This window comes from Leptodactylus fuscus, chromosome 4 (assembly GCF_031893055.1).
Source record: "Leptodactylus fuscus isolate aLepFus1 chromosome 4, aLepFus1.hap2, whole genome shotgun sequence".
NCBI classification, from domain to species: Eukaryota; Metazoa; Chordata; class Amphibia; order Anura; family Leptodactylidae; genus Leptodactylus; species Leptodactylus fuscus.
In genome coordinates, this window is record NC_134268.1 from 52178287 (window position 1) to 52322465 (window position 144179).

General features: G+C 41.0%; 3 protein-coding genes across 6 annotated transcripts; 1 reads left to right on the forward strand and 2 right to left on the reverse strand.

Annotated features, from left to right (window-relative positions):
- The first annotated feature begins 3530 nt into the window (after window positions 1-3530).
- Window positions 3531-6233, forward strand: CRH (corticotropin releasing hormone). 2 transcript variants are annotated; one of them, XM_075270481.1, is made up of 2 exons: window positions 3531-3746; window positions 5137-6233. In XM_075270481.1, exon 2 carries the CDS (start codon window positions 5185-5187, stop codon window positions 5692-5694), a length of 510 nt encoding a protein of 169 aa, XP_075126582.1. In that variant the 5' UTR covers window positions 3531-3746; window positions 5137-5184; the 3' UTR covers window positions 5695-6233. The 2 variants fall into 2 exon arrangements, with proteins under 2 accessions (XP_075126582.1, XP_075126583.1); XM_075270482.1 differs by having other exon boundaries at window positions 5166-6233.
- On the reverse strand, window positions 6142-83371 carry TRIM55 (tripartite motif containing 55). Of its 3 annotated transcripts, none has more exons than XM_075270431.1 (10): window positions 83041-83371; window positions 80745-80926; window positions 63799-63964; window positions 59528-59623; window positions 35683-35916; window positions 35081-35103; window positions 34873-34997; window positions 33048-33256; window positions 29701-29979; window positions 6142-6301 (listed from the first exon to the last, which is right to left on the reverse strand). In XM_075270431.1, the coding sequence occupies exons 1-10, from the start codon at window positions 83206-83208 to the stop codon at window positions 6203-6205; spliced, it is 1581 nt and encodes a 526-aa protein (XP_075126532.1). In that variant the 5' UTR covers window positions 83209-83371; the 3' UTR covers window positions 6142-6202. The 3 variants fall into 3 exon arrangements, with proteins under 3 accessions (XP_075126532.1, XP_075126531.1, XP_075126533.1); XM_075270430.1 differs by having other exon boundaries at window positions 6212-7501; XM_075270432.1 differs by lacking the exon at window positions 29701-29979 and having other exon boundaries at window positions 6212-7501.
- Window positions 83372-92851: 9480 nt separating this feature from the next.
- On the reverse strand, window positions 92852-119463 carry DNAJC5B (DnaJ heat shock protein family (Hsp40) member C5 beta). The gene is made up of 4 exons (XM_075270479.1): window positions 119357-119463; window positions 99898-100111; window positions 99034-99208; window positions 92852-92946 (listed from the first exon to the last, which is right to left on the reverse strand). Exons 1-4 carry the CDS (start codon window positions 119461-119463, stop codon window positions 92852-92854), a joined length of 591 nt encoding a protein of 196 aa, XP_075126580.1.
- Window positions 119464-144179: the final 24716 nt, after the last annotated feature.

Sequence of the window (144179 nt, forward strand, 5' to 3'; positions counted from 1 at the left end):
GTTCAAGGTTGGAGTCAGAAGGTTGGATCTGTGCGCACTGAGAAATGGGTTGTTGGATTACACAGGGCGGAGGTGCTGTAGAAGCTGAGGGCACATTATGCTGCTCCTCTGGCATTGTGTCCACTTTAAGGATTTGGATGGCTGTCTCTTTAAATAGGTTGAAGGGTCGGTCAGGGTCTTGAGAGTTAAGCATACGTAGTTGCATTTTAACTGCATCAGGTGTAGCACCCTCGATGAATTGCTCCTTCAGCGTGCAATCATAATTGTGAAGCTCATGAGGATCTAGCTGCGCAACCTGGCGGAGAGCTTCATCCAAGCTCAGAGCATAGTCTCTAAGACTTTCACCTGCGTTCTGCTTGCGGCTAAAGAACCGAGCTTTTAGTTCTGACAGAGTCTTAGTTTCAAATATGGCGCGCAGTTTATCAAATATTTGCTTAACAGTTTGTTTCTCCTTAACATCCCAGGACTTAACTTCACGGAGGGCTAGTCCTCCCATCTGACCCATTAACATAGCAACATTCTGCTCAGCAGTGAGGGGATAAACTTTGAAAGTTGCTTGCATCTTTTCTTTAAAGTCCTTTAGGGTATTTGGCTCGCCTACATAGAGCGGCAGCCATGGCACACCTGGGTAATAAGGCATTGTGATTGGCATTACTGCAGCTGTGGGGGCTGAAACACTACACCTCTCTTCCTCATCCTCACTACTGGACCCTTGGTGTTTAAAACTGACAAAATCCCTTTTTTCTTTGTTCCTAAACATACTGGCAGTACGTGGCTCACCTGCTTTTGCCGGTGCTGTAGATTCAGGTATAGCGTGCGATGCAGGGCCAAGATGGCGATACTGCACAGTGTCGCAGTCACTGATCCTTTTTCCTGCCGGCAGCTCAAGTGCCTCCCTTTTTTTTTTCAATGGCACAGCAATCCTGTTCGTGACGCCAACTGCGACCACCCTGGGAGAACCGTGCAGGAGGCTGGACTGTCACGGTGACCTTATAGGCACCAGAACTCCCAGGAGAGGTGCACAGGGTAATAGGCAGAGTCAGTTAGATGTGACGCCAGTTGGAGTATTGAGACACCCGCTGGTCCCTGGGCTGAGATGGTGATGTGGGTGCCAGTGCTCTACTCCAACAAAGAGCATTTGCCCAGGGCTTAGCTACAGGGAAGGCAATGTCCAGGCCAGGATCAGTAGAAGTGCTCACTGCTTTATTGTAACAGGCATCTGCTGGTTCACTTGTCCTGTAGCAGTGAGCTGTGGCACAGTGGCTTGTAGCTGGCTGACCCCTTCCCATGTATTAGCAGAGAGTCTAAGATGTCTGCAGATCCAGCTTCTGGTCTACTGCAGGGGCTCAGTTACCTTGTAGAGGTAGGTGCAGGCTGCCAGGGTTATAGCTCTGCTCAGCCTGATGTAATTCCTGTCCTCTTACTGATAGTGATGGGGGCGCTGTCACACAGCTTCTCTGTCCTGCTGTTGCTGTGGAAATCCTCACAGCACAGTGTCTGAAACACAAGATGGCCACTGCCACACTTCTCCTTCCCTGGCTCTTACAGAATACTACTTCCTCTCTCTGCTATGACTATTTCCTGTTCCAGCTACAGATCCACTCACCATAGTGTGTGTTGCTATGGAGACCACAGCTCACTAGGACAAGTGAAACCAGAGAACAACAGCTTAACAACATTACACAAATGAATACAGAATAAACATGGCAACATATACAAACTATCATAACATGTAAGGCACTTATATGGCCAAATAACCATTAGTAACTCCTGTGAGGGGGTTACACTAATATAGCAAATGCCTGCAGCCAATTATTGAAGGTCTTAAAGGCCTTAATTATTTGTCATCTGACTTTTGAAATGTTCTCTCTTTTTCCACCATGAGAAGTTCAAGAGACAATATGGACCAGATATCTATAAATTCCATATGTTGAATTTACATTTACATGGGTGCCTAGCGGAGATGTGCTACATAAATATGTAGCAGGCTGTGGTGGTTGTTTGGCACCAGCACTTACCCCAACTGTCTTCCAAAAAATCAAACATTTAAATACCAGAACCAGTGACTTGCACACCACAAGCTTTCTCACAACTAGACTCATTTGAAGAACTGGAGGCTGTACACTATGAACTGAAACATAGGCTGTGAGGGTGCATCTGAAACCATGGCAGCAGATAGCGCAGGAGCGACCTGACTCACCCAGCTTTGAGATCTCATGCTTCTCTTGTGTCTTTTGTTGAAACGCCAACTGCACAATCTATCATCCGACCAAATTGGAGATGCACGATGACCAGCGAGAACTATGAGCAGTGCGTGATCACCTTCCACTGCATTAACATGCCTTCTCCTGTAAGTTTGGGACCAGGACCTACCGTGCCAGTGACAACCTGGGTCCAAACTGGATGCTGATGTGGAACCGATCCTAACGAGTGTTCTTGTACCAGTTGTAACCAGTGTCACCGCCGTGAAGCAGTGCGCATGCCTCAGGTGGTATAGTCATAGTGCCAAGATGAACTACAGAGAGTGGTTGGGCAGCAGGGGCAGGAGGAGTTACAGAAGGCAGTGCTGGCTGAGGAGGCTTATTAACTACAGTCTCCCATATAACTAGGGATGGAGCAGCGTGTGAATTGCCTGCACTACTGTGGGTAGCCACTGCTGCCATGTTGGAAACGTAGTGCGCTCTGCTTCTGGCCGCGGTGCATGGCATCCAGAGCAGTTACAGATACAGTCACTGCAAATGGGACTTTCCTCTCCTTTGCGGTGGCAAAGACCTCAGGCAGTTAGGGAGGCAAGATTGGCACGCAGGCCACCACAACAGTAGCGGCTGGGTTAGAATCACTCACCCCGCCAGCTATCAGTGGTGCCAGCTACTAGTAACCTTCTCTGGCTAGTTTTACTTTGAGAAGGCTTAACGGGATCCTCTAACAAATCTGGAGATAACACAGGCAGTAGCACAGAAAGACAATCTTCTTGCTGTCACCCGCCCAAAAGGAAGAGGGGGGGCAGGCAAGGCTAATTAAGGGCTCAATGACTCTGGGTGAGGAATGTGACCTCCCCCATCCAGTAACAATTAGCCCCCACCATTTTCTCACAGCCACTGCTCGTCCCTTAAAGTGACAGCTTCCGTGCAGTCGGTTGCTTCCAGACTTAATACAGCGTGGGAACAATAATGGGGTTTTTTTTCAGTTATCATCTTCTCATGTAGCACTTTCTCCTTGTCCCTATCCTGAGTAGTACATAGAGTAGGTGACCTATCCTAGCAGAGCTCCCTTTGCCCAGTGACAGGTCACTTGCTGTTACTGAGCACACTTGGGATATTTCATTCAAGTTTTTTTGTCAATGGGAGACTTGTGATTTCGCTTCCACTCCAGGTGTCACTGACGTCATCATACAGGCGATAAATATCTGGGCAGATAATTGGATGTGAGATGCATTGTTGTGCTCGCAGGACTCTGCCCATTGCTCCTAGGAGGCATTATTTATTCAGTAGAGGATCAGCACGCAATAGTTGTCAAGAGAGCGTCAGCTTATTAGGCAAGAGCTGCGTGATTGTGGAAGAGGCTCTGAGCTATAAAATCCGGCATCAAGGCTTCTTATTGTAAGGAATCCCACTCACAACATCCAGATATGTCCTCATAAGGAAGAGACAGAGGGACCAGAGCTGCACACAGGGACACACAGAGCTCCTATCTTCCTTCCATGCTGTGATCCTGTCCATCCACACAACAGGACCCTCAGTCAGCGAGTAAGTTCAACTCTTTGCTGCACTTCCATCACATGCTGGGCTGCTGCTAACTTCTATTTTTCACAAATGTTGGTATAGTGATAGTGTAGAAGCACAGACATATATATAGTTTTCCAGTTATTTAACATTATATGGAATCTAGCTTTGCATGATAGGATATCTACTATAGATCTACCTTGAATTGATCAGATAGCTAGATAGTATCTCTGATATGTTAAGTTTCTGCATTAGCATTACCTTCATATCCACATTACCCCAGTATATTATTTTTACAATACTAAGTGGTATGATATCTGCTTTACACTTATATTGATGTCTCTTATATGATAAGATATCTCAACATGACTCATAATAAACCAATTTTTACATTTCTAAGTGATATATCTGCTTCACACTCCTATGATTAGATATCTCATTTTTTTCCAAATATATTAATTTCTACATAACTAATATACACTTTATTTATACCTTTATATCTCTTATCTAGCAAATATCTCCATATTAACCCATTATATTATATTATTATATTAGTTTTACATTACCAAGTGGTATAATACCTTATTTACCCCAATATCTCTTATATGCTCAGATAACTCTACATTACCCTAATATATTAATATCTACATTAGTAAGTGGTAAAATACTTTGATATCACTCAAATATCTCCACTTTACCCAATATATTATTATATGCATTACTAAGTAGTATACTTTTTACTTTACATTTGCTTTGATACCTCTATGACTCCACATTACCCCAATATATTATTTTACATTACCATGTATTATGTTTTTTGCTTTACATTTGCTCTTATACCTCTATTATCAGATATCTACACATTACCCCAATATATTATTTCTACATTACTAAGTGTTATTATACTTTTTGCTTGATATTTACTTTGCAACCGCTAATATGATCAGATATCTCTACATCACTCTTATATGGTCCGAGGGCTCTCTATCCCTATAATATGAAGATTTGGGGCTAGTAGTGCCAAGTTTGATGTCCTGATCAGATATTCTGCTGTAATATTAATAGATGAAGATTTAGTATATTGATGCTGATGTCTGGTGAATATTAGTATACAGAAATATAAGTTATTGGGCAGCAGTGGAGTTAATGGCATATTGTGTTATATTATGACATGTTGTACCAGTGTTAATATAGATACATATCTGGTATGATGGTTGGAAGTAGAAATAGTATAGATCTACACTGCTGATGTGCTGGTACTGAAGCAAGTTTACTTTCCTCCATCCCTAATGTCAGTACTGGGCTGGAGGGTTTCAGCAACCTGGACAGCTCCTATTAGTAGACATTGCCTGCATCTCTCTGTTGTTCACACTTTCCTGCTGGCTCCTTCCTCACTTCCCCCCTCTTATTCCAGGTCTCCCCTGCACATCTTTCCCGTTACAGATTCAGTATACGGAGTAACATGAAGTTCCAGGTCTTGGTGTGTATGGGGATCCTCCTGGTCGCCCTCCTCCCCTGCCAGGAGTGCAGAGCCTTCAGCAAACCTCCAGCCTCTTCTGCCGGGGCTCCCCCGCCTCTCCTGTCTGAGTACCAGCCCTTTTTACTTCGTATGGGAGAAGAATATTTCCTTCGCCTGGGAAACCTCCACAAATATCCCCCAAATTCTTTACTAGGAGCAAGCCGCCTCCCTGAAGCTTCCTCCAGTAACTTTGCCAGGGCTTTGCAGCAGTTGCAGCCTCAGCAGTGGGGTGGGCAGCAGCAGGGGCTGAGAGCTGGCATCCTAGAAGGAGCAGATTCCCCCTACAATGCTCAGGAGGAGCCTACAGAAAGAGGCAAACGGTCAGAGGAGCCTCCTATATCCCTGGATCTCACTTTCCATCTGCTTCGGGAGGTCTTGGAAATGGCCAGAGCTGAGCAGATAGCCCAGCAAGCCCACAGCAACAGGAAACTGATGGACATTATTGGGAAATAACCCACTGCTATCACCTGCCAAAGAGTTTCCTGCATCTAGCACAAACTATACAGTATGATGTACCATTGTGCTGCCCTGATACCATGTGTTTATTTTTCTATAGCTTCAGACATAGAGGATGCACTCCATAACCCCTTGGGTGCCTGTGGGTCCAGCAATACAAAGCAATGCTCTGCTGCTAGTCCCCAGGTGAGAGCCTAGATCTGTTTATCAGCATGCACCGGGCAACAGATGTAATTTGTAATTTATTTTTATTTGGGGGTGGGGGTGGGTTACTTTTGTAATATATGAAAATCCTTAGGAAATTCCAGATTGGGAATGGGCTTTACAGTCTGAACAAACATCTATTGGACCTGTTGGGTTTCCTTTGGAAAGTTGACAAAAAAACCAAGAGAAATAATTTGCTGTAATTTATTTTGCATCAAAAGTTTATTGTATACATTTCCATAATAAAAAACATCTTTTCAGAGCTCGCACAAGATTGGTGTGTAAACATAATGTTTAATATCTATATTTTTAATAAAATCTGCAAAGCTTCATCTGTCCATCTTAATTTCTTGGGGGAAATGTATGTAGTAAGTAGACAGAGATGGTCCTGACTGAGCTTCTGTGCAAATAAAAAATACATCGGATAGATGGCGTTAAGTTCAAGAAAAAGGAATGAGATCATAAAACAATAGAATTTTGTTGGTGGCCAAACGAAAACAAAATGACTAAAACCTATAGAAGTGATAGGCTGGCATAGAGTGCAGATTTCTTAATCCTTATGCGGAGTGCACTGACTTAAACATCTTATTTATTCAGGAGAACCTTGATTTAGTCTCATAAGGAAGGAAGAGGTATATACCATATCCACATGTCATGCTTTCTAAACCTGTTGCAAAGTTGAATTTGCAGAAAAAAGTGGTTTGTTATGGGGACGTCATGTAGCAGAGCTGAGTTATCACTGTGTGTCTTATGCATATGACTAAAGAGGTAGAGCTACTACATCATGGTATCTTAGGTATCATTGTGTTGGCTTGAATGACACATCCAGCCCTGACATGATCCTTTGGACATTTCTGTGATCCTATAAATAGAAGAGATTGCAGAACTACAATTCCCAGCATAGCCTGCCAATTTAACCTCTCATTGAGATAACTGAAGTTTCACAGACCAAAGAACATAAGATATAAGTCACAAGATATTTAGACTTTATTCCCTTAAAGAGACAGCAGTCACTAAGGAGTCTTTGTGCTTCTTGGAAGTTAACCCCTTAAGGTGCCTGTGCACTTGAATGTAACTTTAGTGAAAAACAGACCAGATTCAAGTCGGTTAAAGAGCAATGACTATACACGGGCACATACATACACATATACTACTTAGCTGATATTATTAAGGGGGTACAAAGCATGGGTGGAATTATCAAAGTAGTGTTTGGACCCCAATCTGAGTCTATTAGGCTTTGATTGTATACTGATGTATTTCGTAAGAAGCAAATGTCAAATATTGGGAAGTCTGAGATGTCATCAGTATGATGGATGAGGGTAGAATAGGATAGAGGCAGAGACCATTAATGTGCGGAGGATGGGTACTACTGTGATAACTGATCACTAGTCACAGAAGGAGGTTCCCCTGACTTTATACTTAGGTGACTGTTCATACTGGTGCTGTAGACAAATGAAGGTTTCCCACAGTCAGACAGCTATTCAGGTAATGTATTAAGCCAGGAGAAGGAGAAAACATGACGTGAAGCGTCTGTGTTGTCGGACTGATTACATTCTGTAGTCCCTTGAGCATCTTCTTGGACTAATGCCTCAGACCCAGTCTGCAAGAAAAATAGGCTTGTATGAGATGGTGACATTGTAATGGATACTACTGTGTATCAAGCAATGGTCATGGATCTAGTACCAGGAGGTTAAAGTGGAATTATCAGTTCTGAATCTCTATTATATTCAATCTGTTGAATAATATAAAAGATGATTGAAAGATATTTAAGAATATATACGATATATAAGATACTGCAGAGCATTTGGAAGACTCTTTCAGGAATGGATAGGTAACCATGAACTACACCTTAAAGACATTTCAGTACCATAAAGTGATATTTGTAAGATAGGTAAAATAATAATGCAGTATGTAATGGATTCACATTGAACATATACACTCATTGATCTATATACTCTATGCTGGATGATGGAGAGGTTGTCCTGTTACTGACCAAGATCTACTGTACTCCACACCAGTGGCGTAACAAGTGTCCCGGTGAAAACTTTTGTCTCTTCTGACCTCAGAGTATAATAATTTAATAATTGGAATAAAAACAACAAACTCTGATACTAACCATGCTCCACCTTTCCTGGGCATCTTGTCTCCGGCTGTCTGCGGCATCTTCAGCCATCTTCCCGACGTCCATGCTGAGGTCTGTGATTGGTCCTTAGTGATCACATGGAGGCGCACTGACATCACTACGCCGCTGCGCCCCACGTGACCGCTGGGGCCTGATCACAGGCCTCAGACACACGATGGAAAACGATGGAGAGATGAGTACACCTATTTATTATTTTAACAATCGGCAAACAAAGCGGGGAACAATTAGCGGAGTGCCGGCATGACTGCCGGTTGTATGTGATCCAGAAGGTGAAGGGGGGAGGGTGTCTTATTTTCGGGGAAACAGGGTAGCTGTCTACTGAATGCTAAGCAGAATGTACATGTTTCTTCATGAGGACAGGACAACAAGCCATTATCTGACAACCTCTAGTACTGTTGGGACGAGGCAGTAGACATGTTGATATCCATCATGCACAATCCCTCTTTCCCCAGTATCCATGAATAATAAGCCATCGATTCACATGTCACACAGTTGGGCCAACACTTATCTAATGTGTATCTTTCTAACATCAGTAAAGTTCAATATGATAAAATAAGTCAGGATGTGTAGATGTAGGATTCTATCATAACACTTTGATGTGGTCCAAAATTAAACTGGAAGATATTTTACAGGTATACAATATTCAGAAAAGAAGCATAAAGAAGACATAAGTAACTTTACATGCTTTATTTCACACTTTACAGCACTCTATTGCCGCTGGAAGCAATTTAAGGAAACGATCCACCACCTATAGTCAGAATTTACATATTGGAGAAGTAAAGGCGATATCTGCCCATGTTAGCTCAGATTGTATTAATTGAAACTCAATTTTAATCCAAAATCAAAGATGGAGAAATAAGTATGAAATGAATGGTAAGAGGATTAATAAAGCTGCACCCTTTACTCTCCTATACCCTTCCACTGCTCAGCCGAGAGAGGAGAAAGCTGCTTCAAGACATGTCCAGCAGAGGAACAGAAGGAATGGGCAACTGAGATCCTTATCGCCACCCGACATCTACCATTGGGGACTCTATATACATTTGATGGCTGGTGGAACCCACTGAAATTGGGGGGTTTGGCTGACATACATCATGTGAGAGACATGCATGTGAGAACTGTATCGGACAAGAAGTGGACCAGAAAACGTATTGATGCCTTTAAATTCTTAAGTTGGCAATATCATGAACATTTACATGAGAAACAAATTTTGCTTAAAGGGATTTCTGGGCTTAAAATAATGATGACCTATATTTAGGATAGATTATTGATTGAAGATCAGCGTGGGTCTGATATCTGGGACCCTCACAGATCAGCTATATAAAGCGACAGCAGTGTTTCATGTCTATCACTTCCACTTCAAAGGCCATGTGGTGTCACAGTCATTAATCACATGGCCTGTTTGCAAAACCAAGCCCAGCCACTACAGTCCTATGAAAAAGTTTGGGCACCCCTATTAATCTTAATCATTTTTAGTTCTAAATATTTTGGTGTTTGCAACAGCCATTTCAGTTTGATATATCTAATAACTGATGGACACAGTAATATTTCAGGATTGAAATGAGGTTTATTGTACTAACAGAAAATGTGCAATATGCATTAAACCAAAATTTGACCGGTGCAAAAATATGGGCACCTCAACAGAAAAGTGACATTAATATTTAGTACATCCTCCTTTTGCAAAGATAACAGCCTCTAGTCGCTTCCTGTAGCTTTTAATCAGTTCCTGGATCCTGGATGAAGGTATTTTGGACCATTTCTTTCTACAAAACAATTCAAGTTCAGTTAAGTTTGATGGTCGCCGAACATGGACAGCCCGCTCTCAAATGATCTGAAAACAAAGATTGTTCAACATAGTTGTTCAGGGGAAGGATACAAAACGTTGTCTCAGAAATTTAACCTGTCAGTTTCCACTGTGAGGAACATAGTAAGGAAATGGAAGACCACAGGGACAGTTCTTGTTAAGCCCAGAAGTGGCAGGCCAAGAAAAATATCAGAAAGGCAGAGAAGAAGAATGGTGAGAACAGTCAAGGACAATCCACAGACCACCTCCAAAGAGCTGCAGCATCATCTTGCTGCAGATGGTGTCACTGTGCATCGGTCAACTATACAGCGCACTTTGCACAAATAGAAGCTGTATGGGAGAGTGATGAGAAAGAAGCCGTTTCTGCACGTACGCCACAAATAGAGTTGCCTGAGGTATGAAAAAGCACATTTGGACAAGGCAGCTTCATTTTGGAAACAAAAATTGAGTTGTTTGGCTATAAAAAAAGGCTTTATGCATGGCGTCCAAAAAGAAACAGCATTCCAAGAAAAACACATGCTACCCACTGTAAAATTTGGTGGAGGTTCCATCATGCTTTGGGGCTGTGTGGCCAATGCCGGCATCGGGAATCTTGTTAAAGTTGAGAGTCGCATGGATTCCACTCAGTATCAGCAGATTCTTGAGAATAATGTTCAAGAATCAGTGACGAAGTTGAAGTTACGCCAGGGAATGGATATTTCAGCAAGACAATGATCCAAAACACCGCTCCAAATCCTCAGGCATTCATGCAGAGGAACAATTACAATGTTCTGGAATGGCCATCCCAGTCCCCAGACCTGAATATCATTGAACATCTGTGGGATGATTTGAAGCGGGCTGTCCATGCTCGGCGACCATCTAACTTAACTGAACTTGAATTGTTTGTCCAAAATACCTTTATCCAGGATCCAGGAACTGATTAAAAGCTACAGGAAGCGACTAGAGGCTGTTATTTTTGCAAAAGGAGGATGTACTAAATATTAATGTCACTTTTCTGTTGAGGTGCCCATACTTTTGCACCGGTCAAATTTTGGTTTAATGCATATTGCGCATTTTCTGTTAGTACAATAAACCTCATTTCAATCCTGAAATATTACTGTGTCCATCAGTTATTAGATATATCAAACTGAAATGGCTGTTGCAAATACCAAAATATTTAGAACTAAAAATGATTAAGATTAATAGGGGTGCCCAAACTTTTTCATAGGACTGTACATGATATATGGCGCTGTGCTTGACTTTCAGTCAAATGGCCATAGTGATCGTCTGAACGCTGTAATCTCCTGGGTACCGGGTCTCAGACTTTCACCACACTTCAGTTGATGACCAATCCTATGGACCTATCCTAAGGATAGATCATCAATGAAAAAGCCGGGAAAGCCCCTTTAATTTCCCACTTGAAATACAACTAAGCATACTGAATCTTTTGTACTTTGGACATATTAAAGGACTTGATAAAAAACTATTTCAATATAATAGCCAAGTCAAGAAGAGCTAAAGGTATTGGATCAAGAGGACGACCAGTAAGAAGATGGACGGATGCAACATACTTTCTATAGAATCTTTTCACACTTGCTATTGTTTTCCTTGTACTCCTACTCTGTACATACTTAAACCTTATATAGAGTCCTATGGATTGTATAGACCTGGTTTTTACATCAGTTTTACAATGTTCACTTTTGCTGACTGGAGAACTGTATATACAGTATGTCTCTCCGTATGCATTGTGCTTTGTTATAGATGTGTAAAGAAAACTTCAATCTCATAAGATCTACCAAAGTACAATAAGAAGGCAAACAAAAAAGGCTATTCCGGACATACCTATTGTTTGTTAATCCTCTCAGCCATTTTTGAATGAGCCCGCTTTTATTGATATGATAATTAGCAAGCACGGAGCACCGGAAGTATCAGTGAGCACTGTCTGCTGTGTGTACACAGGGGGAGGTGAGAGCAGGGAGGCTGATGAGTCATCATCATCAGCAACAACCTGTGCTGTACACATAGCAGACAGTGCTCACTGAACTTCCGCTGCTCGTTGCTGGCTGATTAGCATATCAATAAAAGTGGGCTCATTCAAAAACAGCTGGGAGGATTAACAAACAAAAGGTATGTGTGGAATAGCCTTTCTAAAGGCTATGCAAATATATGCTTAGTTAAAAATGAAATTTCTCAATGATAGAATCCCTTTAAACTAGGTTCAACTTTGGAGAAAAGTAACACAGAAAATGTGCAGTATTCCCCACTAAGAACTACGTTATTTTATGTATTAATAGAAGATCAGTCAGTATTTGATGTCCCCACCAATCAGCAGTTTGCAGTGGACACAGTGTGCTGTAACCAGCAGAGCTCTGTGCACTGTGTATTGGCCTGAGAAGCTAAAGCTTAGTCTCATTCAAATAATGGGACTGAGGTTGCACTGTTGTTATTAGCTGATCAGCAGAGGTAACAGAAGTTAACACCCCAACAATCTGCAGCATTCTGCTGGACAATTCGTAGAAAAGGAGTCTTTCAACAAAACCGAGTGTATCAGACTAGTCTTGCATATAGATAGGTTAGGGTTATCTGAATCGGCAGTCATTTCCCTTTGTGAATACTGTAGGTGCCACTGTTGCTAAGCTAACACTGGTTTTGTGACTATGCAGATGAGCCTTTTGGAGCAATGAAAGTATTGCCATTTACCTCTTTGGAGCTTAGGTATTATTCTTTTTGCTCCAAAAAGCTAATCTGTATATTGACAAAAATTTAGATACCTTGGCTGCGGAGAGAAGAAGGAAACATCTCTTACCTCAGGTGACATTAACCTATCTATCTGAGAGGCTGAGTTGATATACTAGGTTCTGGCGGGAGACTCCCTTTAAAATGTTCCTCTCATTCCAGTTAAACTTTTGAGCAAACATTTTTGACTTTATGAATATTAATGCAGAAGATCTTTGACATATGTCGCTTCTTTCTGTTTAGATATTGCACCTTATCACTGTGTAAAATACAATATGTCACTTACAAGGATCAATAGCCATGGTAAGTCATCAAGAATATGAACCATTTCATTTACAGCGTTGTTAATGTATGACTCTGGCAGCTGAGCAATAACAAAATTCAGTGTCATATATTTGCAACTGCTGTACCCCCATGATCACCTGCAATGGGAAATCATCCTTCTGCAACAGCAGGAAAAACGGCAATTCCAAAAAAAAAATCTGATCCTATGTGTGTAACCCTTGTGATGCCTTGAAAACCTGTTTATACCAGGAATTCTGTGAGGAAACTACATTTGGCTTGCAAAGATGCTTAAAGAGGACCTTTCACCTCCTAGGGTAAGGGTGCCCAATACGTCGATCACGATCTACTGGTAGATCGCAAAGAACGTATGGGTCGATCGCGGGATGCAGATATCCCCGGTGTCTGTTTGTTCATAGTGCAGGCTGAGAGTCATCTCCAGACACTGGCAGTGTTCAGAGATAACTCTCAGCCTGTGCTGTGAACAAACAGACACCGGGGATCCCTGGGCGGCCACAGAACGCCGCTGTCTCCTGCTCTCACGATCCGCCCCGCCCACATGCCCAGCCCAACCCACAGACATGCCCGCCCTGCCCACAAACCCACCCACAGGCCCGTCCCCGTCCTGCCCTAGTAGATCTTTTGCCTTTGTCAGCTAATTAAGTAGCTCACATGCTAAAAAAGTGTGAGCACCCCTGTCCTAGGGTACATGTGGTTTTATATACCGCTAGAAAGCCGACAGTGCACTGAATTCTGTGCACTATTGACTACTGGTGAAGAGCGTACCGCAGCTCTTCACTGTCAGAACGGCGTTTCTGACAGTCAGTCAGAAACACCCTTCCTCACAGTAGCGCCTATAGCGGGTGTTACTTACCGCCCAGTGATGACGCTGAGTGGTGAGGAATGCCCCCCAGTACTATCAGTACTATGAAGAAGGGAACTCCTGACTGACTGTCATAAATGCCCTTCTGACAGTGAAGATCTATGGTACCGGCACCCATAGCTCTTCACTGGGGGAACAGAACGGGAAAGCTGGCTGTCAGCTTCTAGCGGTATATAAAACTGCATGTGCCCCAGGAGGCGAAAGGTCCTTTTTAAGTAGAAGACCATGTAATGCATAGCCAAATTAAGTTGTACAGAGCAGAAGCTGTACAGATTTCTGTCTACAGATTTCTCTCCATCCTGGCTAATAGAGAAGGTTGTGAATAACTAACACTAGATTCACACTAGAGTTTAAGCATAAAAAAAAATCCTGCAAGGAGGAATACTCTCCACCGATTTCCTTATAGTCTATGGGGTATGTGGGTTTCTACATGTAACCCCTTTTTCGCCTATTGCCATATGGACCCGAAAGATGGAAACCCAAACACGATTGTGAACCTAAGGTTGCATAAAAATATCTATATCAAAATTGAATGTTTTTTGCACCTATATATTATGCCTAGTCAATCAGATATAATAGTGTTATATTATGTGGATGTGGTATCTCACCCTTGAGGAATATGAATATAAATACATATTTGCTTCTATGCTAAATCACTTTACGCCACACATACAGCCACCTCTCCACCAAGATGGTGGCATGGGATCCTCTCATTGGCCGGCACAGTGAAAGCCCCAGTAGTAAAAGTAAGGGTCTATTCATATGGAGGAAAATGGTGAGGAATTTGGTGTGGAATTTCAGGGCTGAAAAAAAAGCCTCCCATTGATTAAGTGGGTTTCAACCATTTTCCTCCGTGTGAATGGACCCTAAACACTTTTAGAAATGTCTAAGGTCTGGTTCACATCTGCTCATGGGTTTCCACTCAGGAACTCCACTTGGGGACCCCCCCAAATGAACACCTAATCCACATACTGTAAATAAATGGTTACCTAAGGAAACCCGTGGACCCCATGAAATATAATGGGGTCCGTGTGGTTTCTGCTCGAAAAACGTGGAGAGAAAAGCACTGCTTGCAGAGGGGGGAATGGAATGGCCCAAATGCAGATGTGAACCGAGGCTTATATAAAAGAACTGGACCTGCTTTTTTTCTACAATATATTTTTCCCCAATAAGACCAGATATTTTTGTCTTGCCTCAATGGGAATACCCGTAGTTCTGATGGGAATAAGCTTATCCTAAGTTACATGTCCTCTCACTGACCCCCAAGTACATAATCGAACAATGCTGATACAGATGTTTCAGTAATAGTATAATCTCCAGGTTTTATTGTCCACAGAATGTTCTTCATCCAATTTCCACATAATTGATGTCACTGAGATGATCTATTCTGTGTATTGAAGATGGAGTCCAAAAGCAGCATTTAGAATAATCCTTACAGGAAATATTCTGCTTATCATGTTAGTGGTTAATTGGCTTTCCTATAGTCCAACTAAATCTGCCATGTCCCCGACCATAACACTCGCATAGGCAGTTGTAGGAGTATGGATAGGTTAAAGTAACCGGGGGTGGTTATGTCATTAGTTATTGTCTTTCCAGGTTCTTCCTTTGATGACATTTTAAAGTTCCCATAAAAGCGAACATCAGCATCTGAACATCACCAGGGGAGATATATACCGAGAACCATTTGTGGATGATTTCAATTCCATACCATTCTATACTAAAGGTTAATGTGGACTTTGTGTCTGTTTCATATAAAGATGCAATTATTGACAAACACAGCAAAAATACTGAATTGATGCAGCAGATTTACAGTAGCGTCGGCCCAGCAAATATTCACACTTCCGCATATATAAAACTATAGATTATATTACACACAATCTTATGTTTGTCTATTCTTTTATACTTTGTGCGCACTAGTTCTTTTAGTATAGTTGTAGTTTTTTGCTTCAATTTAATGAAGATTGTGAATTAACAACAATCTATTCAAGTGCAAGGATAACTATATCCCTAGCAGAAAGCGTTATACTTACTAGAATTATCCATAATATGAAGACACCCATCTAAATTATCCATAATACGAATACACCCTCCCAAATTAACCATAATATGAAGACACCCTCCTAAATTATCCATACTTATGCCAGTAAAAGAGATAGCTGACTCCATTAAGGCATTATTCGGACAAGAGTCAAACATGGCAGAGTCACATATTGGATACAATTGGGCTATTCACATGTCCTATTTTAGCTGTTTTCACAGATCCCTGAATAGACTGTTATGGGGCATCTTCCCCATGAATGCAAAAGAACTATAAAAAACTGATAGTTTTGCAGAGATTTTTTTTCAATGTACAGTAACGTCTAAAAGAACACTGCATTTATATGGGAAAATAATAGTATAATTGTATAAAGTGGTAAAAGCCGCTTCTCCTGAGCAAGCAGTAGTTATTAGACTCATATTATTAGCAGGTCTGAAGGCTACTTTCACATTTGTATCACAGGTTGGATAGATCCCATTCCAGTCATCGGGATGCTCCTATATGGAAATAGAAAAATGCAACACAGATGTGGATGGACTCAACCCTATGAATGTAGTACCTGCATAATATGATTATTCCAGTAAAGGACATAAAATATGTCGCACACTTTACATAACAATTTTCACATTTTGCCTTAATTGAGTGGGATGTGGGGGTCACTATATAGGATTCGGACCCTTATCATCATTAGCCACAATGTCTCCGTCTATCTTGTCCTGTAACTTCAGTTTATTACACTAACAACCCATTGCATTGCATAATTAATAGGGTTTCCATAATATTAATACTGATGGCCTATCCTTAGGTTAAGTCATAAAGTTTGGATTAGTGAGGTCCTAACATTCAAAACCTCTACTGATAACCTGATTCTAGGACCTATGGTGCTGGTAAAAAACACACTACACAGCCAGAAGTACATAGCTACATACACCTTGTAATTGCTGAGCTGCAGAAACCGGATTTTACCACTACACAGTGTACAGAGCTATGTACTTCAAACTTCATATACTCTGTAGTTGCTGCATGTAGTAACCTGGATCAGCTGCTACACAGTGTACTTCTTATACTCTGTAGCTGCTGAGCTGTAGTAACCTGACTCAGCCCACTACATAGTGTACAGAGCTGTGTACTTCATATACTCTGTATCTGCTGAGCTGTAGTAACCTGAATCAGGCCACTACATAGTGTACAGAGCTGTGCACTTCATATACTCTGCAGCTGCTGAGCTGTAGTAACCTGACTCAGGCCACTACATAGTGTACAGAGCTGTGTACTTCATATACTCTGTAGTTGTTGCATGTAGTAACCTGACTCAGACCACTACATAGTGTACAGAGCTGTGTACTTCATATACTCTATAGCTGCTGAGCTGTAGTAACCTGACTCAGTCCACTACACATTGTGAAGAGCTGTGTACTTCATATACTCTGTAGTTGCTGCATGTAGTAACCTGGCTCGACCACTACACAGTGTATAGAGCTGTGTACTTTAAACTTCATATGGGTGATGCTATATGCTGGTTGTCAGACCACCCACTGATCTGATATTGATAACCTATACTTAAGATAGGTAATCAATGACAAAATCCTGGAAAGCCCCTATAACTGTGTGATGCATCAATTCCTCTGCGGTGTCACTGCAGGGATTGTCCAAAGCAGAAAACCATTTTAATTTTCATTAATGCAGCATATGTCATTTTTATTACTGTACAAATATGTAATATCTGTGTCTCCTACTGTAGTTATAATAGAGACAAATAAGACAAATGGTAACCTTGTTAGTCAGACTTTACTATATGGTGCCTGTGTTGTGTCTAGAACTAATCCCAATGTTCTTGTCTAAAATAGATTAAATATATTAAGATATTATTGTGTTTTCTATTCTTGGAATACTGTATTGAGATATATTCATCATGCTTCTGTCCTGAAATAAAGATTATTGTCATTTACAGTTCCTTTTATCTTGTAATAAGACCTATTGATGCCTTCCTCCGAGTCCCGGAAAGTTCATAATGGTGTTTTACATACATTAGTGCTGGATCAGCAGATTTATGGGGCATTTTAGCTAATCCTACCTAAAAGGTCTGGGTTAATAAGTTCTTTAGGAAAAGAGATACTTAAGAAATATGATTGCATCACACGGATAATAACCTGTATTGTCAGAAAGTTTACATGGACAATAGTGATGGAATAGATTGGACATTGGTGACAGATAACTTGGAGTCTGCTCGCCATATTACTTTGCTAGGGAAATGTGTGCGCAATAAATAATCTAATAATTGAATAGTATGATTCTATAATAAAACTAGGAAAAAGATAATTAAAAGTAAATCAAAGAGACATTTATTATACCTGGCAAATATGTCCATAAATTTTGGAATTCTGATAATTTGTGCAAAGACACTCAGATACTTGGTATTAATATGCTTTAGGTACATTCACAAGGAGGCATGTGTTCATGGGATTTTATTGCATGTGCCTCTGGTTGTGTAGGAATATTTGAAGTGACAAATGATTTACTAATATATGGAATTCTTTTTATTTTGGATGAAGATGCCTTTCAATACAACCTTTAGGCTGAAGCTCCACGTTGAGGAAATACAGCTTTTTTGTTGCAGATTTTGCTGCAGTTTTTTAAGCCAAAGCCAGGATTAGATTGAGCAGGAGGGGGAAGTATAAGAGCTTCCTATATATTCCTCATTCCTTTTGTCGTCATTCTTGGCTTTGGCTCAAAAAACCACAGCAAAATCTGCAACAAAAAAAGCTGAGTTTCCACAAAGTGGGGCCTCAGCCATAGGGTTAGCACTAAAGCACTGTGGGAACAACCGAGACGTGAACTGAGTTTTCCTCCGCGGACTTTCTGTTACAATTATATCTACAGGAAAGCTGCTGGTGTTTCTGTAGATATAATTGACATGCTGCGATTTTGAAAACTGCGAGTTTTGGAAATTGCAGCGTGTCCGCACTGCGATTTTTTCCGCAAAGTGGGCATAGGATTCGCATGGATCCCATCCACTTTGCAAGTACTGTAAAGCACCGCAATTTTTCCAGTGGCATTTCCGCTGAGGGCAAATCGCAGCATTTCCGGTCAGCGGGGCCCCGGCCTTAAAGTGGTTCCATAGGTTCAGCCATATGACTAGCTCAGGGGTAGGTAATGTAACATGATTGAAGGAAATGCCCACATGCTGATACTAAACACTTAGGAGTAAGGTTTAACCTATCACACTGGAGTAACTAGAACTATTATACACTTACTTATGCGTTTATTGCTGTCACAGAATCTCCTGTGCACTTTAAATTTCACTATGTCAATGCAGGGTCAAGACTTTTAAAACAAAGAGTGAAACAAGTATACTGTATGCAGAACATATGTAGAATTACAGTAGCAGGAGTCATCCACATCCATTTGGACCCTGTGTCAGAGTTTCTATAGAAATTGCAATAAAAATGAGCACATCATTCACGGTTGTCGTTAGCAGTAGAATAATGGACGCCATGATAGAAACCATCAGGGACAAATCATAGGACAAATTCATCTATCCGTTTCAATGATGAATCCCAGTCTAAACAAAACCGTTTTGGAAGAACTCCAACTACGCACCATTTTTGTGATATACAAGCTTTCTATTTTTGACATAGGTGCTTTCTTTTCACTTACTTGGGTACTGTCATAACAGTAACATTATTTTTGGACAAAAGGTTACAAAATCTATCTTTATACCATCAGTAGGACCTTTCTTCCAACTATTATGAAGAATGAGTTCCTGTCTGCCCTGTATGCCTAAGGTTCTGTTCATACTTGGGTTTGTTCTCTTCTTTCAGTTTTCTGCTGCCTTTTGATAACTGAAATAGCGCAATGTTCTGCACTGTTAAATCCAGCAAAAAAATGGATATGTGAAGCCTATTAGTCTCTATTCACACTCTTGCCTACTATGACGGATGTATTTTCAAATATAACCTGATGAGTTCTTATGGTTCCTATTGATCTATAATTGATAGCAAGATATGATAAAAACCTTCAACCAAAGTATTGAAACCTCTTTGAGCCGAGTGTCTAATGGAGTTCATGAAAATGTACAGCCAACCAAAAGCACAAATAATCTTAAACCTAATATATTTTATGCTTAACATCACATCAGTATATTCCACAAGGCCGGGTCTAGACTAGGCCTAGTAAGTCAGCTGTGGCAATGTACACAAGTCACTTTAAGGTTAAGGCCCAACATAGGAGCAAAAAAGTGATCAGGAAAATCGTGGTGACAATGCATCAGGGTTTATCCCGCAGCACTTTTCTCAGAGAGCAAACTGACTTTTTGCTTTCAATATACATACAGGTAAACCGCCGGTGTTTCCATAGACATAATTGACATGCTGCGATTTATAAAACTGCAACAGCTACTTGTCCGCTGCGTGTATTTTTCCGCAGTGTGGGGATGGGATTAATTCACACTACATCAGGCCCCGACATTACTTATACATAAAATGTGAACTCTCCTTTTATGTCCTAACAGGAACCCCTAACTCATATTTTAATTCCCAAAATTAGAACATTTAAGCCCAACCCCAGGACTAACTAGGACAATCATTCATTTTAGTTTCTCTTAACCCTACCCCTGTTGCGATGTTCAGCATGGCTTCGCTTTCATTCATAGTTGCCAGCATTGCTCTTCGCCTCATTTCTGGTCCCCAGCAAGACCCCTTTTATTTTTGGTCCACAGTAAGACTCACCATTTTATTACTAGTTCCTACTCTGTCTCCTTGCGACTGACTTTAATGGTTTCTGTTGGCTTTGTGTCCATAATGTTACTGGAAAAATAATAACTCTCCATTCCGTGAAATTTTTTTTACAGAATTTGCAAGTAATGCTTGGTTCACATCTGCGTTCGGCATTCCATTTGGGGAGTCCGCATGGGCACCTACTGAATGGAATACCGAACACAACTGCAAGTGGTGTGCAGTGAAAGCACACAGACCCAATAGACTGTAATGGGGTCTGTGTGCCGGCCGCGCGCTGCCCGCACGAATCATGCGGACATGAAAGTAGATTATGAAGTACTTTCATGTCCGCATGATCCCTACGGAGATCTGGTGGCAAGTACATGGACCCCATTATAGTCCATGGGGTCCGTGTGCTTTCACTGCACACCACTTGCAGACTCCATGCAGACTCCCCCCCCTCCCCCGGATGGAATACCAACGCAGATGTGAACAAGGCCTCAGGCTCCAATGTAGATTTAAACATAGCCTTATCCTTTGCATTACCGTCTCCTCCCATATCCAGCCACTTCATCCCACATTTGGAAATTCCTTCACATATACCACACTATTGGTAAAATATAAATCACAGGTATTTTTGCACATCAGACGGCAATAGCGAGAAGGTTTCAGGAAAATAATTGTCTCCTAATGACTTAATGCATGAGTCTCATTTATAAGAGCGAAGACGTAATTAATTGAGCTAAAAAGGTGTAAACCCAGGTCATTACTGACGTGAAACTACAAAGGTTCACTATGGTCGTCAATAAATAAGTTCTAAGGCGATATTGAAGCCGCTGGTCAATGAACTGTGCAGAACGCTCAACCATAACCATGTCCTGCTGCCGGTGGGTAATGCTGTTGGTTGTAATTGAGTGAAAAGAGTCATTTAATTGAAAATCTGGAATAGACTCATGAGTCATTAAACTATAAATAATTATCAATTACACATTGCAGAAAACGGGACAGATTCTATACATGGAACATGTACTCTATATATAACCTACGTCTCAAGCCAGTAAATTGCTTCGGTCAGGGCACTCAATGCAACCTCCTGCATTTTCCTTTGCTCTCTTTTTAGTCATCTCAGCCATTCAGTAGTATTAACCTCTATGGACCCTCCCGGGATGCTCTCTATTCATCAGAGTGTAACACCCCTTAGAGAAACACTAAACCTGGAAATGAATGATAAAGTGAAAAGATAGTTGTCGGTCTGCAGCTTTATCTGCAAGTTCCTAACATAAAGTGTCTTGTAGAAATCCTGCAACGAAAACAAGGAGATTCCCTGCAAATCAGTTCCATCTTTGGCTGGTGGCCAGTGAAAGTGCATGGAGCTTAGTGAGGGGACATGGTTAGACAATCCTTAGTCCTACTGCAGACAGAGCACAGTAAATGATAATCCAGTTGTCTTGCAACCAGACAAAGGAAAGTAAAGAGAAGGAGGAAGGTTTTCAGTATTATCTGGGTTTACTGTTCCTTTAAGGCCCCATGCATCCAAGTGTCTTCCATGTTTTTTGGTGCCAACATTGTGGCGGCAACAATGGGGTTTACTGTAGTGTAATGTGATGGACCATGCTGCAGGATGTGTCTACCTGAGTGGTGGCAGTAATGGTAGCTGTGTCAACATGAGTGGCAGTACAGTAAGGAATAATATGATGGACAAGGTTGTAGGACTAGGGTTGAGCAATCGTGTTCGGAAAAGATCGGATTCCGATCGGCGATCGAGAAAATTTCACGATCGCCATCGGAATTCCGAACACGATCTTTTTATGTGGGATCGAGATCGGTAGTATTTCCCACAATGCATTGCTTAGCCTTCACACTGAGTATACGATGTATATTCAGTGTGAAGGCTCCGCTGCAGTTCCATAGGAATGAATGGAAGCAGCCGACACACAGCCTTAACCCCCTGCGCGCCGGCTGCCTCCATTCATTCGAATGGAAGGCTAAACTAAATCTCTAGCAGCTACTTACCTCTAGAAATGGCTGCTCCAGTGCCCTCCTTCTTCTTGCCTCGCTGCCCCGCCTCCCAGGTTAGTGTTTAAAGCGCTAGGTAGGCGGGGCTTGTGGCTTAGAGTGTGGGCGGGTACAGGGCGGGGAGACGTGACGTCTCCCCTCCCAGTACCCGCCCATACTCTCCTAACCCGCCCACACTCTCCTAACCTGGCAGGGAGGGGGCAGCGAAGAAAGAAAAGCAGCGTGGAGCAGCAGCAAGGCGAAGAATGAAGGCACAGGGCACAGGACCAGCCATCTCTGGAGGTAAGTGGACACCAGGGGGTAGGATTGCTTTTAAAATCTGATCTCCGATTAATAAAAAAATCCCATTGACTTGCATTGGGATCGGAAATGGGATTGAGATCGGGTTCGAATGAAAAATGATCCTGAAAAGTCAAGATCGGCTCAACCCTACGTAGGACGTGTCTGGCTCAGAGGTGACAGTGGTGATAGCTGCAGCATGAGTAGGTATGTTCACGAGTAAGGGTATGTTCACACGGTGTGAACATTACGCGCGGCATTCCACTCCGGATTAGGCCCAAATGAATGGGCCTAATCGGAGGGAGCCTCGCGCCGTAGACACCACGCCTGATTCAGCTGGAACATGTCAGTTGAAACATTGATCTTTCTGAATTTTTCTTTAAGGTAAAATTCATGTACATAATTTTTATTTGTCTATACTATATGCAAAAATGACATAACCTCCCCTTACATCCCCACATCCTCCAAGATTTGTCCCCATGCCTTCTTCATAGTTTGAAACACATTACCCCACCACATTAGACTGTCCAATGCTAATAAAACTTTCAAAATCAGCCTGAAACCCCCCTTGCTCAGGAAAGCCTAAATCCTACTGTAACCATGCTGCATCTGAAATACCAGGAGCAGCTTCTACCCTTTACTTCAGTTTCCATGTCTCCTGACTTTTATTCGAATATTTGCAACAATTTATTGAAAAATCCACTTAAAGAAACATTCCTGTAAAAAATTGTGTGTAGTGTAATATTGAATAACTACAGCTTTATATGCTCCCCTCCAGAATGCTGACCTCCTTTGTGCTCTTTTGACTGGATCCCTAATATGACTCACATATACTTGCATTATGAGTTTGACCTCCGGTTCACACAGATATAATATGTGCATTAAATGAGTAAAGAGAAGGTCAGTGCTCCAGCAGGGAGCACATAAAGCTATCAGTAACTTATTCAATAACTGCTGCACATAGACTTTTTTCTAAATGGGGAGGACAAAAAACTTAATGGAGTGTTTCTTTTATGAAAAGCTTTCATACCCCAAGATCTCTGGAAGAGTACTTTTGCCCATACAAACAGATTATTATTTTGGAGGTGTCACCCCTGACCCTACTACTATATTATAGTAGAATGGTTTTAGAAGAATTACTTTAATCTTCCAGTGCTTATACCCCAAATAACACCATGTAGAGTCTTGGCAGACGCTTATGACCTATATAATGTATATATTTATATTCTACGCAGTCAGCCTCATAGGAGTTCACACAGGTTTACGTTTTACATAGGAAGTTATATTTCATATCAGTAACTTGAAAGCACATTTTTCAAACTAGTTAGAAAGATGGTGAAGAAGATGATCTGTTAGTAAAGGAATAAATCAAAGGATTTCCTACCCAGAAGAGATAATATCATGTACTGAATTTGACTCCAGAGATGATGCAGTATCATTAATAAAGTCAGAATTGATAAGCTGAGAACTAAGCCCTGTGAGGAAATAAGAAAACATGCTTTCACCATTGACATTGGTATAATACAGGCGTCAACAAGGATCCATGGCATTATAACACAAGCATTGAAAATGGTGCCATGGTACAACCACTTTACTAGCACGGTGATCCCATTATGGGGAGTTTGTGAAAGGGAAGTTGTCTGCAGTTTTGACTTCTCAGATCTGCTGACAGCACTACAGTATATAGGCAATAGGTAGAGCAATGTAATCATAATGAGAAATACAAGCTGTAATCTCCTTGAATTGTGATGACATGTACCCAGGACACGGCCCTTGATGTGCATTGTCTCAGGTATTCTACAATGTACTGTATGTTCTCCAATCCCTTCCCTCTGCTCTGAGTGATTGACCTAGAGGTCTGATCGGATTTGATGCTAGATCTACACATCCAGAGACTGCCTTCTGGGCAATTGAGACCACAGCGCTGGGTGAATGGAAACTTGGATTCAAACCAGTTGCAGACAACTGTACTGCAATCGGCCTGCCGTGACCTAGTGGGGGACACGAGGATGTCCCGGGGTGCCGCCCATGCACACACTGTGCTTTCATGGCACCTTTCATTAAATGAATAGGAGCCATGGAAGCATGGGCCACAAAATAGGACAGGAATGGGGCCGTGAAAATCACAATCGTGTGTATCGGCCCATAGAAAAGAATGGGTCAGTGTGCTATCTGTGAAATACACACTGACCCACACCATGGTCGTCTACAAGGGGCCTTATTCTTACACTCTCCCTGCCCTCTATATAGGACAGTCATCAGATTAGAAGAGCAAAATTACAGATTTCCTTTAAGATGTGCGCAGAACAGATGTGTTCTATTGTAAAGGTTTTGGTGACAGGCCCAGTCTGCAACTTTTCAACCACTATCCAAATATGTAAAAACACTAACGGCATCAGAGATGTGAATCACATGGGAAATTATATACTCATAATTGTATACAACTATATTAAAATTATGCAACGAAGCAGAAAATGAATTATTACAGAGGACAGTAGTGGACATTTGCTTCAGTCTCAGGACCTTATTAGTAAAATAAAAACAAATCTACTTTTGATCGGAAAGACAAGATTCTTCTCTCATTTATTGGTCTATATATATATATATATATATATATATATATATATATATATACATATATACTGAACTACTGGTGAGATTTATGAAGTTATCTAAAAGAAAAAACCCTTTGTTGCCCTTACCAACCACAGCTATCTGTATAAAAATCTGCCAAATCAGGACCCACCTCTGGTGCACTTGTCAGCTGATTTGCATATCTATATAAACGTGATTATAACATTATAAAATTATTATAGTCATTCATTATTTAAAAGAAAATTGTAAAATTTAAAGCTAGAAGAAATTCAGTCTGCAATGGTACCAGATGGGTCCAACATCCCTGTACTATTTTGTTGTCTAACTGTAGACTTTGTTCCTCTTTGATCAGTGGAACCACCCATGATCACAAAAATAGGACCCACAAGTTCCCCTGACTGTACAATGTGAATGGAGGATAGGAATATGTTTATACAATGGCAAAATCCCAAAATGGCCAAGCTGCTGGGTTATTTTTTTTTGCCATCTCATCTCCCCCAAAAAGTTGAATAAAAGACATAGACATAAAATGGTATAAATAAAAACTACTTGCCCTGCAGAAAAGACACTTTATCCACCTCTGTACATTGAAATATAAAGAAGTTAATGGGTGTCAGACTATGGTAACCCATAGAAAACTTTTTATTTTTCAAAGTTTTGCAAAGGTATTGCAGTGTAACAAAAATGATATTTATTTGTTATTGCTGTGATAAATAATAATAATAATAATAATAATAATAATAACTATAGTAATAATTAAATGTTGTAATTGCAGGGTTTTTTTTTTCTAACACAGCCTTAGTCTGAAAAGATTCCCAGTATTTTGCCCTGCAACAAAGTAAGCCTATTATGGCACTGCAAATGTAAAAAACCCCAAAAAAACTACCTGCTCTGCTCACTCACCATACAAACTAGTGGAGAGTGTAGGTACTGCAGTGCTGCCCCATTGAAGTCTCCCTTTGGTATCAGTGATCGGTGTCTAATATTGATCGCCTGTCTTGAGAACAGGACATTAAAGTGGTTGTCCAGGAAAAAAGATTTTTCTCCTGAGGCCGAGAAAAGTGAACAACCCCTTTAATCTGAGAAAGCAGATAGGATATCTAATATTTCTAGTGGCCTAATATTTCTATCTTCGTGGAGGACAAATAAATGAATGAGTATGCTTCGCTTACTATTCGAGATGAGCGAACACTATTCGAAACTGCCGCTTTTAATAGCACGCACCCATAGGAATGAATGGACGCATTGGATTCATTCCTATGGCAGCGTGCTATTAAAAGCGGCAGTTTCGAATAGTGTTCGCTCATCTCTACTTACTATTATTAATAGATTTATAAGCTTAGCGTGCAGGTGTCCTCAATGAGTGGAGTGGAAGAAGCTGCTGCCAGACATCTTTGGTCCTCGCTTATCTGCCAGGAACATAGTAATTGGGCATGTAGAAATCCAAAAGCTTAGTCATTCTTTCCTCCCAAATCTGTTATAGCATAAAGTCTGGGCATCCCTATACACATTAGGTAGTCTACAGGTCCTGACAAAATTAGGTGAAATTACGGCTGACGCCCCATGTTGCAGAAATGCAACTTTTCTGTTCAGATTTTGCTGCAATTTTTTTAGCCAAAGCCAGGAGTGGATTGAGCAGAAGGTAGAAGAAGCTTCCTATATATTTCCCATTCCTTGTGTAGTCATTCTTGACTTTTGCTCAAAAAAACTGAAGCAAAATCTGCAACAAAAATGGCTGCATATCCTCAACATGGGCCCAAGTCTAATGCAAATTAATAAAACTTACCCTTATAATTTAATTCTGAAAAGTATATCAATGCCCTGAAAAGTAGTATACCCCCGTCTGTGTCAGTGATGAGATGAACGGGAGTCACTGTTCACTGTTTTATTAGCTAAGCTAGCCCTTTGGACCACCAGTGACCTAGAGACACGTCAGCACATTCTACACACCATTCTAGCAAAGATATTATTCCTGCATGAGAATACTGAATATGGTGTAAAGGATATACCTCCGAGAATGTAAATGAGCAGAACTACATCTGGTCCAGCACTGAATATGCAAGGACCACAGATTTCAGATAAATAGAAGATTTGTACTGAGCTCACCCAAACAGGTAATTTCAGGGAATCATCTATCTACAAACAGGTCATGTAGCTATGTGTGGGCAGTGGTACGTACTCACAGCAGAAGACACGTCTGGCACCTATGCGACTATGAAAGTTTATTCAGAATCCATTAAAAAAACATGAAGTATCTTAAGAGAAATTAAATTTATTACGTATGTGGAATGTTAAGCTTTTTGGTACAGTTAGTAAGAACGTGGCAGATGCAGCATGGTTTTTAATGTAGTCTCAATAAACTAGATTTTAACTTCATTGGTGCTGGGCGATTCTTCTATGAGAATACGGATTTCAGCTCTGAGTGATATACATTTGTGAATTTGTGACGTAACTCAGGGTTATACAATAATAAAATCATACGTGTCCACCTTTACCTTACTTTATAGTTTGTTAAAGGGATCCTATTACTCAGATACAATTTTTTCTAGGTACCACGTCGGAATAGCCTTAAGAAAGGCTATTCTTCTCTTACCTTTCGTCGTCTTCTCCACACCGCCTTTCGCCTACAATCCTGTTTTTTCTCAGTATGCAAATTAGCTCTCTCGCAGTACTGGGGGCGGGCCCAGCGCTCAAACAGCACTGGGGGTGTCTCCAATGCTGCGATAGAGCTGTCTTCAGCACCGCTTCCATCTTCGTCAGCCTCTTCTTCCGGCGGTGGTTTGTAACTTCTAGGCCTCGGGCCTTGGGCAGAGCAGACTGCGCATGCCCACAGGCCACGAGAAAATGGCCGCTTACAATACTGTGCAAGCGGCCATTTTCTCGTGGCCTGTGGCCCGAGGCCATATAAGTTACAAGCTGCTGCTGGAAGAAGAAGCTGAAAAGGACGCTGCTGATGAAGCTGGAGGCGGTGCTGGGGAGAGTTCTCTCGCAGCATTGGGGATGCCCCAGGTGCTGTTTGAGCACTGGGGCCCGCCCCCAGTGTTGCGAGAGACCTAATTTTCATACCAAGAAAAACCGGGATTGTAGGCAAACGGCGGTGCGGAGAAAACGACGAAAGGTAGGAGAAGAATAGCCTTTCTTAAGGCTATTCTGACGTGGTACCTAGAAAAAATTGTGTTTGAGTGATAGGATCCCTTTAAGGACTCCAGTTTCTCATACTACACTCAGTCCTGAAAGGCTGCAATGCACAACACAACCACTGTGTGGCCACGCACAGACACATACAGGATCTGCATCTTGTGACAGAGTATCACAAAATTAAGTGGTTATGAAAAGTTGGTCATAATGTGACAAATATATTTTGAACATATCCAGCCAAGAGAATGGATAAGAAAGGACACATCTACAAATATAAAGAGTATTAAACAATTTACAGACATGTTTTCTTACTTCTCCTAATGGCTCCAGATATGATAATGTGAATGATATGAGAACCAGCTTTGAAAAATAACTTTTGCGTTACTCAAAAAACTGAACAGAGTGATTCAAAAGCAAAAGTGCTATTTTGCAAACTGGTCATTGTACCCCACTATTTTTGGATATTTCAAGCAAAAAGGGAAGATAGATAAGGACTCATCAATCTTTGATCTTCATTATACTTGTATGTTAACGCCGTTATCCATGGAATACTAAAGATTGTCTGTGTATTCTCTGGACTGGTTAAACAGGTTTTCCAAAAGCTGCTAGTGGTTGTGCAGCGCTGTTCCTATTCAAGTGATAGGAGCAATTCTCCCAGAACCACTATATGGAGGATGGGACTGCTGTAATTGATCTGAATCCTTTGAGGTTTATTATTAACATACACCTTGGCGATCCGGGCCCCTACTTATTATCTGTGTGGAAGGCTGCTGGGGAGGCTGGAACTCACTTTCCTCTGTCTCTCCTGCAGCCATTCCAACTCTCACTGATGTCACCAACTCCTCTATTCAGGCTGCAGGCTTGTTGAATAGACTGAAGTCATTCATGTAACTGAGAGCCAGAGCGTCAGAAGGCAGAGGAATGACAGCATCCCCATCTGCCCTCGTAATAAATGGGGCTCTAAGCTGTATAATAAAGAACTAAAAACCAAAATAAAATATTGAATGTTTAAGTGGTAGGGGTTCACAAACTTAAACCAGAATTACAAAGAAGTACATGATGTATTTTTTCTATATTGACTTAGTAAGTATGTGTCCTTGAAGCAGCAGAGCATTAGCATAGGACTTTTTATATCACTTTCACTAGCGCAGCACAGTCATGGCACAACAAGGCAACATGGACATGATCACTGACCTGAGGATTATCTGTAGATGGACTGGTTTCCTTACCAGCCACTACCACATTCTCCTTAAGGAGTCCTGCTGCTGGGTCTATTTTCTTTACAGTCATTTCCTTAGGAATGGAAGGATCTATTTGACCCACAGCATCATTCAACAGGAGCTTGTTTGCTTTGGATTGCAGCCGTGCTTGGCTCTTATACCAGCTAGGATAAAACAAGGGATCTGAGGTTTCTGCAGTTGAGAGCACTTGAGCGCTAGGAGTCTGTTGAATACCACTTGGCTCAACACCACCCTTTATCAGGACAAATAAAATAGAAAGCCATGTTATCTTCTGGAATGCAACTCCAGTCTTCTGAGCACTGTGCACACATTTAGATTCAGCTTATAAGGCAAGATAGTGCACAGCAAGCGAAATCCCAAGATAAAACTATGTTCAGTTCCTAGAAGATGATACTGTTAATGAAGTCTGCAGCTGTGGGATATTACGGAGTCAGATATTTTAAGAAAGAGTTAATCAGAAAATTCTGTATAAATATTGCGATATATGCATGTGAATGGCGGCCAGCCAATACGACAGATTCAAGAGATTAAGAAATAATTATTAATCATTTTAATTGATTGATGCTGATGGTTTAGAATGGGGCTGTATGGGATAGTAAAGGATTGCTATATCTAAAGCACTAAAGTTACATCAGCAACACATTATAACATCAGCTAATATTGACAAATATGCATGAGATTTTTTTTTTACCCATTGAAGAGCCCTGTTATCAGACGTACCTTAAAGAAACCAATACATTGCACAGAACTTATTGTTTTAAGAAGAGATCTATGATTCGACTAAGTAAATATAGTCACCAGACAGATCATAACTTACTAACCTAGATTTTCCACATATTGCACTGAATATCGGCCCTTGATCACATTTATATATCTAACAAGTCAATACATTTGCATATTAATATAAGAAATGCTATATTTCATAAACTTTGTACATAGATTCACTAGAATGTTAACATTTTTCACCAATCAATAGACAAATCTAAGAAACCTTGAAATATACAGTCTCTTCTTAGAGGAAAATGCCTCTTTCTCCACTTATCAGGCTCTTTTCCTGCTCCGATTCCTTCTAAACTACTTCATTTACTGCTCAATTCTGTTTTCAATGAAGATGGCTTACAAACATATTGTGTTACATAGAAGTCTATGGAGAGAGGAGAAAGACCCAGGACCTGCTGCAGATAACAGTAGGTTTTTACGGTCTTTTTTTACCGTACTGAACAGTATTGATGAGAATAAGGCTCTGTCTGTGGAGATATAAATCTTACTGTTGTCTATAGCAGGTTTTCTGTGTCTTTGCTTCTTTGTAACCCAGCATCTCTTCCCCTTTTTATAGATCTCTAAGGGCTGCAGCCTATCTTTATAGAAGACAGATTTCAATAAGGAAATGACCATTTTAGGAGGAAGACAAGGGAAGAAGTTGATAAGTGGAGAAAGAAGCATTTTTCTTGAAATATAATTGTTATTTGTAAAGTAATTGGGTAAAACAATAAGAAGCAGTATGACCTGGTCCCAAACATGGGACCAAGCTGGTGTTTAGATGGGAGAGAGATTAAAATGGAGAAAAGTAGTTTTCTACCCCCAAGAATAGATGTCTTTCACCAAGAAATGCAGACTACATTTGGACATTTATGTAATACCCTATAGAAGCTAAACTATTGGCTGCTTTTACACTTAAGTGACAGACAGAGGGCTAGAAGAAGCATCTTTCCAATTTTTTTCCATGTTGGTGTAGGTAAATAATTCTCTGTAAAATAATTCTAGGGCATGTTTTCTTAAAACTCTGTTGTTCCCACATGGGTATCACCAATCAAATTTTGGTCAGTCCCCATTTTCTTCCTATAGCACGGGTAGGCAACCTTTGGCACTCCAGCTGTTGCAAAACTACAACTCCCAGCATGCATACTTGCTCTGCTGTTCTTGGAACTTCCATGGAAGTGAAAGGAGCATGTTGGGAGTTGTAGTTTCACAGCAGCTAGAGTGCCGAAGGTTGCTGACCTTTGCCCTATTGCATGTTAACCTAAGTTGCAATGGTCACTTTAAAATTTAAGAATAAAGGGACAAAAGGTTTTCTGATGGGTCATTTAGCCAGAAACCATGTTTGTATATTTCGTAACAAAAGGATTGGCATTGGCAAGCTGCTGAAAGTAGTCCAGGACAGCATGATATAGGACTTTCCCAAATTATAATGATTCCTAATTAATGTCATGATAGTAATTTTCTCTTCCCCCTTTAATGTCGTTCACACCATAAAGAATAAGCAGATGCTACTTATGTCTATTTAAGAGACAAGGCGAAAATAAATGAGATAACAAAACAACAAATTGCCACAATTTACTGAAACAATAAAGAACAGGAGAAAGGTTTGTCAGTAAAACTGGAACAAAAAGAACATGAAATCACTGGTATAATCTTTAAACATATGGTTCATTGTCAAAGATTACTAGGCTATGGCTGAAGGCGACAACTAATGGCTCTCTATAGCTATGCCTTACACTTACACTATGTACTTGTACAAGTGATGACAGTTCTACTAACTAGATACAATTTCACTAAAACGAAGATTTCTAATCTTTAAATACATTTCCTTTTCTACATTACTCCCACTCTCGTACTTGTTAAAGTATGTTCTCATTATTTGCTTCCTTTGTAAGGACCTTTCCCTCTAATGGAGCACTCTATTATTTGGCAGATCCCATAGCAAAGTAGCATTTGCCTAAGATCAAGACTTTAATTGAGCTGCATTTATGAAGAATTTCTACCTTCCAAAATAAGTATGTTTGTATATTCATTAAATAATGGATGACTACAATGGATGTGCCAAACAAGACAGTTAAGAATAAAGAATATACAATATGGGCGATCAGCTCAATGGTTACATGTGCCTGATATAACTTGACATATATAATTGCAAATATAAGTCATTGGGTTCCTTCCAACCGTGACAAGTATATTATGTGAGAGGTTAATGTGTCCCATGGAATATAGTTCCACATTACCTGTAAAGTATTGTCTCAGATTTTGGTGGGTACCAAAACTAGGAGACCCATCACCAATGTTAGCATGCATATTATGGTTATTCAGGAAGGTCCTTGGCCATACGTCATAACATCTGGATCTAGCATGGCCTAATGGGTTCATTATTTACACCAAGAAAAGTAATATCTAGTTCTTCAACCCAGGCCTAAGCAACATGGTTACCCTACATGAGGTCATCGTCACTGGCTTTAATAATATGTTAATTATTAGTAGAAGTGTCACAGACAATTACATTATTAATTTGGGTTATGTTTATATTACTTGTGGGACAAGGGAACTTGGAGTTGGCTGTTCTGCTTCTTGAGATGTGGTTTGTTCTTCATTTTGGCTTGTGGCCGCCACTGTGGTCTCAGGTGTAGGGGCAGGTTTTTCCGTCACTCTCTCTGAGGTGTCCTCTTCACCAGAAGACTCTGTATGAGCTTCTTCTGATTCTTCATCCTCTGCCAATTCCTCTTCTTCCTCTTCATCTTCTAAATAAAAAAAATACCATATTTTAATATTAATTTCACCAATATCTCCTGTAATCTACTGATTCAAGTGAAAGTGGACTCTTTCAATTCATGAATAAGCCTCCTGCATCCACTTGTTTGTTGGCCTTTTCACTTGTGAATTTCATGCACTTTTCACAAGTAGAGATGAGCGAGTAGTATTCGAAATATTCGTACTCGATCAAATACTACTAGTTATTCGAAGTAAATATTCGATTCAGAGCCAGCGTTGATTGGCCGAATGCTATACAGTGTATAGCATTTGGCAAATGAACGCTGGCTCTGCAGCAGGCTCGCCGTTGCTAGTTGGGAGAGCTGGCAGCTTGTTGTTACGAGGGAGCTTACTTTTTCTCATAGGAATGAATTGACCAGCATTGATTGGCCAGTGTACAGCATTCGGTCAATCAACGCTGGTTCTGCTGGAGGCTCGTCTGTGAGGAGGCGGAGTCTCAGATCGGACCACAGCAGTCTCCATTGTGGTCCGATCTTAGACTCCGCCTCCTCACAGACGTGCCTCCGACAGGACCAGTGTGGATTGGCTGAATGCTGTACACTGGCCAATCAACGCTAGTCAATTCATTCCTATGAGAAAAAGTGAGCTCCCTCGTAACCGCAAGCTGCCAGCTCTCCTGACTAGCAAGGACGAGCCTGCTGCAAATCAACGCTGGTTCTGCAGCAGGCTCGTCCTTGCTAGTCAGGAGAGCTGGCAGCTTGCTGTTATGAGGGAGCTGACTTTTTATCAGCGCAACTGCAAGCGCTGTGCAGTTAAAGCGCACGTGCACTTTAACTGCACAGCGCTCCCCCTAAACACTCTCCTCCTGCTATTCGTGGACTTGGTGACTCTCCTTTAGTCAAATAGTGGTTTCCCCTGAAACGAGCATTTTTTCCCATAGACTATAATGGGATTCGATATTCGATCGAGTAGTCGAATATTGAGGCTCTACTCGAAATAAATATCGAATTTCGAATATTTCACTGTTCACTCATCTCTAGTCACAAGTGTTTTTGGTTGTTTTTTTTATTTGAAATTTTGTTCATCCTGTTTTATCTTGTGTCCTTAATTTCTATAGAGAAACTTATACCAACAGACAATAGGGTCAATGCGGATTGTTAGGATCCATTTTAGCATCCATTATGGCTGTATTAAAAGGGTTTTCCCACTAAAGACATTTAGATATACGCAGAGTTATAACTAGAAGCTACTGGGACCCAATGCAAAATCTGTAATGACACCCCCTACTTACCTTATGGCATTTTAAAACAGTTGTATATTTTATGTGTCAGAGGAACCATTTGGAACCCCCCAGGATCCAGAGCCCAGTCGTGATTGCTACCACTGACCCCATATACTTACACCCCTGGATATGCCATAAATATCTGCTAGATCAGGGTCCTACCTGTAGGCGCAGGAGACATTTATGGTATATGAGGCTTTTATGGGATATCCTGTGTCCCTTTAAGAGTGGAAGGCATCATAGTAAAGTAAACTGAGGCAGAACTGATAATAGATGAACACAAGTTTTGCATACTTCAGTTCCTCTAACCAGATCCATTTATTCATCATCTAATGTGAAATGACAATACAAAATGGCACATACCCTTGTCAAAGTTAATTTCTCGAATTATCCTCTCTTCCCGGTTGAGGTCCACTGTGAAGTGAGTCATATTTTCATACCCGGGCTCAATTTTTTCCATTTGGAATCCTCTAGTTGCATCTGTAATTCTAAGGGATTTCAATATTGTAAGGTCGTAAATACTAATACAGGACAATAGTCAGGAGTTTGGATCACAAATATAGGTACTTACTTTTGTAGTAAACCTTTAGAATTCTGTAGAAAAAAAGAGAAATTATTATACAGTACTGAGATGCAATTTCTGTAGGCAATGGAAATATTAGATAGTAGACTTCATATACAGGTCCCATTTAAAATGAATTGGCTGGAGACAACACTGTCTATACTATTGTATATCATGCAAGTGTTCCATTGGTGTGGAATCCACCCCAAAATCAGTAGCAGTTTCCACCATGTCAACAGGCCCTAAATACTGATCCATAACATTCAACCTATAACCCTACAGTGTTGATCCAGAGGAAGGCAAACATCAGTCATGGCACCAGTCTCATACTAGGACTGTGCCTGATATTGCGGCCATCAAATTGGAGATAGATCACTAAATCTAATCTCTTAAATACAGACACAGGAATTGAAGCTGCCTATAGAAATATTCACAAACTGGATCACTACAGGTTATGATACTTTAGTTCAGAAGTGTTGGACTATAAGTAACTTTGAAGACATGTGGGGTCAAGAGACCTAAAACCACCAAACCATTCACACTTGCTAAGATTTGGCTATACTTATCTGCTGAAGTACTTAAGTCCCATGTACGTACTTCCATACACTCACCTGAAGGAACATCGCCATTTCAGGCTCATCCATGAACTGAATTCCTGATTCTACCAGTTTGGAGACTGTTTCCATATGATCAGCATACTTCTTCATTAAAGACTTAACATATTCAAGTTTCTCTTCTTGGTCTCTTGTGATAACCTGAGTCAGTTCACCTTTTCTTTCTTCAAGAACTGCATATAAATAATCAAATTTCTCAGAGAGCTGTTCCTTCTGTCTTCTGCAGTTTTCCTAAAAGACAAGGAAATTTACTTAATATATGGTCTTGTATATTGCCTATGTGCAATTCACGAGGAACTGAGACGCTAAAATGCATATATCTGCCATGTACATCTTCTATGATACTTCGGACAATTAAAATATATTATCAACCTTTACACGCAATGTCTTAGATTTACTAGAAGGTAGACAGTGTAATGTTAAGACAGGTGGTCTGAAAATGCCCCAGATTTATCACAGTGACTGATGCTGGGTATTAAATCCGGTATGTCTTTAGACTTTCTAGACTACTTATATTATCTTTTTACTTTCAACCAGAATTTTCTGGAAATATCTTTTTCTCCTTGTATATTACACATTACAACCTGTTCTCTCGTTTCCTAGTAGCTCAGTGTATTTCCTAGTGGCTCTGATGAGTGCAATTGGGTCTGGAAGAAATACGGAAAAAGCAGGCTAATGAATAGAGAAATTGAAGGAACTGTCAAGTTTGGTGGAGGGAGCCTAATAATATGGGGTTGTTTCACAGCCAAAGGTGTTGGATACTTGATCAGGATTGATGGTGGTGTCAATGCTGACCACCTATATGTGAGTATCCTACAACATGTGTTCCAGCAGGACAACAACCCAACCAACAGTCTCCAGACCTCAACTCTATTGAATACTTGGGGGTAGATTAGAAGAAAAAGCTGTATTTGTACCCAAGTGAGTTGAACAGTGTGCACCAATATTGGGAATGTGTAGAAGAGACCTGGGATCAGATTTTGGTCGAGACATGCTTCAATCTGATCAGGAGCATACCCAGAAGGATTCAGACAGTGTTGAAAGCCAAAGGTGGATTTACAAACAAAAAAAAGCAGTTATATGACAAGAATCTGATTAACTATTCATATGCTCAATAGTTGCAAGTCAGATTTCTGTATGAGATAGCCAAAATGATTGTCTACAAAATGATAGTAGTCTCATATTCGAAGCTGTAGTCGATGGATAGATATGGAGCCTGAAAGTCAAAAGCTAAAAACATTGTTACCCTTTTGCTCACCAGTGTATGTTCCACATACATAGGATTGGATTATTATTTGCAAAACTCTGCATTATGTTCTCCTCAGTACATTTATTACTATGGTAATAGTGCCGGTTTTAGCCAGCTTCATAGAGATGAGCTCTCGGTGAGATTAAAAGCCATAATCACTTACAATCACTTTCTACATTGTATATAAAAGTACAATATTTCAACTGCAGGTGATTTTCTCCTCATTTTTCTTCTTCTCTGCATTTAGATTGTTCTTCTGACCCTATCTCAAACCAATAAACCTTCACATTTAAATCCAATAAGCATTCACGTAGCTTTCATTACATCCAATAAAGGCTGCTTACGAGACAGTGACCCATACTGAAATGTGACCAAGTCACTAACACTTTTCATTCTTAACCATGTGTCACATGAAAGAATAAAAAAGGTTGGAGTTAGAGATGATGGGTCTCATGGTGTACCTCAATTAGGATGCTCTTTCTAAAGGCCATCCCTGAAATAATCAGTCACCTGGGAGGTCATGTACAATATTACATCTCCAAATGTTATGATCCTACATTTCTAACCGCAAACTAGCGTCAGATATTAAACCACGCGAAGGAATGTCATGCATATTATTTCTGTTTGCATATTGTTACTTAGCGTGATGTCATTGTTGATGTTTATGATAGGTATTTTTAATACTGAATAATTTAGAAGGCGCCACCAATGCTTACAAACCCCATGGCCAGTGCTAGGTTCACCTAAGAACAGTCTACGTAGCATCCATGCTTTTGTTACCCAGGGCAAAAAATCAGTTCATTGCAATAGTCCTACATCGCAATAACTGGTTAAGGCAGATTGGGTTGTGGGTTCTTGGCACCCAGTGTGCATACCTTGACAGCCTTCCTATATAGTTGACGCCCATGGAATATTGCATACTGAATGGAACATTTACATGTGAATATATTTGTGTCTTCATAAAGTAGTGTTTTAGGCAAGTGTGGAAAAAATTCTACAAAGTAAAAATGTTTTCAAAAACAGAAATGTTAATAGTTAGGGCCCCTTCACACATCCCATTCACTTCAATGGGAGCGCGCTAAAGCCGGCTTTACGCGCGCTCCTATTGAAGTGAATGGGATGTGTTTTGAAGCGCTCGTGTATACGTGTCTGAATGAGCGGAGCGTAAACTCTGTGTGAAGGGGCCCTTAATTTTTGTCAACTGACAAAACGAAGTGGGTAAGTAAAGAGAAATCTAATCAAATCAATGTTTGGTGTGACCTCGTCAGAGGAAGACAACACAGTGGCTCAGTGGTTAGCACTGCAGCCTTGCAGTGCTGTAGTCCTGGGTTCGAATCCTGCCAGGAACTACATCTGCAAGGAGTTTGTATGTTCTCCCCGTGTTTGTGTAGATTTCCTCTCATTCTACAAACACATACTGATAGGAAAAATAAATGTACGTTGTGATCCCTATTAGAGATGAGCGAACACTAAAATGTTCGAGGTTCGAAATTCGATTCGAACAGCCGCTCACTGTTCGAGTGTTCGAATGGGTTTCGAACCCCATTATAGTCTATGGGGAACATAAACTCGTTAAGGGGGAAACCCAAATTCGTGTCTGGAGGGTCACAAAGTCCACTATGACACCCCAGGAAATGATACCAACACCCTGGAATGACACTGGGACAGCAGGGGAAGCATGTCTGGGGGCATAAAAGTCACTTTATTTCATGGAAATCCCTGTCAGTTTGCGATTTTCGCAAGCTAACTTTTCCCCATAGAAATGCATTGGCCAGTGCTGATTGGCCAGAGTACGGAACTCGACCAATCAGCGCTGGCTCTGCTGGAGGAGGCGGAGTCTAAGATCGCTCCACACCAGTCTCCATTCAGGTCCGACCTTAGACTCCGCCTCCTCCGGCAGAGCCAGCGCTGATTGGCCGAAGGCTGGCCAATGCATTCCTATGCGAATGCAGAGACTTAGCAGTGCTGAGTCAGTTTTGCTCAACTACACATCTGATGCACACTCGGCACTGCTACATCAGATGTAGCAATCTGATGTAGCAGAGCCGAGGGTGCACTAGAACCCCTGTGCAAACTCAGTTCACGCTAATAGAATGCATTGGCCAGCGCTGATTGGCCAATGCATTCTATTAGCCCGATGAAGTAGAGCTGAATGTGTGTGTTAAGCACACACATTCAGCACTGCTTCATCACGCCAATACAATGCATTAGCCAGTGCTGATTGGCCAGAGTACGGAATTCGGCCAATCAGCGCTGGCTCTGCTGGAGGAGGCGGAGTCTAAGGTCGGACCTGAATGGAGACTGGTGTGGAGCGATCTTAGACTCCGCCTCCTCCAGCAGAGCCAGCGCTGATTGGCCGAATTCCGTACTCTGGCCAATCAGCGCTGGCCAATGCATTCTATTAGCCCGATGAAGTAGAGCTGAATGTGTGTGCTAAGCACACACATTCAGCACTGCTTCATCACGCCAATACAATGCATTAGCCAGTGCTGATTGGCCAGAGTACGGAATTCGGCCAATCAGCGCTGGCTCTGCTGGAGGAGGCGGAGTCTAAGGTCGGACCTGAATGGAGACTGGTGTGGAGCGATCTTAGACTCCGCCTCCTCCAGCAGAGCCAGCGCTGATTGGCCGAATTCCGTACTCTGGCCAATCAGCGCTGGCCAATGCATTCTATTAGCCCGATGAAGTAGAGCTGAATGTGTGTGCTAAGCACACACATTCAGCACTGCTTCATCACGCCAATACAATGCATTAGCCAGTGCTGATTGGCCAGAGTACGGAATTCGGCCAATCAGCGCTGGCTCTGCTGGAGGAGGCGGAGTCTAAGGTCGGACCTGAATGGAGACTGGTGTGGAGCGATCTTAGACTCCGCCTCCTCCAGCAGAGCCAGCGCTGATTGGCCGAATTCCGTACTCTGGCCAATCAGCACTGGCTAATGCATTGTATTGGCGTGATGAAGCAGTGCTGAATGTGTGTGCTTAGCAACTTAGTAACTGGACCGCAAAGCATTTCTGTGGTAGCAACAAGTGGTACATTATCAGAGTTTCTGTATTAGTTTGTGCTTGTATAGCAGTAGTACAATGGGGCATCTTTATTACTAGAGAAGTGGAATGCATAGAAGATTGCATGCACTATGTTATATCATTTGGTTTTGCAGCAGATCAGCAGACAGCAATGTGCATGTGTGATATTATAGTCTAACTGTTTCTAGGTAACTATATGCATCCATACAAGTATAACCTTGTTTACCTCTATGCAATAGTGACAAGGTCATTCTGTGTCTGTGGGAAAACGCACCACTTGACTAACTCTCTTTTGGCCTTGTCATCTGCTCTCTTGTATAGGCTGGTGTATGAGAGTGCCAGAAGTTTAAGCAGGAAGGAAAAAACGACAAAACCAAATTCTCTAGATGTAATCTATGATCAGATGATAATCCTTCCTGGACAAAGCGCTCGTATGTGGGTGGCGATCATCTTCACCATTGCACAAGCAAATGTCATTTAGCTTAAATCTACAGTACAAAGGAAGTAATTGAGAGCCTTAGCCCCCCCACCCCAACTTCAGGGAACAGGGACATTGGACAATAAAAGGAATCAATGTACAGTCATTCATATCAGAGTATAGAATACTAGAAACATGACAAAATAACTATAAACTATATGGCAAGAAGATTAATGCATTTCATGTCTTTATAAGTGATGGTAATTTTATACTGAACAAAAAAATCTTAGTTTGGGGGTCACATGGATTGTAATCTAAGCAAGCGGCCCTGGCCTTAGGGGTTAAAAAGAGGATTCTCAAATTAAAAAAGCAGTCCAACGAAAACGCTTTTCTCCATCCCTGCACTCCTCCATTGCTTGTCTTCCACACTATGTACTTCTTTTATGTATATTGCACTGGTATCCATACAAGTCAGCATCTGTTCTGATGTGACTAGACACCATCTTGATGTTTAGATTTCCCTTTTGTCAAGCTATACTATGCTATCATTCCCATCACATGGGCAGCTAGATACGATGCATCAGTGTCTATCATTTTGCTGTACTTTTCTATATAATCTAAGAAACTATAAGTATTCAGTATAAGAGGTTAAACAGTCATGTTATACTTTATAACTGTATGACAGTAGTTGTCTATTCATCATCAGTAGATAGTCATAGGAGAGTGTGTGAAACAGTCTATCATAAAGAAGTGAGATTGTGAATTTTGCAGAGTAGACGGCATGTCAGAATGAGATCACATGAACCAACAAAGAAAAACTTTCAAATAGAATGGAATAACTAAACCAGGTAATACTTGCTGAATTATATATATTGGGGGAAAGTTACACAATAAAAGAGAAAAAAAAACATTTAAATGCTTATTAAAAGTGCTAGAAATGCTAATAATTTGGCATTTATTAAAGGGGCTATGGTCTGTTTGCTAGGGGTTATTGGAAGTTGGACATCCACCATCATTTTATCTTGTAGGTCCAAGGAACCTCAGTCTGATACTGTTTCTGTGGGTGTTAAGTCTAGTCAGTCTTCTATCAACTACACTGATATTGTAACAAACCTTCACATAGGATAGACTAGACTAAAACATAGTAACAAAGTTTCACATTGGAAATGGACAGACCAGATTTTACATCCTTTGGATAAAAGTTTTTCCTATTCATTGTCGGCAAGCAAACATCTTAGAAGTGGTGGGAATGGAGCTGAAGTACAAGCTAGATTAAAAAGTGTCTTTAATATTATGTAAGGGCAGGATCTTCAAGGGGTTTTCTGGGATTTTTTTGATGACTTGTCATTAGACCATCAATATCTGATTCATAGATAGACCAGACACTGGCACCGATTAGCTGCTCAGGACTATGGAGTACACAAAGCCAGAAGAAGAGGACTACATACGTTTTACACTGTAGCCCTGCTCCCATTGAAGTGAATGCGAGCTGTAATAGCTTGACTAGGTCAATACAATATATAGAGCAATCTTCTTCTTCATCCATATACCGCACAGCTGCAGTTTGGAATAGTTGATCAGTATGAGGGTTGGGAGTTTTTAGATTTTCATCAGGGGTTCCAAAATTTTGATGGCAAAAATAATTCAGTCTGTTGCCATCACAAAAGACAGAACATAGACAGAAACTTCACACTCTGCATAAGTAACGCAAAATCTGACTGATAATGGAACAGACATATTTGCCATAACTCCGTTATGGACACTAGTGTGAACGGAAACTTAACTGACAAAATCATAACTCTTCCAAAATTTATTCTATAAAGGTCTATATACCGTATATACGTGCTGATCAGTAGTTTGTATCGATGTGAACACACTTTAGTTTCTCTCTTACCACACCACAGAATATGGAGCTACATTCATAATACTATGAGCGATGGAGTGTCAGCCTCTACTATATAGACATAATCACCAGACCTTTCCCAGCTGAATCCTAACCGTGGGTGGGCATGACACACCAATATGTCAAGCCAGATATAAAAAGAACCATTAGCCTAAGCGAAGTCATAAGAAAACTTTTGCAGATTCCCTTATAACAGAATAAAGTAGCAAAGAACAATAGCACGGATGTTTTTTATATACGTCTTCTGTAAATGTTTTCATCTCGATTATTGTTTTATTTCTATAGCAGATATCTTTAATTGCCTCCAAGAGAGATGCATTAGGACTGGGAAAGCTATTTTCATCTGCACTTCAACACCAGGATAACCCACATGCACAAGGAAAGCGCTCTGCCTTATGTTAATCCCACACAGCGAGAAGAAGCTGAACATTTTTATGTTGTAAAAAGCAAAGCAGACGCGAGTCTGGAGCTTGTTGGGTTGAAAGCGGCTTTCTAACACTCAGGCCTGGCACATTCAATGGATCCCTGTCTTTCATATTTGGAATTTCAGATTTTGTACGTGGGGGGATAAAACTGATCTCATTGTGACAGTCGCGCTCTGAAGTTGGGCGCTTTTATAGCTGAGAAAAACTTTAAATTGTTGGACGCATTTGTGTAAAGAGTCCTTATTCTGTGAAAAATCATTTACTGTTACTATAAAATAGGAAAAAGCTAAATAATTCTTCTAATTTACTGTGTTTATATTTCTATCAGTTTTCACCATGTCTTTTGCTGTCAGTGTATGGATATAGATCGATTGGGGGCATTCTTGCATAGTCTCGGACGCTGTACATACTTTGCGGACATACACCGTGTTTATTGTTTACGGAAAGAAAAAAAACTACGTTTTATAGTCCCAGCAAAGTCAAGGAGATAAGTTTTTGAAAAAATACAGCATGCTCATTTTACCTGTTATAGGCTAAGGCCCCATGTAGCAGGCCGCAGCAAAAAAAACGGAGCAGGAAAAACCGCAGCGGCAAAGCATTGTGGTTTTTCCTGCAGCGCATTTCAAAGAAAGTCTATAAAAGACTATAAAATGATGCGTTTCCACCACAGCCGAATCACGACGTATATGCCCCAGCCCCAGTTTACTCATAAACTTTGTAAGTCGATGGCTGGTCAGGTAATGGAGCGGGTGTACGTCTCACCCAGACTACTAAGGTGGGTGAGATGAGAAAACTCCAGAAAGAACATTCCTCAGCAGATAACTATTGTCTGCTGAGGATTATTTCAAAGTTCCGGTTACTGGGCTAGATTTTTAGGAATGGCAGGTAGGTTGGCAGTGGGACCTGTCATTCCACCCCCCTCCAGTCCACATTTTGGGGATGTTCCGGCAGCAACTCAGCTGCAGAGAGTCTGCTCATCAAGGAGGCTTAAGAAGCCAGCTCCAGCAGCAGACTGTGGCAGAGCTTGGCTGGAGAGCTGACAGAGAGGCCATATTTCTAGGTGAGTTAACCTATTCTATGTTTAGTTAGAGCCTAGCCGGGCAGGTATTTATTTTTGTATTGTTTCCTTTTGTTGCTGCACTACCTTTTTGAGTGAAAATAAAACTCTACCTTTGTTTTGGACTAAAGAATCTGGACGTTTGTGTCTGTCACCCCACCTAGCAACCCCCAAACCCTGACAACTTATATGAATGAAAAGTTCGGTGAAAACTCCCTGTGTAGGTTGAAGCTCCTGGACCCCTAGGCAAAATATATAATGTGGCCCCCTCTTACTATGTGCTATATATAATAATGGTTTCTTCTTATGTTATGGAGAGGTCTTGGAGCCCCCCTGAGACTCCAGGGCCCAGTGGCAATTTCTACCACTGTACCCCCAGTAAGATCTCATTCACTTTGCTGGCAATATGCTGTGGATTTTAAGCATGCAAGTTCTGCAGAGTATCTACAATGTGTTAATTCTTCTACCATTACAGGGCTTTCTACTGTCTAAGCATATCTTGCTGACCTTGTAGCAAAAAAGGAAACCGAACAGTTGTCAGTAAGTCATATACAAGTGCTAAGTTCAGGATGCAGGTTGGCAAGTGTCCAGCCATACCGCATATCTATAGCAGTGATGTATATATTTCAGTAACTCATCCAGTATATTAGCAGCGAGGGTACAATTGTTACTAAATACACTTAGGACGGGAAAAATGGTCAATAAAAAAAAAAATGGATTTGTGTATAGAGACATTGAAATAAATACGTTCTCAAAATGGCAGTGTGACAGCCGTTACAAAGACGTGTGAATAAGGCCTAAGAAGATTACCTTCACTATACTGTACATCATGTCCCTTCCCAATGGGCCAGAGAATAACAGATTTTGTGGGCATGCTGCTTTAACTTTTTGCAACATTTTCCAGCTTTTGAAGTGCTGAGACAGTAGGCGTGCTTAGAGGAAGTAAATTTTGGTGCAAATATTTTAACTTTTGACACTAAGGCTGAGACCCCATGTGGCATAAAAACTGAAGTTTGGCTGCGGCGGAAACAGTAGTGAAAAAAACGCAGCGTTTTACAGTCAATGCAAAATGAATGGGATTCTAATTCTAAGCAAATCCTATCCACACATTCCGAAAGAATACATGCAGTGGACACAATGCAATTTCCAAAACTGTCACAGTATTTTTATTATTGTTGTTTATTTATATAGCGCCATTAATTCCATGGTGCTTTACATTTACATACAATACACAAAATATACAGGTAGATATAATACTAACAATGACCGACTGGCACAGTGGGGTAGGGGGCCATGCCCGCGAGGGCTTACAATCTATGACGAGGGCTTACAATCTATGAATTTATACCTAGAATTATACCTATGCAAGGGCCAGCGGTTTCCCCATAGGTATTATGGAAGAAGAAAGTTTCCAGAGGAAAACTCTGTGGATTTTTTGTGAAAAGCGTCGCAGGAAAAACCACGATTTGTCGTCGTTGAGGTTTTTCACACTGCATTTTTTTGCTGCAGCCTGATACGTGAAGCCTTAGCCTAAAGAGACATTCCCAACACGAGGATCCTATCTCTCCCACTAGCTCATGTCAAAATAAGAGTTTTCCAAATTACATTGCTGTACAGATGCTGCTTTGTTTACCTGTTATATCAAATTATTCCTCCCCATTCTGTACAGATAGTTATCATGGTCCCTGGCCTGGTATCAAGTAGGGTGGCTGATGTTACTCCCTGCTCTCAAGAGGGGAGGGGGAAGAGTTCTCCAGAGCGCTCCTTCTCTGACAGCCAGTTATCTCCTGCTCTTTGGTCCACTTGGAGCTTTATCAGCTATCAGGTTAGCTCATTGCAGTTTGCCGATAACCTGATAAGGACTTGGGCCTGCTCAGTGCCTGTTCTCTGTATGTAATTGCAAGCCACTGTTCGGAAGTTTTCTCTTCCCTTGTCTGTCCATCAACAGTTCTAAGTCCGTCCACCAGCTTGTCAGAGATGAAAGGAAGTGAGATAAGAGCTGGTGAGCTGCGCAATGACAGTCCGAAGTGGATCAAATATATTTTATGGAGAGATTTACACCCCCTTATTTAATCTGATGTAGTTCACTCCAATGGCCATGAAAGAAAACAGATGCCACCCGGGATGCAAAGGAGCTGTGAGAATTGGCATGTCCATGGAAATACAGCCTCAGGATCTGCGATATATCTGTAACTATGGACCATGTAGCTTTGATATCATCAATAATATATGTGCCATATAGAAATATGTATAGCAGCGCCCACATGCAAAGCTTAGGGCTCGTTCACACGTGAGCCCAGGGGAGGTTTTTGACAGCGGATTTCGCATCAAAAACCTCCCCTTACAATGGTGGTCTATGCAGACCGCCAGGCTTCTTTTTTCCACTAGCGGCGGGCTGCTGCTAGCGGAGAAAAGAAGCGACGTGCCCTATCTTCAGGCGGAAGCTGCGCGGGTTGAGCCGCGCGGCGTCCGCCCCCGGCAGCACCCTCCTATGTCGGCTCATTCATTTGAGCCGACAGCGGAGGGGAAAGCCGCGACCGCGATGGTCGCGGCAGGCGGGTTTTGACCAGAGAGAGACGCGGCTCGCCGCGTCTCTCTTGGTGTCAAAACCCGCGCGGGCAGTTCACGTGTGAACTAGCCCTTACACTCCATAATCTTGAGCATTAGACTAGGGCTACTAAACAACATTTCCCCCACAACATGAAGACTACAGCATTGCATTGCGACACTGCATATAATAATTGTCAATAGGGCAGGGGCCATATGGTGGCTCAGTGGTTAGCACTGCAGCCTTGCAGCGCTGGAGTCCTGGTGTTCAAATCCCGCCAAGGGCAAAAAAAACATCTGCAAGGAGTTTGTATGTTCTCCCTGTGTTTGCATGGATTTCCATCCCATATTTCATAGACATACTGAAAGGGGAGGGGAAATGTACGTTGTGGAGCTCACAATCTACATAAAAAAAATTGTCAATAGGGCCATGTACACAACTCTGACACAACAAAGATAAAAATTGGAAACACATGAGAAATGCAATATGGATGATGCATGGATGCATCTGTGTGTTTAACACATATCATATGCAAGTTGCATATGACGCCTGTTTTTCTTTTAAAGTTGAACTACACCTCAAAAATCCTGACATGACAGCAAGTCGCAAACAAGTCACTTATGTCTTTGGTCACACTATTTGTCTTTTACCTGCTAAATGAATGTGACAGATTTGGTGAAAATGGACAACAGATCAAATCCCATTGAACTCAATGTGATTAATGATGGATCTGTTAGTATCCATTGTGAAAACTTTGTAACGGATGCTAACCCTTGTAGATTAAAATTCCCTTCCCAATATTGACTATAAGGACTCTGTATTTCTGTTCCTTTACATTTTGTCACTGCAGATAAAAACAACATATTGGTGTTAAACTTTCTTGAAGAAGATTGTCGTGGACTGGCGGATTTATAGTAATAAGGACCATATGATGAAACCATATTGCAGCCAGAAGAAATGACTTGAATATAACATGGGGCTCGGGGCTGCATTATTAATCTTCAGCTTCTGCTATTACAACCATTTTAACTCAACGACTACCAAGGTGCAAAGTGACCCTGAATATCCTATTATAGTTTCAGCCAAATCTGGCAGATTGCAGAAGAATAATTAATGGCTTAGGTAGTCTTCTAATTGGAACCATGGATTTAATCGTGACTTAACTTGTGACGGATTGGCCTTAAGCAACTTGAAAGAACAAACCTGTGAGGGAGACAGACAGAAAAATAAATGATTCTCTCCAGTACCGCGCATTTGTAAATGTCACGTAGTAATCTGTTCCCTAACTTGCGTACTTGCTTTCCAAAGTCCAAACAATGACATAAGGCATAGCTTCACAATAACCCATAGGTAAAGATTGTGCTTTACTGAAGAGCTGCTGAACTATGTCATAGGGAGCAGAATAGCTCCAATACATTGTATTAGGAGAATACGAGACCTGATGTAACATTAGTATTATCGGAAAGAGACATATAAGATTATTGCAATTATAGAACTACATTATATTGGCCAGGAGATGCTTCTGGAATATATCACAAACCTATCCAAGGGTACAATATACTATACGTATGCTAAACCAGGACTTTGTAACCTGTCTCTATTAGAGTCATTTCAACTGACCCCATGGAATCTTTAGAATTGTTTTAATACCATATATTTACAAAAATATTGTATGTTGGGGTATAAGGGGGCTAAAAATGTATCAAATGAAAAGAAAGGGATAGGATTAACTTCAATAGGATTAAAATTCAAGACAAATTTTTCAACTTTTTACAGATTTGGTTAAAAAAATTACGGTATCTTTTAAAACAATGGAAAGGGGATAAAATCTATATGGCGTGACATCTTACACCCTACAGTATCAATGTTTGACATTTTAAAACACATGAATGTACCTACAGGGACCAAACCAATGAGCCCGCATTACAGCATCATGTGCTCAATGTCAAGAAAATATAATCTTGTCAAATATCAGGTGTAAAAATGACACTTCTACTATATATAATGCGGATTACCTTGTGGGCATACGTGTGTCATCTGCAGTGTATGACGCTGGAACCTGCAGTCTATTAATGAATCTTCACTGGTTTCATTGTATGGTTCTATGTATAAAGATGGGGGGTTCATATACAGAGGGGGAGATTTAGGACTATATGGAGGCAGTGGCCGCAGGAGCTGTCATAGACAACAGCAGTGTCTCATTGTTACCTGGTGCATGTGTAAATTGTTGTAGATAAAAGTTACAGCGTTGTATTCAGGCGTCGTGACTTTAGGAAAGAATTCACAATCGAAGGATTTATTTTCAGTACAGAATCCTTTTATGAGTCTTCAAAATAATTATTTTTCCATTATTTTTGTAACACTTGATAGCAAAGTACGCTAGTTTTTTGACTGCTGCATCTGGATGTGTCATCCTCATATAGTACATCAGGTAATAGAAATCACGGAACATTACTGAAAACATTTGATCATTTGTTACCAAGTTTCCACAAGTTAGTTTGTAACCATGGACACGCAGATGATAATGATTAGAGATGAGCGAACAGTGAAATATTCGAGATTTGATATTCGTTTCAAGTAGAGCCTCAATATTCGACTACTCGATCGAATATCGAATCCCATTATAGTCTATGGGGAAAAAATGCTCGTTTCAGGGGAACCAATATTCGACTAAAGGAGAGTCACCAAGTCCACGAGTAGCAGGAGGAGAGTGTTTAGGAGGAGCGCTGTGCAGTTAAGGCACACGGACCCCATTATAGTCTATGGGGTCCGTGAGCTTTAACTGCACAGCGCTTGCAGTTGCGCTGATAAAAAGTCAGCTCCCTCGTAACATCAAGCTGCCAGCTCTTCAGACTAGCAAGGAGGAGCCTGCTGCAGAACCAGCGTTGATTTGCCAAATGCTGTACACTGCTATCAACGCTGGCACTGAATCAAATATTTACTGCGAATAGCAGCAGTAATATTCGATCGAGTACGAATATTTTGAATACCGTAGTATTCGATCGAATACCTACTCGATCGAATACTACTCGCTCATCTCGAATAATGATATAAATAGAGATGAGCGAACACTAAAATGTTCGAGGTTCGAAATTCGATTCGAACAGCCGCTCACTGTTCGAGTGTTCGAATGGGTTTCGAACCCCATTATAGTCTATGGGGAACATAAACTCGTTAAGGGGGAAACCCAAATTCGTGTCTGGAGGGTCACCAAGTCCACTATGACACCCCAGGAAATGATACCAACACCCTGGAATGACACTGGGACAGCAGGGGAAGCATGTCTGGGGGCATAAAAGTCACTTTATTTCATGGAAATCCCTGTCAGTTTGCGATTTTCGCAAGCTAACTTTTCCCCATAGAAATGCATTGGCCAGTGCTGATTGGCCAGAGTACGGAACTCGACCAATCAGCGCTGGCTCTGCTGGAGGAGGCGGAGTCTAAGATCGCTCCACACCAGTCTCCATTCAGGTCCGACCTTAGACTCCGCCTCCTCCGGCAGAGCCAGCGCTGATTGGCCGAAGGCTGGCCAATGCATTCCTATGCGAATGCAGAGACTTAGCAGTGCTGAGTCAGTTTTGCTCAACTATACATCTGATGCACACTCGGCACTGCTACATCAGATGTAGCAATCTGATGTAGCAGAGCCGAGGGTGCACTAGAACCCCTGTGCAAACTCAGTTCACGCTAATAGAATGCATTGGCCAGCGCTGATTGGCCAATGCATTCTATTAGCCCGATGAAGTAGAGCTGAATGTGTGTGCTAAGCACACTCATTCAGCACTGCTTCATCACGCCAATACAATGCATTAGCCAGTGCTGATTGGCCAGAGTACGGAATTCGGCCAATCAGCGCTGGCCAATGCATTCTATTAGCCCGATGAAGTAGAGCTGAATGTGTGTGCTAAGCACACACATTCAGCACTGCTTCATCACGCCAATACAATGCATTAGCCAGTGCTGATTGGCCAGAGTACGGAATTCGGCCAATCAGCGCTGGCTCTGCTGGAGGAGGCGGAGTCTAAGGTCGGACCTGAATGGAGACTGGTGTGGAGCGATCTTAGACTCCGCCTCCTCCAGCAGAGCCAGCGCTGATTGGCCAAATTCCGTACTCTGGCCAATCAGCGCTGGCCAATGCATTCTATTAGCCCGATGAAGTAGAGCTGAATGTGTGTGCTAAGCACACACATTCAGCACTGCTTCATCACGCCAATACAATGCATTAGCCAGTGCTGATTGGCCAGAGTACGGAATTCGGCCAATCAGCGCTGGCCAATGCATTCTATTAGCCCGATGAAGTAGAGCTGAATGTGTGTGCTAAGCACACACATTCAGCACTGCTTCATCACGCCAATACAATGCATTAGCCAGTGCTGATTGGCCAGAGTACGGAATTCGGCCAATCAGCGCTGGCTCTGCTGGAGGAGGCGGAGTCTAAGATCGCTCCACACCAGTCTCCATTCAGGTCCGACCTTAGACTCCGCCTCCTCCAGCAGAGCCAGCGCTGATTGGCCGAATTCCGTACTCTGGCCAATCAGCACTGGCTAATGCATTGTATTGGCGTGATGAAGCAGTGCTGAATGTGTGTGCTTAGCACACACATTCAGCTCTACTTCATCGGGCTAATAGAATGCATTGGCCAGCGCTGATTGGCCAGAGTACGGAATTCGGCCAATCAGTGCTGGCTCTGCTGGAGGAGGCAGAGTCTAAGATCGCTCCACACCAGTCTCCATTCAGGTCCGACCTTAGACTCCGCCTCCTCCAGCAGAGCCAGCGCTGATTGGCCGAATTCCGTACTCTGGCCAATCAGCACTGGCTAATGCATTGTATTGGCGTGATGAAGCAGTGCTGAATGTGTGTGCTTAGCACACACATTCAGCTCTACTTCATCGGGCTAATAGAATGCATTGGCCAATCAGCGCTGGCCAATGCATTCTATTAGCGTGAACTGAGTTTGCACAGGGGTTCTAGTGCACCCTCGGCTCTGCTACATCAGATTGCTACATCTGATGTAGCAGTGCCGAGTGTGCATCAGATGTGTAGTTGAGCAAAACTGACTCAGCACTGCTAAGTCTCTGCATTCGCATAGGAATGCATTGGCCAGCCTTCGGCCAATCAGCGCTGGCTCTGCCGGAGGAGGCGGAGTCTAAGGTCGGACCTGAATGGAGACTGGTGTGGAGCGATCTTAGACTCCGCCTCCTCCAGCAGAGCCAGCGCTGATTGGTCGAGTTCCGTACTCTGGCCAATCAGCGCTGGCCAATGCATTCTATTAGCCCGATGAAGTAGAGCTGAATGTGTGTGCTTAGCACACACATTCAGCTCTACTTCATCAGGCTAATAGAATACATTGGCCAATCAGCGCTGGCCAATGCATTCTATTAGCTTGATGAAGCAGAGTGTGCACAAGGGTTCAAGCGCACCCTCGGCTCTGATGTAGCAGAGCTGAGGGTGCACAAGGGTTCAAGTGCACCCTCGGCTCTCCTACATCAGAGCCGAGGGTGCGCTTGAACCCTTGTGCACACTCTGCTTCATCAAGCTAATAGAATGCATTGGCCAGCACTGATTGGCCAGAGTACGGAATTCGGCCAATCAGCGCTGGCCAATGCATCCCTATGGGAAAAAGTTTATCTCACAAAAATCACAATTACACACCCGATAGAGCCCCAAAAAGTTATTTTTAATAACATTCCCCCCTAAATAAAGGTTATCCCTAGCTATCCCTGCCTGTACAGCTATCCCTGTCTCATAGTCACAAAGTTCACATTCTCATATGACCCGGATTTGAAATCCACTATTCGTCTAAAATGGAGGTCACCTGATTTCGGCAGCCAATGACTTTTTCCAATTTTTTTCAATGCCCCCGGTGTCGTAGTTCCTGTCCCACCTCCCCTGCGCTGTTATTGGTGCAAAAAAGGCGCCAGGGAAGGTGGGAGGGGAATCGAATTTTGGCGCACTTTACCACGCGGTGTTCGATTCGATTCGAACATGGCGAACACCCTGATATCCGATCGAACATGTGTTCGATAGAACACTGTTCGCTCATCTCTAGATATAAATTATCTATCTATCCATCCATCCATCTATTATCTACCTATCATTATCTATCTATCTATCTATCGATCTACAGTACAATGTATACATAGAGTGGGGCAGATTTACTAATAGTGGCTACGTTTTATACAGTGCAGACTTAGATTACACAGTCCCAAACTGAGCCAGGTTTATCAAAGTTAATGTACCTATCTGGTATCAAGGCCCAAATAAAAATAACCACTAATATCCACAAATATATGAATAATACAAAAATATACTTTTATTATAATTCTTTTGAGCAGAAAAAAACGATTAAAGCAATTAAAAACATCAAAAATAACAAGAGTGGAATGAGAACAGTAACAAACTCATGACATGTGAATGAATGCACATCAAAGCAATGAGTGTGCCAAACATTACATGAGATGTCAAGGTATATGGGATATCAAAGTATCTGATGTGGTTTGATATATTTCATGTATTGTTAGACCTAGTTCACATCTGCATTCAGTATTCCGTTCGGGGAGTCCACTTGGGGACCTCTACACGGAAACCTATACGCATTAAAAAGCGACTAGTTAAGAAACCACATGGACACCATAGATTATAATGGGGTTTGTATGGTTTCTACGTGGTGTCCGCACGAATCATGCAGAGAGAAAAGTACTACAAGCAGCACTTTTCTCTCCGCATGTTTTATGCGGAAACCACACGGACCCCATTATATTTTTGAAAACATAGATTTTTCACTGAAAATTTTTTCTGCAAAGTGGGTATCAGTTTATCCAGAATCCCATTGGGGTTGGTATGGATAATGGTCGTCATTCTGCCAGTAAAGGACATAAACATACTAGACTACAAGCACTATGTGACATATTCTAGTGGTCCTGACTACATTTAATATGTTTTAGAAGTAGATTTTTATTGATTTTCAGTTTGTGTGATGTTTTTCTATGTGCGATGTTTAACATTAGGAAGTGACAATTTCCAGTTAATTGGCAAGTCTATTAGTATTAACCTATTAGCCTATGGCAACATTTGCAGATACCTTCCATCTGGTACTCTGTTCTTTGTAAGAAAACACACCGCAACTTCTGGTAGGTACCAAAAGAAATACGAATTACATAAGTAGAACTTTATCTAATAAAGTCTTTTTTAAGCCTTGGCAATAAAGAAGTGATTTGCAGCAGCAGTGGTGTACGCAGGATTTTAGCAATGATATAATGCTCTCTTTAGTGACCCCCCACACAGTATATTGTTCCATAAGCACCTCCACACTGTATAATGTCCCCAGGTCCCTCATAATAGCATTGTCCACACAGTACAAGACCCAGGGAGTGAGGGGTGAGTATGATTCTCAGTACTTACTCCTCATAGGACTCCATGCTACTTTTCTGGTCCTGGTACCTACGCCAAAGTGACACCAATGCACAGAGGGGTTGGGAGTCCTAGAATCTCACCCACCATCCATTGGTTACAGGCTTTCCTGAATTGCCATTCAGGAGAGCAGTTGCCAGCCAGGGAGGCGGGGGTGCAGTTCTAACTATGAAGGGACCCCATTATGTACGCCCCTGTACAGAAGGATTTAATACGCTTTCTGCCAGTAGCAAGCACCAATTTTGTGCCATTTATGAATCATATATCATCAATACTATAGGTGACTAAACAGCCATTACTGTGATTGAGCTCATACGGTTTCTTCATTGTCACAAGCACATCCAAGTTCACACGAGGCAATGTGCTGCTGTCAACCAACTATTTTTATATCTGGAAAGAAATGTGACCGGCAAATGCTGGTTTGTTGACTTATTGCAGGTACAGTGCAATGGTCAGAAACAATTATTCATACAAATATTCATTGCCCGTATCATGGACCCATATAGAAGGGATTTAAGGCTGCCAATCCAGCACCTGAGCTGTAAGTAGGTAGAGCATGGCATTATTATCCACACACTGTATAGCATTATGGTGTAGGCATTATATTTTAGTATTGCGATGGCACTATTTTGGCACAGTGTGGAACTTTTTAGTCGAAGTTATTGGAAAATTGTTACTTTGCTACTCTTTGTATATTTTTCATTGGATATCTCTAGCCTAGTTGTTCCCCCCAATAAAGATAAAGGATCCTCCACACAATATCATGTCCTGGGGCCTCTGTAATGTGATAAGTATGAACATATCTTCTATTAGGGCAGGATTGCTGCAAGACGGAAGACACGCCGAGCCAAGGGCCTGAGGAGCCACAGCCAAGACTTCAGGTAGAAACTGTGTTTTTTGGTTTTGAGCTGCCAGGCTGTAGACCTACACTGAGATAGCGAAGGACGTTATATAAAGTCTGTAGTTGGTGGTCAAATTACCAGGACTAGTTCTAATGTTGGAACCGCTTGTGCAACCTGTGTTGTGTCCCTGTCTGATGTGGATGGAGAAATAAAGCTGGTTGAAGCCTGGCTCACATCTGCGTTCGGAATTCCATTCGCGGAGTCCGCTTGGGGACCCCGAATGGAATACTGAACGCATTAAAAAGCGGTTGTCTACTACATTGATCTGACTAGTCTTACAATTTACTGAAGGCTTTAAGTTCTCTATAGAAGCTGATACAGGGCACTCTGCAAGAGAGAGATGAGAAGAGAGACATTGAACACTTTACTTTTTTCCAGTTAGCCAAACCAAAAAACGCACATGCCATAAGAAGCAAAGCAACACCCTTGTGCTGACCCCTATATCAGGGCTTGAAGGTCAAACCACTGTCTATAAACTTGGCTTATGTTCTTTTCTATAAAGCCCCTATAATGTGGCTGCACATAACATGGCCTGATCAAGTCTATATACCTATAATGATTAAGCTGCTGTACCTCTGCCAAGTATATTATTCACTTCTGACACTTGAAGTAAAAGATTGCAGGAATTCTCAGACTGGGTTATTTTGGGTAATGTTTGTATCAGTGTGACCTTTTAAGAAATGTACAGTATATGCCGAAGTCAAAAATAAGATAAAGTATAAGTGCCAAGTAACAGACAAAGTAAGGAGGCGTTCACACTTGCAACCCTGTGCCCCCTTTGTCATTCATTCAAATGAATGGGCCGGGAAGCCATCCCCTGGCCTGTTTCTCCGGGATTTAAGACGGTAACCTGGCGGAATGACACAGGGCTTAATAATTGTCTTAATAATTAGCTACATTAATAGAAATCATCATCATCGTCACCATATTAACTAGGTTCAAAGCAGTTACATGTACCGGTATATATATACTGTATATATTATGTTTTGTAATATTTTTTCTGTAAACCATAGTGAAATTTTACAAAAGTCTATATTTTTCTGTGTATTTATGTATAAAAATGACATGTGAAGGGTTTTAGTCAGGTAAACTTCAGTGACATCACAAGTGAGTTACACTTAGATGAGAGGCCCTGACAACACAACTGGGTTTCTATCAGATGAGCTGGTATGACATCACAAGTGTATTTCTGACAGGTAAACTGCTGTGACATCACAAGTGGGTTTTTGTTTGGTAAATTGCTGTGACATCACAAGAGAGTTGCTGTCTAGTAAACTTTTGTTACAAGGTGGCTTTTGTTACGTAAACTACAGTGACATCACAAGGGGGCTTCAGTTTAGTAAACTGCTGTGACATCACAAGGGTGCTCTATCAGATCAACCAAGATAGGTTTCATCAGTCAGCCAAAATCATTGTTCATTGTCATTGGAAACTTTAGTCTAATGTGTATGACAAACCAATAAGGCTTATCTGAACCCATCTCAGCACAATGACCAGATGTCACACAGCATGCCTAGAAAGCTCTGTAACAGAAGTCTATTCCACACCATTATGCCTGTGACCCATGCATGGTCCAACTACAAGAAACTGAAAGTGACAAAGCATCTTAGGCTTAGTGGTAAGAGTTTGAATTTCAAGATATTTAGGATTTCAAAAAATATAGATAATAACATGAAACTTTATTAATTTTTTTAAAAATATGTTTAACATAAAAATGTGATTTAAACAAAGGGACACATTCCCTTAAAGGTCTTCCAAGCACACAGACATCCTGCCATACAGGAGATTACTGTATGTTGCTTCTTGTTACTGTAGGTTAGTTCTTGAACAGAAAGCATAATGTGCTTCAGGCGACAAGAAGGTAACAATTTTACCTGATATAGTCCCACATATAATAAATAAATGTAGATCATCTGAGCGGTCTCCATGGGCATTATCATTGTTCTCCACTGTAGGCTCTCTATTGGGTTTTAAGCTAAGACAGAGCTTTGAGTTTCCGTTCTCTGTGCCAGTTTCTGGATTATCTCCTAAGTACGGTCCATAACATGAGTGGTCCCAATCCTGGTGAGTCATGAATGAATGCGTCTTGACTAATACAACAAGTATAGGGATCTAACACAGAATCGAACTCCTGATCCTGAGATTATCTTTGACTTCTCAGTAATGTCATCCTGATAAAAGGCCAGCAATGTTAAGAAATGGTGTAATGTATCTGTCAAGGATGGATAGATATTATAGATAGGTAAGGGGGAGCAATCTTTACTAGAATTTTTTACCGTACAACTGGTAGGTCCCGGGGCCCCACATGAGGATATCACAGTAATATAGCCAGACACAGCAAATAACCAAAATAGGTGTTCACTAAGGCCGGGTTCACATCTGCAACCCGGCCTCTGTTCTGCAGGTTTCCGTTTCCTGCCCGAAACTGGGCAGGAGACGGAAACCTGCAGGCATTTCTCGAAACCCATTCATTTGAATGGGTTTGAAAAGTGTCCGGCTGTAAGCGCCCGTGAGCGTTTCATGCTCTCCGCGGCGAAACTGTTTTCTTTTTAACCAGACACAAAGTCAGACATGCAGGAATTTGTATCCGGTTAAAAAAAAAATAACGGTTTCACCGCGGAGAGCATAAAACGCTCATGGGCGCTCATGGCCAGACACGGTCTGCCAGGTTTCCGTCTTCTATCTGCAGAAGACGGAAACCTGAAAGACGGATATCGGGCACAGATGTGAATGAGCCCTTAGGGATAAGACGGTTTTAACAGTCTTATAAGAGGAAACAAGCTTGGTGGTTAGAGTTTCTGAAAGAGGGTACAAGCTTTAAGGTTGCATGCCTGTACGGAGACACACAGCTAGGCCTACTGAAACTTTTGGGGAAATTTATGATACTGGCGTACACGGCATGACGGAGTCACAATATGTCATAAGGAGATGCGTCCAAAGAGATAACCAAGACAAGCGTACTAGGTGATGGTCTTGATAAATCTCCACTATAGTCTGTTGCAGATAATTTTCACTGGCAACAGTACACAGTCCAATGCTAGCCCACTCATGCGCCATAGTTGTCATACAGTGTTTCCCTGTTTCTCAGCAGGGCTATATAGTAACAGACATATACTGTCCTTATCTCACGACAACTGTCACAATATGCTTATGGCCTATGGTACAGTACACAACTTGGTTTCAGTGTGATTCTCACTGTCTTGTCCCTGAATGCACATATTGGGCTTTCCCAGGCATCTGAAGGTAGTCTCAGAGTGCCCTATAATCTCAGGCATCCAACCTCCGGCATTACCTCTCACTATATTGACTGGTGCACCTATTTGCAGGCATTGTGGTTTGTCAGTTTGTGAGCACTACTATTCCCCTTCCTGACCATTTTCTGCTCATACAAGGATGTGCTTAGAAACCCTTATAAATGGTGTCAGGTCTTCCTTAGGACGGTGTGTGATGACTAGGGTTGAACCTATCTTGAGATTTCAGGATTGATTTTAAAATCTGATTTCCGATCATTTTCCAGCCGATCCCAATCGCGATCGTGAAATTTTCTCAATCGCCGATCGGGATCTGATCTTTTCCAATCCTGATCGCTCAACCCTAGTGAAGACCCTTAACAGCCCACCACTGCGGCCTAATGCTTATAGCCCAGTGTATATTAAATTAACAAGCTTTTTCACACAATATCGTTCCACCTACTGCTCCTTGCATTCACATTCTGCACAATGGTATATGACATGTGGGTGTTACTTTAGCATACATAGCAATGAGTATTATAGTACAACCATATTATAGTGAAGATAACATAATCACATTAACATGCCCAACAGTAACCTAAGGCAACAGAGCAAGAATATTAATCATTAAGGGGACAGTTCTCATCACATTTCACAGAATTTATAGGTATATAGACAGAAGCTATAGAAGGAATCAGAATAAAATGAAAGGTATTGGGATCCTGCTGTGAATGTAGCGCAGACAATTCCTTCATTCTGCATAGTAATGTTACATAACCCTCTGTTCTGCCAGTCAGGCTCCATGAATGTACACAGTGACTCTGGTGTAATCTGGTAGCTCAAGTCTATTTGTCAGCATGGTAGGATCCTTCTATTATGTAATGATCTAAACTTGCCAAATTATTTGTCAGGCAGGGTATCTTACGTGCCTCAGTATTTAAGGCTTAACGGACTTACACAAGCACATGCCAGGCTCGCAGTGTTTCAGAGTATGGGAAACTTAAGTTGACGTTGTGTTTACTTCCACAAAGTGAAGTTCCCATATACTTCTACGGCTGGATTCGCACTGCCATTTTTATTGTCCATTGTCATGTTCCATCAGAAGATCAGAATAACGGCAATTAAATCTTTGAGAATGATGGATACAAGCAGAAGACTTTCTGTATCTATCCTTTGTCATTGACTACAATTTTAAAATAAAAAGATATATTTCCTTCCGTCATCTTTCAGTTTTTTCTTAACAGAGAATTTATTTTATTTTAAAATTGCATGCAATTGAATGAAGACAGAAATGGGAAGTTTTCCACTTTTATATGTTCCCACAGTGGAAAATGAAGAGGAATGCTGGATTCCGGAATTTGGGACAGATTCCGCCTGGGGACCGAGGCAAACTCCAAGCGGAATCTGCCTCGGATTTAGGGGAGAAATCCGCCATCAAATCTATAGCAAATTCCACCGTGCGTACATACCCTAAATGTCTGGTGTTGTAATCCTCTATTATTAAAATCAGTAATGTGAAAGTGCCCAAGACAGATTCATTCTCATCACACCAGGACAGAAGTTACAACATAGTAACAAGTTCCAAATACACAATGACGTATTGAGGTTGTACTGGTTACCGTAGGTGTATCACCCAGCCATTCCTATACAATAGTCCCCTTCATGTCATGGACTTACCTCTACAGCTTTACAGGTCTCTTCTAGTTGACTGATCACTGCTTGAACCCGATCATTACATCCAACCAGAATAGCAATGCCATCTGATAATTCAGTCTAGGCAATAAAAGGCAAAAACATACAGATAAATATAAGAGGCACATAAATGCCTAATAAAATCAATGTCAGAAAACATGAGCAGTGCAGATCATTGGTTGGTGGCGCTTCAATCATGTTTTGGCATAAAGACCCTATATAGCAAATTTCTAAGACAAACATCAACCATTTTATAACTGTATCTTGTTTTTGAGGAAAGCCCCCTTTTGGTATAAATATGTAGTCTGTATCTGTCCATAATATTATGTAATGTCTATATCCCTAATTCTCAGTACCATTCACTATATTATTAGTCTAGGTATATAATGACATTAAAGTGTTATTGACCTTGATCTATTTCAAAGGAAAGAAAAAAGGAAAAAGTAAATTCAATTTAGGAATTTATCCCAGATAATAACCAGTAAATGTAATTATAATATATATATATATATATATATATATATATATATATATATATATACACATCACTGGGATGTACAGTATGTGGATGTCCTATCCATTGTTTAAAGTGTACCTATTATACAGTCTATCAACAGAGAACAAAGGGTCTACACTATTTGCTCTATAGCCATACTGATGGTGTAGCTCTACACTTTGGAGAACTATTGGACCAAGCGTGCATTGTTCTGCATACGGAGTAGAGAATATGGCGCTGCCAGATACCGCCGATAGTGATGATGATTTATCTCCTCTGAAAAATAGAATTCAGTTTGTTGAAATTCTACCATTGTGGGAGAATAGGGAGACTCACACACATTAGAGGGTCATCCAACCCCTCCAAAAAGATAAAGTCTGTCGACATTTATCTCTCAGTAGATGGTGTGGTTCAGAACTTTGGTATTTTTAAACCAAGTAGGGTTGAACAAGAACGCTGCAGAGTAATGGCAGGATTCCCCTTCTATTTTACAGCAGAACCCCACCATTACTGTGCTGCTTTCTTGTTTAACCCTTCTTGGTCTGTTGACCTGTACTACATTTTCCTTCTCTTGAGAGTCAGACAATCTGAAGAAGGCCACTCTGCCCAAAAATGTCTACCCATCTCTACTCTATTTGAATTTATTGTACATATCCTCTCCTTTACACTGAATAGGTGATAAATAAAGGAACCACTGTGTAAGTTGCAAAAGGAGTATTGAAGTCTCTATTTCTATTAATTTATCTCTTAGCAACAAAGTATTGTAATATTTTCTACCATTATTATATGTAAATACTTATATGTAATAGACTTTGGGCCTTTCATCATAGAACGGGCATAGTGCTACCTCCAAAGACATACCGATAGGGAATGTAGCTCGTGAGCCCTATATGGGACAGTGACTGACAACGCCTGTAAAGCGCTGCGGGATATGATGACGGTATATAAGCAAAATAAAAAAGAGATAAATTAATGTGTCTCGTTATATGATATTCAAAAATGGACTTCATAATCCAAAGCTTAAAAAAATGCCACCATAGTGTCTTGATATGACAACGGTTTGAATAGGATTAGGGTTGAGCGACAGTGATTGGAAAAGATCGGATTGCGATCCCCATCTGTTTTGGCGAGATCGAGGTCTTACGTTAGTTCCCACAATGCTTGGCTACTGGCCAATCATTGTGGGAAAGCTAATAACATTGTTTGCTTTTCCCACAATGATTGGCCAGTAGCCAAGCATTGTGGGAACTAACTGGGAACTAACGTAAGACCTCGATCCCACCAAAACAGATGGGGATCGCAATCCAATCTTTTCCAATTCCGATCGCTCAACCCTAGATAGGATGTCTGTACATAACATTTCCACATATATGAGCCATAAATGGCTTGGTAAAGTAGTTCTCCCATTCATGACAATCTATCAACAGGTAAGGGGTTGATCATTGATCCAATTGCATGGGATCCCTATAACAAGGGGGGTAAAAATCCTCTGAATATTCTGTGAGAATAAAGCCATGGTGCACATGGATGGCCAAGACTCCATTCACTATTATGGGACTACAGGGCCAATCATCTGCGGAAATCTCAAGGAAGCGACGGAGCATTGGCTATTGTGCTATTGACATGGAACACACGGACCTTGCGGCCTTGCCCCATTCTCCCGATTACTGGGAATCCTTCATATAGGGGTAAAACCCAGAGCCAAGGAAATCCTGGTTTGGAAATTGCTGCTTTAGATACTTAGGTGAGAATTTTTTATTTTATGACACTTTGCCTATAGTTATACATTGTAGTGTGACTGCTAACAGTGACACTTCATGTTCAAATACAGTTAAAATTGCCATAATATAGCGGAATATGAGGCTCACCATAAGATCCGCACTATAATCTGCAATCCTGTAACAGATATGTGTTTTTAGAATTTTCTAACTCATTAAGTGCAGAAATCGCCGACGTCTAGAGCTTTGATCTTTTCTTAAAATTAAATGTATTAGAAGCTTCCATAAAAGAAATAGCTCTGCCACACACAAAAAGGAGTAATCTTCTTTTCAGATGGTGTTACTTTGTATTCTTACTAATAATTGTCTATATCAGGCCCACAAGCCACAAAGCAGTGACGGCAAACATGCAAATTAATCTAATTATGTCATTAGCTATACCATAGCTTCCCTTTATAAAATACTAATTCACATTATTTCTGACCTATATCTTTAAGACAAAGAGGACAGACTACGTTATAGATACAGATTACGTTAACGCTTCTAGAGCAGGTCGTGAGCTCTGGATCTGGATCCTCCAACTCTGCTGATGACATTTAATCTATCACATGTGATGATATCATGTAAGACACAGTAAGATCTTTATATACTAGAAATTGTGGCAATTCTATAGTGAGATGGCTCATGGTTGAAACACGCTTGTACATCATGTGTAGCTGCAGGGGGATCCTATTACCTTAACATTGGCTTTATACTGTCTGTTAGAGTGGTCAGCTCACATTAGAGTTCAGAGACTGTGTCTCCTATTCCTTTTAGAATATGCGGAGAGAAAGGTCTGCTAATTCCAGGCAGAAACTTGCCGGACCCCATTATAGTCTATGGGGTCCGCAGGTAACCACTTTTTAAGTGGAAAGGATTTTCGTTTTTTGGGTCCCCAAGTGTACCTGAAGAACGGAAACCCAAATGCTAGTGTGAACCTAGCATGAGCTAATGGATGCTAAGATACTTAAAGGCCGGGGCTCCACAGGATGAGAACGCCGCGATTTGCCCATGGCAGAAACGCAGCTGAAAAATTGCGCCATTTTACAGTATGGGCAAAGTGGATGGGATTCTAATGAATCCCATGCCCATTTTGTGGTAAAAACCAGTATGTGGACCGGCGCAGTTTTGGAAATCGCAGCATGTCAATTATATTTCCATAAAGGCCGGCGGTTTCAACATAGGTATAATTGTAAGAGAAAGTCCACGGAGGAAAACTCAGTGAACTTTCTATTTAAAGTATGTGTACAAAAAGAGAAAAACATGGCCTGCACATCCCAACCTTATACATTGATCTAGTGCTTCTCAGCAAATTCTACAATACTGAACATGAGGTTCTTAGTATACATATTGATCAATGTGCATAAGCCCACTAGCCACTTCACGGCGACCTCTTTATAGTGGGTCCCTACTCTACTGGGCACGGCGCTGCACAGTGACCACCACAACCGCAACACCCCTGCCACCAGACCAAGCCCCCAGGCTCTGGGCCACGCCGCCCCACAGGCACAGCACCACAGGAGCAGCAGACACCAAGTGCTGCAGGAAGAACCGCAATACGTTGCCGTTGCAGTTTTTCCCGCAGATTTTGGCTGCGGGACGTCACGTGGGGCCTCAGCCTAAAACACACTCTAACACAATAATGGCTTAACAGAAAAAAAACATGTTTAAAAGATTCTATGGTCTATCACTAAGGGTCAGAGCACAGAGTTTTTGGCGCTGATTTTGACACTGAATCTGCCTCAAAATCAGCCTCCAAAGAAAGCCTCCCAGTAGAGTTCTATTGGGAGGCTTTTTTTTGGAGGATGATTTTGAGACAGAGTCAGCATCTAAATTAAGCGCCAAAAAACTCTGTGTGCGCTGACCCTTAGGGGTCACTGGAGGGTGGGCCCCAAATCATTGTATTTAGTGGGCCCATGGATCCTCTGTCCGACACTGCATACAATCCTTGGTTATTATCTATCTATAGATTTTTACAGTCAGTACATTTTTAGTAATATTACCTTTTGTCCCTGGAAAACATGAGCAAGAGGGGCTACTTCACAATTTTTGTGAGCTCCAAATACTTTGCACATGGAACATGTCGGCACTTCACACGTCAGACAGTAAATGTTAATTTTTTCATCTTCGTGTTCTTCGCACATTGGTTGGTTACATTTTCTTTCAGGCCTGTAAAAAATCAAACAAATGAATGACTTCAGGAAATTTCTGGCAGGATTATTTTATGTGTAGCATTCATGGGCATGTATTTTTTGCAGATTTAAAGGAGTATTCTCATGTACATAACCATATTTAGATGTATAGTTAATAGTTTAATAGTTAAACATTTTTGCAAATATAAATACCGTATATACTCGAATATAAGCTGACTTTTTCAGCACAGTTTTTATGCTGAAAAAGCCCCCCTCGGCTTATACTGGAGTCAGGATCCCGAGCCCCAACTATTAATCCTCATTCTGTTAATACAAATGCATTGGTCAGGGTCCCCGATCGGTTCCTTAACCATTGCATTTGCATTGGCAAAATGAGGCACGGAGCACAAGGACCTGCATAAATTAAACAAAGGGGGAGTGTCCTTTAGTGCTACAGTAATGATACAGGACACTCCCCCCTTCTGTAGCAAGAGAGATGAAAGCCCGGGAGGCCCCTGCTGCTGTGTCGGCATCCTGCAGAGGAGAGGAAGCTAGAATAAAGTGAAAGTAAAACATACAGGTACCTGCTAGAGATACTATGTCTATTAATGTCAGGCATTTGGGGTTATTAATTTAGTTTCAGTAACCCTATGTGCCTCACATTAATAGCAGTTAACCCCATCATGTCCCTCATATTAACCCCAGTGTGCCCAATATAAGGGTTACTAATATGTGAGACACATGGGGGTACTAATAAAGGACCTTCATTATGAAGATACCTGATTAATACATCCATATATCCCAAATATCAGTAACTCTTATGTGAGGCACACAGGGCGTTAATGTGAGGGACATGATGGGGATAACTGTTATTACTATGAGGCACATGGAGTTACTAAGCTGTTATGCACATGACCAGACTTTTTATCTGCAATGGTGAATTTTCCCCCCTAGGCTTATACTCGAGTCAATAAGTTTTCCCAGTTTTTGGTGGTAAAACTAGGGGCCTCGGCTTATATTCGGGTCGGCTTATACCTGAGTATATACAGTACTTAAAAATGTTACAGAGTTATTGCAGAGTTGGGGATGCAAAGCTGTTATATCGGATGTTGATGACCTATCCTAAAGGCAAAACTGGCGATAAAACTGTTCTCGTGGGGGCAGATTTTTACTAATGGTCTAAAAGCAAAACTGTCTTAGTTGCCCATAGTCTCACGATTTTTAAGAACAGAATATAAAATTGGTTGTTATGAACAACTAAGACAATTTTGCTTTTGGAACTTTTTATTAAATATACGATGGAGTCATCGATTTTAATGTTAGATTTCCATGCAATGTTTTTCTGTGATCCAATGGATGCCAAACAGATGCACAAAAGGCACAACAGGCCAGCCCCCTCCCCCCCCCAAAAAAAAAACCCATATACAACAAATATGAACCCAGATCAGACACATCCAGTACATAACACTGCTGCCTAACATAACATAACATGTTATTTTTTTTCATAGTAGTAGCTTGTATAAAGTATATTAAATGATACATGAGCTATAGGACACTATGATTCTATCAGGAGAACTCGTCTTACTTGTAAAATGGCCTCATAGATATTCTTATATCACCAGTTATGGAAAAAAAAGAATTGCTGTTGTGACATTTTACAATCGTTTGGGGAGAACATGATCAATTTTCTGAAAGATCACATTATTTAATAAGTGGAGTTCAGAAATGGATTGTAAAGCTGTAATTAATCACTTGCTTTCATGAAGTATCCAATGAGCAAATGTCATATTATCAACACCTCCACTTCCTAGCCGGCGGGAGGATAAACTTGTGAATGTTAGGCTGGAAGGTGTGTGCTCATTAAACCTGCTGACTCACTGGAACGCACCGAAGAGCTGAGCTTAGAAAAGTACACCGCAGCTGTGCCCAGGAAAAATACTGCACATGTCAACCGTCTTAGCACTTTTCTAGGTGGAGGTTTGCCGAAAATGAATTGGAAATAAATAGCGAAAAACATTCGCGTTGTTTCATCTTGTGGAGAACTACAAGTTTCATGTTGTAGATTTCAAAAACAGCACCACACACATATGAATCAAGCTAAGCTGCAATACCAGACACAACCCATGCCCAAGAGGGGCACTCTATCTAAAACAAAGCAGACCATTTGGTAAAATTGAAACCCGTTGAAACAGACAATTGGACCTACTTAAGGTCCATTATGTAAAACAGTGTTAATCCTCCACAAATGTCTGTTCGCTCCACAGAATTTTGCTTACCAGTTGGGAGCAGCACTAAATTCTGCAAAATGAATGTGAAAAATGTCCACACAGCCATTTTGTACCCTAGACGTGTGACCGTAGGTTTACAAGAGCAAAACTGCCCCTTCTATTAGAAGTTTAACCCCTACTGATCTCACACTGATGACCTATACTAGGTTTTCAACATAAACATCTAAGAATACCCTTTAGGCCTCATGCACAAGGCCACAATTTTCTTAAGGATAAAGCCACGGTTCCACACATTTCAATGGGCCCATACACACAGCTGTAGTTTTTGTGGCTGCGTGTCACATTGAAGAGTCACAAATATTACAGCATGTCCTACACCTGTCCACATTTTCGAATCGGCCAATTTACCGTCTATACTCGAGTATAAACCGACCTGAATATAAGCCGAGGCCCCTAAATTTACCACAAAAAACTGGGAAAACTTATTGACTCGATCTGGAATTTTTAGGTGCAGTAGATACTTGGTGCTGGAGAAGGGGAGGAGGTGTTTTGATTGTCTGTCTGCCCCTTCCTTGAGCTTGAGGACTGGGGTTTTCCCGCCAATTGGAACTCAGCCTGGCTGAATATAGGGTATCTGCAGCGCTCCTATTAACCCCTTCCCGACGGAACAGGAGCACTGCAGATCCCCTATATTCAGTAGACCGGGCACTTTGAGACACAGGGATACCTAATGTGTATGTGTTTCACAGTCATTTTCTACTTTGAGGGCAGGTTCACACCAGCGCCGATCTCCGTTATGCAGGTTTTCGATTCCTGCCCGAGAAACTGAGCAGGAGACGGAAACCGGCAGGCAGTTTTCAAACCCATTCATAGGTTTGAAAAGTGTCCACCGGTGAGCGTCTTCTACTCTCCGCAGCGAAACCGTTTTTTTTTAACCAGACACAAAGTCAGACATGCAACACTTTGTGCCCAGTAAAAAAACAAAACAAAAACGTTTCGGCGCGGAGAGCAGAAGACGCTCCCGGGTGCTCACCGGCGGACACTGAATGTTGGTTTCCGTCTTCTGCTGACAGAAAACGGAAACCTGCATAACGGAGATCGGGTGCTGGTGTGAACCTGCCCTTATATATATTCTAGGGAAAGGAGTGATATACAACTTTTATTTATTTTATTTTTTATTAAATTTTTTTCCCAGGGGACTTGAACCTGCAATCATTTGATTGCAAGTCCCATAGACGGAGATTCTATACATTATTCTATACATTATTATTGCGGATGATCATAGACTAGTCGCAATAGTAATATAGTGATGACAGGCTGGGAGCCTTCATTAGGCTCCCGGCTGTTATCGGAACATGTCGGCTCCTGCGAGCTCGCCGTGCAGGAGCTGGCCTGCAACTTTAAAGGTATGCGGCCAGTGGGGATCGGCTCCGACGCTAGCTTTAAACTATTTTGGGGGTGGGGGAAACATCTCTGGAGGGCATCTCTGCTGTAACGCATCCAGACCCAGCATAGAGACACCGGGGCGGGTGCTGGGGCCTGCAGCATCCAGGAGCGTGGCGATGCTGTACATTTCAAACTGCAGAAGTACTTACGGTACTTCTGCTAGCACGCCAGGAAGCAGACACACGCCGGTGCGGCCCTGAGCTTACATGGCCACGTCACCCGGCGTGAGATAGAGCGGTGGGGGGGGGGGGACGGGGGTCTGTGTTCTTGGCCTGCTAGCAGAAAATTACCGTAATGACTCTAGTATAAGCCGAGGAGCACTTTTTGAGCACAAAAACTATGCTGAAAAACTTGGCTTATACTCGAGTATATGCGGTAATATAATAGATAAATCAGTGAAAACCACAGATGACACCCGGATATAAATTTGGGTGTCATCTATGCCATTTTCATTGACCTGTAGACTGCACATTATCATATGCATGAAGCCTAAGTATTTTTTTTATTATGTTTACTTACATAGGGACAACATACCCCGCAGTGCTTACAGATATTGTTATCACAAACTGGTCCAAGTACCACTCACAATCTAATTTTCCTATCAGTATCAGTCTTTGAAGTGTAGGAGTGCAGGGCTATAAGGAAACAGTTCTAAACACTAAGGCCAGGGACCCACGGGACGGAAATGTCGCAATAATCATAGCGTTTTACTGTAACTGCAAAGTGGATGGGATTCTTATAAATCCCATACCCACTTTTCTGTAAAAACCGTGGAGCGGACACACTACGATTTCCAAAACTGGCGCAGTTTTGGAAATCGCAGCATGTCAATTATATCTACAGAAATGCCAGCGGTCTCCCCATAGATGTAATTGAAAAAGAAAGTCTGCAGATGAAAACTCAGTGAACGTTCTGCTTAAAGTGCTATGGGACGAACTGCGATGTGTTGCCGCTGTGGTTTTTCCTGAAGCGCTTTATAGCTGCGGGTCGTTCCTGGGGGCCTTAGGGCTCGTTCCCACGATGTAAACACGTGTCAGAGATAGCGCTTCAAAACAGAATCCCACTGACTTCAATGGGTTCCGTTTAACGTGCGTAACACATTGAAATCAATGGTTTAAAAAGCCTCCCATTGATTTCAATGTGTAACGCGCGAAACATCGTGGGAACGAGCCCTTAGCCTTAACCACCATGCACCTGATTACCATGTTAAGAAGACAAAGGTTGTAGAACTAAGTTATAAATTGCGTTCTCAGGCTAAGGCCCCATGCAACAAACCACAGCTAAAAGATAATGCGGAATAAAACATGATGGAAACACATTCCATTTTTTTTTCTGAAGCAATTTCACAGAGTTTTCCTCTGAGGACTTTCTACACGTAAAACACAAGCCTTTTGGCAGGTATAATTGACAAGCTGAAATTTTCAAAAACATAAGTATTTTTGAAAACGCAGCTTTTCATCTGCATATTTTTTTTTGCAATGTACTGTTCACATTAGCATTGTCTCTCAATTGTTCTGGTGTGTTGGAGGACCAAAACAACAAAGACATGGATGGCTAAAATAGCGGTTATACCCAGAATCCGGCAGACCCTTTTGACTGTAACGTCATTGGGTGTCCTTTTTTTAAAAAAAAACAAAACAAACTGAAATCCGTGTAGGACATTTTCCTTCATGAATTTTCAGGCAGACTCCATAATGGCGACCTTCCTCTTTCAAAGTTGTAAAGAATGGAGAAAAAAATTTGACAGGGTATTAAACTAATAGTTATATTGTAAACATTTTCTGCTGGCAAAATATATAGGAAATGAATACACATAGTCAATTGTAATATAAATATTGTCAAACAATGACAGTGTCCTCTCATTCAGTTTTTATCAGAATTTAAGAATTTTAATTTTTTTGTTTAAATTAATTTTAAAGGTAAACACATGGTCACATCTCTGTCAGGCAACGTTTCTGCCCTTTTGGCCCAAAAAACTGTCAGGTGGGTGGTTCTCCATTGGCCTGCAATGCTGCTGAGCGGTGACGGGTTGCACATTTGACTTCTATCAGTAGCCAAAAGTAACGGCAAGGATATATTTGGAACCGAGCAAGAGACACAAAAAATAGTAACAGCAGCAGGTTCAGGGCAGTGGTGCCATTCTATTTGTATGTAAAGGTCTAAACATCTGAGGACATGACAGGTCCGTTATAAAATCATTACACAGTAATATCCAGGGATAATGTACTATAGTGTACTGCTAACCAGAGTATCTGAGACTGGCGTCATGTTTTAAAGCTCTTAGAACTAAATTATCTTTAATTCATTGTTTGATGGGTACATACAGTCCTATGAAAAAGTTTGGGCACCCCTATTAATCTTAATCATTTTTAGTTCTAAATATTTTGGTATTTGCAACAGCCATTTCAGTTTTATATATCTAATAACTGATGGACACAGTAATATTTCAGGATTGAAATGAGGTTTATTGTACTAACAGAAAATGTGCAATATGCATTAAACCAAAATTTGACCAGTGCAAAAGTATGGGCACCTCAACAGAAAAGTGACATTAATATTTAGTAGATCCTCCTTTTGCAAAGATAACAGCCTCTAGTCGCTTCCTGTAGCTTTTAATCAGTTCCTGGATCCTGGATGAAGGGATTTTGGACCATTCCTCTTTACAAAACAATTCAAGTTCAGTTAAGTTTGATGGTCGCCGAGCATGCACAGCCCGCTTCAAATCATCCCACAGATGTTCAATGATATTCAGGTCTGGGGACTGGGATGGCCATTCCAGAACATTGTACTTGTTCCTCTGCATGAATGCCTGAGTCGATTTGGAGCGGTGTTTTGGATCATTGTCTTGCTGAAATATCTATCTCCGGCGTAACTTCAACTTCGTCACTGATTCTTGAACATTATTCTCAAGAATCTGCTGATACTGAGTGGAATCCATGCGGCCCTCAACTTTAACAAGATTCCCGGTGCTGGCATTGGCCACACAGCCCCAAAGCATGATGGAACCTCCACCAAATTTTACAGTGGGTAGCATGTGTTTTTCTTGGAATGCTGTTTCTTTTTGGACGCCATGCATAACGCCTTTTTTTATAACCAAACAACTCAATTTTTGTTTCCAAAATGAAGCTGCCTTGTCCAAATGTGCTTTTTCATACCTCAGGCAACTCTATTTGTGGCGTACGTGCAGAAACGGCTTCTTTCTCATCACTCTCCCATACAGCTTCTATTTGTGCAAAGTGCGCTGTATAGTTGACCGATGCACAGTGACACCATCTGCAGCAAGATGATGCTGCAGCTCTTTGGAGGTGGTCTGTGGATTGTCCTTGACTGTTCTCACCATTCTTCTTCTCTGCCTTTCTGATATTTTTCTTGGCCTGTCACTTCTGGGCTTAACAAGAACTGTCCCTGTGGTCTTCCATTTCCTTACTATGTTCCTCACAGTGGAAACTGACAGGTTAAATCTCTGAGACAACGTTTTGTATCCTTCCCCTGAACAACTATGTTGAACAATCTTTGTTTTCAGATCATTTGAGAGCGGGCTGTCCATGTTCGGCGACCATCAAACTTAACTGAACTTGAATTGTTTTGTAGAAAGAAATGGTCCAAAATACCTTCATCCAGGATCCAGGAACTGATTAAAAGCTACAGGAAGCGACTAGAGGCTGTTATCTTTGCAAAAGGAGGATCTACTAAATATTAATGTCACTTTTCTGTTGAGGTGCCCATATTTTTGCACCGGTCAAATTTTGGTTTAATGCATATTGCGCATTTTCTGTTAGTACAATAAACCTCATTTCAATCCTGAAATATTACTGTGTCCATCAGTTATTAGATATATCAAACTGAAATGGCTGTTGCAAACACCAAAATATTTAGAACTAAAAATGATTAAGATTAATAGGGGTGCCCAAACTTTTTCATAGGACTGTATGCCTTTAATGTATTGATTTAATGTATGATGGGTATATATGCCTTTAATACATTGTTTGATGGGTATTAAAGACATATATAATACATAAAAAAAACATATTATAAGACATATAATATATAATATATATATAATATAATAATATATAATATAAGACATATTAAAGACATATATACCCATCATCAAACAATACATTAAAGGCATACAGTATATACCCATCAAACAATGTGGTAAAGATATATATATATATATATATATATATATATATATATATATATATATATGTCTTTACCACATTGTTTGATGGGTATATACTGTATGCCTTTAATGTATTGTTTGATGATGGGTATATATGTCTTTAATATGTTGATGATGAGTATATACGCCTTCGATGCATTGTTTGATGGTGGTACATATATGTCTTTAACGCATTGTTTGATGGCGGTACAGTATACAGTATATATGCCTTTGGACTGGTGTCCTAGCAATGTCCCATGTCAGGAATACACTTGAAGGGAGTCTGCCATCAATAAATGAGTTAGAAACCTAATCCCAGTACCTTGTAGATTCAGATTATACCGTTTCCAAATATGCCTCTGTTATTCAGCTTTAGATATTAATTTTCATGTAAAGCACAGTTTTTTTCATATGCAAATTAGTGTAAATTGCTTTTGGCGCATGCCTTACCCTGCCTGTGCTTTGGTCTCAGCACTAGATTCCTGCAAAAAGCAAGGTTTTTTTTTCTCATTTCCAAAGCTGGATAACAGAGACATATGTGTAGGATCTCCTCTACAAGATACAGGTACACTAAGAGGTACTTTCACCAATATACTAGTGAAGTTGTGATGTGGAATAACTAGCGGAACTATCCTATTGTTGAAGAGACAGTTGCAAACTTGGCATATGTGATGTCCAGGTCTGCCATATGTTATCTGACACCTCTTCCCTATCTATCCTAAAAGTTTCGATAAGGTGTTAGAAGAGCCTTCAGTTTGATATCCTCAGAATCATAAGAGGGATGCCTCAGAAAAGATACAGTATATGTTGCATAACCTGTATGGAGGGTTCTGAACGAAATTCTATAAGTGCAGGTTGATAGATTTTAGGTATAATGGATGTCATTTCCTGGCATGAGTTATAGTAAGTCTGTCCAACTGAGGCCTGCCTTGATATACAGGGTGTACGGAAAGTAAGTACACAAAATGAAAGGGTGGACTTTAGCCGGTATTATTAATGAACATGTGACCGGAAATCCACCATGGTGGCACTGTTGGTAGACCGAAACAGTGCATTTCTGCAGGATGATTTGCCGGTGTTACTCAAAGAGGTGCCTTTGACCATGAGGACAAGGATGTGGCTCCAGCAGAATGGAGGACCTCCCCATTTTGACTGCATCATCCATCAACACATCAACAACCAATGGCTGAATCGGTGAATCGGATGCGGTGGACCTGTACTGTGGCCCCCTCACTTGCTGGATTTACCCCCACTTGATTTTTTCTTGTGGGGACATGTTAAGTCCATTGTGTACGCGACGCCTGTTCCAACCCACAAAGAGCTTGTGAACTGCATCCAGGCTGCGCTCGTCGCGGTGAGAGCTAGGCGTGTGTGAATGGGGGCGTCAATCCATCTCCTGGCACTGCACTGCTTGCATCGAGGCTGGCGGACAGCACTTCCAGCAATTCTCGTAATAAGTAACAATGATTAAACTGATTTCCCATTAAAGCGCTTTCTCTTCTTCGTTTCTCCTTTCCTATCCCTTGCTCCTTTGCGCAGCGAGGGATAGGAAACTGACATCTCGGTCTACCTGCAGCGCCACAACGGTGCATTTCCAGTCACATATTCCTTAATAAAAAACGCTTTATATACCAGCTAATGTCCACCCTTTCAGTTTGTGTACTTACTTTCAGGACACTCTGTATATATATATTTATATCCTACTAATATTATAAATGTGAAAGTTTGGATGTTTGTGTGTTTGTTCCTCAATCACGCAAAAATGGCTGAACGGATTTGGATGAAATTCGGCACATACATAGATTGTAACCTAAAATACTTACTTAAAATATAGGCTACTTTGTATCCTGGTAAATGACATGGCTTCCCGACTGTTATGAATTTATGTTCACATGCTATATTACATTGCTCTTATCTCAGCTTCTGAGAAAGCCAGGGCTGTTATCTCTCTGTGTAAACACACACTAACCCTCAGTGTTCATGTCTTTGCATATTATCTGATCTGCTCCAGGCACTGCTGAAAAACTGACATGGGCAATCACCTTTAATTAAAATTGGCAGTTTGCCAATTTTCAACATGCCTGGAAAAAGAAAATCTAATTTGTCGCAAACAAAGAGAGCTATGAAGGTATCCAGAAGTTCTCCTCAAACGAAGATGAGGGGGATCATCAGCGGTAGGCCAGCTTGACAGTTCCCGAAATGCCGGAGCAGGTGGATCATCAAAGCCAACAACAAGCTCATTATATGGCGTCCCAGCGAGCTGCTGAGATACCGCAACAATCACTGGCACAGCACAAGGGATGAGTTCAGCAGCAGGCCAGCTTGACAGGTGTTAAAACGCCGGAGCAGGCGGATCATCAACACCAACAGCCCGCTCATGATGTGGAGTCCCAGCGAGCTGCTGAGATGCCAGAACAATCATAGGCACAATGTGAGGAACAAGGTCAGCAGCAGGACAGCTTGAGAGCTGCCGAAATGCTGCAGCAGGCAAACCATCGATGGTATCAATGCTGAATATAGGCGGATCATCAATGCCAACAACCCGCAGACGAAGTTGCGGTCAGAGGCTAGTTTATAGATCAGGGGTCCTCAAACTGCGGCCCAGGGGCCACATGCGGCCCACCTAGCACTTCTGTCTGACCCGCCGACAACACCGGCAGGCGTGCATTTATAATGAAGCCCCTGGGGAGCTCGGGCCAGGCCATGGAGCGCACTTCACTTTACCTATTGGAGGGCACCGCTCCCGATGTCTGTGCGACCTGCTCTGCCTCCGGCCCATTGTTAAAAAGTTTAAGGACCCCTGTTATAGATATTATACCTTTACTGTCAGGGAGTGTTAGTAGGATATACCCATATTAAGCGGTTACAAACCAGATTACATTTTCTATGTAACTGAAAAAGTTGACATGATGGGCACCGAAATGCCTGTTTCTGCGAAACACCATGAAGGAAAATTTCCATTAAAGCTTGCGGATACATATCATTGTGCTATACTGATCCGGAGAGTAAGTTCACTTTGATGAAGCTACCCTGCGGTGCTGCCATTACTGTAAATTGTTGGCTATCCATGGTGTAATTATTCTACAATCCTTTGCTATCTAACTGTCTTTAGATAATGTATATGCTTTTTTTTCCACTGTGACCTGTGTAACTCATGTTAAGAAGACTGAGGTTGTAGATAACGGTTCAGCAATGTTAAGTGCATACCCAGAATAAAATGGAAAAATAGTGTCTGTTACTTATAGCAGAATGAAAACAGCTCTCCACGCCTGGCACCGGAGACATCCGCTTCACATGAGAGGCTCATCATAAATATCAGTATAATTATGACTCACGGTAAAATCACTTTAATGGAAAAATACATGTAACAAGCCAATTACCACCTCAGTGGTGCTTCTTCTTGATCATTTCCACTCTTGGTCTCTGTATTGTTATACTTGCTGTTTTGTATGTTACTTCTCTATGGCGTTGAGGAATAAGAAGCTTATTTCAGAAAATATTTTTAAAAACCTCAAAATGCTTAAAGGGGAATGAGACATCTAAGCTGCCATATCTGACATGGCCAGGTCTACATGGAGGACACAACAGATACATGCCCTGGAGCCTCCATAACTGTGAGGACCTAGGGGACCTCCACCACCAACCTTCCCGCCTAAAGCAGTTTCCTTCACATCAATTTGAATAAGTCTACCATTGGTCAAGGGGGGTTATTAGCATGTGGTCTTCCAGGTGCCAACTTCCCATACCTGTACCATACCATATTAGATGTCTTTCAAAAGTTTGTAATGGGACCCATCATGTAAAATGTAGATCCCTTCTAGTTACAATGTATATGGCTAGTGCATTCACTTCTCACATTTGGGATCCTCAACTCACATCCTTTGTATTTTCAGTCCTATGAGGCTTGAAAGTAGTAGAGAAGTGGTGAATGCCTTTGCATCTCTACACTAAAGTGTAAAGAATTCACTTTCACCTTCTCTTTCCATAACCTCTAGACTCACTACACTTACACAGCTATCTCTTCCACACGACGTAGTGATATAGGGTCATGTCCCAGTGATGAGTGGGGCATTGCTTGATCTAAACCTTAATCCAGCCCTACATGGCACATAGAACTGACATGACTTACATGATATAATTTTCTTTTAATGTTTAACCCTTACAGAGTTTTCATTGATCCCAATTAATTAACATGTTCACATGTACTGTGTCAGCTTTGGATTTTGCCAATATTCAGGTAGATCTTGGTAAAGATTTCAGTTCAGGATCAAAAGAAATCAGTTCTTTTACATGTATAAAAATTGTCTTTACCTTGGCATTCAATATTGGTGCATTAACCATTGTATCATATTAACCATGGTGGCCACTATGGCTAGGGAGTCAATGGGTCTTGCTAGGTTTTCCGGACAGAAAATTATTATTATTATTATTATTATTATTATTTTATTTTATTTTTAGAAAGGTCTGTTAGTGCTAGTAATGGGTCAATAAGTATACCTTGTGAGAGAGTGAAGAGTGTGGTCTGGGAAGACAGGTACATTCCAGCCAGGCACCTAAAGGGTGTATGGTAAAGATTCACACCAGGGAGGTCAGCTGACTAATCAGGCCCTAATAACAGTCTGTGTGTGAAGACTAGCAGGGTGGCACCACACTGACAGAGTTGAACTGTCCAGACTGGACCTCCAAAGCAGGTACTGTGCCACCCGTTGTTGTTGCCAAGGTGGGAGATTGGTAGCCAATCTCCTGTACAGTCAGGGAAAAGTGTTCCTATGTTTAAGTCAGTTCTCAGCCGAGAAGGTGTTTGTTTTTGTTATTTGTGCCTTTGCAAAAGCAGTGTATGCACTACAAGTGAATAAAGCCTGAACTTGTGTGCAATACAGTGTCTGTGTCCCTGTTTCCTGCACTGCTACAAGCATCTACCTGAGCGAACCCCTACAACCTATATACCTTTACCAGTGTTTGGAGTGATTTCTGGGTGTCTCTGGTTGCGGATGGCATTCTCTGCCTTTGTTTGCATGGTGTTAGCTTCCTGTGTAGATGCAGGTTGGAGTTCCTTAGGAGGGGCATGTCCATTCCTTCCATCACTATGTTTGTGGACACAGCCTTTAGATTACAGTCATTAATAAAATGGTTCTCAGCACTGAAAAATTTGCAGTGCCATGCATGGTTTAGCCATTGACTCTGAACTACCTCTATTCATTATAACATCGAATAACATGTTAATTTCTAATAAAATGTCATCATTCTGGAAACCGAATAAGACTTGTGTTGGTTGGGGATGGGGTATTACAGCACAAGCTGGGAATGTAAAGACATGAGATGTGTTCTCGCCAGCTGGATGTCTTGGAGATGTAGTAACTGGGTCACTGTCAATGTCCTTTAGTGATCTCATCATGAATCATGTGTTAGGTATTTGTCAAATCAATTGGGTGTATATTGGACATGGACATGAAGCATATTATTTAACTCCCATCTGGTCCTCTCAGATTTCCTCATATAAGCAGATTCTGAATCACACAATCTAGCAGTCTTTAGTTTAAGTGCTAATCTTAAGACCATTACTACATATACCACATGCTTGGCTACTGACTGAATGTGATTTGAGTATCTATCATTGAGACACTCATTTCAGCTGGTAAGTATATCCATGAAATACTGACACTTGTTCACTTTTTTGGTTTTGTTTACACATGGTATAAGAGACTCTTTAAGGGGTTCCATTGGGGATTACAAAATTGTACAGCAATTTTGCAGCATGCAGTGCTATTTTTGCAGTCAAAAAACAGAAACTTTGACCAAGTGGTGACAGATTTACAGATTGTTGGTCAATAGTGTCTATTCAATGGAGTCTAATGGATGCATTGTACAGTGTAGTCCATACTAGAAGACTAAAAAAAAGTCCTAAGGGGGCATGCACACGATGTAATGTGGCACTGATTCTTGTATAGTGTGAACATAGTGACACTGTGGTTGATGAAACATTATTTGCACTCTTAGGGGGCATTCACACGATGTAATGTGGTGTTGAGTCTGACACGATAACTCACGTAAGGATCAGCTCTGCAAAACAGAATCCCATTGACTTCAATGGGTTCTGTTTAACGCATGTAACACATTGAAATCAATGGGAGGCTTTTTAACCCATTGATTTCAATGTGTTACGCGCGTTTAACTGAACCCATTGAAGTCAATGGGATTCTGTTTTGCAGCGCTGGTTCTTACGCGAGTTATCATGTCAGACTCAACACCACATTACATCATGTGAATGCCCCCTAAGAGTGCAAATAATGTTTCATCAACCAGTGTCGCTATGTTCACACTATTGTTCGATTAACTGTATGAGATTCCATCCCATATTCTTGCAGGCCTTTTCTCTCCGCTGGTTTCAGCATAAAATTGGTGGAAACTGGGCCACAAGATTCTGTGGTAGCTGCCTTTTAAGCAGTTAGGGTTTCCGTCTTTTGGGTACCCATGCAGACCAGAAGGATAGACACTTGAGCACAATTATGAACTTTAGGGCCCCTTCACATGGCGTAAGCGCTCGGCTCATTCCGAGCTGTACACGCGAGCACTTCTAAACACTTCCCATTCACTTCAATGGGAGCACTCGTAAAGCCGGCTTTACACGCGCTCCCATTGAAGTGAATGGGAAGTGTTTAGAAGCGCTCATGTGTACGGCTCGGAAAGAGCCGAGCGCTTACGCCGTGTGAAGGGGCCCTAACATGTCACAACCCCTTGGCAGGTTTCCAAGCACCCCTGTTGAAAATCACTGGTGTCAACAATTAAACCAGTGACTACCACATGACATTTCATTGTCAGGTTAAAACACAACACACATTACATATCAAATAGCACTTCCAACAAATACAGGGTAATCCAAAATGGATTGGGCAAAACCAGTAACCTGTAGTTACTGTAACATCAGTGCTAAATGGCTAATGATGGAAAATCAAAGCCAAATTGGCTCACTTGCCCATAGCAAACAATCACAGTAACCATAGCATAGCGTAACAATAACAGTACCATGAAAGTCAACTAGGCAGACTAGTATGGAATTACAGGTGCCACAAACCATGGTATGGCATTAGAGAAGAGCAAACAGTGAAATATTCGAGATTCGATATTCATTTGCAATGCCCCCTATTAAAGGGGCAACTGGAGAGAATTGGACTACTGCCTAGACATCTGCTGCGTCACCAACGGAAATTTAGCACTGGTAGTCTATAGATAAAGCCTGGAGTGTCACCCTGTCAAGTCACCCTGTGTTAATGGAAATATATATGAATGCTCTGGTAGCTAGCACTTGGTCAGAGTTCTCTATAGATAGAGATTGTGTACTCCATCCATAGCAGGTCTCTAATGAAGCCCTGTTCGAAATACACTTATTGAAGAAAAAAAAAGAGAACACCCAAATAGAAATTTTGGATTGCTACAGAACACAGCATGCAGTTTTTATCTTAGGACTGGTTCACATCTGCGTTCAGTATTTCGTTCGGGAAGTCTGCTTGCAGACTCGAACAAAATACTGAGCACAGATGTGAATCGGGTCTTAGGCAAATGAGTACAAGTGAGGATTGATTAGACATTGGGTCTTGCCACAAGAAGACGTAAAAGTGCCCTGCCCTATAAAAAGTCTCCCAGACGCTGCTTTTAAGTAGCATACCCATTGGTAAGAGATCATTGCGTGCTATACATGCCTCTACAATGCACTTAAAGACATTTTACCCAGTGGATAGACTTTAATAGGGAGCATAGCAAATTATTTTTTTTATGAAACATTATTCAAAGTACAATCTTGTAACCAAACCATGAGAGTTGAATTGGTGGGGGTGGTAATACATACGTCAGATTTTTTAATGGAAATATATTTGAGGAAGCAGGAGAAGATATGTGTGATTTAGTAGACCAGTGAAGCCTGGTTGTGTTGTCTCCCTTACTAGAAAAGGGCCATTTAAGATTACAAAAGAAAATCCATACAAACAAACATCAATTGTTTAATTATCAACCAAAACATCCTGACATATCTGATCAATTAAAGGACTGGCATGACATTAATGAGGCAACAAATACAGCGATATAACACACAGCCTCATGCGATATGTCATCAAGAGAGAGAACAAAGCCGAGACAAATTTCATAGACAGTTACTAAAATATGACATACAAATCAATAACTTCATCAAAATAATATAATATATAATAATGATATAGATATGACTAAACAACACTGGTGCTTAATGGAAGGTGGGCTCAGGACTTCAATACCTGACCAAAGCAACATCTGTTTCATCCATCAAAAATGGTCCTTGTCCTTACATGTGTATCTGATGTAGACAATTTAGTATAGTTAATGAAGGTATGGCTTCTGCCATATAAGAACAGAATAGACCAGCATATATGGGAAGTGGGAGCCATGATACAGATTTTGCATTGGAATCCAGAAGCTTCACAGTGTTCTTCAATTATTATTCATCATCTAAAGGTAGAGAATCTGATAATACACATGCCATTGGGAATTGCTATTTATTCCGTTTTTAAAGGGGTTATACCAAGTTTTGAACGTATTCTTTATTGATAACATAACTTAATAATTAGTGCAGGGTCCGTTCATTGGGACCCCACCAGTCCTGTGGTGTCTGTTTTACTCGTAATCAGAGTGCAGGCCGAGATTGCGCCCTGCCTCTCCATTCATTCACCATAGGAATACTGGGCATAACCAAGCTTTGTGCTCCAGTAGAGAATGGAAGGAGTAGTAGGGTACAAGCTTTGTGGGCTCCATCATATCAGGATAAATGGACCCTTATCTGAGAATCAGAGGGGGCTCCCAGTGGTCGAAACTCCACTAATCATGAAGATATCGCCTATCCTACTGATGGAGGATAATGTTAAAACGTTATCATAAAATGTTATTTTATCAAACCAGCATGAAACAAATGATAGAAGCCCGATTCATGAATAATGGATGTAAACTAATAATACCTTGTAGTTTTTGTGGATTCTTGCTTATAAATATCAATGATATTTTCAACCAGCAGATTTCTCTGTAATCCATACACCCCATGTCGATCTAAAACCACTTCATGCCTGCAGGATGGACAGCGGAAGCGACCTCCTGTTGCTACAGTATTTCCTCCTCGTGTTGGTAAATATGGATTGGAGGCCTGTTTAATAAGAAGTGTAAAACGTGTCATTAGGGTAATACAATTTCCATGTCTGTGTATGTAGACAGATTATATACTGAGGCAAGACGCAAAGGGTGGTCTGTACGTATGTGCAAAGGTTTATAGTCACTTTGCAATGACAAGGATATCTATAGTGACTGAGAACAGATGAATAAACACCAGTAAAGCTGGAACATTTTAGACACTGCAATAGCAAACACCTTATGGACTCAGACATTTGTCCAGAAGGCTTCATGACCGAATGACTAGATGGCAAAAGGAAGATGTTCCAGATCTACATCCACATGACTGGGTGTTAGAGGACAAAATGACCTGAATGGGTGCCAAGAGTTGGACATCCACCAATCTGATGGCTGATCAATATTCTGATTCCGGAAAAGTCCTTCAGCTCCTGGTTGGTTGGTTAGAATATATGGAGTGAATTTCATATTAGGTTTATAATTCATTTTCCATTTCAGCTATTTCTTTTAAGATAAAATATAGATAGGGATATATAGATTATGTCTTTCACAAGGCATGGCTTACATCAGATGCAAAGGCAACCACAGTATATCTCTTCTATATTTATGGCCAATTGTACACAGACATATGTAACTTGTGAAATTTGGAGTGTATGTTGGCTCTATTTCCCATACTGTTTGGGATCCTCACAGGGTCATAGCTATCTATGATGCTGCGAGTCACTGTCCTGTAGTCATGCTTATAGTATGGGACAGTAGTCCAATGGTGAGGCGGTGACTTACAACATCATCAATGACTAGGAGACTGGATCACTTGACAGTGTTGAGTTTGCTTGGGTGAGCTCCAATTCCTCTTCTCAGGCCGGTGACTCTACACTTTTTGGTTACATGGACATGTTACATCTTAGTCCCACTGAAATGAATGCAACGCGAAACACAGCCATTATACAATGTATGGCGCTGTGCTTGGTAAATAGTGAAGAGGCCTAAGCACTTTCCAAATTCTGTAGGTCTTCCAATCAGTTGATGTGAAGGGATTCTGGGTGTGAGACCCTTACTGATCTGATATTGGTGACCTATCCTAAGGAAAGGTGATCAATATCTTAATCCCAGAAAATCTCTTTAGGCTAAGACTTTTTGAAAATGCAACTTTTCCACAGCTTTTTTTTCACAATGTGTGAATGGGTTAGCCAGTATCACTTTGCTGTACAAAATGCAGCATTTTTTTTGCTGAGTTTCCGCAACAGGAAAAATGTTGCATTTACGCAACATGGGGCCTTAGCCATAAGGCTGAGGCCCCGTGTTGCAGAAATGTAACTTTCTTTGTTGCAGTTTTTTGAGCCAAAGCCAAGAATTGTTACAAAAGGAATGGTAAATATATAAGAAGCTCTTAGACTTCTACCTTCAGCTAAATCCACTCTTGGCTTTGGCCTGTGCAGTTTTTGGATTTAAGACTGGGGGCACACTAGGTGAACATGCAGGGTGCAGCACGGAACAGTAGCACATGGTGGATGAGATTTCACTAAATCGGCTGTGACTAAAGCTCATAGTGCAAAGTGACCTGAACGTTCTCAGGTCCTGCAGCTTTCAGGAAAATGGGCTGCAGAAATTCCTGAATAAAAATAATTCAAGTTTTTTTTTCATTGCTCTTTTTCTGCACCACTAGAGACAATGCATGTTACTAAAATGGATTTTTGAAGCTACCATTTTTTGGAAATCATTAAAAAAAATACATAATGCCTTTTTATTTTAATTTTTAGACCAACACAATGGTTGGTGTGAACATGGTCTTAAGCGTCTCAACTTACCTGGTTTTGATAAAAGACAGACAGGGCCCTATTTTTATTTGAACTTATGGTGCTATGTTTTCATGAAACACATGTTCCTGCATTGCAATAAAAGATGCCATTGAATTATCACTTAATTATTATTTAATTGATTCATGTAATTAAAGTCTTTTTAATGGGTTAAAGTGTTGCTAAAGATCTCCAGACACCAGCATGTAAACCCCAATGTCCATTAACGTAACACAAATAGAGTTGGTTAGGTTTGCATATAATACTGAATTGCTTTTTACTTGTTACCTATGTGTATAAGAGTTGTCGCACTATACTGTCATATCATGCGTCTTACCTGAAATATGTCGCTGGCGCACTTCCTGCACAGATTATGCTGACAAGGAAGGATTACCACCGGTTTGGAAAACATTTCTAAACATATTGGACAGATAAGCTGCTTCTCCAAGTTATCCATGGTTTGCTGTTCTTTGCTGAAGGACTGGTAAGACAGAGAGGTGCTCATCTCCTAGCTATTCCAAGGAGAGTAAACTTCACGAGAAATATGTTGTGCTGTCAGTTTCCGACTTCGATCCCTTCAAATAATTCCTGGACTTGTGTGATCAAATGTCCTATGGGTTTCCTCAGCTGGATGACATTGTTTAGAGGATCACTTGAAGAGCGCTCAAGCTGTTTTTAGTAGCACTCTGTCACATGTTGCCATACTGCTCTGCCCATATATGAAAGTGACAGAAGGATAGATTAAGACAGGTGATGTATCCCAGGGATGTCGGCTTCACATTCCAGCCTGTGGGAATAGGGAGGGCCCGAGCAAGTGGGTAGAAGGACATCTGGAGAGGAATGACAGCTGTCACTAAATGTGTCTTTCTACTGAGCAACATTGTGGCGAAATGTTTCTAAATGAAGAACTGCATATTCCCTAATGGAATTATTCCATTAAATATAAACTGCTTATTCAACATTATATATCAATCCATCAAGCTGTGCAAAGTGCAGTAAATGTATTCCTATAGTAGCAGATAAAGTTTATATTGTTATACTACCTACAGTATGTTAAAAAAAAAAGTCACTTTTTATATATAGTACATATATGTGTATATATAATATAAGATAATCCTTTAATAGTCCCACATTGGGGAAATTTCAGAATAAATAATGTGGCAGACAGACCTCTAGGCACCAGGATCTTGTTGCAGCTGCCACTTTTCCACTCCCTATAGCTACACCCCTGCATAGAAGTTGAACTCTGTACAACATAACCTCAAGGAGCATGGCATGTGGTGGTTTAACCCTTCCACAACTAGTACATTTTTTGTGCTGAAGGACCAGACAGAATGAGTCCTTAATTTTTGCATAGCACACACTTTATAAATAAATAAGATAAAATAAGGCAATCCTTTAATAGTCCCACCATGGGCAAATTCAAATAATAGAATGTAAGGCTAAAACCCCATGTAGCGGGCCGCAATGAAAAAGTGCTGCCGGAAAAGCCAAAAAGCCTCCCATTGATTTCAATGTGTTACGCGTGTAAGCCGGCACCCATTGAAATCAACAGGATCTGTTTTGAAGTGCCGCGCTCTGACACGTGTATACGTGTCTAAAAGAGCGGCGCGTTACACAGTGAGAATGGAGCCTAAGGCTGTTTCCACATGGTTGAGACATGCATCATGTCACATAGTTTTATAAAAAAGTGGAGGGTGGGGCACAACATTTCTGTGCAGAAATAGATGTGCTACAAAAATTGCAACTTTTTCATGTCTTGTCTGAAAACTGGAGAGAAAAAACAGAAAAGCAAAGGAAAAAATGCAGCAAAAACATCCATTTTTAATGCTTTTCACTGTGTATTTACTTTTTGTGATTTAAGACAACAAGACAAGCTCAACGGTATTGATAAATCTGCCCCATTGTGGTCACTGTCCGACATAGAGCAACTAAAATAAACAAAGAATAAGGCTATTATCCACAAAAAATTAAAAAAAAAGTTATATATTTTGAAAGCAAAGATGAAAAATAAAAAAAAGTCACAGTTTCACCATCCAAACTATCCTTAATATCAATCTCACTGCTGGAGATAGCCAATGTAAAAAAAAAAAACAGGTAATCTCCCGTGATCCCACTGAAATGAATGGAGTCGGGTTTAACCTTCTTAGTTCCTAAGAAAGGAATACCTGCTTAGGCTGAGGCCCCACATTATGCAAAAGCAGGGGGTCCTTTAGTAGATTTTTTAGTTTTTTGGTTTTTTTTTTGTGGTTTTTTTTTAGCCAAAGCCAAGAATGGCTTCAAAAGGAATGAGGAATAAATAGGAATCAGTTTAACTTCTACCTTCCGCTCAATCCACTCCTGGCATTGGCTCAAAAAGACACAGCAAAATCTTCAACAAACAAAGCTGCGCTTCCGCAATGGGGGGCTTTAGCCTTAAAAAGAATGGCAATAAGATCAAAAAGCCCAATAACAGTTATATCTATTATTATATCTGTAACATTTCCAGAGAGCACAACCTACAGTGTTCATCCCCATTAATACCATGAAATCCTAAAACCGTACATGTTCAGAATAAAGCTTTTATCTGTGCATATTGCTTTAGGAAACAGAATGAAAAACAATCTGTATGATATTATATGTATCTTCATTGCAGGAAAGTGTGATATTTACGGGCTGATTGGTTTTACAGTCCAATAACAATGAAGGTTCCAACATAAGGAAACATTTCTCTCTGACTTGTTAATGTAGATTTTCTATAGAATTTTGGAGAGAACAATTTAACCAGATGGTTTGTAAAAATTACATTATCTAGAGCTGGAGTGTCAAATAGCCAACATCCACAGTCACTTTATAGCACTGCCGGGACTGTAACACAAGTACTAATGGCTATCTGGGAAATAGATAGGAAATGCTGAAATACACATTGTGATAACCGCCTCTACTTCATAAGTTATATAACCTGCTAGAGCTGGGGGTGTTTTAGTGGCACACATTACAGTGTAAGACCTGTGATGGGTAAGGGCTCACATCCATTAGTTCTTTACATGATTATATATATATATATATATATATATATATATATACACACACTGTATATATATGTACTGTATATGGGTCAAATATAGAGATGAGCAAACACTATTCGAAACAGCCATTTCGAACAGCACGCTTCCATAGAAATGAATGGACGTAGCCAGCACGCGGGGGGTTAAGCGACCAGCCGCTGGCAAAGTCTGCATGCCGACCACTTCCATTCATTTCTATGGGAGCGTGCTATTAGTAATAGCTGTTTCGAATAGTGTTCGCTCATCTCTAATCAGTAATATCAGTTATTGGATCTTTATTATAGGATTCAAAAATGTAATCTCGACAAAAATGCTCTTCACTGATTAGAGTCAAGAACCTCAAGACAGCTTTCTATTAAAATAAAAAGTATGTAGGCACAGGGCCGGCATCAGCACTCAACATATCAGGGCAATTGTCAGCGCCCCAAAATCCTGAGTGGGTCCACATGGCAGTGGCATAGAGTACGGGGCTCGTGGCCAGCTGGAAATGGCCATGGCCCTGTACCGCCATGATGGTGGTTAGAGAAAGACTGGTTCTCTGACCGCTATACATACTGCTAATGGAGGGGGCCCCTTTCCATTAGATGCCAGACCAGGGAAGGTGATTAAAATAAAAAAAAAAAAAAAAGTTATACTCACCTATCCTGTGTTCAGCATCCACTCCGGCTGGTGATTGAGGTACTGCTTCCCAGGCCTCACTGCTTGGGCCTGTGATTGTGTCACATGGAGCACGCCAGCGTAATGATGTCATCACGCCCCATGTGACCACCGAAGCCCAAGCAGTGACATATGGGGAGCAGGACCTCAGTTGCAAGTGACGCTGGGAATGGATCACACCAGCGTCTGATTTCTGTTTTCAGGTTTCTGTCTTCTGCCGACAGAAGATGGAAACCTGTCAGACCGTGTCCGACCGTGAGCACCGGTGAGCGTATTGTGCTCTCCACGGCAAAACTGGGTTTTTTAAACCGGACACAAAGTCCTGCAGGTCTGACTTTGTGTCTGGTTAAAAAAAACGGTTTCACCGCGGAGAGCAGAAGACGCTCACTGGCAATCACGGCCGGACACTTTTCAAGCCCATTCAAATGAATGGGCTTGAACAATGATTGCAGGAGCGAGGATGGGGGCCACTCCAGATCATATAATTCTATGTGGGGGCCACTGTGGAGTGACACTATAAACAGTATAAGTCCCTGTTCACACGGTAAAAACTAGCACTGATTTTGCAGTGGATTTCGCACCTAAATCAACAGCAGATTCCTCCCTCATTTTGCCTCCTATTGAAACTAAATGGAGCAGGAAGCTGGAAAAAAAAAAACGTCCTGCTGGATCTTTCCACAGATTCTGCAGCTGAATCAGATGCCGCAGCTCACGACTACGCACTGGTTGGACTCATTTATTTGGGCCTAATTATTTGTGGAAAACTGCAGCAGAATGCCGATGTCCTGTACCGTGAGCCGGGTGAGTAATATAAACAAGAATCTGGGGCACACGTCCACCTCAAATTCCTCTTTACTTCCCGATGTCAGAACAGGTAGTATCTACTTCTATTGGAGTGGACTGTAGTACAGTCCATTCCATACGTCTCACTCAGCAAAAAAACACCCAATTTTGATTGCTTTTTTTGCTGCAGGGTGCTTGAGTTATCTCAAAAGGGGCCCCCTGGGGCTTTGTCGCCCAAGGACCCACACAAACCTGGAGCCAGGTCGGCTTACGACAAACTGAATAGAACATGATCAAATCTTCATATATTCTCCAAAATGGTATTATTACCAACCATGTGCCCTGCAAAAAGAGAGCCTTTACACATCTCTGTAAATGGGAAAAAAAAAATCGCAGCATGTCAGTCATACCTATGGAAATACACTTATGGAGAAAAAAAGACATGGCCCGCACATCCCAATCTTATACATTGATCTAGAGCTTCTCAGCAAATTCTAAAATATTGAACATGAGGTTCTTAGTATACATATTGATCAAGGTGCAAAAGCCCACAAGCCACTTCACGGCGACCTCTGTATAGTGGGTCCTTACTCTGATGGGTGCATCGTCGCACAGTGGTCACCACCACCACAATACAGCGCCCACAGGGGGAGCAACCATATCGGAGGCATTGTTTGCTAATTCTGTAATCATTGGTAGGAAGAGGGGTGATTCAATTTCCCACCATCTGCTCAGACACGAACAACACTGCCAGTTTAGAGCCTGAAGTCTCAATGTGCTCAAAGCAATAAGTAATTCTGCTATCGGCCCCACCATGACCATAAATGAGTTACAGTATTTGGTAAAAAGCCAAAATAAAGGGCACATCTTATAATATACATTTACTACAATAATGAAAGAAGATACAAGGATTAGCTGTACCTGTAACAAGAGAATTACAATATACTTCATCTTGGTCAATATGTGTCTCCAGCTCTATGGTGGTGCTTGTACTTGGTCCAGTTTATTTGGTATGTTTATACCTGGTTTCAGGATTACTGTCCATATACAGATGATGTAAAACACAGACTGGGTTATTTATTACATATCATTGTTAACACTATAAATCTAGAATGTTTAAACCTTCTAAGTATTAAAAAAAAACAACACGAACACAAGGAAAAGGAGGAGAAAAAAAAAAGAAGTAGGACCTTAAAATGAACGTGCTGGTGTTTTGTTAAAGGGATTGTCAAAGAAAAGATAGACATTCTGCATAATTTCAGAAAAAGCGCCACTCTCTTGACTTTAGGCCATGTCTGGAATCACACCTTCACCCTAGTCACTTGAGTAGGGGTGAAATGCAATATCATTTGCAGCATATGGAGAATGGAGATAGCATGCTAGGTAGATCTAAACAAAGACAACGTATTGTGCACAGTGGCATATGCAAAGGAGATGGAATCTAAGGGACTTCTGCATGGACTGTCTCTAAGGGCAGTGAATTCTCCATGGACTATCTCTCAGGGCAGAGTTCCCTTTGTTTAAGAAGAGGATGCAATGTTCACACCACCCACAAGGAAGAAGAAACTGGAGTTGGGAAATCTCACTCTCCAGGGGCTCCATAACAGCTGCAGAGTATGCACGCCCTTGTGCACTCTATTAAGTACAGACTAAGCACAGCTTTGCAGTTAGTTATATGTGGCTGTTTACGTGAAAAGGGCCCAGATCGTCGATACTAATTATAGAGAAAATAGTCCAAAACATGTTTGGGTAAAAAAAAAATCACAATTTTGTTTTATGCAAAAATTTTATTTAAAAATATGTCAATTGTGCTTTCAATAAAAATTTTTTTGCTGTTTCGGACAATGTTACACCATAACCGTTACAATGATACCAAGAACTCCATATCGACAATGTGGGCCCTTTTCACATAAACAGCCACATATAGTCACTAGTTAGTGACACACTTTTTTTTGTTTTTATCACAAGAATTACTAACGTTGACCTAAATGTTTGCCATTGTCCACAACCCACCAACATCTGCCATTCAGTCATGTTGGAATCATTCAACCAGTTATCGGATGAAATTATGTATGTATTGTGCACACAATTTGTTTTTTCAACCGATGTAGTGTTCAGATCATTTCCACTGATTAATATGTGTAATATGATGACTTGGTCATATTTTGGCTGACCCAGAACTTTTGTGCGTGGTTAACTTTACTCAGAGCAAATCCTACACATCTATGAGATTGGTTTGTGCTTAAATGGTCCCCATCCTTTCAGACACGTTGGTCTAATTTCATAGAGCATGCAATTCTGGATCAATATGTAATGCACTTGAATTAAATTTTTGCCTGAATGCAGTTAGGAGGGGCCATTTTCCTCACAGCCTGCACAGACATGTCTGCAGACAGCAAGGACTTAAGATCTCACAGCTTAGGCTAGGATCAGACTTGCAGTGGACTCCAATGATGGAGAGTCCATCCACTAAACTGTGGTTACCCACGGAACCCATAAACTATAATGGGTTCTGCTGGGTTTTTGCAATTTTTATACTAAAACCGATAGAGAGAAAATTCCTCCAAGTAGGAGACTCCAACGCAGATGTGAACCTAGCCTTACAACGCATGAAAAAACCCCAACTTGAATGGATCTCCTATATGATGGTTACTTTGGTTTTTCTCAGCTATTGGTTTGCTATTGTACTGTTACAAGAGGCAGAATTACCTGTAAACAATCCAAACTAGACATATGACAAGACCCTACACATGTCAACTTGTCATAAATGCTCAGGTATCCTTTAAAGGTTAACTAGATAAGAAAGCAGGAGACAAGTGCTAAAATATCACTTATTTCATGTTTTTATACCATTTGGCAGTTTTTAAAAAAATTACTTCCAGCCAACCCCTTTAGGCTAAGGCTCCACAGGCCCGGAAACACAGCGCTAAAGAACTGCGGGAACAACCGTGGCTTGAACGAATTGTGGTTCTTCCCACAGCACTTTGAACAGAAAGTTCACAGAGTTTACCTCCGCGGACTTTGTTACAATTATATCTACAGAGAAGCCGCTGGCGTTTCTTTAGCTATAATTAACGATTTTTAAAACTGTGACTGTTTTGAAAAATGCAGCATGTCCGCGCTGCAATTTTTTCCGTAAAGTGGAGATGGGATTTGCATGAACCCCATCCACTTTGCAAGTACTGTATAATGCCGTGATTGCTACATTGGGGCCACTATAGCCTTCTAGGTGTTTTTAGGAGAGTTTACTTTTTTTTTTTAACTCTCAGTTTTATTCAGTTTTTGTAATTTTTACAATGTTACAATACAGAATGAACAACCATATTAGGAAGAGAAAAGGCTTAGTCTTACAATAATCAGTAGAAAGAACACACAAGTTCAAAGCCATTAATAAAATACGGGGTGCCCACCTCTTGTAACATCTCTCAGTGCTACATCACCCAGTTTAGTCCATAGGGCTGAATCAATGTGACTTTTTGGGTTGGCCATAACGGAATGAGATCAGCTGGTAATGTAGGTGAGGGTGTCTGTTCTAGTGGGTTTCTGTTTTCGATCCAGACTTCGCAGGGGCCTCTGAAGAGTGGGTCAAAACTGGATAAGCGGATAAAACGTGTGGAAAGAAGCCACGCAAGTCGTTTAAATGCTGTACCAACACGCCTCTCCGCCGATGCTCTAATGATCTGACACCAGAGGGGTCTAACAAGTGAAAGCCATTGTCTCAGTTGAATTGCTTTATAGTAAGAAAGGAGATCAAGCTGTCCATTGCTCAATTGCCTCTCTTCTTGATCAATAAGCTGTATGGGAGTCTGGGAGATTTAGCTTTCCATGCATAGGCGGAAAGCAAACTACTGATAGAATTAAAGCTAGCAGGGAGGTATATGGGCAGCATTTGCATCACGTAGGTGATCTTGGGGAGCACATAGGTTTGAATTAGGTTTTTCCTTCCAATCCAGGTTAGGAAGGGTAAATCACATGACTTAAGTACTTCTCTGAGGTTGTAGATATATCATTGGGAAGTTTGATCCTTAGGTATTTGATACAGTTTTCCAGACAAACGGGGAGTCTTTCTGAATTACAGCTGCCATCTCCGTTGGGATGGAGATATTTGAGATCTCTGATTTGGATGTATACACTTTATAAATTGGAGAGTTCCCCGTATAGGGTTAGGAGTAGAGATGAGCGAGTACTGTTCGGATCAGCCGATCCAAACAGCACGCACGCATTGAAATGAATGGAAGCACCTGGTACTTCCGCTTTGACGCCGGCCGCTTAACCCCCCGCGTGCCGGCTACGTCCATTCATTTCAATGCGTGCGTGCTGTTCCAATCCGCTGATTCGAACAGTACTCGCTCATCTCTAGTTAGGAGAGACAGTAGGACCAGGAGTCCTTCGACAGGGTTTGTGATTAAGAAAAGTACATCATATGCAAATGCTACCAATTGCAAAGTGCGAGGACCTACTTGGAAACCCTTTATCTGTGAATTTAAGCGTACAGCCTGTAACAAAGTCTCTAATGTTAGAATAAAAAGGGTCGGTGACAGGGGGCAACCCTGCCTGGTTCCATTCAGAATGTCAAATGGCTGGGATAGAGTGCCATTTACTTTTAGTCGGGTGTGGGGTTGGGAATATAGGGGCAGACTGACTGAAATTAAGGCGTCCGGTACTTCAAATGCTTCAAGGGTCTCCACTCATAAAGACTCATGGAAGAGTCTACTTTACGTTACCTCCTCTGGTGATTTTATAAAGCTGAAGATTGGGGGTTTGGGTTGGTTCAGATCCCAGGTAATGTGATTAGGACTAGGACCAGCCCCTGCCTCCACTCCCTCCTCTCCTGTTTTCAAAATGTAGCTACTAGAGATGAGCGAGTACTGTTCGGATCAGCCAATCCGAACAGCACGCTCGCATAGAAATGAATGGACGTAGCCGGCACGCGGGGGGTTAAGCGGCCGGCCGCCATCAAAGCGGAAGTACCAGGTGCATCCATTCATTTCTATGGAGCGTGCTGTTCAGATCGGCTGATCCGAACAGTACTCGCTCATCTCTAGTAGCTTCCTGGTTTATAAGGGATAGCAGAATATAATAAATAATAATATATATATACTGGAGATATATATATCAGCCCCATAACACAGGTGACTACCTTTGAAAACAGGAGAAGAGGGAGAAGGCAGCAGCCCCTGGAGTTGGTTCTAATCCAAGGACCAAGAGAAACCAGATTGAACCTCCAAGGTCCAGGTTCAAAAATTGCTGGAGGAAATTAAATTTAACTCTGGACATCTCTTTTAAGAGTCACAATAAAGGAGTGTGCCATGCATGATGTACTTGTAGGTTTTTGTGGCATCTTTAGGTTTATAGATTTTCTTCAGGACAACAAAAGGAGCAGTTTTGCATTTATGTCGGAGTTGTTTTGTTACCCGATCAGGCACATATCATATCTTATGTTATCCGTCTGACCTGGCACCAGCTTTCAAAAATACCCCAAAGACAATTGAATTTGTTTGAACATGTGTTGTGTTTATTTTTCAAGAGACCCTTGTAGCCGAAATCCAGCAATGATACACATACACGTGTGCATCTAGAACTACAGTATATCATTGTCTGTACAGAACTGTATTCATGTAGGATTTATGGGTGATGTAACTGTATTCCGCCTTTTATAGTTTAGGAATCCGTTTGGTAAGTACGGCGATTGTCTCCGATCAGCTGGGTTTTCTCATTTGCATTTGTTGGTTGCATTACAATAGGCGTATAACCATCTAGGATGAAAATGACACACACATAGTTATTATTCAATCATTTTATGATTTTGTAAAGTGTAAATTCTAATGAAGAGAAAGTTCTGAACGAGAATAATTAAAGAGGTATTTTCTATACAGTATTAGGCTACATGTACATCTACAGATGAGAATTGGCACAGACGGCACACAATATCACGGACTCATTCACTTCATTAATGAGCCAGGCCACTAAAGAGACAGGAATAGGACCCTGCCCTGAGTTTTGACCCCGAGCTCATTGCCACCACCTTGCACATGTATTGGGCAATAAGAATAGTGTGGCAGTGTGCTAGTCATTAAAAACACATGTTCAAATTGTACTCAACATTCTCTGGAATCTTTCACAAAGAAAATAATATTTTCGAATTTTCATCAACAATTTTTTTTTTTTTTTTAGGATCCTCCACAATCCAACAATTATAGAGACCGCCCAACTCTTCCCCTACGACATAACATAGAATTTTCAATTATAAAATGGTCTTTTTTTTTTTCCCAAGAACATAAGCAGAGCTGTAAGGGAAAATGTCTATAGGGGAGCCAGGTTAATACAGATTTCTGGGAATAAAGTATTGATATCCTATTCTTAGGATAGATTATGTTTAACACGTCAGTGGGAGACTGACACACAATACCCCCCGCGTAGCCTCCTTACCAAGCACAGTTCCATATATTGTTCAGCAGCTGTTCTTGGTATTTCAGCTCAGTCCCATTCACTTGAATGGGATTGAGCTGAAAACAGGCTGAAGGAATGTGATGTCACATAGCCTGTCAAGTGGAAGTGGCACTGGTTTGGCTTTATTCCGAAATTATGCCACTAGGTTTCATGAAAACCAGGCATTGACCTATAAGAAGCTTCCTTCCAAAAGGTGGCGGTAGAGAAAGTTCCCCTTTTCCACCTTTGCAAATTTTTCTTTCCCTGAAATTAGTTGTAATAATGTGGTGCAATCAATAAATGTACATGTTGAGCCCTTGGGCCATTCTTATGAAACTTGAATGTGTACAAACAGACAGAAAGCCGAGCTTAGGGGGGCAGTCATGACAATACAGTATCCTAATATGCTTTTTTCTGCTCCTAAATAAGATATCATTGCGACAAACCTCTGAGAAATAGAATCTGGCAGACGCGTCATCGTGTATGTGATTACTTCTCTTTTACCATTATTGCTTTGTGAAATGAAATCTCAGTTTTGCACATGTACAGTATATTGCCTATGCCAATCTGTACTGAAGTCTAGGCCCTTTAATATTCATTTCTGAAGGGTTCTTTTTTCTAAGATATTTGTGGAATAATTTACTAAATTGCTTTCTTTAAATAGTATCAGCTTTTCCCCCCATCTCCTCCAGAATCAAATAGCTATGCAGTAGAAAACATTTTCTCATGGACTTACATGCATCTCCTTAGGATGGCAAGTGACGTATTAAAAATGGTGACATGAATAAATAATATGAAATGTAAATTATGTAATAATCTGGTTCCTCTGTCTATTGCATTGTGGAGATGAAATCAGGAGAATAAAAGCCCTTCACATATTACTGCTCGCACTTCAAACACTCAGATCTGAATTCTGTGAAAGGGACAGGACCAGCGTTATAGAAAGCAAAGAGTGGAAGAAACTAAAGCCCTCAGACTTTACTAGTATATGGTTGTTTAAAGCTGACCATACAGTAGATAAATGTTTGCCATTGCAAGTCGATGGGATGTATCCGGATTGGTCTAAGCCTATTCAAGGCATCCTAATGAGGTCAGAGATGTGTTTTAAGCTCACCCATGACTCCTTCTGGATTTTTGTTCTCATTAGGCTATGAATCCTTTAGTAAAGTTAATGCAATAAGTGAGATTTTTGGGTTTACCGAGGTTATGGAAGTGTTTCTGTAAGATAACCCTTATATATACACTAAGAGGAGCTTAGTCGCTGCTGAAGACACGTACCAATCTTACTTATCTGTTGGCAAGACTCCACGTTTTTTGTGTTCAAGCATGTACACACGTGGACAAAATTGTTGTTCCCCTCGTTTAATGAAAGAAAAACCCACAATGGTCACAGAAATAACTTGAATCTGACAAAAGTGATAATATATAAAAATTCGAAGAAAATTAACAAATGAAAGTCAGACATTGCTTTTCAACCATGCGTCAATAGAATCTAAAAAACCCCCCAAAAAACTCACGAAACAGGACTAGACAGAAATAATGGTTACTAGAGATGAGCAAACACTATTCGGAACAGCCGTTCGAACAGCACGCTCTCATAGAAATGAATGGATGTAGTCAGCATGCGGGGGGTTAAGCAACCGGCCGCCGGAAAAGTGTACGTGCCAGCTGCTTCCATTCATTTCTATGGGAGCGTGCTGTTCGGAACGGCTGATCCGAACAGTGTTCGCTCATCTCTAATGATTACCTTAACTTAATATTTTCTTGCATAACCTTGAGATTTCATTGTACCCTGCACAGATTCAAGTCACTCTGTGCCAGAAGCAGCAAAGCAGCCCCAGAACATAACAGAGACTCCTTCAGGTTTCACAGTAGGGACAGTGTTCTTTTCAAGATGTGCTTCATTTTTCAGTCTATGAATATAGAGCTGATGTACCTTGCTAAAAATTTTGATTTTTGTCTCATCTGTCCATAGGACATTCTCCCAGAAGCTTTGTGGCTTGTCAATATGTAGTTTGGCAAAATACTTTTGTCAGATTCAAGTTATTTCTGTGACCATTGACAGATTTTCTTTCATTAAACAAGGGGTACCAACAATTTTGTCCACGTGTGCATGTGGTGGTGGTCCTATAAACCAACTTATTCAGGGCTGGCTCCAGGTTTTTATGGGCCCTTGGGCGACAGAGCCTCAGTGGGCCCCCTTGTAAAGGAGGCGGGGGAGTCGAGACACTGTGCGTCGCAGATGAAGCGAGTGACGTCATGCAACGCCATACCTCCCAATTTTTAAAGAGAAGAAAGAGGAGCAAAATGTGCGCGCCGCGGCAAATTTGGCTCCACCCACTTTTGTTGATTCCACCCATTCTCATTCATTTATCATGTGCTCCCACACAGTACAATCCTCCTACAGTCACCCGTAAATTATATGCCCCCCCTCCATCTCTCCCCCAGTTTCATATACACCCTTCCTTTGCCCACAGTTTCATGTCCCCCCTCCATCTCTGTCCCCAGTTTCATCACGTTCTCCCCCTTCATCTGCCCACAGTTTCATGTCCCCCGTCTCTGCCCCAGTGTCATGCTGTTCTCTCCCCACTCCCTTCATCTGCCCCAGTGTCATGCCGTTCCCCCCCTCCCCTTCATTTGCCCCCCAGTTTCATTGGGCCCCCTCCATTTTTGTCCCTAGTTTCATGCCGTTCTCTCCCCACCACCTTCATGTTCTCCAGTGTCATGCCGTTCCCCCCCTCCCCTTCATTTGCCCCCCAGTTTCATGGGCCCCCTTCATTATGTTCCACCTTTATATTTAATACAAAACAAACACTTATACTCACCTTCCACCGATCCCCTGACACTCCTCTCTCCAGTCACATACGCGATTAAAGCAGGAGCTGTGAGATCAGCTCCTGCTTAGCTGCGGCCTGGCTTGCGTGTGTATACATGATGACGTCATCGCGCCTACACACGCAAGCCGGGCCGGAGCTTTAAAGTAGGAGCTGAACTCATAGCTCCTGCTTTAATCGCGTATGTATTCCAGCTCATCGGCGGACGGACGCCGATGAGCTGAAATCGTGACAGGCAAGTGCCGGGGGGCCCCCAGAGGCTCTGTGGGCCCCGGCACTTGCCCGACTATGCCGTGCGCTGACGCCGGCCCTGAACTTATTATGTACTCTTGGTAGTTCTAAAAACTTTAAATACTTACTTGAACACAATTTTGTATTTTTGCATCCATAACTTCACTGAAATGACTGAGTTCATTAAGATTTAATCCATCTCTTACAGATAGGACTTTGACCTATGAAGAAATTTCTGCCAATAAACTAGCACAAATTGTAGGCGACTTAATTACATTAACAAGATTTCATGCAAACCTTCAAGGAATTTGGCTGTTTCTATAAGATGCCCTAGGTCCAAAAGAGAAGTACTCAGACTCACGCTGTTCATTTTGGCACGTCTACAAAAATCTATGTAGAAAACTAGTTATGAAGAACTTCACAGGGTTAGACCCCATAAAGTAACTTTTACTTGTTTCTTTTATAAGTTTCTTACAGTATTCTTGTGCATCAAGGAAATATGTAGTAATGATTTAAACTGGACATACACATACAGTAATAAGCAATGGCGGTCGACAGCTATTGTGTCAGACACCCTCATACACCTGCACATAGGCCTGACTCTGCCGAGCAGTTGAGGGGTAAGGAAGTGGCAGAGGAGGGGGCAACATGGTGGCTCAGTGGTTAGCACTGCAGCCTTGCAGCGCTGAAGACCTGGGTTTGCATCCTGCCAGGAACAACATCTGCAAGGAATTTGTATGTTCTCCCCGTGTTCGCGTGGATTTCCTCCCATTCTACAAAGACATATTGATAGGGAGAAAAAATGAAATCCAACTACCCAATGCTCATAGCCCCAGACAGTGGTCCTCTGAGAATTGGAAGGCCTCTAAACACGTTAGGAGTTTGGCAAAACCCATCAAAATTGGAGAGTTTGGCTGATACAAGTCGAATGTGTATGGGCTGCTTTAGTCTTCTACGTTGTCAGTATAGGAGCTTTATAACATTCATAGGTTTGTTTTGAACACGAAGTAATAGGAAAGAATTAAGTAAAGAGATTTATCGGATCTAGGTAACTATACTCTTTATTTCTTTCAAATTCTCTTTTTATTGGAATATATATATATATTATATATTTCTCTAACATACAAAACCTATATCATCATCATGTATACATCTAAAATAACGTCTAAAGGAAAAGTAAACAAAAACTAAAGCCTCAATTTATCTAAAAAACAAAAACCCCACAAAATTCAATTTAAAGATACAATATTCATAATCACAAAAATATCCACCCACAGTTTCCACAGCTCCTGTTCAGACTTGTGTACCACTATTACAATCCGACACTAAAGCCTAAAGATCTGTCCCTTCTATCTGTCCTCTATTTCTTGCTGACTAGAGATGGGCAAATCTGTTTGTAATGAACTAGATTTGACCTGAATATTCCAAATTGTTCAGTTTTTAACAAAGCCAAACAAGTGGGGATTCGCTTTGTATGAACCACTGAATTAGATTTGGGTCTGAAGATGCCCCAGAGAATATAATAGATGGAGATTTAGGGAAGGTGACAGAAGAAAAAAAAAAAATTCATCCTCATCTTCTGCTACCTTTCCGCATCTAGAACTCTCCTGTGATGTCATGACGCTCGGTGTGCCACCCAATTACAGGCCTCAGCAGTGACCCTGAGTGCATATGACATCACAGGAGAATGCCAGGTGTCACCGAGGAGGCAGAGACAGAGCAAAGGACCCCGTGTGGAGGCCCAAAGAGGTAATGGAAGGAGAGTATGATACACACACACACATACACATATATGTTTTACACTTTGGAGATAACAATGCATTTTCAAATGTCAGCCTAGTAAACATAACTATTCTACTATTGGGAAGCAGAGGACATTTTGTTGAAAGATCACAAAGACTTCTGAGCACACAAATGTGCACTCAGAGTAAGCTCCTCACCCCTATTCAGAGATGGAATAAGTCTTATGGGATCTGCTTTCCTAATGCTAGTTTGTCCACCAGTAATCTAATTTTGAGGGTCATTCCACAATGACTCCCCACAATTAGCTGTTTTTAATAGAGGAACCTCTTCTGATCACTAGCTGCAGTGGTGACCTGTCCCTATTACTGACCGATTGAGTGGACATTTCCAGGCGTTTCCTGCTGTGTAGCGTTGGGAAGTAGAGACCAGCAGGGACCTGGTAAGTACCAGAATTGTATTGAACACTGTTAAATATATTTTTTTAACCCATTCTGCAACTTTGCTGTGTTGTATTCCAGAGGAAAACCCCTTAAACTTCAAAATACTATGTTATAATGAATAAATATGAATTTATGTGCTGTATGTATTTCATATAAGTTTCTTCACCTGATTCCATGTCTGTCTTGATCTGTTCTTCCAGGTCCTCGGGTGATACATAGTACTCATAATCTTCTCCTGCCGATGATTTTGGTTTACATTTTCCACAGCAGCAATTGCAGCAACAGCAGAGACAGCAGCAAAAGTAGCATCCAGTCAATAGTCCGCAGATGGCAAACAACCCCTGGAATAAAGAAGATGTACATTTCCACCGATTCTCTGATGTCCCATAGATATTTGAACAAATGAAAAGGGTTTTGCCATTACAGACACTTATCCCCTATTCTCAGGACAGGGGTACTTTAAATGTCAAAGGGTCTGAGGGTCTGAGCAATGGGACCCCCAGTGATCAGGAGAATGGAGAATGCAAGTCCCCCTGAATCCTCCCTGTGAAGGAGTGAAACTTACATGAGCAGCGCGCCATTCGCTTCCACAGGACTGCAATTTCCAACAGGCCACATCAATGAATGGAGCACCAAATTATCAAGTGCACCAGTGCTTCATTCACAGATAGGATTTAGAGGGATTGTGTTTCCTTAGTTCTCCCAGCAATCTTACACTTATCCCTTTTCCTGAGGACAGGCATCTGTAGTGGCACAATCTCTTTAAGGCTAGTGATTTGTGACTACAAATTGCAATGTGACAGAGATTTGCCATATCCTACTTCTACATAGCACCTAATGATACGGAATATGGCTGTGTGGCAACAAGTGAATTGCCATGATCACAACAGTTGGATTTCTGTGCGGACTTAGTCACCAGCATGTCACAGATATTACAAGTGTATGTATATAAACTAGAACGTCATATATACTCTCCCGTGTCCATTGACCTCCTATTGAGAGTATATAAGTATGACTTTAGCTTATTTACCTTCGCCCACCAACTAGATAGCATAAAGTACGTGTTGACATTTTCTTCTCCAAACTGTTCTGCAACGTACAATCCAAGTGACCCATACTTGTCATAGATATTCCTCTTGGTGGTGTCAGAGAGTATTGAATGAGCATTGTTGATCTCCTTAAATGTTTCGGCTGCTTGAGGATTGTCAGGATTTTTGTCTGGATGATGTCTGAGAGCCAGTTTTCTTTTACCAGGAGAAGACAGAAATGAAAGATCTGTTAGTATGTCAGCATAATGAGAGTCAATACAATTCATGTACACATTAAAAGAAGTAGTAGTAAGTAGAACTAGTAATAGTAGTAGTAGTAGTAGTATTTTTATTACGTATTTGCAGATACAACATGCTATTTTACGATTTTTTAAGTTACATATCCCCAAAGTTTTATTTAACAAACAGAATACCCTCCCCCCCCCCCCCCCCCCAATGGGATCTCCTGCGGTCTCTACCAACTTGCTCCTCAGACTTCAGCTAGCACAATAGCTAAAACTATATTAGATAAATTACAGACTTTGAAGGCTTTACCAAAGTCTGCAAATCTTTTCAAGCCTTCAACAGTAGATTCTTCACCAGATCATTATTATGGGAATAACACCTGCTCAGGTACGGCCAACCTTAAACTGCATGTAGCATTTTGGGGATGACAATACAAGTTCTACCTTTCACCTATTAGTTTTGCTTTGTGTGGCCATAGAGCGTTACATACCATATATGCTCGAATATAAGCCGAATTTTTCAGCACAGGCTGAATTCCAAGTGTGGGGGGGGGGGGGGGGTTGGAGTCCTCAAGCTCAGGGAAGGGGCAGACAGACAACCAAAACACCCCCTCCCCTTCCCCAGCACCCAGCAACTACTGCACCCAAAAACTCCGACCATTTTAATTTTTGAAATTTTCCAGTAGCTGCTGCATTTCCCACCTAGGCTTATACTCGAGTCAATACGTTTTCCCAGTTTTTTTGTGGTAAAATTAGGGGCCTCGGCTTATCTTCAGGTCAGCTTATACTCGAGTATATACGGTAAATGTAGGATTAAGACTGAAAGGAATCCAGTCAGTCATTTACTACGCACAAGACACCTTAGTTGTTAGACATTATGAGGCTTGGGTATCAGGACATTGTAAATCTATACAGACTTGGCATGACAAGTAGGTTTTATATACTTCAAGGGACTGCATATTAGCTTGTAATCTGTGAATTCTGTGAAGTTCAATTGTACAAAGGTCAACGGGATTATGGAAGGCCCTTTGCAAATGAAGTCCAGTCTGCTGCCAGTTTGTTATACAGAGGGGGGACATGCAGAACTATCTTTCATTACATGACAGAAGATAACTTCAGTCATGTGGTTTACATTAGTGTCAATGGAAATGGAGACAGAATCAGCCCAGAAATTACCATTCTCTGCAATATTTTAATGTCCGTTGCTGTCATCCTATGACGGACGACAGCAATAACCATTAGCAATGGTAGTGTGAACGCCCTCTAACATACAGTCTGTAGCCTTTGCCATGAGACAGGATTGCATTAGGTCAATAACCCTTGAATAGACAACTGTAAACCTACTCTAATGTGTTTATCCATTTCCCATTGCTTATACAGTCACAACATTCTATAACACTGTGCAGGGATAATCGTGTCAGTCTCTGTTCCCACTGCAGCTCGCAATCTAATATCCCTTTCCAGACAACACATACTTTAGTGCTAAATACACTGGATCCAATTAACCTCACAATGTTTTGGGAGTGCGGTAGGCACCCACAGTACCAAAAGAAACGTACTGTAAGCAAACATGGCAAAAACAAACGCCATGCTGAAGCTGTCCTTGGCTGGATCCCAGTGCTGTACCACCGCTGTGCTGACAATGTACTGGTTTACGGCCATCTCTGATTGTATATACTTATTTGCTGCAACGCACAGTGAATCTTGCATTCAATTAAAAGTGTTATTTCATAGTTATTGGTAACCTATTGTTAGAATTATATTTTAATTGGATGGTTAATAGGCATCAATGTGGCTGCCTTCAAAACACGAAGCGGCCGTTCATGTCACATCAATGTAAAATAAAATCAGATCATTTATCAGTTTGTGTGTTCTGTCCTATATAATCGGATAATTTTTTACTCAACATCGACTATGTAAACAGATGAGCATTCCTTGTCTTAGAATCTGTTAAACTGGTGATCAAAATGTAATGTGAACAGCTCCTAACTGTTGGCAAGTTATATAGAACCTCCATAAATTGGACATTGGTGGTATCCTGTAGACTACTATTACAGTATGCCACCGATGTATTGGACAACCCATTAAACAAACTTATCACTTCAATAGATCATAAGCCTAACAGCTCAGCTGATATATCTAAATCATACATCTACCAATATATACTGTGTTTTATACAGTGGTATACTGTAGGTTGGAGGTACACGTCTGGGAATACTCCAAAGAAGGAAGGAAGACTCCCACATGATACTCCCTTGCATAGAACTTAAAGGGGTATTCTTCTTTCTTAAATCTTCTTTCTTCCTGGTTTTTGCATCATTTGGTGGGTGGGGTTTCATATGCAACCTGCTGTTTAGCTCCACCCCAAAATTAGTTTGTAGCTCTGCCCACCGCATAGCGTGATCCTATGGGGCGGCTGAAGGGCCTGTGAGGTCATCACAGGTCCTTAAACAACACTATATGCACTATGAAGTACAGGCAGGAGCAACTCCATTCTGTGTTACATACAGAGACTGCCTGTCTCTGCCATAATGAACACAATTGAATTATCTAGCCTGATAACTGGGAGAACAGAATCCGAGTTCAGAAATGAAAGCAGCTCCTCTCCCCTATCTGATAGCAGGAAGCTAGGTCACATAGGTCACATGGTAACACAGGAATAGCTAGATACACAGGCTCACTCCCTGCACTTAGCCCCTCCTCCCCACCCCCCCCCCCCTGAGAGCAGCAGATACATCACTTGACTTTTGAGCAGATAAATCAGGGCTGTGGCCACAATGAATTGAATAAAGTAAGATAGTGGACAAACAAAGCAGTTTTGCTGAAGCAGTGTATTTAGGAAAAGTCTTACATCCACATTAACAAGCAGTATAGATAGGATCCTTGTGATGGGACAACCCCTTTAAATTGCAATATTTTTTTTTGTCTTATTCTATGATACTTAATTGTTTCATTACTTTTGTTTGTCTACCTATTTGTTGCCTCTCCAATGGATTAGAACTGCAGATTATGTTAATTGTTATTATGAATAGGGACTTGACTTTGACCGTCTGAACACTTGTTTGCATTTTATTAGAACAAAGCAATTTGGCCAATAATTGTAAGATAAAAATACATTTTTTAAAAATAAATCGTTAATAAATACATTTTATAAAATCATTGTTGCAGTATGCATAAAACATCTAGAGGAGTCCGGGTTTGAAATATTTGATCAGACGTAAAAGAAATTAAATAGGAAGAAAAAAAAAAGAACTTAATTAATGAGAGATTCTTAACACAGATGCATCCATGTCATCACAATTAATTCCAAATGAGACGGCATGCTGTAAAAAATACCAAACCAATTTACAATGATAGGATTCAACATAAATTAAGAGGTGAATTGGTACAAAACTACCCGAAATCTATTTCTTCTAATGGAAAAAAATAATCTGTGACAATATATTAGCATGCATTATCATAGTAATTAAACTTTTCAGAATGAATCAGCCAACTCACAAGTAGTTTCAGCCATTTCGCTCCAAAGTAATGCCGCTGAGATATCTGCTTAATTCATAAGTGCTGTCTAATATCCTCATAATGACTCATTATGCAAAGTCAACCAATAGTGTCAGTTTTAACAATGATTGCTATGTAAATATTTCACTGCTGTCTGTTATGTTAAATTCAATTTTCTTCAAAGTGAGTTTTTCATAATAGATTTCACCTTTAGCAAATAAATAATGAGCCGCTCATTGATTTAAGACATTTCAAAATAAACTTGTCAATGGAAATTATGCGGCCACTTAATAATGCAAGATGTTCTATGCCTGCCTATAAATAAGTGAAATACATAGAAATATTACCATTCGATTGTCATGCGCAATTTCAGGATTGCACGTTGTTTTAAGTAACCTGACCTAACCGACTTAAATTTTTCCTGATTTTGTATTTATTCTACAGTCTGGAGTCTGAATGTATATGTGTCACTTTAGAGGCTTGGGGTGGCTGCAGAAGTGAGGTGCCAAAGATGTCGGACAGAAAACTCAACATGGGGAAGAAAAGGAAAGAGAATGACACCAATCAGAGAAGACTTCACGTGTAGGTCAGGGAATTTTTAGTCTTCTTTTCTGACATGTCTGTTGTATGTTAGTTCATAGCTGGATACTAATACTTGTTAGAGATGAGCGAATAGTATTCGAAACTCTAGTTTCGAATATCTCGCTCCCATAGGAATGAATGAAAGCAGCCGAACACCAAGTGGTTAAGCGCCGGCCACATGCCGACTGCTTCCATTCATTCCTATGGAGCGAGGTATTCGAAACTAGAGTTTCGAATGCTATTCGCTCATCTCTAACACTTGTGTGTAGGAACACAGCCCTTCAACAAGAATAGACAGTTAACAGAAAGGTGGAGTTGAATATAGACCACGTGTGTCAGGGAATTGTGTTTATTGGCAAAGGAGAAGAACTGCATCTGTTACCCTTTCATCTACCATCGAGAAGCGGATAATTACTTTTCCAAAACAAAATCTTGAGAGATTTAAACTTTTAATTTATTTTCTTAATATTAGGATAATATTGTTTTGGTCTGGAAGAGGGATTGTAATTTTTCTAACAGACCATTTTACTGTATATTACAAAACATCTTATAGTTCTTGGCACCATGTACCACATGTGATTTTATTCAATGGTGGTCAGATTTATCAAACCATGTCTTTCTAATAAGGTAACAGAATATTATAATATATACAAATTATTATAGTAGTTTATTTCAAACTTAGCTATTCTATATCCCATTTTGCTGATGTAAGATATATTTAAAGGGGCTAGGCTATAAAGGCTTTAAGATGCAGATGACAAGCTGTACAAAATTGTATCCAACCAGAGGCGTAATTTGAGGGGGTGCAGTCACACCAGGGCCCAGAAGCCTTAGGTGCCAAACAGCACTGGCATTAGTATTTAGATTGCAGTTTCCATCTGGCCCATAAGACCCGGAGACCCACAGATTACCCTAACCACACTAAGGAGGATTCAACTCCTTAGCACCCGCACCATTACTATCAAGAATTCTCTGTAGTAATGAGGTAGGGGGCCCCCAGACAAAAGTCTGCACCTGGGCCCACAAGACTTTAGTTACACCCCTGTATCCAACTAATCAGTCTTTGTCAAGAAGTTGAAAAATGTATTGAACAAATTTGAAAATGGATACATTGGAAAGTGGTAAATTTGTCAAAGTGTTTAGTTTCCTTAAAGGAATTGTTCTAATATTTTTTCAGCTTAAATCATTCAAAAAAGTACTGTATATTGCGACTATGTAGTTTTTATTACACCCCCGTTGTACAGGCCAATCATTCAGAGCCTATGCGTTGAAATTCCATATGTAAACTTATAATTAAAAAAAATAATAATAATTTCCAGTATTCATAGGAATGCCTATATGGCAATGTAGTGGTTATTATGGCAGTAGTATTGTCATGGAAAAGTTTTTCCCACCTGTGGCCATCTTTACAAAAAGTGATTTAATAAATGAATTGGTAGGCATGCATCATGCTTCTTTCATAGATTATCATTCTGCGGCCAACGGTTGACATACATTAGAGGGCTCCTTCGCAAGAATAGTATTTGGACATCTTGCTCTTATATCTAAGTATAGAGCACATGGGGCACCATTATGTCTCATTAACATCCTGACAAAAATTATTAGTTCAATCTACCGTATATACTCGAGTATAAGCCAAATTTTTCAGCCCAGTTTTTGAGCTGAAAAAGCCCCTCTCGGCTTATACTCGAGTCAGTTAGGAGGGGGAGGGGGTATATGACCAGCCACAATATTAGTGTATAGAATCTCCTATAAAATAGTGCAAAAAAAAAAAAAAAAAGATTTAAAAAAAAAATTAAAAAAAATAAAAGTTCTAAATCCCTCCTTTCCCTAGAATACATACAAAAGTAGAAAATGACTGTGAAACACAAACACATTAGGTATCCCTGTGTCTGAGAGTGCCCGGTCTACTGAATATAGGGGATCTGCAGTGCTCCTGTTCCGTCTGGAAGGGGTTAATAGGAGCACTGCAGATTCCCTATATTCAGCCATACTGAATTCCAAGTGGGGGAAGAAAAACAGTCCTCAAGCTCAGGGAAGGGGCAGACAGACAACCAAAACACCCCTTCCCCAGCCATCAGCATCTACTGCACCCAAAGACTCCAACCATTTTAATTTTTCCAGTAGCTGCTGCATTTCTCCCCCTAGGCTTATACTCAAGTCAATAAGTTTTCCCAGTTTTTTTGTGGTAAAATTAGGGGCCTCGGCTTATATTCGGGTCGGCTTATACTCGAGTATATACGGTAATACTAGGAAAGTGATATTAAGGTGGGAGTGAGCCCTCCTTACCAACAGGGCCTGCGTAGGTTAAAGATATGATATGTTCTTCTGTGTCATAAAAATCCCTATTTTTATAAATTAAAAAAATAAATAAAACGACAGTATTGTATCATTTTATGCTGATACTTATCTATGAGGTTACCGGTAACTAAAGGGTTCACATGAAAATATTGTAAACATACGTATACAGTATATTTACTATGTATACAATTATAGGGGGTTGTGTATCTGCATACAAAATTTTACGTTAGGTCTTCGGAGGTTCATGTGAGACAGAGCCTTATTGAATGGATTGAAAGGTAACATTCTCCCACATTGCTGTGACTTTATTTAGATCGGTAATCTATCACATATCTCAATATATGTAAATGCTTCTGTTGATTTCAGATATTGCTTAACACGAGTAGCACAAGATGGATGCCTGTACTCACCACCTGAATAATTAGCACATCTTGCATGGTTATGGGTTAAAAAAAAGCTGGTTTGTACATCAAACATCTTAACAGAGGATTTGGGAAATGTTTACTACTTCCTACAAACTATTCCCCTACTTGCCCTCCATTGTATTACTCTGTTTATCCACATTGAGGACGATTTATCATGTCCTCTGTGGAAGAAAACTGTTGTACAAGCCATGAAAAAGTCACTTTTTTAGGAAATAAAAAGTTTGAATTTTTGAACATGTTCAGCCAATGCTGCAGGACTGCGTATATACTCGAGTATAAGCCAAATTTTTCAGCACAGTTTTTGTGCTGAAAAAGTCCCCCTCTGCTTATACTCGAGCCAAGCAAAAAAAAATAAAAAAATTATTATTTTTTTTTTTTTTGGGGGGGGGGGGGGGGTCTATGACCAGCCGCAATGGTAATGTATGGAATCTCCAATAAAATAGTGAAAAAAAAGAGGCTTGAAAAAGATAAAAAAAAATAAAGTAAATAAAACTTCTAAAGCCCTCCTTTCCCTAGAATACATATAAAAGTAGAAAATGACTGTGAAACACATTATACACATTAGGTATCCCTGTGTCTGAAAGTGCCCGGTCTACTGAATATTGGGTATCTGAGGTGCTCCTGTTCTGTCAGGAAGGGGTTAATAGGAGCACTGCAGATCCCCTATAGTCAGCCAGGCTGAATTCCAAGTGGGGGAAAAAACCTCAGTCCTCAAGCTCAGGGAAGGGGCAGACAGACAACCAAAACACCCCCTCCCCTTCCCTTCCCCAGCACCTACTGCACCCAAAAACTCCCACCATTTTAATTTTTGAAATTTTCCAGTAGCTGCTGCATTTCCCCCCTAGGCTTATACTCGAGTCAATAAGTTTCACATTTTCTTGTGGTAAAATTAGGGGCCTCGGCTTATATTCGGGTCGTCTTATACTCGAGTATATACAGTAACTACTGGAAAGATTTACTGCTTGTTCAGGCCGGGACATAAAAGCAATCTATTTTAGAACATGTAATTCCTATATGTAAGCCATTGTAAAGAATTTACCCACTGGTTCTAACATTTACAGAAAGTGAGAAGAAAGTTTCTGTCTTCAGGTATCTGCAGAGTGGTAATGAGACTTTGTAAATGATCCTGAATTATTTACTATACACGAACAAGCTCTGGCATCCTCTTTATTACTGCTGTGTTGTAATAGTTTCTACTTATTATTCCATAATAGTAATTGAAATTTGCATTTATATAAGAAATTCCTTCTAAGGGGGATTCAATTTGTTTTTCAATCACAAGTTTCTGCGTCTGCTTCTTTCTGCTTTGACGTGAATTCTACTACGACTGTCTCACCCAACAACTGTAAAACAATGTTATTTACTTCACATGTCAATAGTGTAATGTTATGGATTATTGTTGTGTACAATATTTATCGTACAAATGTTCTATTTGTGTATATACATGCAAAGAAGATGTCGTGAGAATAAAATGAAACTGTGTGTGAACGGCATGAGTAGAGATGAGCGAGTAGTATTCGATCGAGTAGGTATTTGATGGAATACTATGGTATTTGTACAGCATTCGGCCAATCAACGCTGGTTCTGCTGGAGGTTGGTCCCCCTCATTTAATGAAAGAAAAACCCACAATGGTCACAGAAATAAATAAATCTGACAAAAGTAATAAATAAAAATTTGATGAAAATGAAAGTCAGACATTGCCTTTCACTTCAACAGAATTTAAAAAAAAAAAAAAAAAAATGAAACCCATGGAACAGGCCTGGACAGAAATGATGGTACCCGTGAAAATAATGTGACCAAAGGAAGATGTTACATCAAGGTGTGTCCACCAATTAGCATCACAGGTGTCTACAATCTTGTATTTAGTCAGTGGCCTGTATATAGAGCTACAGATAATCGCTGTGCTGTTTGGTGCCATGGTGTGGACCACGCTCAACATGGACCAGAGGAAGCGAAGAAAAGAGCTGTCTTGGGAGCTTAGAAAGAAGGTAACAGTTATAAGACATCTCCAAGCAGCTTGAGGTTCCTGTGACTACAGTTGCACATATTATTCAGAGAATTACAATCCATCGGCCTGTGGCCAACCTCCATGGACATGGCGACAGGAGGAAAAGTAATGACAAATCAAAGAGATGGATAATACGAATGGTAACAAAAGAGCCCAGAAAAACTTCTAAAGAGATTAAAGGTGAACTTCAAGCTCAAGAAACATCAGTGTGAGATCGCACCATCCATCGATGTTTGAGCCAAAGTGGACTTCATGGGAGACGACCAAGGAGGACTGGAACTTGCCAAACTACATGTTGACAAGCCACAAAGCTTCTGGGAGAATGTCCTATGGACAGAGGAGAGAAAAACCACACTTTTTGGCAAGGCACACCAGCTCTATGTTCATAGACGCAAAAATGAAGCATATCTTAAAAAGAACATCGTCCCTACTGTGAAACATGGAGGAGGCTCTGTTATGTTCTGGGGCTGCTTTGCTGCATCTGGCACAGAGTGTCTTGAATCTGTGCAGGGTACAATGAAATCTCAATACTATCAAGGGATTCTAGAGACAAATGTGCTGCCCAGTGTCAGAAAGCTTGTTCTCAGTCGCATGTCATGGGTCTTGCAACAGGATAATGACCAAAAACACACAGCTAAAAAAAAACAAAACAAAAAAAAAAAACAAGAATGGCTAAGAGGAAAACATTGGACTATTGTGAAGTGACCTTCTATGAGCCCTGACCTAAATCCTATTGAGTATGTTTGGAAGGAGCTGAAACATGTTGTCTGGAAAAGACCCCCTTTAAACCCGAGACAACTGGGGCAGTTTGCGCATGAGGAGTGGGCCAAAATACCTGCTGAGAGGTGCAGAAGTCTCATTGACAGTTACAGGAATCGTGTGATTGCAGCGATCGCCTCATAAAGGTTGTGCAACAAAATATTAAGTTACGGGAACCATCATTTCTGTCCAGGCCTGTTTCATGTGGTTTATTTCTTTAAAAATTCTGTTGAAGTGAAAAGCAATGTCTGACTTTCATTTGTTCATTTTCATAGAATTTTTATTTATTATTACTTTTGTCAGATTCAAGTTATTTCTGTGACCATTGTGGGTTTTTCTTTGATTAAACGAGGAGTATCAACAATTTTGTCCACGTGTGTAAGTATTGATTACCTGTGTTTCAGATAAGGCATCACTATCAGATCAGTGGGGTCTGACACTCAGGAATCCTATAGATCAGCTGTTCCAACAATTTTGTCCACATGTGTATATGTAAGTGATATCAATATTGGATTGAAAAGGAGAAAACCAGGTAATTCAAAGAAGGCTCTAATACCCTATTGGACCACTTTTAACCTGGATAGAGTTGACCATATAGAATCCATATGGCATTCTATGGAATATTTGCCCACAGATGTTGCATCAGAGCCTGTAGACTCTGTACATTCATAGGTTGCTAAAGGTGGAATCACAGCTGGTTCCATAACTGGTCAGATGGCAATAAAGTCTATTGACCAGGCAGGCCAAGAAAGTGTTGCAATCTGGCAGAAACATTCCTGGGAAACCATTGCTGTGTGTCTGTGTGGGCACGCACATTATTCTGCTAGATGCCCTGCCATGACAGGCAACACACATGGCCGCAGGATGTTCTGGTATCACTACTAGAGGTCACTATCATGTGTGATGGCTCCCTAGATCACCACACCAGTAGATGGGGGTTGGGTCACTCCACAGTAAAAGCCATGATCGAAGTGCTCACCATGAAGCCTCCAAGCTCAAACTCCATCATCAGCGGGTCCCAAATAGAACAATATGCACAAATGAGCCATATCACCAGATAATAGCATATTGTCTGAGTCAAGTGTTTATGTTAAACATATTTTTAAGGTTTGTCTGTTAGGTCCATTTTAATTTTCCACATCACTATCTATATTTGTGAGGGAAAAAAATGCATTTTTCACACTGGCACTAGAATAAAAAAAAAAAAAAAAAAAAAAAGATGGTTTATGGGAAATCTGACTACAAGGTGCAACTATATGAATGAACAGTACTTTTATCTTAAGAGTGGTGAGACTATGGATGTGGAAATGGTTGATTTATTAATACGTTTAAGAGGGGATGGCATTTTTGAAAAATAATCATAATTTAGAATTTTGGGATGAGATGTTAATCTAGGGATTTATTCTGGCTGCCATATTTGTAGCTCCAGGACCATTTTGTCTTTTCTACAGCCATTTTTATTCATGGCCATCTGAATATAGTTCAATACTCAAGGTCCCACATAGTGAACTGCAGCCAAAAAAATGTTTTGATAATGCATTGCGTTTTTTCCCACAGTCTACAGAGTTTCTGATTCTATTATACTGTAGCTATACAGAAAATGCCTGCGATTCCGTGGCTATAATTGGCAAGGCAGAATCCCATCCACTTTGCAGGTACTGTTATTTGCAACGTGGGTCCAGGTGTTACACTGCATTCCTTGTGAGGCAAGTAAGTAAATTCTTAGTTTGTGTGCATTTCTGTGTTGGAAGCCAGACATATAGGCAAGCAGAGGGATTTGAGAGATTTTGACAAGGACAAAATTGTGATGACAAAATGTTAGCCTATTCAAAGGATAGTTTTCAAAGTTTTCTGATCAGTGGAGCGCTGATCCTTTGCCCCCCTGGATCATCTTTTTGAAAGGGGGGGGGGGAAAATCACACAGTTTGGATGGGGCAGAGCTATATGACTCTGCAATGCAACCACAGAAAGTACAAATTGACATAAAAAATAAAGAGGCTGCAGGCCTCACCATGGCCCCGCAGTCCATCCAAACATAGGACAGGTAGCGGTATATAATATAATATTTATGGCCTGTCCTAACATGACCCTTGATACCCCTCCACCACCAGCAATGATTGAAAAGTGTCAGAGCACACAGTGTGTGAAATTAGGAAGTAAGGCTCTGATCACACTGGCATATTGCTTATCAATTGATGTGGCATCTCCAGAAGATGGGTTACTTTTTGTGCACAAATGCCATAATTATATGTAGAATTTTTTAAAATCAAGGCATTCCTGCAAAGGGGCTTTATACCCGATATAAGACCACTTGCAAGTCTATATGTTTTCAGTGTTCTTGTGGTCTATATATTGCCAAAGCAACTAAACACATCCGTGACTGTATTGTAAAGCACATACCAGCTATTCATTACACTCACATGAAGCTTTGTCTTCCTTACCACTTCTAACAAGCCCTACAAACCATTTTGCGATTAACATTTGTGTGATTGAACACATTGCTCTACCTGGACAGGAGGTAATAGACTCTAGTTACTAGAACAATAGGAAGCATATTGCATCTACACATTACATACACGTGTTCCTAAGGGACCAGACTGAGAAAATTAGGTATGAAATCTTTCTCAAGCCAATTATTCTTGAATAAAAAAAATTGCAGAGGAGTTTATTTCAAATATATTGTATAAAGGTTAATAGCTGTTATGGTAATCTCTTCAGTGGTGTGCATCAATAAATCTTAGTGCATCTGACCGTGGTGCGGCCATAAGTTTCCATAAGTAATAAGTCACCTATGGTACTAAATGTCCTATATAGACTAAGAGTTTTCAATGACCCTGAATGATATCCAAGTCCGTATCCAATGTCATGAATCATTGTGTAGATTCACAGCACTGCCTAGTGGGCACCAAGCTTAGGTTGCTTCTCTTCTTGACTAGGCAGTAAGCAACTTGTGTCTCCTCCTAGAACATTTTTTTTTGGTTTGGGCACATTTTCACACCCATGCATCCAGTGGCGTAACTAAAGTGTTGTTGGCCCCGGTGCAATCTTTTGTTCGGGGCCCCCTACCTCATCCCTACAGCGAATTCTCGATAGTGATGGTTACGGGTACTAAGGAATTTAATCCTCCTTAGTTTGGTTAGGGTAATCTGTGGGTCTCCTTGGCTTATGGGCCAGATGGAAGCTGCAATCTCAATACTGATGTCAGTGCTTATGGGCCCCCTAAGGCTCCTGGGCCCAGGTGTGACTGCACCCTCTGCACCCCCTCAAGTTACGCCCTTGCATACTTCTCTTTTTCAAGTATTTGCCTTCTATTTACTAACTGGACTGTAATCCTAGATTTATTCTGTCATACCATTAACTAATTTATTGTTTACTGTATTAAGGACTGACTAACCAGGAATTGTTAGGAAAGAAATGTCAAAGACAACATGTCTGACATCAAGAGGTTTGGTTAGTAGAGACTCTTACTGATCACTACATACAGGATTAAGCTACATGCAACATGTTTTCTTCACACCCATTTGAGTCTATTAATGGTTCCGTGAAAAAAGACAAAAATAGGATGTCCCATTTTCTTGTGTCTGTTAAAACGAGGCGTCAAACATGTGAATAGACCCATTGAAAAACAGACAGCCATATGAAGAGTCCATAGTGATATGCAGGCTATAGAATTTATAGGAGTCTGTTGCTTGACTTACCTCTCCTGTGAGACAAGAAGCAGATACTAGCGAAACGGGCTGAGCACGTCTGCTACTTTACTCTAGCAACCAGTATGGGCAACTGCACCACCCACCAATGGAATCAATCAAGTATACCAAAAGATATCCACAAAAAAATACTGACGATAAGTTCACACTATAATGGGGTCTGTCGGGTTTCAGCCTGAAAAAATTTGGAGAGGAAAGTCGGAATGGGGGAAGGAATTCGCAAACGGTCACCCCATGCTTTAGATAAAATAATCGCAAACCTAAACCACAAAAACCATATTATGTTTCAGAGAAAAAAATAAAAAGGGAAGGATAGACCTTCGATCTTCAATAACTAGGTCAAAAATACTTTTTTTTTGTAGAGTAGAGATCCATAGTTACAATAAAAGTTAATAAAAACAAGATTGTTTAAAAATGACATGCCATAATTCACAATGTCCAAAGTCAGATTGTGGTCTTACAGTATGGTGGCTCAGTGGTTAGCACTACAGCTTTGCAGTGCTGGAGTCCTGGGTTCGAATCCTGCCAAGGACAACATCTGCAAGGAGTTTGTATGTTCTCCCCACATTTGCGTGGGTGCCTCCCATACTCCATAGGGAGAGAAAAATGTAATGGACCTGGTCAATAATCTACCACCAACTGACTGTCAAGTTGGAATCATTGGTACACATCAAAATCTTACGTGTATGACCACCTTGTGAGTGGAGATACCCAATGCATCTTGTTCAACTTACATGCGTCACCTTAAAACTCAAAGACTCGCTCTTTCAGGACATCCCATCCCCAGACTCGCATCTATGTAACCTTTATGACCTATCTGATTGAGGTTTCCAGGATCTTGTCATTGGAACACTAGAAAATATACTGTAAAGAGCGTTCATAAAAGTGAATTGTTGCTATCCAATAAACTGCTGTCGTGTCACCAATGCAGGATATAGAACGTGAAATGCTGATCAACGTTAATAATGCAGATTAACTCCTGTAAGATCATCACGACCCTTACTTGACAGTAAAAATTCAACTCAAGATGGTTAGCGCTATACCATCTGTTAAAAATCTGCCTGAAATGTTCTGTGTATGAATAAAACTAATAGTGGTTAAACAAATTATTTTCTCAGTAAAGTAACAGAAGGAAAATAAAGCAAATTATGGGAAAGTGGTTTATACACTCGGAGGATTTGTTATCCAGCAATATTTAATCTAAGCAGGGTCTGTCTGCCGCTGTCACTTCTATTCTCATTGGGTTTCACAACAAACCTTAGTCTAAGGAATATGAATTGGTCAATTAGACTTATGTAAAAACCTGCTGTAGCATATGCAGATATTAATCAGTAGTGATAATCTGTATATATACAGTATATATATTATATATTTATTATTATTAATGGAAATGACGGCTTCCCGATTCACTTGTGGAAAATACTCCAATAAAGAACACCATTCATTATGGAAAATGCCATTTATTTACCGAATGGGTAGCTTTTTTCCTTGCATGTTCACCATGACAAATGACTTGGGTTAACCACATTTTATATATCCTAATTTACTGCACTTATAAGGGGGCATCTATAAATCCAGTTTCACATGGACTGGGAAACTCAATCTGGGTATTGGATGGATTTACCAGCCGGAACTCGACTCCGCTGAACTGAACTCAACATAACGGTTCAGCTCAATTGCGTTCAGGCTGGTAAATCCAGCTTATACATGGACCAAGTTTCCCAGCCTGAACTTAGTCAAGTGAAACCAGCCTAAATTGTCCATAAAGGGCTAAGTAAGTGTGTGCTGAGAGTTCCCAATATAAGGTCAACTGAGTAACTGTATAAAGTATCTGACATATGGCCAAGAATTACATCTGGGAGAAATATTGAACCTTATCTAACCAACCAGCCTTGCTTTTGCAAATTCTTGAGAACACTTCCAATAAGGCAGAGAGCTGGCAAATAGCGGCTCACAATATTCTACCAAAATATTCTATTTAGCTGGCCCAAACTGGTTCTTGGAGTTGTAGAGCAGGAAATCTTGTACCCATTACATTAACCCTTCATGGAAATGTATATGAAGTTTTTGTTAAAGAGGACCTTTCACCATCTAGGGCACATGCGGTTTATTACACCGCTGGAAAGCCATATTCAGCGCACTTTTCGGCTTTCCCGCGCTGTGCCCCCAGTGAACAGCTATTGGTGCCAGTACCATAGCTCTTCACTGTCAGAAGGGCATTTCTGACAATTAGGAACACCCTTCCTCACAGTAGCGTCTATTGCGCTATACTGTGAGAGGGGGCATTGCTTACCACCCAGCAATGACTGAGTGGTGAGGAATGCCCCCCCCAGTACTCGTCTATGGACGAGTACTATCAGGAGGGGAGCGAGGCGTTCTTCCCCGCTCTCATAGTACAGTGCAATAGACGCTACTGTGAGGAAGGGCATTTCTGACTGACTGTCAGAAACACCCTTCTGACAGTGAAGAGCTACGGTACTGGCACCCATAGCTCTTCGCCAGGGGCACAGAATGGGAAAGCCGATAGTGCGCTGAATTCAGCGCATTGTCTGCTTTCTAGCAGTATATAAAACCGCATGTGCCCCAGGAGGTGAAAGGTCCTCTTTAAAGTGTAACTAAACTTTCACACACCTTTTGATTTTGTAGCATAATTTGTGTCATTAATAATTTTTTTAATATACTTTATTAATGCATTTTGGCGCCATTCTGTGAAATCCTGTTCTGAAATATAGTTTCTGTTCTCTATGAATTATTTCCCGTTATTGACAGAGTACAAGGAAATACAAGTGTAAAGCCAGTTGCACATGACCATGTGCTAACCGGCTGCTGTGAGCTAATGGTCCAGGTGGCACACTGGGGGGGACATGCGGATGTCATCCATGTGTCCCTGTGCACTGGCGTGCTTCCACAGCCCCTTTCATTCAATGAATAGGAGCCAGAACCGGTAGTATAAAACTGAGAAGTGGAATATTTATATACAGCTGAATCCCAACTATGTATTCAGCTGGGGCAATCTCTGAAAATAAGAAATGTAGAACTGCAAAATCTCATCTTTCATATGACACTAGAACCATGGCTCTGTTTTACAAAGCCTGAGATATAAGTGTTTGAAGCGACCACATTTCCAACAAGGAAAGTATACAGAGGTAGAAGTAGATTTCAGTACAGAATTTAATGAAATGGCCGAAATCCTTGCCAATGCAATACCTTATATATTACAAAAATTATTAACACACATGCTGCAATAAAAAAATTGCTTTAAAGTTTAAGCAAACTTTAAATGTGTCTCATGTCTCTTGGCAAAGTCCTTTTAACCTTAAGAAATGTAATTTTCTTCCGATGACCATTGCATTGAGAGTCAATGAACAGATACATTGCACGCAGTGTATGGGCGTGAGTCAGAGTATAATATTCTATATTACAGCAGTTATTCTTTAAGAGGGCTATTCCATGTTCCATAAATGACATCTACTGCATCGATCTGTTCTCATGCCCAGACATTATATTACAAAACATTTTCATGTAACACTTTTACTGTATGCACAATTGTGAAAAGAGACTAGATCTTAATAGAAAAATTATTTATGATGGGGAGAAAATTTAATATTGATATATTTGAAATTACGGACAGTACAAGACAAAAGTACACCCCTAAGTGTCATGATGCTACTATATTGTTGTCTATGTGTTATTAGTGCGCAGCTCCAGTAATAATTCACCTGGTATCTCTGCACCCCTACCTGAAGGCAGAATACGATAGAGGACAGAATTTGGTATCTATGATACACAAGTATAAATGATTTGGTGCAGGAGCAAAAAGCAGAGTATATCCTGACAGGACTCCTAGGAGAGATAATGAGAGTCCTGATGGTCCCACCCACGCACAGTGATTAGATGTTTTCCCTATATCACTGTATATACACAGAATACTGTCAATCACCGTGTAAGGGGGGGGGGCAGTGGCGTAACTAGGAATGGCGGGGCCCCGTGGCGAACTTTTGACATGGCCCCCCCCCATCCCAACTGACGCCGAAGACCTCGACCGACCCCCTCCTCCGCACTCTATTATGTCCCTTACTTGCCCCTGCACACAGTATTAACCCCAATAGTGTCCCCTGCACACACTATTAACCCCAATAGTGTCCCCTGCACACAGTATTAACCCCAATAGTGTCCCCTGCACACACTATTAACCCCAATAGTGTCCCTTGCACACAGTATTAACCCCAATAGTGGCCCCTGCACACAGTATTAACCCCAATAGTGTCCCTTGCACACAGTATTAACCCCAATAGTGGCCCCTGTACACAGTATTAACCCCAATAGTGTCCCTTGCACACAGTATTAACCCCAATAGTGGCCCCTGCACACAGTATTAACCCCAATAGTGTCTCTTGCACACAGTATTAACCCCAATAGTGTCCCTTGCATACAGTATTAACCCCAATAGTGGCCCCTGCACACACTATTAACCCCAATAGTGGCCCCTGCACAAACTATTAACCCCAATAGTGGCCCCTGCACACACTATTAACCCCAATAGTGGCCCCTGCACACAGTATTACGTCCCACTGTGGACACCCATAAACAATTATTATACTCTGGGGTCTTTTCAGACCCCAGAGTATAATAATCGGAGACCCGGGGAATAAAAACATTAAAAAAAACAAACCACTGTTGCTTCTTACCTGTTCCCCGGCTCCTGTGCTGTGCTGTCTTTCTGTGCTCGCGTCCTTCGTTAATGACGTCGGACGTCACATGACCCGGGAAGCATGCCGGGTTCATGTGACGTCAGAGACGTCAGACAACAGTAGAACGGAGGCCTGGCAGGATCGCGGAGAGGTAAGTAACAGTGTTTTTTATGTTCCCTTACCTCTCCCGATCCGCCGGTCATTATACTCGGGGGTCTGCAAAGACCCCCGAGTATAATGATAGCCTTTGTGGGGCCCGCAGTGTCACTTGCCGATCCCGGCCCAGCCAGGATCGGCAAGTGAATAGGGCCCGTAACTGCCTATTGAAAAAAACCGCAGCGGTAGCGGCTGTCACCAGGCCCCCTAATGGCCCGGGCCCTGTGGCAGCTGCTACTGCTGCTACCACGGTAGTTACGCCACTGGGGGGGGGGCAATCCAGACTCTTACTCTAAGGCTGAGTTCACATGGGGTAAAAAAAAACAAAAAACACTCCCATTGAAATCAATGGGAGCCAGTTAGTTCTTCCAGTTAGTTTGTACAGCTCCCAGAAAGAAGCAGCAAGGTGCTCATTCTTCAGACAGATTCGCCTCGTGGCAGCCGCCTGAAGACACTCCCTACTCCCGACTAGGCCCATTCATTGGACCGGAATCTGAGTTGGCCTCCACGTCAAATTCTGGTCCAAAATACCCCGCGTGAACCCGGCCTTACTTGGAGTCCTGTCAGGATTTACTCTACTTTTTAATGACATCCAATACCAAGTCATGTAAACCTATATATTACAGAGTTCAGATTCTCTTCCCTGTAATATTCAGCTCTTAGATAGGGAAGTAGAAGTCAACTGATCATTTCCCTTTACATTTTATGTTACTGAAAATATATTGCAGAATTTCGAATAGATTTTAATACATTTAGAGATCTTAGAGATTCAGTAGTCTATTTGGCTTCCTATTGCTATCAGTTATTGTAATTATTATCAGTTAAAGCATTGCTTCAAGAGGAGGCCCTCTCCAAAACATAGAATCCAATGGAGCAAATATTTTTTTCTCACCGATTTTATATAAGTAAAAAAAGAGAAAGATATAATCTGTATAAAATGTAAGCTTTTTGGAGAGACAGTATGTGCTATACAGACCTGTAATATAGCTGTGTGCATCAGCCCTAAGCACTAACTATCCTAAACCAAAAGTCATCTTTACATTAACATAAATGCTAGTTTTTATTTTAAAAAAAAAATCACCACTTACCTGTAAGATTTCTTGATTTCATCATGAGTTGCCCCTTTTTCCAATCCAAGTATGAGATATAAGGCTTCTCCAGATGTGGACAAAGCTCGCTGCCTTGGTTCGGACATATTGATCTGCAATAATTTAGTTCCAAATGCGTAATTTTTTTTAAATTCAAAATTAAAGTAAAATATATCACAATAGTAAAACTTTATCATGTTAAATTCTTAACGGGTATTTCTGTGATTTTCAAAAATCGTCAAGAATCACCAAAATGGCGTTGGTGCAGCAGTTACTAAACAAATAAGTATTTATTTGATCATATTGCATACTCTGACCCCTTTGTTTTCGATTAGTTTCATGAGTACATGATTTTCTAACAACATTTTGCAGATGTGTAATTTGGCTTTTTGTTCTTAAAGCTGGAGGCCCCACATTGTGAAAAGGCAACATTTTTTTGGTGCAGATTTTGCTGTGGTTTTTTGAGCCAAAGTCAGGAGTGGATTAAGCAGAAGGTAAAAGTATAAGGACTTCCTATAGGTTTCCCATTCCTTGTGTAGCCATTGTTGGTTTTGGCTCAAAAAAACGCAGCAAAATCTGCAACAAAAGAAGTTTCCGCACTGTGGGGACTCAACCTAAAGAAGACCTTTCATCGCTTCCACCTGCTCCAACTCTCTGCATCCTTCACTGGTTCAGGCACAATTGGAATTTGTGTTCTTAATTTAAGCACCCCATATGCTAATTAGGCTTTTTACTGTCAAATAGCCAGGCCTGGACAGACCTATAGGACCACCCACATGACCTACCTAGCATATCATATATATTTTTTTTTCTTCCTATCAGTATGTCTTTGTAGAATGGGAGGAAATCCACGCAAACACGGGAAGAACATACAAACTGCTTGCAGATGTTGTCCATGGCAAGATTCGAACCCAGGGCTCCAGCACTGCAAGGCTGCAGTGCTATCCACTGAGCCACTGTGTGTTGCCCCCCTACCTAGCATATTGGGTGCTTAAACTAAAATCAATGTTTGCTCGGGAATGGTAAGAGCTAGAGAAAAAATTCCAACTGTACCAGAACCAGTGATCTATCACCTTTTTGGGATGCAACGAGTTGGTGTTGGTGGAGGTGGTGCACGGTTCCCTTTGAGCTAAAATAAACCTCCTGAAACATACTACTGACCTGCCCAAAGTGCAGTAAATATCTACATATAACATTTGTCATTCAATGGGGCTGTAAGAATAAAACTTGCGAAGTAGTAAAACATATTGTAATCTGTATTACAATCACACAAGTATAATGACTTCGATTTGCAGTTGTGAGCACAGAGGTTTCAATTGTGTGTCGTATGATACCTTTAGGAATTATGTTGCTGTTCTGTAAACCAACTCCACCAGCCAAACCTTATATGCCTTGGGGAAATCTAATGGCAATTATAGGTGATAAAGTTCATTATTCATTTCCTTTCTGTTTCATGTTTTATTGACTGGCTTACAGCTTAAGCGATTTAGCATCAATTCAATTTATTCTTATTGTTTCTTATTTCTCTTTATGTAGGCCAATAAATACCTCCTTCCAGTTACCCCCGTGTCCTAGGCTTTTTTTGCTCTTGAACGCAGAGGTTTATAAAACTCGGAGTAAAGAGACCTATTGAAATATTAAATCACAAAATTAAATATAGGTTGCCGTATATTACCTTAACTTCTAGTAAATTGGTGTTCTATTCTGGAAACGTTCAGATTAAGCTTCAGCTGCACGAAACTAAATCTGCTGTTCATTTATAATTCACAAGACCGGTCATAATCCGTGTCCTGACGGTAAAATATTTGTATCACACAATGAGTATTTTAATAAAGGCAGTCAGTATATTCTGGTGGCTGAGGCATTTACGGAAGGACACAAACTGCGAGACTAAAGATCTTGCAGATAGAGAACATCAAATGACAAAAGTACTTAAGACCCTGCCGTGTTAAACATGGATTCTGATCTGGTGCAGTTTAGTGTGGTCTAGTCTAAAGTTTTTTAAACTTGGACACACTGGAGCAGATACATAAGTACATCACGCGCATGTTTGGAACAAGGTACGTTTTTGGGCAAAGAGGGGTGGGAGATACTGGAACGCCACAGCTCCGACTGATTAGTTAAATCGCACACCCTGGTGTTGGAATTTGAGAGATTAATGGAGAGGCTGTGGCCTCTTCATAAAACTGTCTGAGTCTTTGTGCTAGTGGGTTCATTTAGTGGGAGACCTAGAAGTTTGACCGCCAGCACCGGAAGAAGACATGTGAAGAGGCCGTTCCTGAAGAAGATGGAGGCGGCGCTGGAGAGTTCTCTTGTCCCCAGTGCTGAGATGGCCATCAGTCACTGAATAGGATGCCCACTGGACTTCTAAGCGTAGAAAGAGCAGGGCTTTAAATAAGTATAGGACAAGTTATAGCAAAGCTGCTGCTGCTTCTTCTAAAGAAAAAAAAAAACCTATGAGGTTGATTTATTAAAACCAGTGTATGGTAGGACATCTTTGGTAGCACTAGAGGGACATCCATGGAAATTATTAGGATACATGCATCACAATTGGCAGCCATTCCCAGGATATGGATGTGACATCACTATGGCAGCCCAGAATGACATTGTCTCAGGATTGGCTGCAGTTTTTATGGCCATTCACTAATATCACCGATGAACATGATCAAAGGCAATGGAGAGGAACTGCGGAGACCGCGTGATGTAGAGGCGGGGGATTCAGAAGGAGAATATAGCTTCTTTTATTAGTTCAATCCCACCCCTGACAGTGACCATTTTTAGCCAAATCCAGATAACCCTACTAAACTTGATTTCCTTAAAGTTCTTGATGCATCTTACCATTTTGGTGTCCCATTGTGCTGTAGTAGGGATAGATTCTCTATATAAGTCTGAGGGGTTGGGGTCTTTAGATGTGCTCAGTAATGATATTGACCAATTACATCCACTGTTGCTGAGGAGTGTATGTGCGGTTACATGACAAGCCAATCAGCAGCATGTAAGAAAGCGGTAACAAGTCCTAGAGGGCCGGACCCGTACTGAATAGCTATAAGCACACACTTTTATTGCAAAAAATAAAAATAAAAAAAATGGCCAATGTTTATCAAAACTGCTTTGTTGCCCATAATAACCAATTCCAGCTCAGTTTTATTTTTTAAACTGTTCTGGTAAAATAATAGATTACGAGGTTACTTGGTCTTGGGGTCAAATCCATCCAAGGGCAACACCAACGTGAGTTTATCTCCGGTAATCTGGTTTCCTCCCACAATCTAAGACACAGTAATTGTGAGCCCTATCTGGGACAGTGACAAATGGCATCATCTGTAAGACGCTAGGGCATACGTTGGAGCTATATAAGTAAATACATAATAATTATAATGATTTGCTATGGGCAACAAAGAAAGTTTTGACAAATCTACTCCCAAAGCAGTTAATCGCAGTAAGGGTGCATTCACACTACGGAACGCCAGCGTGTATCACAGCCGTACACGCCGGCGTTACAGCAGGGCTGCCGGACACTTCCCATTCATTTCTATGGGAACCGGCATGCGAGCGCTCCCCATAGAAATGAATGGATTGCTTTTTTCCATTAATTTCTATAGGGAGCGCTCGCATGCCGGCTCCCATAGAAATGAATGAGAATTGTCCAGCAGCCCTGCTGTAACGCCGGCGTGTACGGCTGTGATACACGCTGGCGTTCCGTAGTGTGAATGCACCCTAAGGCTGAGTTCACACTGGGTTTTTTGGACCGGATTTTGACGCGGCGGCCACATCAGAATCCGATCCAAGAAAACGTTTAGCTGTGACTGGATGCCAGTGCAGTGCAACGGCGTCCAGTCGCGGCATTCCACTCTGGATTAAGTCCAAATAAATGGGCCTAGTCGAGAGTAAATGTCACACCGAGGACGCTGGCAAGAAAGGGCAGCTCGCTTCTTTTTTCCACAAGTGACAAAAAACTGCTAGCAGAAAAAAGTGAACGGCTCCCATTGAAGTCAATGGGAGGTGGTTTTTGGAGTCAGATTCCACATCAAAATCCGGTCCAAAAAACCCTGTGTGAACTTAGCCTTACCAGACAGATCCCAGATGTTATTTTTCAGAGGCCCCTGTGCAGAATGAAAGCAGCTAACTGATAGCTATACATAACTGATAGCTATACATAACTGATAGCTATACATAACGGATATTGATTGGGAATTTCTCCATTTCCACTCTGCTTCTCCAACAATTCAGATTCCCCCCTTCCTTCATAAATTAGTGGATATTTTGGCATCAAAATGTGCACCCAATTTTTATGTTTTTTCATGAAATCTAGCATGTAACTATTACTTCCTTGGCACAATTATTTAAAAATAAAATAAATATGAATGTATCACACTAGGTTCACACTAAAGCAGAGCCTTCAGGGGACCCAAACGATGGAGAGCTGGAGCAGCGGTTAGACACAGACACCTGCAAACACCTTTATATACATTATAGTCCATGTCCTCTGTCAGAACTTTTTTTCCCTGCAAATTTCTGCAGTGGAGAATGGAGACTCCAGCGCAGATGTGAACGCAGCCTTACTGTGGCAATGTTTAACTGTGTGCAGAAATTTATTCCTCTGATTAAGGCCTTATTCGTGGATATGTAGTTTACAGCTTGTGTTATATACCTAACTCAACCAAGACATTATATAAATTATCCCCCCCAAAAAACAAAACAATAACCACAAAAACAGTTGTCCTAGGGCCTTCATCCAAATATTTTTTTCAATGTAGGTTGTGTGCCCCATATAGGGATGTTTTGTAGAATGGGAGAAAATCCACACAAACACGGGGAGAACATACAAACTCCTTGCAGATGTTGTTCCTGGCAGGATTCGAACCCAGGACTCCAGCGCTGCAAGGCTGCAGTGCTATCCACTGAGCCACCGTGCTGCCCCCACATAACAGGTTTTATGACATGACTGTACATTAAATACTTATGGGACACAATTTAATGCTGCTAGGTATGACAATTGTATTAGAAACCCCAGTCATACAAAAGTCATGTATACAATTATATAATAATGACAATAAGTTTTCTATCAGGTTTGTACTGGATATAGAAAAGTAGATGTACAGATTATATAAAGAAATAAGTGACCTAACGGATATCACATACCATATATGATCAAACTGCACAACGTCTCCATAAAACACTCCGCTTGTCTTTGTGACAGACATGTCTAAGCCATTAAACAAGAGGCTGCCAGCATGACAGTGACATCTATCTGAGCAGAGGTTACAAATCAAACAGTAGGAGTTGTGATATTTATCAGATTAAGATGAGTGGGGGTGTCCGGGGACGTCAGTGATGATGGAAAACTTGTCTGACCTTCACATGACAATGAAGACAACATGAGCAGAACTCCACAAGCAGCAGATGTCACAATGTAATAACCTGACGGATTGTGTGTGGTTACAAAATAACATAGGCAAAAAAGAATGAAAGGAAAGGAGAGCGTCATAGACGTCATCCATTTATATCAGTCCTATCTGATTAATAAGAAAAATAAGTAAAAATAAATAAATTTGGGGCTCTTACCTGCTGCAGTGCTCCTGCTTTTATTCCTCTCCAGGTAAGAGGATGGGGCTTGGTGGAGCGATTGGGTCAAATTACTCATTGTCACCTGAAATTTTATCCATGAGCTCTCCTGAAAACCTAAGAAGTATTACATTATAAATGAACTCAGGTAGCTGTGATGTCAGAGATAGATCCTACAGTTTTAAACAGGTTTGGAATACAGAAGAATATTGATAAAAATTTAAAAAAAATAAAAAAAAACACCTTACGGCATATCAACACGTGATGCAGGAACAAGAGAAAAAAACCATCTAGAAGTAGAAAGTTATACGTGAGATTTTATTAACTTTTTATAAGAAAAGGATATTGATGACCCATCATGAGTCATTTATATCAGTTCAGTAGAGTTCAACACCTGGCACCCCCACCAATCAGCGGTTTACAAAAATACGTCACCAAGTGCACTGCCAGACAATGTATAGCAGCTGTGCATGGTATTGCATCTCAGTCCCATCCGCTTGAACAGTACTGAGCTGTGCACAGGCTTCATAATGAACAGGATATCACTGGCCATCACAGAAAAGCCGCTGATGTATAAATCAGCTGATCTATAGGGGTCCCTAGTGTTAGATCCCATACATCATATATTGATGATCTATCCTAAGAAGTGCCAATTTTTATATCCCAGAAAACTTATTTAAAATATACGTATATATGCATCAGAAAGAAGATACTGATACATTTTATACATTTTTTACGCCAGTTTTCATGGTACACAGTTGGCACAAGGCTCTTTCTGCCCCTCGCTCGGCCACATTGTAACACCTCAGCCTGACATATGCATTATAACAGATGCCACCAGTTTTAGATGCATTAAATGGATCTGCTAAACATGTCAGAAACGTGATCTGCATTGAGCCTTACTTTTGTGCAGGTCTTTATCAAAGTCTTTCTACTTCTCACTTTGCCTACCCCCAGTTCAGTTCTATGTTATACTATCGTATCACCATAGAAAAGTACTATAATATTGCATTTATAGAGAAGATATATATATAGGACTATGGACGCTACCTCTTTTGTAACAGCTTTGAAGATAAGATGGGAACAGAGTCTCAAATGGAAACCATCATAGGCTTTAAGCTGAGTTCTGGTATTATAAGTCCAACAACAACAAAAAAAAATAAAGGGGGGGGGGGGGCGGGGTAAGGAGCTTATCTATGTAGTGTTGTATGGTGTTTCTATGTAGTGTTGTATGGTGTGGACTGTTCCATCTCTGCATATGCAGCAGCTGAAACTCTTGGCCATCAGCAGGTATCACCTGCAGAGGCTTTGGGGGAGTAGTAGTCCTCCAGAGAGGCTCTTTGCTCTGGCTGATAAAGGTCTGCTAGAGCTGGGCTTGGGACAAAATTAGTCTCCTTCCCTCCCTGGCAGCTGAATATATAATTTATTCTAACTTTCCATGCAGAAGGATTTTTCACAACTATACAGTCTGGCTAATATAAGACCGGGTACACATGTTGTGAATATGCAATGTTTTACACTACCTGCAACATGATTAGGATTCTGGATAATCCCGTCTACACAATGCAGAAAAAAAATCCACAGCAGAAAAGCTGAGTTTTCAACAACGCATGCATTTTTGAAAATTCAACAAGTCAATTATACCTACAGAAATGCTGGTAAAGGGGCAGAAAGTAGCGTCTCGCTAGATGGGGACTTAGTCTAAGACGGCATTAACACTCTATTGAGAGGCTTTTTTACCGTGCAGATTCTGGTGCCAATCCCACACGGAATTCACACAGATTCCGCATGGAGTTGCGCCAGAATCCGAGCCATTTTGCCCCATGTGAATGCCCTTTAAGGGTCCACTCACACAGAGTTTTTTGGCGCTGATTCTGCATCAAAATCCACGTGGAAAGAAAGCCGCTAGCAGAAAAAGGAGCCCATTGAAGTCAATAGGAGGCTTTTTCCCTCATGGATTTTCAGCGCCAAAATCCTCGCCAAAAAACTCAGTGTGAATGGACCCTAAGGTTAGTTGCAGATGACCCTGTGTATTTTGCAGTCAGCAAACTAGTAATTAGAGTTCAGTTTTTGCGGACAGAGTCTCTTCAGCATCAGTGAAGTATGTCCGCAAAAACTGACAGAGTGTCTTCAGTGCGCCTTCAGTGTTTCATTCTAGCTTCCAGATCCACCATAATAAAAAAACACAGGAGTCTTCTAACGTTATACATAGCTTGTGCACAAAAACGGACGGCATACTGATGGCAATCTCAGTACATAATCTAGGTTTGTAGTCTCCCATAGGCTTCTAAGGGTGAGTATGTTTTGCAAAAATTGAGCAGAATAGGACCTGTTCTATATGATGCGGCGCGGAATCATGGCTCGCACACTGATCAATGAAAAACATGGTTTTGTGCATGTGCCCATAGAAATGAATGGGTCAATGTGCTATCGGCGAAAAACAAGGGTAGGACATGGATCTCACCCACAGTTATCTGCAAGGAGCCTAAGGCTGTATTCACACAGAGTAACGGCAGGCGTTTTTTGTGTGTTTTTTGCACATAGCGCCGCGTTTACGCCGCGTAGCGCCGCGTTAACGCCGCGTATACGCCGCGCAACGCCACCGCTAAATAGCGCGGCGTTAACGCGGCGTATACGCGGCGTTAACGCGGCGCTACGTGGCGTAAACGCGGCGCTATGTGCAAAAAACACACAAAAAACGCCTGGCGTTACTCTGTGTGAATACAGCCTTAGGCTGCTTTCACACGGCAGTGTTTGGTCAGTGATTTTGTTCAGTGATTGTGAATCTAAATTAGGAGAGGAGACTACACAGAGATCAGGTATAATAGAAATATTTGTACCTGTTCTGTGTTTTTAACCCACTCGTAGTTTTGGCTCACAATCACTGATCGCAGTGTTTTACAAACTTTCTGTCTAAAGTGCTGCGGGAAGAACCGCAATGCGTTGCCGCCGCAGTTTTTCCTGCAGAGCTTTTGGCTGCAGGACATCCCGTGGGGCCCTGGCCATAAGGTTCTGCTCTTTCCCTGATAAGCAGAGTGTAGACTTCATTGTCCTTTTTACTGATTCCTTGGAAACCCTATACACTATTTGTCTTTTTTATAACTGAACGTATGATGGCAAAAGTCATTCGTTTACATCAATTTTCTCCCGTCTGTGATATTTTGGTGCATTTAATGCCATAAAGTGACATAAAATGCCAAATAAATGTGTTCCACTGTGCAAATCCAAATCTCCATCAGTCTCAATGTGCACACAAGGCTGCAACACCGCTGGCCAGTTAAGATACAGACTCTGATATGGATGTGATGTGATACACACAATATCATTGTGACAATGCAAACCAATGCCTGTGTGAAATAAAGTACTCTCCTGGCACTATTTTTCTGTACTAGCACTGTATATGGGGCATTCTGCTGGCGGTATTATTTATAGGGTAGCAGTCTGCTGATGCTCTGCTGGTTATTGGTGGTACTCTTCTGGTACTAACTATAAAGGGATTACTCCGAGACTATATGCACACAACGAAGTGAGCAGGGACTGATGTTATAGTGGAATGCATTCAGATGACGGGGGGGTTGGTTGACACTTATATGGGGGTTTCATTCTGTTTCAATGTCTTGGAGCAGGATAGGACCTGCTCTATAATCTTGGGAACAGAGCGGATCGGACCCTCCGTTGGAAGAGCCTTGACCTGCACACTTGGTCATGTGCTTGAGGACTTGTGGTTGTGCCAAGAGAGGCATTTTAGCAATTAATTTGGGGTATTGTGTATATGTGTGCGCAGTGCGTACAGAGGAAAAAACAAAACAGATACAAATTATATCTAACACTAATGCAAAAGAATAACCAAATACTGACCAAGGCTTTAAACTGTATTAAAAAAAATTCTAATTATATCAGGCTGAGTTTCCAACAGCAAATAGGTTTATTTAATAGATGTGGCGTAAAGGATCATTTCAGCTACACAATATTAGACTTTCCAAAAATGTAGCATTTTCATGCTAACGTCTAATGCTTTTTGTAAGAAAAGGGTTATAATATATTCCATGACTTTGATACATTATAAGGAAGTGCAATATTCCGTAAATCATAGCATGGTTTTATTTATGGAGGTCTGCTCAGCATATATTACATGCGCATAGCTCCCCCTAGTGGAAATCAAGCTTAAATGCTATGCTCTGCAGAAAACAACTGCCCAACCTTTGGATTATTTTGTCAAGTATTTTATATGAAGTCCCCTCGAATAAGCTTGTGACTACTTTACTTAAAGAAGTCCTTTCATGTCCTCAGGCCATGTCTTGGTTAGATTTATTGGCCTACACCTTATGCTAGGACAAATATTCCCAGAAATACAGTGATCTACCACATTTGCAGAAGATATTTTACTGACACTCCATAATCTGAGACTCTTGCTAGAGCCCTTCAATGGTGGCGAATTCTTCGGCTATTTCCTCAACATTGGCAAGTGTGAGCTGTTCTATTAAAATGCACCAACCGCACAATATGGTTGATTTAATTTTCCTACTGGGGGGGGGGTGAATATAACCAAAGCACTGCAGCTGGAGTGTTGCAGGTTGCTGACCCCTGCTCTAAGGTTGCTGATCATCAACAGAGACTCCGCAGATGCCCGTAAACTGCTGCACTCGCCCATAGAGTTCTATGGGCGAGTCTGTGCAGTGCCATGAATTACGGCCATTACAGACATGCTCTATAAAGTGCGGACCTCGGTTGCAGCCCGGCACACCACAGATAAAATATCCGGTGGTGTAAGAGGCCGCATTGAATATAATGTGTCTGCAAATGGTCCACAATTGAAAACCCTCAATTGCGGACCATTTGCAGTCTTAAACTACGGTCAGAAAAACCAAATGTATAATTTTAAATCAATATTCCAGGTCACCGAGAGGTCTTATCTCCTTCTTTCTCTGGGCATTGATCAATCCCTACACTTATACTCTAGATATTTGGTCATTTGACATTATACCTGTGTTAAATGCAAATCAGATTATCATTTAAATATATTAATAAATACATCTTAAGAAACTTATATGAGATGAGTCCAATGAGTATTTCTAATTCATTCAGAAATTATTTCATGTCATAATAATGAAAAGCAGATTTAAATTCTAAGAGTCCTCAAGAGAAAGACCATTATGGAAATCATCCAGTATCAAGTGTTGTACTTTACTGTATTAAGGATCTCAGCAAAGAAAATATGAAATAATACAAGAAAACTTTACAAATTTGTAGAACATGTTACTTATGGAAAAAGCGTCCTTTACTTTTGCATCAAATCTATGTAACATTCTAACCAAAGGGTCTCCTTCTCACTTACTTATGGTGTTCAGTATTCTGGAGCTGGAGTCCCCTTTAGGATAGCTTGAAGACCCAACAGAATCAGGATATTAAATGGGGCTTTAAAACATATAGGACTACACAGCCATGGACTGACTTTCAAACATACTGCTTGGTCCTCAATGGGCCAGCCAAACTGAATTTGGCAAAACTATATTTCCTTTTCTGATTAACCATATTAGTACCGGGCCAGTTTCTCTGATTCAGGACCAGACACAGTCTCAGATTTTTTCATACAATTTTGATGTCTATAACATTTTTATCATTTGGGTTATTCAACTGATTTTTACGTCTTTTTTTGGTGACACATAGGGCTTTATTTTTACAGTATGTTGTTTTTATTTTTGTATGTTTTATAAAAAATTTTATATCTTTTTACTTTTTTTTTTTTACTTAATAGCACAAAGTTCTCCAAAGACCCCATGTGGTGTCCCACAGCAAAAAAGCTCTGTGGCAACACATTGCGGTTCTTCCTACAAAGCTTTAGACTGAAAGTTTGCAGAGGTTTCTTCTGCGGATTTTCTGTTTCATTTATACCTATGGGGAAACCGCTGGCATTTCCGTAGGTATAATTGGCATGCTGTGATTTCCAAAACCGTGGCGTGTCCGCGGTGTGGTTTCTATCACATAAAGGGTATGGGATTCACTATAATCCCATCCACTTTGCTCTAATTGTAAAAGGCCGCGATTTTAGGCCCTAGCCTAAAACAATTTTTCTTCTCTGTTATGGTAATTTTTATTTTGTATTGTGTAGTTGCAATGTGTTATTACCTTTAAATTCTTACCACTCCTATATGTTATAAGGGGTTTAGATCCCAGAATCTCAACCAAATCAGAATCTGACTGAAAGATCTTCCAATGTTTTTTCAGAGTGTTGACTACCACTTTATAGTGGCTATCAAATGTACCGATTATCTGAAAGTTGTTGTCACTGGCCTTTTTAGATTTGGGTACCAAAAGTGTTTTCCTATCCGTAGACTTACAGTCCTCTGAAAAAGTTTGGGCACCCCTATTAATCTTAATCATTTTTAGTTCTAAATATTTTCCGCAACAAAAGAGTCAAACTCTTCTTTCGAGCCTCTCTACAAAATCTGCACTTCATCAATGTATCTTAGTTTGATATTGGATATCCAAAGCTGACTATCTTCGGGGAATACAACGGTTTCCTCCCACCAGCCGAGGTACAGTTTGGCATAAGTGGGGGCCACAGGGCTCCCCATCGCTGTACTCCTCAGCTGGTGGAAGGTCCGCCCCTCAAAGGTAAAGATGTTTTTTTTCCAATACAAAAGATAGCAATTTCATTATAAATGTGCTGTGCTGATTTAACTGAACCCTCCTGGATCTCAAGTAATATTTGATAGTCCTATATCCCTGTTCATGTGGAATAGAGAAATATAGGGCTTCTACGTCCAAACTTGCAAAAAAGACATTATCATCCAGAATGATCCCTTCAAATTTATTTAGTACCTCCATCGTATCTCTTGCATAAGAAGACAAGCCAATATGTAAGGTCTTAAAATATGGTCCAAATAAATGCTTGCATTTTGATTAAGACTGGTAATTTATGAAACGATAGGCCGTTCCCTCAAAGGATCTTAGGAAGTTTATAAAAACACGCCATTACCGGGTGTTTCGGGATCAAAAATTCCTTCTCATGTTTGTCTATCAACTATGGTGGCCAATTCTTGTCGAAATGTCTTTAGAGTTTCCCTTGGGACTGTACGATAATACTCTCGATCTCCTAAAATTTTCCAACACATCTCCACATATTGTCCCTTTTCTAGGGCCACGATATTGCCCCCCTTGTCTACAGGTTTAAAGATGAACCCCTTCTTCTTCTCTAATACCAACAAAGCATCCATTTCTTTCTTACTAAGGTTTGAAGACCGATTACAATATGTTGATGATAAATGTTTCAAATCCTGAGAGACCAATGTAACAAATAAATTAATGTGTGTAGATTCTATTGGGGTGGTTGGTGTTTATTCACAGGTTTACATTTCGAAAAAGGACCTTTTCCTACTTCTCGTTCAGATATTTTGAGAATAATGATTAGTGTGCTTTATGTAAAACAAATTTCCATACCTGCAGAACAACTCTAGACTTCAAGGAAATTCACATACAAAGGCGTTCAGCAGGGCCTGTCTTTTTTTGTGATCTAAGGATTCTTCCAAAGTTTTTGCATAGAAAAGAACTCTTGAGAATTTTTTTTTCATTCTGTGCCTATTCCTCCAGTATATATAATTCTGCCACTATTTCCTTTTTCAGTGATTCGGTTCTATCTGAATCGACTACTAAATCATGTGATCTTACTCACACCTAGCAATATGTACTTGGAATTATACAGAAGCAAATGAGACTTTCTGTAAGATGAAGTGCACCAGACAGACTCTCTGCAGGGGGAGACAGGAACTTGTGTCATTACCTACTGAAGAGTAGCCAATTCATGTGACACATCTATGGAGAAGGCGCTCAGAGATCAGCCTCCCTAACTATATATGTACAGTCTCTTAGATTATTTCATAAGATATAGTACTTCTCCACTACTCCATATATTACAGTCTATAGCTGCCCATGTGTTGCGTATAGATTGTACTGATGCTTTATATAAAATAAATAAAAGCCAAAAAGGTATCTGATCGGGAGTTGGATTGTAGGGATATGGGTGCTGTATACATGAAAAAAGTCTGGAGTGTGACAGGTGAGGTATGCAGCATCCCAGAGTGAGCTGCTATATGTTTTATGTTTGTCACTTGCCTAGCAGGTGGCACATCCAGTGTCATCTTTACTCTCACTTCCCGGTCTCTTCTACTGGGTTGTACGCTGCAGGTACAGGGATGGTCACAGAGCTGTTCTTTAAAAGTAATGAAGGAAGTCACCCTCTTAGGGCCCCTTCACACGGAGGATACTATGGCTGATTCGGAATATGTAAATGTTCCGAATCAGCAGTGTTTAAAGCAGGTCCCATTGCTGCTTTTTCCCATTCATTTCTATGGGGAGCGCGCGTATGCCGGCTCCCATAGAAAGCAATGGGACCTGCTTTAAACGCTGCTGATTCGGAACGTTTACACGTTCTGAATCAGCCAGAGTATCCTCTGTGTGAAGGGGCCCTTAGGGATATATATAAAACCGACTCCACAACTGTTTTCTGGTAATTTTAATTCCCCCCAAAAATGTATAATTAATAGAACCCAACCTGTGTCTCCGACTATTTCTAACCATGGACTGATGGAATTATTTCCATATCCCTTCAGATCAGGGTATTCTGCAGTAACCTTTCTTTGGGCATATTATGCAGGATTTCCTGGGTCTGAATTTATTAAGGTATCATCCTAAGCTTTGTCAATGCTCGACAGCTTTAATCTTAAGAATAAAGAATTGAACCTTTCCACCCTAGGCTTATTAAAACCAAACTATATATAATTGTAGCAGGAACTGAAAGAAGGAAGGAGTTTCCTGGCTAGTACTAGAATAAAGACTCTAAAAATGATTTGACTGTTAGAAAGGCTGGGTAAGAATACGCCCAAAATATTCTTAAAGCGTACCTTCAAATATAGAACAACTTTTAATAAATGAAAACTGGAGGTGAATATAAGAAATTCTAAAATAGATCTTATTAAAAAAATATGCCTTCATCTTTAGTAATCAGGCTAAGATACTACATAGAAGTCTATGGAAGGGGCTGCTGGAAAATACACAAACATACCATAGCTGCGCAAACTTGGCTACTCTGAGATACCTCTTTAAACTATACTATATGAATTAAGATAAAGTTTTACCACTGTAGAGATAGAGGTAATAGATCAATTAAAGGGGCTCTATCACTGGGAAAAGTCATTTTTAACTAGTCACATCCTTGCATAGCCTTTACAAAGGCTATTCCACACCTACATTTAGTATGTAAAATGCCTCAGTAGTTTCTGAATAAGTCCATTTTTATTCATATGCTAATAAGACTGGTGCATGATACATCTTGCACCCTCTTTGCTATTGTTTGCTATATGTGTATACAGCACAGGCTGCTGCTGCTGATGATGATGACTCAGCTTCCTGTTTGCACACACACATAAGAGATAATAGTAGAGACGAGTGCTGCCGGGAACTTCCTGTGCTGGCTGGAAGCTCATTAGCATATGAATAAAAACGGACTTATTCAGAAACCACTGAGGCAATTTACATACTAAAGGTAGGTGTGAAATACCATTTCCTATGCAAGGATGTGATTAGTTAAAAATTACTTTTCCCAATGATCGAGCCCCTTTAACTAACCAGCGGCAGCTTCCTCCTCCCACTAATTTCTCCATTGACTTCTCTGTGTTAGGCTTGACATGGATACTTCTGCTATTATGGTAGGTCCATACAGAGTGTTTTTGTATGCTGAAAAAATCTTCTTCAGGAATTAGGAATTGTTTTTTTACATGATACAGCTTTTGTCGCGTTTTTCATTGTGGTTTTTTTTTTTTTTTTGCTCAAGCATAAGGGACGATTATACAGCATAATACAGTAATATATTTCAAGAAAAAACACATACAAGCTCACAATAGCAGATAGAAAATATACTAGGATTCATAGCAACTAAGAAGAAAAGAAAGATTCAGGATCATTTAGTTTTTAGCCTGATGGAGATTATACAGCCTGATCGCGGTTGGGAGGAAGGATCTCCGATAGCGCTCCTTCTCACACTTGGGGTGAAGCAGTCGGTCACTCACCCCCAAATCACCCCTTTACTTAGATCACATACAACAAAAAACAAAAGTGAACACAAACGTATTAGACATCCCCACGTCTGAAAATTCCTTAGCTATAAATGTAAGAAAAAATGTATCCCATGCTGCTGAATATTAAATGGTAACATTATGAAGTACAATTTGTTCATGCAAAAAATAAGCCCTCATATCACTCCGTGAACAGAAAAATAAAAAGTCACAGCTTTTGGAAGGGGGTCAATAGAAAATGGAAAAACAAAATATAGCTTATTCTGGATGGGCTTCTGCACCACGTAGTGTGATAAACGTCACTGCTTTTGCAGTTGTTTTCTTGAACCTAGATGGGCTGTGAGGAACTCCCATCCTGACAATACTGTCCATAGTGCTGTACTGTCAGAGACAGTGTTCCTTAAAGACGCTAAGCTGTGAGGAACACCCTTCTGAATTCAGCGCACTGTCGGCTTTGTAGCAGTATAGTGAAAGGTCCTCTTTAAGTAGCATACAAGGTCTCTCTTAAAAAGAGGCAAGAAACTTGGAAGAAAGTCGCCCTAGCACATACATGGCGCAGTGGCCTTTTTTTGCATCAATCACATGCTACAAGCTTCAATCCACACCTTGCCCAACATATTGAGGGATGGGGATTGGAATGTGGTAGGGTGGGATGACAATCTTAATTGTGCCCCAGCGTGTGGTCAAGGACTGGCACATAAGTCATTCATTCAAAAGACTTTACAGAGAACCAGTGGTTATACATTATGGGTGGAGGCAGTGGCGTAACCAAAGCCCTGCTGCAATCTTTTATCCAGGGCCCCCTACCTCATCCCTACAGTGAATTCTTGATAGTTATGGTTACGGGTACTAAGGAGTTTAATCCTTCTTAGTGTGGTTAGGGGAATCTGTGGTTCTCCTTGGTTTATGGACCAGATGGAAGCTGCAATCTCATTACTGATGCCAGTGCTTATGGGCCCCCTAAGGCTCCTGGGCCCGATGCAACTTCATTCACTGCACCTCCTCAAGTTACGCTCCTGGGTTCTTCACAATACAAGTAATCAAACTATGGAATAGTTTGATAAATCTGTCTTATTCTTATGGCATTGAGACCTAATTAACCAAGCAATGAATGATGAATAATTAATCGATAAGGACTGAACTTAATGGTAACCTTTTTCGATATAAGTAATATACTATTGAATAATTAAAAAACTAACCTTTGTACTGGCCGGTGACCCATGCGGTGCCGCTGCCCTTTGAGAGTTACTGATGAGAGGTCAGGACTGTTTGCAATATCAATAAAATGAATGTCAGGCATGAAAGGACATTATGATGTTCGCTGATATTGGAGAGAATGTCCCCATATGATGGTAGGAAAAATTAAAAGTAAAAAACCCATTGAATTAAATTTCCTCTGACACTAAGGGGAAAAAAATGGAAATGTCTATAGTCAGAAATTAATAAAAATTCTATGGATTATTATTATTATAGCAATGTAAATAAAATTGGTTTATTGAGTACTTTAGAGAAGAAAACCCCAAATGATCTTACAAGTCTTCAGCCTCTAAGTAATATGCAGAACAATTGCTGAACTGTCCGAATTGATATCGGCTGCAGCAAAGGAATTTAGCCATACTTCAGTATTTTCATGTATTACCACAAGAGGGCACTACTATATCTGCCAAAGTGGAATTCATTTAAAAATAGTGAAGGATTTTGCATTAAACACTAAAAGCATACAAAATATTTCATGTACAGGTATTTTTTGCTTAAAAAACTGTTAGAATTTGCTGTTGGTGTGTCGTACAGCTTTTATAGCTTTATAAACAGAAATATTAATAAAGAGGTATTCAATAGAGGAGCGTCATTCCCTGCACATAGTCTACATATGCACATTATCCTCCACAACCACCTAAAGAGTTAAAAGTGACACCAAATAGGATGTGAATTACTATATGCTAAATAATCACTCATTTCTGGGGTTGAGTGAACTGAGTTCTGGGACATGTCTAGTGTAAAATGAAAGACTTTTCTGCTATTACTTTTGTGATTCCTTGGGCAGGAAGAAATCATCAGCACTACTGGATCTCCTCCAGCATATACTAGTGAGTAACCTGTAGGACACTAGCTTTGTGATGATCACAGAGATGTCACAGAGTCATGATGTCATGGTTGATGATGTACTAGGAGTTATGATGTCAAACTTGGCATAGCACCTTTAAACCCTCAAAACAGATGATAATGTCAAAGTGTGTAGTTTGTAGGGTAAGAAAAAAGGTTAACCTCCTTAGACTAGGACCCATAGTAGTCATAGGCAGAGTCCCTGGCCAAGATTGATTGCCATCTCCTTGGAAACAGTGTTTATTTTGTGTATTGTTTATTTCACTAATGTTTTCCGGGATGTGCTATGTACTTTCAAAAGGAGAAAATTGTATTCTTTGCAAGTACCTTAGGCCTGGTTCACATCTGTGTTCGGTATTCCGTTTGGGGAATCTGCTTGGGGACCACCTGAACGGAATACCGAATGCATTGACAAGCGGTGAGCTTCTGAAAGCACATGGACCCCATAGACTATAATGGGGTCCATGTGTTTTCCTCACGGTGTCCGCACGGAGCATGTGGAGAGAAAAGTACTTAATGAACTACTTTCCTCTCCGCATGACTCCTGCGGACACTGCACGGAAAAAACACAGATCCCATTATAGTCTATGGGGTCCATATGCTTTCATTGCTCACCGCTTGTCGATGCGTTCAGTAGTCCATTCAGGTGATCCCCAAGTGGACTCCCCAAATGGAATACCAAGTGCAGGTGTGAACCAGGCCTTAAGCGAGGGTTGAATGTTGATTGTGCTCTGGAGTTGCACTTTGGAGCTCTGAATGACATCCCAGGGTACGACCCTGTGCTCTCCGCAGCGTTATGTTGGGTTATGCTGTGGTGAAGGTGCACTTTGCAGGATAACAGCCTTTGCACCTTTTTTAGGAGTTTGCACAGAGTGTTTGTGTTAGAATCTACCTCTGACTGTCAAATGAAACCAAGTTAAGTAAAGTCTAGATTCTGGTAAATAAGTATAATATCCCATAGTTGTCCCTCAACATGGTGTCCCATAGGATTCCATAGCGGCCCCAACAAATTTGTGGGTACATCAGAGACCGCTAATTGGTTTGAGGGGTTATGTTGGTATCATTATGCAGACGTAATCCCTGAGGTCTGAAGATCCCAACATAGAAGACAAGAGACTACAAGGTAAAGAAAGAAGAGGATGTCATTGCTAACATTTGTGTTTCAGGTTCTCCAGCCCTTTACAATGTATATGTCTCCTGTTGGGCAAACACTATAACTTAATATGACAGTGATACTCTAGTGTTTGTTCTCCAGCAGTTCAACAGATCAGTCAAGCACACATACAAACATTCTCAGGCAAAAGTACATCTGTCCTATTGTGTTTTGTCAGTACCACTAAATAAACTAAACCGCCCATGAAAGTGGCATATAGCAGCATGATCTAGGGTGCGGAGTATTATAGAAGGATCAGTACAAAGGTAACTAGTAATTCTGTTACAATTATTGTATTGGCTTTGTAAACTCTCTAAACTGTTTGTCAATTCAGAAAAGAGTAAAGGCCCCTATTTATGTGTTATTATTGACTCTGAGGAGCTGAAACATTTGTGAGCCACATGGGGGAGTAAATCCTTCACTATTAATTGTAGACATTGAAATTTTGCAGTGTGCATGTGAGCCCCAGGTAAGTTATCGGCATGGTCATGGAACGGTGGCAATATGGTTGTTCTACTACAGCCAACACAGCTCTCCTCCAAGGCCAGTGTACTACCATGCCCTGCCTTCTCTTCCTAATATGCCACCCAGACACTGCCCCCTGCAGGTCACCTGAATCTGCCCACTGGGGATGAAGGAGATGATCACTGGACACAGCAATAAACAGCACTGATCCTCTTATTCACGAGTAAGGATGGGCGAACCTTTAAAAATCTGTTTTGTTTCAGGTTTGGATTGTTTGGGCCAAAGATTTGTTTCAGATCAAACAGACCTGAGCTGTGTCCCCCAGTGCATGACGTTACCAGAAGCCTGGAAGAACCTGGATAGAGCTGAGGACACTGAGAGGTCGCCCAGAAACGGTGACGGATGGTGAGTATAATTGTATATTTTTTTTACACCTCCCCTAACCCTACACCGACTATACTGTGGGGTCTGAATAGACCGCAGAGTATAATAATTTCACTTTCACTTTCGGTTTATGGGTGACAAACCCACAAAGTTTTGGATTTGGGACGAACCCAAAACTTTTGTAATATTCCGGTTGCATCAGGTTTGTTAACCTTTCTGTAGAAGAAGATGGCATATATAGTAAGTGGAAGCTTACCTAACTCTTACAAAGATTGCTCCAACAAATGTTCCTCCTTCCAAATTGTCCTCCAAACTGACCCACTCCCTGAGAGAGCAATGTGCCCTTAAGTAGCAATCCATTCCCACCTTGAGTAGCCAGCACAACGCCTGAAGTCAGAGCACGAGAGCGTAACAGACAACGTCTCCTGCGGTGCAACTCACATAACATAAAATATTTATGGCGTTTGCAAGGCAGGGAGTCAAAAACAAAAATTAAAAAATTCCTGCAGCAGGAAGGGGTTAAAAGAGGAAAACATAAAACGCTGGGAAATATGTAAAGAAATATTAGAACAAATAAATAGCAATCAATATGTAACAATAAATAGCATTAAAACTGATATATAATGTAACCACAGTTTATGGTTTAGGATGAGTTGACACTACAGCCATGTAGCTTGTCATAGGATGAGAATTAAAGGATAATAGAATGACTGATGCGGACAGAGCCATGTAAAAAACTTGAAGGAAGTTTACCTCTGTCATGTTTGATAACTTTTTAAACAAAAGAAAAAGCCCTTCAGGACTTTTTCTTTCATTATGAAAGTAAATAAACGTAATTGAAAAATACTTCCTTCGTGTTCCTTTACATTAGAGTCAATGAGAACAATTGAGGCCTAGTCTATCTCAGTCACTGTATAGAGGACCTTTCACCACCAAGTCCAGCTCTTTACATCAATTATTCTGGAACAGTTGGAATTTTTTCTCTAGACCCCACCATTCACAATCGCTTTGGTACCTGATATGATATTTAGTCTCAGTACTATGTCAGGCAGGAGCAGACTAGAGGTGTGAATTTTAGATCTGAGACTGGCTGCCTCTGAGTGGAGCTCTGAATCACACCCCCTGCCTGACATCGCCCTTTTGACATTACAGAGCTTAAATAGGGGATCAGGAATCAAAATGAATTGCGCTTGTTGTTCAGGAATGGTGGAGACTAGAGAAAATATTCAAACTGCAGTGGAATCCATGGAGCGGCGCCTATTAACAGATGCTAAGACCTTAAACTGGTGCAGGTGGTGAAAGGTCCTCTTTAAAGTCTGATGCTTTAATCCTATGATGGATGAGAACAACAGACCTTATAAACAGTTATGTGAACGTACAAAACCATACAAGGTGGGGGCAACACAGTGGCTCAGTGGTTAGCACTGCAGCCTTGCAGCGCTGGAGTCCTGGGTTCGAATCCCGCCAGAAACAACATCTGCAAGGAGTTTGTATGTTCTTCCTATGTTTGTGTGGATTTCCTCCCATTCTACAAAGACATATGATAGAAAACAAATGTACATTGTGATCCCTATATGGGGCTCACAATCTACATAAAAAAACAAAAACATACAAGGTGACTCAACCCCACACATAAAACCACAATGTTGGTTGAGAATGAGGAAAGAGATCAGGGTAAAGATACCTCTGTGCTATTTACCTTACATAGGCACCAGTCCACTCAAACCCGACCTTATATAGGGTAAATTCTCGCCATACAAGCGCAGTTAACCAATCAAAAGATACCTCTAAATAGGTAACATTTCCCTACAACCTGCACATGCTCAAAGTACAGAAGGGATATACCATTATAAATGTGAGGGGAAAAAACAGGTCACCTAAACCCGTCTGATAACCACCCAATTCTTCATGGTGCTGCTATAGGGTGCTCGTGGGCCCCTTTCCAAGAAAGGGGTTTAACCCTTCCCTTTACTGTTCAAAATGTGTGACCATTACAGGATCTAATTATTCAGTATAAAATCCTGGACCAACTTATCTTTACCAAAAGATTCACCAATTGGCAGTATATGCAGATGTAGCAAATTATACTGACTATACAGGTCACATGATCACTTTGATACCATACCGCCAAAGTGTAGATAGCCCGACGCGCGTTTCGTCCAGGGAACTGGACTTTGTCATGGGACAACTGGTTATTGCGGCGAAAGAGTATAAATAGCGTGGTAAGTAGACATAAATGTATAACAGGTGTAGATAAATTAGTTTTGCCGTGTACCCAGCGTGTGTTTCAGAAAATGGCCGCCAAACACACCTAATGCGCATGTGCGTGAACTCATGGTCACGCGAGAATATGCAAATAACCACTATCACTCTTACTGCGCAGGCGCGAGGCCAAATGCTGTCACAAGAGGTCAATTATAGGTATGACAAAGGGATCTCACCAAAGATGGCCGCCGCGCGTGCAAGAATAAACCGCATACATATATTTTTCTAATTGGAATACCCTTAAAAACAGACATAAAGAGCAAATTGGGACATGTAAAACCGTGGATACGATCATGCAGCAACATGAATAAGGAGGATAAGTGAGACACACATATTAAATACGTACATATATGAATTCATTGTATAAAAAATACAATGGATAAAAATACAGGGTAATGTTCCTGGGGCTGTGGGAGAGACATATTTTTCTGGTAGAACCTGTTATTTTTGTTGAACATGTCCTCTATTGGTGGCGCTATATAGATGATGTTTTCTTTGTATGGCAGGAGACGGCCCTAGACTCAGAGATTCATGGGGGCCCTTAATTCCAACAATAAGAACATCAAACTTACCTGGACCTATAGCCACCGCCAAAAAAAAAAAAAAAATTACGTAGCCCTTAAAACCACATGTAAGAGAAAACCTGAAAATGTGTCCAGTCCTAAACCAGGGAAAATGGGTAGTCGTGAAGGGGTTAAAAGGATCTGTCTGGTAAGAGACCCCATTAAGCTATATAGTCACAGAATAGCAGAACAGGTTTCCTTCTGGACCATCCCGATAACCAGGTCACTCAGGGTTGCTATCTTCCTTGTCACCATCCAATTAACACATCCTGTGCCAGTGCCAATGAGATCTGCTAGCATCTTCATTTGTAACTAAGCAGTCACGTAAAATAAATTTATCAGGAAGTCGTTAAGATGGAAAACTATTGTATATATAATGGAAAGCCGATTGTAGGTTCCAGTGGAGATATGGGAATGAATACAGTGTGTGTAAACCCAGTGGGGTATGGTGGTGACATATAATTACAGGAAATACATAAGGCAATAAATATATAGTGACCCATCTGCCAATAGCTCTTTCAGCAAGAATCTTTCACGGTAATAACCTTTCAACAAATCTAGGGCTTGTAAGAGGCTTGGATCTGTGTCAGGAAAGCGAACGTATAAATCGCCAGATCTTAAAAAGAGCCAGATCTCTATCACACAGAGCATATGTGGGATGAGATGAACAAGCTGTGCACAATGCTTGCTCTACAGCTGGCTCTCTTACAAGAGCTCTGTGATGCAATACCGCTGGCCTAAGTCCTTCGCTGCACCGTGTACAATGGATACACAAATAACTCAAAGAATAATCCATTAACAATATTTTCTAATAATAGGTATCTATGTATCCTTGTCATGTGTTGCCAGGTATAGTGGAAAGAAATTAGAAAATTGAATGAAAAAAGAAGAAAAATTGATTTGAGACTGTACAGCAAAAGGATATGGACTTCTTAAAGGGGCGCTAATATGGGCTGTACAGAAAAGGATATGGGCTTCTTAGAGGGGCGCTAATATGGGCTGTACAGAAAAAGATATGGGCTTCTTAAAGGAGAACTAATACGGGCTGTACAGAAAAGGATATGGGCTTCTTAAAGGGGAGCTAATATGGGCTGTACAGAAAAGGATATGGGTTTCTTAAAGGGGCGCTAATATGAGCTGTACAGAAAAGGATATGGGCTTCTTGAAGGAGAACTAATACTGGCTGTACAGAAAAGGATTTGGGCTTCTTAAGGTTCTGGAAGAAATCCTTCAGACAAGTCAAGGACCATTTGGGACCAATCTCTACAATCCAGAGTCACACTGGATCTGTCCTTTTCTCAGTGGACTTGAGCCATCCATCCATCACATGGACAGCAATTCATCTCAATACCCGCTATGTAATACTACATTTCCCCTGCAATGGCTGTGCATGGAAATGTCTGGTTGGTCATGGTTTCGATTGACAAAATCACCTGTTAGCTGAGGGTGCTGAGGATGGATCAGTGGCAAACAGCCATGGTGGCTTCTATCAGAATCAGGTTGTTTCTAATGAGACAATTCCTTTAAAGGGGTTGTTCCATTAAAGACACTAGGAACCTATTGGCATGATCTCTGAGAATCCGACTGGTGGATCTCCCAGCAATCAGGATTAAAAGTCCCCTTGAAGCCTCGCTGTGATTAAAGCGCTAGTGCCCCAGCACTCCATTCCCTTGTATGGGGCTGTCAGAACTGCAATCTCATAATGTAAATGGAGTGAGGCAGGCACAGCGGTGCTTCATTCACAGGGAGACTTTGTGGGATTTTAGGTCCCCTATTCTTTGTTTGGTGGAGGACAGTACAGAACAGTACAGAACAGGTACAGTAGTCAGATTCCTAGCGATCTGATGCTTACCCCTATGAGATAAGTGTTGCAACAGGACAACCTCTTTAAGAAAGATGTAGACTTGACTTGGCCAACAATTGCTCAGCCTTTTCCCCTAATTCAACGACAAACTTGCGTGCTTAGTTTGGCAATCTGTCACAGGAAAAAGGATTGGACATGTTGAAACATAAATGGCAATGTCTAGAATTTTCAGAAAGTTGCCTAAGGACAGGAAATTATACATTAAGCTTTTTTCCATTTTATCCATCAGCACTTAGCAATGTCCCTTCAGCGGGCCCTGCAGCTTCTATAGCGATGATGTCATGCATAGCTTCATGTGACCACTGTAGTCAATCACTGGCCTTAGCAGTGACACTTTTATGTATGGCCGCCCCAGTATGGACCATCTGAGCGGTGATGCCGGAGCAGCGGAGAT

Coding starts and splice junctions, on each gene's coding strand:
- CRH (XM_075270481.1), top strand. CDS start 5,185: ATGAAGTTCCAGGTCTTGGTGTGTATGGGGATCCTCCTGGTCGCCCTC.
- TRIM55 (XM_075270430.1), bottom strand. CDS start 83,208: ATGAGCACCTCTCTGTCTTACCAGTCCTTCAGCAAAGAACAGCAAACC. Junction 33,257..34,872: donor AGAAATTAACTTTGACAAGG/GTATGTGCCATT, acceptor TTTTTTATTTAG/AAGATGAAGAGGAAGAAGAG. Junction 29,980..33,047: donor CAAGTTCCCTTGTCCCACAA/GTAATATAAACA, acceptor GTCCTGATAAAG/GGTGGTGTTGAGCCAAGTGG.
- DNAJC5B (XM_075270479.1), bottom strand. CDS start 119,463: ATGTCCGAACCAAGGCAGCGAGCTTTGTCCACATCTGGAGAAGCCTTA. Junction 100,112..119,356: donor GAAATCAAGAAATCTTACAG/GTAAGTGGTGAT, acceptor TCCTGGTAAAAG/AAAACTGGCTCTCAGACATC. Junction 99,209..99,897: donor TATCTAGTTGGTGGGCGAAG/GTAAATAAGCTA, acceptor TCTTTATTCCAG/GGGTTGTTTGCCATCTGCGG.